Source organism: Elgaria multicarinata, chromosome 4 (assembly GCF_023053635.1).
Source record: "Elgaria multicarinata webbii isolate HBS135686 ecotype San Diego chromosome 4, rElgMul1.1.pri, whole genome shotgun sequence".
NCBI lineage: Eukaryota > Metazoa > Chordata > Lepidosauria > Squamata > Anguidae > Elgaria > Elgaria multicarinata.
In genome coordinates this window covers 76292206-76424636 of record NC_086174.1, presented here as the reverse complement: position 1 = coordinate 76424636, position 132431 = coordinate 76292206, and the positions used below count along the sequence as shown (strand labels likewise).

Below are 132431 nucleotides of genomic sequence, written 5' to 3'. Positions count from 1 at the left end.
TCTCCCCTGGGCTGACTTCCATTTACTTAAGGAAGTCCGCTTTTCTGTAATAGTTTCCTTTACACTGCTCATTAACCATGCTGAGGACTTGGTACTAGCTTTCCTAACCTGTGGCATACATTTTAGCTGAGCTTCGGCTATTGTGGTTTTGAATAATCTCCAAGCATTTTGAAGGGATTTAATCCTCTTGATTGCCCCTTTCAACTTCCTTATAACCAGTTCCCTCATTTTAGAGAAGTTCCCTCTTTTGAAGTCAAATGTGATTGTGTTAGACTTCCTAAGCAATTTCCCATATATATTGATAGCACTGTGCTCTCTGTTTCCAGTTGGTTCAACAACATTTACATCTCTTATTAGGTCTTGAGCAACTCCATTTAGGATTAAATCCAGGGTTGCCTTCCCCTCTGGTCGGTTCCCATGACCAACGCTTCTAGAGCACATCATTTAGGGCAGTGTTTCTCAACCTTTTTCTAACCGTGGCCCCCTTCTGACCTTGTTTCCTTCCTGTGCCCCCCGTCCTACTGGTAGAAAGGTAGCTATTTAAATGTTTTGTTTGTAAATAGAACATGTTTTATTTATAATTTTTATAATTTATACAAAATACAGTTACATAAAACTTTATACTTTAAGTATTTCTCGATCAATGTGACCCTTGTGCTTGATGACCAGAAACAAGCTTTTTAATATCTGGTTCTATTGCTGTGAGGGATAACCGAAGATCACCTCTGTCCATTATATTAAGGCAATTCTGCATTAGGCTGAGTAAATAATTCACACGACTGAAACCTGATTCTATCAAATATGAAGTAGGAAATGCCATGAAAAACAATTTTGCTTTATCCCAAAGCTATGGAAACTTTTTAGATATTGTAAAAAGAGTGCGCGTGGCGATCCATCCACTGAGACGCACGGTCACTTCTCTGTTCACTTCACTTCTCTGTTTTCTATTTTCTTCATTTCTCTGTTTTCTTTTTTCTTTTCTCAGTCACTTCTCTGTTTTCTTCACTTCTCACTTCCCTCTGTGGCCTCCTAGTCCCATGCCGTGCCCCCCCCCATTTATGCGACTTTCACCTGTGGCCCCCTTGGAATACCCTGGGGGGGGCAGGGGACCATATGGCCCCCAGTTGAGAAATGCTGATTTAGGGCATCAAGAAATTTAACCTCTTGGTCATGGCTGGAATATACATTTATCCAGTCAATGTAGAGGTAATTGAAGTCACCCATTATTACAACACTTCCTCATTTAGAGGCCTCCCTGATTTCATTTCCCATCTCAAGATCACCCTGAGAATTCTGGTCTGGGGTACAATAACACGTTCCTAGTACTAAATTAGTTTTGGGGCCAGGTATTGTCACCCACAGCATTTCTGTGGAAAAGCCTACCCCTTTTAGGTGTTCTAGTCTGCTCGACACTATGCCCTCTTTGACGTACAGAGCAATACCTCCCCCAGCACACCCTTCCTGTAGAATTTATATCCAGAGATGACCATATCTCACTGGTTCTCTCCATTCCACCAGATTTCTGTAATGACTACTACATCTAGGTTCCTCTTTAAAACCAAGCATTCCAACTTTCCCATTTTGACTTGGAGGATTCTAGCATTTGCATAGGAACACCTACACATGGTGTCATGTGCATCTTTTGCTATGGCACTTATGCCTCTTTGATTGGCTATCATGTTTTACCATATACTCACACCTGATTTCCTCCCCTTCTATATTTGAGTAATCAAAAACATTTCATCTTGGGTTGAAATGGGATGACTGAACCCAAACTGGATGCTTCCCAGCTCCTTTCAGCCTTTCCCTAGGGTTTAGTAAAGAGCTGCTATGCCAACCTTTTCATATTTAGCGCCAGCAGTCTGGTTCAATTTTGGTTCAAGTGGAGCCCATTCCTCTTATACAGGTCTGTCCTGTCCTGTACAAGAGGGTGTTGTACAGGATGCACTGGAGAAAATGTTCTCCAGTGACTAACATATCTGAACCTCTCCTCCATGCATTCCTTCTTACCCACACATTGAGACTCCTTAGCTTCGCCTGTCTAGCTGGCCCTGCACATGGAACAGGTAGCATTTCAGAGAAAGTCACCTTGGTGGTCCTGGATTTCAACTTCCTAACTAGCAACCTCAATTTGGCTTCCAGGACTTCATGAATACATTTGCCCACATCGTTGGTACCAACATGGATCATGACAACTGACTCCGCCCCTGCATTGTCTACTGTACTATCTAGACAGTGCATGATATCCACAACCTTTACACCAGGCATGCAATTTACCATGCAGTCTACATGCCTATCACAAAACCAACCGTCTGACTCTCTAATTATTGAATCTCCACTACCACAATCCTCCCTCCTCCCAGAGGCACATCCTCAGAGCAAGAGGATATTTGCTCATCTTCCAAGGAATGGGTCCCTTATAAGGCATCGTTTTCCTCTCCCTCTTCCTGAGACCCACATTTTTTGTGACAGCAGAGGAGCTCTCATCCTGGGAGTGGGACACCACTAATAAGTCCCTGAAGATCTCTCCACCAACCAGCAGGAATTGTTGTACATATGGCACTCAGTACAACACACCCCTGCTGGCTTTCTACCTTCCAGGACAAATGAGTAATTTCCACCCAAAAAACAGGAATGGTGATACATCTGGATCTAAGGACTTCTTGGTTTTTTGTTCAGCCAGATATCTTGGATACAAACTGTATGGACTTAGCCATAAAATACTGAATAGTTTCATTTATCTTTATTTCATATGATTATCTGTTTGTCTTTTCTGGAAAAAAACACAGGGTAGTTAACAAAACAAAAGTTACAATTCAATTGGCCTGTTGAAATCACTCTTGCTCTCTCTCTTCCGTTCTGCCAGTTGCGGGATATTCAGGCCTGCAGATGGGACCTGCTACTGGCCTGTTAAGACCAACTTATAGAGATGTCGAGACAATTCTGGACCATCTCCATGCTAGGCGAGAGTCTTGTGGCACATTTTTAACAGACTGAGTTATGCCTGAGACCCTTCAGACAATGGTGTTGAACCTCTTTCAGCCCAAGGACTGATTTCAGAGAAGACCTCAGGGGCTGCATTCCAGTGGTGGCCAGGGCTGAAGGCAAAATGGGTGGGGGAAAAGGGGCAGGCCCAAAACACCAAAAATGCCAGCATAAAGTTCTTGCTACTAGTAACTAAGCCTTGGTAGAGGTGTTTCAACCTTTTAGAATGGGTGGAAATGCACAAATCTGGGAAATCACCAAACGATCAGCAGTTTGAGAAAGTGGGGCCATCTGGGGAACTCTGGAGTGCTGGATTGCGCCCTGGACCTGAGGTTCTGCACCTTTGCTTAAAGACAGGAATAGGCAACCTGGTGCCCTCCTGAAGACTTCAGCTCCCATAATTCCTGACCATTGGCCATACTGACTGGGTTTATGGAAGTTGTTATGGGAGTTATAGCCCCAAACATCTGAAGAGCACTAGATTGCTCTGGTTTAAGATAACCTAATTGTTATCTCACCTCATCAAAGTGATTGCGCATTTATTTAAAATATGGCTAAATCATTTTGGAAGTGTGTTTAGGATTAAAATGCCACCAACTCAGTCCTTGTGTAATCCCGAATTAGGCAGAATCACACAGCTGCTGTTTACTCACTGGCTCCCAACTACTCATCTGTAATGAAATTATGCTGCTGAAAAAGGGCTACATTATGATATGGGTTAAGTGCTATATTTGTCTTCATGTTAATTTTCATTCAAGAAGTATTTGATAGATTGATTTGTCAATTTTTTATATACTACACTTCAAAATAAATTTATCAGAAGAGTTTACAAAAGTAAAAAATAGAATAAAATAACAAAAACAAAAGCAGCAGGAAGCAATTCAAATCCATGATAAAGATCCATTCATATAATAAAACAGCAAAATCATAAAAGCAGCAGGAAGCAGTACAAATTCATGATAAAAACTATCTCTTCATATGGTAAAAGTCCAAGAAAACATCTTTGCTATCTTTTTAGAGCTACACAAGGTAGGCACTAGGTGAGTGTTTCTAGAGAATGTGTTCTATGAACAAAGTTCCTGTCAGGGTTCCTTTTGTGACTAAGGCCATAGCTAGATGGGGCTTTATCCTGGGGCGATCCACAGGATCGTCCCTGTGCAGGCACATGATGCACAGGGGATCCCGGGATTAGGGAGGGATGATTCCTCCCTTGCCCCGGGATCTCGCCGTACACTTTAGGCCCTCTTTTTCTGCGGTCTCGGGATGATCCCGAGACCGTGGAAAGTGTGGCCCACTATCATGGTTTGTCCCGGCTCCTCGTGGTTACTCGCGAGGAGCCAGGACCTGTGCACAGGGTGTAGAGCTCTTCAGGAACTCTGCGCCCATCGGGGGTGGGGTGCGGCAAACAGGAAAATTTATTTATTTATTAAAAAAACTTACCTTGTGCGCACGAGCGCTAGTGTGCTCCTTTTTCTTTAAAACAAAAAAATGGCAGCCATGATGTCACGCGCCACGTGTAGACCAGTGCAAAAATCTTGCGATCATAAAATTGCAAGATCGTCGTTGAACAACCCCCTGGTCTAGCTGAGGCCTTAGACTCCATGAGCAACTCTTTAAGGATCTATGCCTCCTTAAGAGTCCCACCTTCCTTCTTTTTACCTTCCCCTTCCCAGTAATGTGGGGTTTACGCTGTAGTTGTGGGGAAAGTAACACTCCAGACACTTGTGGCTTAACATAACAATTTACCAGTAACATAAAACAAGTAAATTACCCTATTTCTTCGATTCTAAGGGCTTTGCTAGACCTGCCGGTATAAGCCGGCAGGGAGGTGGGGCGACGGCACGCTGACGTTAGCGCGCGCGCCCGGGGCTTCCAGACGCTGGACGCGCAGGGACCTTGTGATCCCTGCAGCGTCCGCCATTTTTTTTTCAGTTTAAAGGGGACACGTGCGGCCCGAAGACTGCGGAGAAGGTAAGTTTTTTTTTTAATTTAGCCCCTCACCCGCTGCTGATCCCTCCCCATAGGCCCCTGCCTGCTCGCTCGTCCTCCCCGCATCCGCCATCCCCGATCCTGTCCCCGATCTTCTCCCCCCCTCCCTCGGCAACTCCATCCCCGATCTTTGCCCCCCTCCCTCGGCAGTCCCATCCCCAATCTTTGCTCCTCCTCCCTGGGCAGCCCCATCCCAATCTTTGCCCCCCCCTCCCTGGGCAGCCCCATCCCTGATCTTTGCCCCCCCTCCCTGGGCAGCCCCATCCCCGATCTTTGCCCCCCCTCCCTCGGCAGCCCCATCCCCGATCTTTGCCCCCCCTCCCTGGGCAGCCCCATCCCCGATCTTTGCCCCCCCTCCCTGGGCAGCCCCATCCCCGATCTTTGCCCCCCCTCCCTCGGCAGCCCCATCCCCGATCTTTGCCCCCCTCCCTCGGCAGCCCCATCCCCGATCTTTGCCCCCCTCCCTCGGCAGCCCCATCCCCGATCTTTGCCCCCCCTCCCTCGGCAGCCCCATCCCCGATCTTTGCCCCCCCCTCGGCAGCCCCATCCCCGATCTTTGCCCCCTCCCTTGCCATCGTCGATGTCCGGCTTCCTCCCCTCTCTCCTGGTGGGTCCGGCCTTCCCCCTGCCCCTCTCCCCCCCTTGGGATCTCCCCCGGCCGATGAGCACAGCGCTCAGCGCTGTGGCCAGTCCGCGGCTTTCCGCAAAAAGCCACGGAAGTAGCTAGACGTTTCGCAGCTCTGGCCTGAGGCTGGGGCTGCGAAAAAGGCGCGCCATAAGCGACTTTACTTATGGCGCGTTAGGGGAGGCTTCAGCGCGGCCTGGCGCCGGATTCCCCTGTGCGTCATTTGGACGCACAGCAGGGAAACCGGCCCACAAAGCGCGCTAAGGCCTTGTCTAGGAAGGCCCTAAGATACACTTTTTTCCCATATAAACATCTCTAAAAATGGGGTGTGTCTTAGAATCACGGGTGTGTCTTAGGGTTTTTTTTTTCTGTTGGTGGTACTGAAATTAGTGTGCATCTTACAATCAATGGCGTCTTACAATTGAAGAAATACGGTACAATAAAGGTAGTCAATACAGCTGAGTGATATAAAAGCATGAAAAGAAAAGAAAAGTTGCAAAAATGCAAGTTCTTTACCCTAAGCTGCTTCTTTCTGATCCTTCCATAAGCTCTGTTCTTTCTGTGGCCCTGGCTCTGGACTAGCTGGTTCACTCTTTTATACTCTCTTCCTCCAAAACAGAAAGTAACGTTCCCAGTTTTAAGATATGAAATTTAACTGGGAATGAACTTAACCAGGGAATGAACCTTAATTGGAGAAATTAAACTATTCCTGTCATGGATACCCCCTCCCAACAGAAAACTCCAGGCCTATAGGCCTAAGTTTATTACCTCAGTAGGCCTTAAACCTTCACAGTGCCACAATGGAAAAAGCCTAATTTCTGCTTGCTACCCAACTAGCCTCAGATAATAGGGATAGTCTTCAGAGACCCTCTCTAGGTATCTCAGTGCACAGATGGGCAAATATTAAGGAAAAAGAGGAATGAAGTAATGGGTAAGGAAAGTACTAAGGAATCAGATAATTCTGAAATCATTTCCGATAGTATGAATTGAATCATTTTTTTATAGGAGGTAATTTACTGACCACATACAGTGGTACTGTCCTATTGATCTCAAAGAGGCAATGCTATAGTTGGCAGTCATCAAATGCTCTTGGACGCCCAAAAATATTATTATTCTAAGCCGTTTTAGCTTGTGGCTGAATTATCCATCATGCACTTTAGTTTTATAAATTTATTGTTTTTCATAAAAGTATGAAGAGTCCTATAACATCAATATTATCATTTCTTCCTGTAGTGCTTTACCTACATGCACACAAATAACAGCAGCAATTCTTAATTTAGTTGAAGGCACAATAAAATAGAAAGGAACCAAAAGTATTGAGCACAGAGGAGGTGTTTCACAAAAGAAAGGCATGTTTTTAGGGGACAACGACAAACAATATATTCTTGCCCACCTCATTTTACCTGAACATTTAAATGCTATAGTACAAAAGCTAAGCTGGCTTTCAGAAGGCATTATGTAGAGTTTGTGCTTAGTTATGCATTTAATGCCCTAAGAGTGCAATCCTATGCATATTTATACAGGAAAAACTTCTTCAACTCCCAGTATTCCCCAGCCGCTCATGCTGCAGCTGGTGCACTAGTTTATATTGAGCAAAGGCACTTCTGGCTGTAGCTGCAATCTCGACATCCAGGAGCAAAATTTAATCTAGGAGAACCCACATACTGCAAACCTAATTCTTAAAGGGGAGTACTACCCCATCTAAAACAGATTAAATATCAAATCCAGAATCTGCCTTTCTCCTGATCAGGAGATTACACTTTAGTGGGCCTGTTCAGACAACACACTAAACCCTAGTTAGGCCTTTTGCAGCAAATGGTCAGTGAGCAAATGGTTCACAAGACACGCGAAGTCATAATGTTAAGCTGAAAATGCTTAAACACCATACATTTCTGTCAATTCATCCCAAATCTGCAGATTATTTCTTCCAGCAGTTCCATGTAGATGTTAAACAACATGTAGGACAAAATTTATATCTCAGATGTGGCATACACTTGGAGTTGTCAAATCCTTTTGGACTGGTGGACATATTTAATATTTTCAGAGTGTCAAGGGTACTATTTCAAAAAGCTGTGCCATTAGAAGGATGTTGGAGAAATCTGCAACCGATTCAAATGAGTACGGATTTCTATGACTCTGACCTGCAGTAGACTTGCTTTTTTCAAGTTGCATGCATCCCATGGACTTGTGAGCCAGTTTTTTTTTTTTTAACTTTGGGGAGGTGGTTTGCACAAGTGCACATTAGTGCAAATGCATACTCGTGCAAGTGTGCATTTGTGCTAATGTGCACTTGCACAAATTCACATTTGCAAATTCTCATACAAAAAATCTGATTCTGTCAAGGAGTAGATGACATAATGAAAGATGCCTGACAATCTACAAAACATAGAATGGATTTAACAAAATCCATATATCCCTACCAATGGCCAAGGTGTTGAATAGGTGCCCCCTAACACCACCTTCTCCTGCATGAACCTGGCCAACTATTGACATCAATTACAGAGGCCCTCTTGTATATCCCAACCCTGAGCTATGTCTAGTTGGCACTAGGGAGAGGGCCTTTTTGGTGGCTGCACCTAGGCTCTGGAACACCCTTCTAAGGTAGGTGGCTCCCAGTTCCTCATTAATGACCTTCTGGAAGTTGGTCAAGACCTTTCTTTTCAGGAAGGCTTTCAGTGAGTGATTTTAATTTGCTTTTTAATATTTTAAACATTTTGATTCCTGTTGCATCATAGTTTTCTGTTGTAAATTGGAGGGATATTTTTTATTGTTAAATTTTTGAATTATTGCAAGCTGCCTTGCCTAGAGATAAGGTGGGGTGTCAATAATAATAGTAATAATAATAATACATTTATTTTTTACCCACCTCTCCATTTTGATCAAGGCGGGGGGAAACAGTAAACGGTAAAATACATAAAACTGAATTAAAACATAATATACATTGTTAAAACATCTTAAAAAACATTCTAAAAGCATTCTTAAAAGTCTTAATATTCCACTAGATAGGCCTACTGGCAGAGATCACTCTTTATAGCTTTCTTGAATGCTAGTAGACTGTTAAGTTTTAAAATAAATAAAATAAATTTTATAACTGACCCCAAGGAACGACTGGAACCACCATAAGACAGTGCTTCTTCATCTCATTCCTGCCAGGTAGTCCAGAAGGATACCATGGTTGATGGTATCAAACACTGCTGAGAGATTCAGCAGAACCAACAAGAACATATGACTCTGTCCAGTTCTTGGTCTGACATAGATTGTTTACCAAGATAATCAAAGCTGTCTCAGTCTCAAAACCATGCCTGAAGCCAATCTGAAATGCATCAGTTTCATCCCCCAAACTCTGAAATGATTCTACAGGCTTGAATACTCTTCTCTGGGAAACTTTCTGGCAGAAGGCTGGGATAAAAATTCAAATAAATAAATCTTTGCTCAAAAATGGCAGATGTGGGTGATACTGTTGGAAATTATCCAAGACTGTGATATTCAGAGAGGGGTTGTTGTTGTTTTCAATAGAAGTCTCACAACAACCATCTTAAGGCTGGATAGCACTACTCCCTCCTCTAAAAGCATCATCAGATGAGCATTTTATCACTTGCTTGCTACTGCCCACTTACGGATGCTCGTGCATCCTTTAGATGACATCATACGCCTCCTGCACGCCTCCCGCTCATTTTTCCATTGCAAAATAGATCCCTATTAATCCGTCTTTTTTTTTAAAAAAGGAATGTGCTGCCATTTCCTGCTGTATGCTGGTACACTAGGAAGCCATTCTACAGCCGTCATATCAATACTATGTACATGTATATGTAGAAGTTGGCTCAAAGAAAACCTGATAGTTCCATGTGACCTCCATCTACCATTGTTTATTCTATTGTTGGCAATTTGCAGCATAACTTGATTTGCTTGTAAAATCCTGTTACAATTTCCTTTTTCCAGCTCCTTTGAACTTACTAGTAAACTGGCACTAGAATCATTTTGCTTCCCAGTTTTTCCTCCTTTCTAGATCCTGTACTGTTAAGTTGAACTGTATAATTTTGTGTAAAAATATCAAAAGAGAGTTTAAGAACCTCAAGTTGTCTGGCAATTTTTTCTAGGCGTTCGTATATTGAAATAACAGTGTGAGCTGTTAAAAGGCACTCTTTTGTCACAAAGTCTGAGGGGTATAATTGCTGTTCAGTATGTTATATTTTTTTATTATTATTACTATTATTATTATTATTATTATTTATTTATATAGCACCATTAATGTACATGGTGCTGTACAGAGTAAAACAATAAATAGCAAGACCCTGCCGCATAGGCTTACATTCTAATAAAATCATAATAAAGCAATAAGGAGGGTAAGAGAATGCACCAAACAGGCAGTATAAAAGTCAGAACAATTCAAGTTTTAAAAGCTTTAGGAAAAAGAAAAGTTTTTAGCTGAGCTTTAAAAGCTGCGATTGAACTTGTAGTTCTCAAATGTTCTGGAAGAGCGTTCCAGGCGTAAGGGGCAGCCGAAGAAAATGGACGAAGCCGAGCAAGGGAAGTGGAGACCCTTGGGCAGGTGAGAAACATGACATCAGAGGAGCGAAGAGCATGAGCGGGGCAATAGTGTGAGATGAGAGAGGAAAGATAGGAAGGAGCTAGACAGTGAGAAGCTTTGTAGGTCAACAGGAGAAGTTTATATTGGATTCTGAAGTGAATTGGAAGCCAATGAAGAGATTTCAGAAGTGGAGTAACATGGTCAGAGCGGCGAGCCAAGAAGATGATCTTAGCAGCAGAGTGGTGAACGGAAACCAACGGACTGATGTGAGAAGAAGGAAGGCCAGTGAGAAGAAGGTTGCAGTAGTCCAACCGAGAAATAACCAATGCATGAACAAGAGTCTTGGCAGAAGAGACAGACAAAAATGATCGAATCTTGGCAATATTATACAGGAAAAAACGACAGGATTTAGCTACTGCCTCAATATGAGGAATAAAGGAGAGCGAGGAATCTGTAATGAGCAATTTCTCGGAAACAGACTTATCTACCCCATTTGACTCCAAGGACACTCCTTCCTGATACACAAAGGAATTATTGCCAGAGTTTTCCGCGGACTCAAGTGAAAGCTCATTTTCTATATCGAAAGCTGAAAAGCTATTAGCAGTAGGAATTGAAAACACTAAGTTTGAGTCTGGGATACTCATGGTTTCCTCAAAGGCAAACAGTTCATCAATTTTAAGTTGTTTAGGTACTTTGTTGTGTTTAGCTGTCCCTGGGCTTGTTCTCGCACGTTTTTTGTTTCCCATTTAAAGGTTGCCACCGGTTATCACAAAGTAAAAGAAAGAGCGGATTAAAACAGTGAAGTACTGTACTTCCCAAAGTTATAATTCCTAGCTTCCGATTTTTAATCTAGGAAAGTTGCCAGCAGAGTGTCAGAGTAGTAGAGTAGCTGAGTGAGGGCCAGTTTTTGTCAGGTGAAGCTCTCTTCAGCCTCCGTTCTTCAAACAGGGTGGCAGATCCCCTCCAGTGGCTTCTTGCCCACGGCTGAGAGCCTCAGGCCAAGAGCCCTTTTGCTCGCGCCTACAGGATGTTGAAGGCCTTAACACCTGGGGAAAGAGGACAGGTTGCTTGCAGCTGCTGGGGAGGGAGGGCAACAGCAAACACACACAGGACTCCTCCAATGCAAACCCAACCCCCTCCTGGCCCTGTATGCAGGAAAAGTGCCGCGATAAAAACAGCCCCTGAATGGGCCACATGGTCGTTGCCGCTTCGTCTCCCCATGTAAAGAGATTGTCACTATTGTGGGACAACAGCAGGAGGCTATAGCGACAGTAGGGAAATGTGAAAATTCCCCATCTCATGACACTCCATATTTTAGAGTCTGAAGAGACATTTACTATTCTGTTTACCCACTCAACCAAACCTCCTCTGTCTGCCTTAATCAGGCAGGGATGGCAAGGATCAAACACATGTGGTTGATTTCACTCTACTAAGGATCTTGTCCCCTTCCTTAGGCTGTACAACTTGTAACCATGGTCAGAAACACAAATAATTTTAGAGTTGTTGTTTTTCATTAAAATGAATGACACTCTGAAACAACAATAGCCCTCTGTCTATCTATTATGCCAGTTTGATTCTTTTGGAAGGCTTTCCTTGTAGTTTCTCAAGCATTGAGTGCTGACATCTCTTTTATATCCAGAATATTGTTTCAGATGAGTGTGAATGGAATAGTTAGCACTCTACAACTCTTTAGAACACAACTGTCCTGAACGGTAAGAGAGTCCTTAAGCTAAGGGTTAGCCACTGAGAGCTTCTCTACACATAGAAAAAATCCTGCAGCCTTACTGGGTCTTCTGTCCTCTGCGATATTTACTCTTTCATGATCCTCACCTTTACATGTGACCATGATTTTGAACTGAAAACTTCCCTTCTTGGAAAGGCTCCATCGTATTTAATGAGACAGCACTATCTAATTGCAGAATTATTGCAAAATGCCAACTTTACACACTGGGGAGATCCTGCAATATCCCAGTGATAAATTAAATACCACATTATCTCCAATCTTTTTAAAAGTGAGATTACTGGGGAATAGAGCAGATGTCCTGGAAATTAACAACAATGTGTAATAGACCTGCAAACCGAGTCTCTTATGAGTGTGAAATAAATCATGTACAATAAATCACTCATTTAGAGAAGCTCTGAGAGAGCTTCTTCAGAGCTATTGATTTTCTTATCCTTCAACCCATGTTTCAGGAAGGTCGTTCCCTTCCCCTTCTCCTCTTTTAAAAACATTGTATTAATTAATATTTTTTCAAAACATGGATGGGGAATATGGGCCCCTCCAGATGTTCTTGAACTGCAACTCCCATCATCCCTCACCACTGGCTATGCTGGCTAGGGCTGAATATGTATATATTTTTGGCATAAACTGTGAACTGTGAGTTACTCATATTTGATCTTTTGTAGGATCATTTTGGCAGGTGAAAATGTGTATTTCTAGTGTTTTCTTGCCTAAAGCTTTTGAACTACAAGAGCTCTTATTATTTGCTGTCTTGGTAGTTAGAATCAAATAATATGTACATTTGGGGGGGGTATCTCTTGTAGAGGTATAACATTAGTATTCTTTTTAATGTAGGGATAATCCTACATGTTGGCCTTTTTAATATTTTCTTTGGAAACTAATCCTTCGCATCATAAGGCAAAGATGAAATAAACATTTAAAAAGAATTTTAATTTTTAATTAGCAGTTTTGAACTGAGATTTAAAAAAACAAAAAACAAAATGGCAATGAAAAATTATGACTTTTTTGCAATATGAAACCATACTTACGCATTCAACTCTGAACAATTACATTCAGTTTTCAAACATTAAAATACATGATTTCTCACTCAAATTCATATTCAGATTCACTATGTGTAACCAGGCTATGTGTTGCCTTCCCCTGATGAAATGAAAAAGCAGCAATAGTCCATTATCCAGATCCTTAAATATGTTTACGTCAAAGAAGGTTCCACTGATTCCAGTGGAACATGCTTCCAAGCATGCTTAGGCTTGTAACCCAAATGCAATGCCAAGATCCTGAACTCCAAGTTGGATGTATAAATTATCATATAGTATCTGTTTCATCTGTAAACATATGTTGTAATCAAATACAGTAGTTATGGAGGGGTTATTAATTTAAAGCTCTTCATGCAATATATTCACACACTATGAGATTTATGACTGTATAATGAGATGACCTCTGGTATAAGTGGATTAAGACCACTTAACGTAATGGCTTTCAGTGTATAGAAATCTCAAGTGAAATGGATGTAGACAGATACTATTCACATTCTGAGGTGAACATAGCCTCTGCAAACAAGCTTTGCAGAGGCACAAAAATCTCTAAGCTTTTTGTGGCTCCACAAAAATCTTAGAGATGACCTGAAAACAAAAAAAGGATACATATAGGAAGTGGAAGGAAGGCCAGGCTACAAAAGAAGAGTACAGACAGGCGGCAAAGAAGTGCCGAAATGGCGTCAGGAAGGCTGAAGCTGAGAATGAGCTGAGATTAGCAAGGGATGCTAAAAGCAATAAAAAGGCTTTCTTCAGATACATGAGTAGTAAAAGACAGAGGAAAGAAATGGTGGTTCAACTGCTTAATGAGGATGGCAAATTGATAACAGATGACAAAGAAAAGGCCGAAGTGTTCAATTGCCTCAGTCTTCTCCCAAAAGCAGGCCCCTGGAAAAAGTGAAACACAAGTTGAGGGGGCAGGATTGCAGTTTGAGATTGATAAACAAATGGTCAAAGAACACCTAATTTCCTTGAATGAGTTCAAATCTCCAGGGACCAATGAACTGCATCCCAGAGTAATGAAGGAGCTAGCAGAAGAACTCTCAGAACCTTTGTTTTTTGCAAAATCTTTGCAAAATCATGGAAGACGGGTGAGGTGCCGGACGACTGGAGGAGGGCTAACGTCCCTATCTTCAAAAAGGGCAAAAAGGAGGAACCTGGGAACTACAGACCAGTCAGTCTGACATCCATCCCTGGGAAAATTCTGGAGCAGATTATAAAGAAATCAATCTGTAAACCCCTTGAAATCAATGCAGTGATTACTAGAAGCCAACATGGATTTGTCAAGAACAAATCCTGTCAGACTAATTTGAACTCATTTTTTGATCGGGTAACCTCCCTTGTGGACTGTGGGAATGCTGTGGACGTCATATATCTTGACTTCAGCAAAGCTTTTGACAAAGTGCACCATGATATTCTGATTAACAAACTAGCTAAAAGTGGGCTAGATGGAACAACTATTAGGTGGATTCACAGTTGGCTACAGAATCGGACTCAAAGAGTACTTATCAATGGAACCTTCTCAAACTGGGGAGAGGCAACGAATGGGGTACTGCAGGGCTCAGTCCTGGGCCCAGTGCTCTTCAACATTTTTATTAATGATTTGGACGAGGAGGTGCAGGGAACGCTTATCAAATTTGCAGATGACACAAAATTGGTGGGATAGCTAATACCCTGGAAGACAGAAACAAACTTCAAAGTGATCTTGATAGGCTGGAGGGCTGCGCTGAAAACAACAGAATGAAATTTAATAGGGATAAATGCCAAGTTCTACATTTAGGAAATAGAAACCAAAGGCACAGTTACAAGATGGGGGATACTTGGCTCAGCAATACTACAAACGAGAAGGATCTTGGAATTGTTGTAGATCACAAGCTGAATATGAGCCAACAGAGCGATATGGCTGCAAGAAATGCCAATGCTATTTTGGGCTGCATTAATAGAAGTATAGCTTCCAAATCACATGAGGTACTGGTTCCTCTCTATTTGGCCCTGGTTAGGCCTCATCTAGAGTATTGCATCCAGTTCTGGGCTCCACAATTCAAGAAGGACGTAGACAAGCTGGAGTGTGTTCAGAGGAGGGCAACCAGGATGATCAGGAGTCTGGAAGCAAAGCCCTATGAAGAGAGACTGAAACAACTGGGCATGTTTAGCCTGGAGGAGACATGATAGCACTCTTCAAATACTTAGAATCATAGAATCATAGAATAGCAGAGTTGGAAGGGGCCTACAAGGCCATCGAGTCCAACCCCCTGCTCAATACAGGAATCCACCCTAAAGCATCCCTGACAGATGGTTGTCCAGCTGCCTCTTGAAGGCCTCTAGTGTGAGAGAGGTCACAACCTCACCAGGCAACTGATTCCATTGTCATACTGCTGGGAGGATCGAGAAGAGATCCTAGCCCTCCTCTGTGTGACAACCTTTTAAGTATTTGAAGAGTGCTATCATGTCTCCCCTCAATCTTCTCTTCTCCAGGCTAAACATGCCCAGTTCTTTCAGTCTCTCTTTATAGGGCTTTGTTTCCAGACAAAGCCCTATGAAAAAGGTTAACCCTGAAAAGGTTGTCACATAGAGGAGGGCCAGGATCTCTTCTTGATCCTCCCAGAGTGCAGGACACGGAATAACGGGCTCAAGTTACAGGAAGCCAGATTCCGGCTGGACATCAGGAAAAACTTCCTGACTGTTAGAGCAGTACGACAATGGAATCAGTTACCTAGGGAGGTTGTGTGCTCTCCCACACTAGAGGCATTCAAGAGGCAGCTGGACAACCATCTGTCAGGGATGCTTTAGGGTGGATTCCTGCATTGAGCAGGGGGTTGGACTCGATGGCCTTTTAGGCCCCTTCCATTTCTACTATTCTATGATTCTATGATTCTATGAAATGCACAAAGCGTTGTATTACATTAGTGAACTTCTGTGACTTTATATTTGAATGCTATTCACAGACTTATTACAACTTTTTAAAAACATCATTTTAGTGGATTGGGAGTCTGAATATTTCTCCTGTGTCATTTTTCCCCAAAGGTGAACTTTAAAAACCAAAGTAAACATTATTTAGCCCCTTGAAAAAGTGGAATTGTAAGATTCTTGTTTAAAAACTATAGATTCCAAAATAGTGCATTTAAATTGGAAAGTTTAATACTAGAATGAAGTGTTTGTGTGTGTGCGTGTGTGTTTTTATATATTTTCAAGTTTCTGTGTATGTGTTTTTTGAGAAAATATTTTATTAAATAAGAGCTGTAACTCTGTTTGTCTGACAAAGATGGACAAGGGAAATTCATGGAGAGCAAGGATCATGCCAGGTTGGTTTTGAGACCTTAGTCATCTCTCTAGTTGTTATTTTCAGAATTCCAAAACAGTGCCTCCCAACCTCTTTCGGAATTCCTTTAGCCCTGCTTCTTTCTCAGGCAATGGGATTCAGTTTGCGCAGTAGTATGTGTTGCAGACAGTATAAGCATTGGGAAAATATAGTTTCTTTGAAACAGAAGTAGATCTTTGAGGAAAGATGTTTGGGTCCCACTCAAGTGTAGTTTTGTCGGGATATGCCCTAAGAGCAATTTAGCAATAGTTAAATTACATAGGTATGTAGGATTTCCTTCCTTAGTGAGTTTTAAAAGCGACTGAGTGCACATTTTAAAAGGAATGCTTTGAGTATAGGATATCCCATGGTATTTCTGTGCACCTATTTTTACACACATTCAGCGCTACAACTTCTAAAAGACTATCTGATGCTGCGTATAAAGCTTTTCAGAGAGTTGGGGGAGATATTGTAGAGCTGCCATTATACATATCTCAAATGTTCATTTTTAATAAATGAATTATTTCCTTTAAAAGTGGGGGTGGGAGTAACAGGGCAAGGTTACCTCTTCTCTCAGAAATGCCTGCAATTCAAAGACATGTTTGAACCAGTCTAGAAGTGACAGAGGGTTTCTCTACAATAAAGCAAAAACCCTGCACTCTTACTGGGCTTTCTTCTTACAGAGTCTTTCCAGAATTACGATGGGCACAATACATGTGCTTCCCCCACTTTTTGTGAGATTTCCTTTGTGGGTAAGTTCCACATGTTCCATTTATACAGCCAGCAGATGGCGTTGCAGCAATGCAGCAATATTGTGCTATCCAAGAAATACACTAGCTCTTTGATAGTGGTGTATATTTGTTACTGTATTTTGGCGAGTGAAATCATTGTGGAATTAAAGCCCTGCCCTCTTTTGTATCTGGTCAAGAGGCAGGGCTCCTGCAGCTCTAACTATTGTGATGAAGGGAGGATTTCACGAGGTGCTGCGTGCATACAAATTATCTTTTCTATACAACTGTTAAAGTTTCAGGAGCCCTGTCCTCCTTTCCAGATGGTCACCCTAGGTGGAGCAGGTTGAACAGCTGGTCACATATCTGGCAAATTAAAAGTAAAACATGATGTAGCAGGATAGCATCAACCCATACCTCAAACCTGATTATCAAGTGTTTTCTATAAGACATATGTGGTATATGTTAAGTTCTTCTACGTATATTGATATGTACAACCATTATATCTTTCACTTTTAAGATTTTGCATATTTGCCATGCATGCATTATAACAAATTCATAGCAGTGAGGACACACATTATCCCTCTTCTCCACCCCTCCCCCATATTTAGATTTCCATTTTAATGAATGTATGCATATTCCACTGTCTAATTTCAAAATGGTCCAAAGCTGACACATTTAGCTTAGATTAGTCCCTTGGTGTACCAATAGGTATGTCAGAGACATACCTGACTCTTTGAAAATTGTAAAGATGGCTATTTTCTCCCTAATTCCTGTCATATAGGAATGATAAATGTATAGAAAAGTAATGTCCAAAGTGCATCAGAGAGCAGTTGAATTGGAAGTAATGAGTCACTACTCTGATGTACTTGGCCTGTGACTTTAGCTAGTAGTGTTTTACTGTAATCTGTTGTATTACCACATGAGTCTTACAGATGTGCTTTCTTTTAACATTTATGAGTACGTAATACATGAACATAATCTCTTTGTAGGAATAAACCTTTAAAACATTGACCTTTAATGTTTAATCAGAGACTGTGAATAACTGGAGAAACAGCAAATCAACATCATCCCAGCATCATTAATATTAACAACCATGATAGGCTACTTGTTGTAGCCTCCATTTAGATAAATTCTGAACAACATGCAATGTGTATATTTTGTATATGAGAAGAATTACAAACATGTAAAGTACTCCTGAGTGGCATGCAAACCATTCCTAGAAAAAATAGTTGGGAAATCTCTACTCAGATATCTACCATATTTTTCTGTCATCTCCACTTCCCCAAATAGTAAGACTATAGGTATGGTGCTGCAAAGTTTTGTTTCATTTGGATGAGAGAGCACTGGAGACTTGGGCTACAACCCTATACCTGTTTCCCTGGGAGAAAGCTCCACTGACCTCAATGGGACTTACTTTTGTATAGAATTCATCTGTCAGTATGTCTTTGTAGTATTTGTTTTATTTGCTCACCTCTTCCTCCATGCCGTCTAATACATTTTCTGATGACACAACATTCAGCATTGCTTTTGAATAACTGGAAAAATATGGATCATTTTGACATCAGGACATAAGTAAGTTATACCAGAGGTTATGGCGCAGAAGGGGTAATTAGATACGTGGTTGCCATTTGCAGAAGTAGCTGTGTGTCTAGCTTCGACCTTACATGTCAACTAAGAATAGGAAATAATTTGAAATGGAAACCATACAAAAGGTTTCAGTGCAGATTCTGTAATGGAAATGAATTTTAACTAATATTGTTGTGGAGTTCTTAAAATTAACCTTGCCAGTGTCCTATGGAACTATGATTTTGCAGAATGAAGAATAATTTTTTATAGAATGGACATGCAACAACTCTCCTAACATCCCCTTCCTGGGCAAGGTGCTTGAGTGGGTGGTTGCAGGACAACTCCAGGCACTCTTGAGTGAAATGAATTATCTAGATTCATTTCAATCGGGCTTCAGGCCTGGTTTTAGAATGGAAACTGCCTTAGTTGTCCTGTGGGACGACCTTTGCCAGGAGAGGGACAAGGGGAATGTGACCCTGTTGATTCTGTTGGACCTCTAGCAGCTTTCAATACCACCGACCATGGTATCCTTCTGGATAGGTTGTCTGGGCTGGGAGTTGGAGGCACAGTGTTGCAGTAGTTCCGCTCCAACTTGGATGGCTATCTCGGAAGGTGGTGCTGGGGGATTATTGCTCTGTGCCATAGCATCTAGGCCGTGGGGTTCCACAGGTTTCTATTTTATCCCCTATGCTGTTCAACATCTACATGAAACTGCTAGAAGAGGTTATCCGGAGATGTGGGCTGAGGGGTCATCAATATGCGGATGACACCCAGCTCTATCTCTCCTTTTTATCAAACGCAGGTGAGGCAGTGGCTGTTCTGTATCAGTGCCTGATGGACTAGATAAGGGCCAACAAACTGAGACTCAATCCAGACAAGATGGAGGTACTGTTGATGTTCACCCTGTTCTGGAGGGGGCTGCACTCCCCCTAAAGGAATGGGTTTGAAGTTTGGGGGTGCTCTTGGATTCAGAACTGTCACTTGAGGCACAGGTGGACTCTGTGGCAAGGAACATCTTTTATCAGCTTAGGTTGATATACCAACTGAGCCCTTATCTGAATAGAGATAGCCTAGCTACAGTTATCCATGCTCTGATAACCTCTTGCTTGGATTACTGCAATGTGTTATATGTGGGGCTGCCATTGAAAATGGTCCGGAAACTTCAGCTGGTACAAAACAACAGCAAGACTGTTAACAGGGACTGGCTAATTAGACCACATTATGCCAGTCCTTTTCCAGCTTCACTGGCTGCCAGTCCAGGTCCAGGCCCAATTCGAAGTGCTGTTATTAACATTCAAGGCTTGGGGCCAGGTTATCTGAAGGAATGCCTCCTCCCAGACGTACCTGCCTGGACATGGACCCTAAGATCATCTTCAAGGGTCCTACTCCATGAGCCCCTGCCAAAGGAAGTGAGGCAAGTGGCTACTAGGAGGAGGGCTTTGTCTGCTGTGGCACCTGGCTGTGAAATGAACTCCCTAGAGAGGTTCACATGCCACCTACATTTTACTCTTATTGACACCAGGTGAAGACCTTTTTATTTTCTCACTATTTTAACAATTTACCATCTTAGTCTTTTAACTTTGCTGTTTTAAATCTGTATTTTAAATCTGTATAAATCTCTGCATTGCTACTTGGTTTTGTCCTGGTTGTGCTTTTATATTGTATTTTTACATTGTGTTTTTATAATTTTATACTTTGATTTGTATTTGATGGTTTTAACTTTTGTGAACTGCCCAGAGAGCTGCGGCTTTTGGGCGGTATAGAAATGCAATAAATAAATAATTCTATGTACATTATTTTGGACATTGAAGAACCCTTTAAAAGACTGCTGAAATATGTTTTCACTATTAATGCACATTTTAACAAAGGGAAAAATAAACATAATTTGAACTGACTTGTTTTCATAAACTCTTTTAATTAGGAAAACAAAATATATATTTCCTCTCAGAGTTTATGTGGAAATATTTTTTACTGGAAATTATGCTTCCTTTGTTCCCTAGACAACTGATCAGTGTTTAATAGGAAATGAAGTTCAGACAAATTATACAAGATGCAGTAATAATTCTTTGCACTATAACTAGGGGTGCTTCTAGACAGAGGGCTCCTAGCATTAACAACCAAAAGGAACTATGCAAGCATTCCAACTTTTCTTCCTACACAGATTTTTTTATCCTAAGAAAAGGGGCAGAAGTAGTAGTGGGAAAACATGGGGTGGCTACAAATTTTAGACAGTGTTGTCTGGACCCCCGTAAAATTCTATGAATGAAGCAGTGTGCTTATACAACAATAAAATCTAGGGTCTGAAAGCACCCTAGATTTAAAGTTATAAACTCCATTTTGATGTTACAATCAGTTTTTTTGTTTCTTTTTTTAGAGAAGGGTATGAAACGTCTTTCTAGAAAACAGTATGGAATTAATTTCAGATTTTGCCCCTCTCAGATGCCAGATTATCAGATGCCAGGTTATCAAGACAGGTTCTGAAATGTACAGGTTCCATTTTCTGAGCAATGCAGCTTGACTTTTATATGTAAAGAAGTGTTGTTAATATCTCTATTCATCAATCCCCCCTTTCTCTCTTTTTAATCCTAACGTTGGAGTCCTTTGCATTTGAGCCACATCTGAGTTTTTCATCAGAACATATGCATGGTGCAGTTTATTTATTTATTTATTTATTTATTTATTTATTTATTTTATTACATTTATATACCGCCCCACAGCCGAAGCTCTCTGGGCGGTTTACAACTTTAAAAATAGTAAACATTAAAAGTATACAATTTTTTTTTAAAAAAACATAAAAACAGTATCCATTTAAAAACAACAGGTTCACATCCCACATACTTGTTGAAATTTTAATCCATTTTTGAAAGTGCAACGTACATTGGGTATGTCATCCACTGACACTTTGTGTCTTTTAGGTAACAGAAATTGGTCCAATAAAATTAAATATGTTACCCCATTCTGTCACGCTCATTCATTCTTCAATCCAGCAATTATCTCTACAGTAACCAAAGAACGATTATTTATCTTCAGGGAATAGCTTGGCAAACTGCAGATTTAAAGATATGAATTGCTCTTTTTGTCAAGTGTCTTCAGAAGTTTCTGATTAAGGTGCATTCATAAAAAATGTTATATGCTCTAAGGCTTATAGAGTCAAAGCAATAAATAGCAAAAAAAAGTCCATAAAATATGGAGAATTTAGCAACAAGAAAGGGTGTGTGTGTCTGTGATTTTGTGTGTGAGAGAGCAAGCGAGCTAGAGATGGTGCATAATCTACATATTCTGTAACTAGCACTAGCAGAAAAGAAAGAGATCAGCCCTTTTTGAGCTAGAGAAACTAAATAGGGATAAGCACCTTTAAAGAAAAATAGGAGCTTGCTAAACTGCAATACCAAGTACTTCATTCTTTCTCATTCAAGCAATATAGGATCATTTAACACCCAGCTCTTTGTGAGGTTGCCGAGATTAGCTTAAAACTACATACTGCTACTGTTGTGTGGTAATGATCTCTGCTTGTGAGCTTGGTGTGGCTGTACCAGCTAGGGACTCCCTCCCCATGACCTTTGCCCCTAGTAATCTGCATAGAGGAATGACAGGCATTTGGCTGAACAGGAACAGTCTGAGCTGGGCTGCTGCAGCGGCAGCAACAGGAGGAGGGCTTACAACTAGCTCGCAAGAGGAGGCAGAAGTTGTAAGGAGGAGGAGGAGGCTGCTAATACAACAGCGCGCGCCGGGAGAAGGTGAAATGAGCCCTCGGAAGCTTCTGTGGGAGAGGAAACCTTACCAAAGAACCAAGAGAGCTGCTTGATTGTTGGACCCCGGCCCTCTTCCAGGACAAGAGATGGGCCAGACGTCAGTCTCCACTCTCTCCGAACATGCTAGTGGTGAGTGAACTGGGAATCTGTAGGGAGCCAATCTTCTGGACAAATCTCCCTTCCCCCAAGATATGTGTGTGTGTGTGTGTGAGAGAGAGAGAGAGAGACAGACAGACAGACAGACAGACAGACCATAGCTATAAGAGAATCCGACTAGCATTCATCGCAAGGAAGTGTTGTTTTCAAATATTGTGTGATAGACAGATCAGCCCAAGTGTATACAGGTTTCTTTGTCAACGGAAAAGTAGAAAGCCTCTGGAGCTGTAGCGAGAGTTTTGTTAAAGAAGTAGCTCTTTCGTCCCCTGCTTCTCCTCTAGAAAGGAGCTTCGCTTCGCTTTCTGTAATTTTGTATTTATTTTTTACTTCTGGGGAGAACTACAGCTTAAAGTGACGAAACAGTTCTTAGAAAAAGACACGCCTTCTTGTCGTAGTGTTTTTAAAATCTGGGATTCTTTGAGAAGTAAGAAAACAGGTTTTTGTTGCTGAGATCTGAAGAACGTAAAGCCTAAGCGTCTACGCCCAACTTCTCCTTTTACAAGCCCTTCTCTTATTTTGTTACTACAAGCATGGTTTCCTATCATGTGTCTGTTAGTGTAGGCACATCTGCTTTTGCACATTCCTCTTCCTTTCCCTCTTACGCTACAAACCATTCAGTTGTATGCTAACTGCGGAACTCTGTTTTCTTTCTAACATTGGTTCTATGAATTATGTGTCGTCATTTTAAAAAAATATCAATGATGTGTTAATAAAAAGAATAAAACCGTAGTTGTTCAGGGTTTTGTTTAATACCTGCCTCAGACTTTGGACTGATACCCTAAAAAGAAAACAGGGTAAAAAGCACCACAAAGCTTTTTATTTAAGGTATGTTGGGAATTCCTTAAAAAATTGTACAAGGCAAGTTTGTTTTTTGAGTATTTTACTTTGCAGAATATATGATTCAAATGAATATTCAATATTTGTTCCTTTGAAATGTCATCTCACAAACGTGTTCATTTAATTTAAAAACACATTAGCTAGTGTCTGCTATAATAAAAAAGAAGTGCTCCTATATTCCAAATTAATACGAGAAATATATAAAATGTACATTAAAATCCTAGTCCCCATTGTTTAAAATATCAATCCCTGTTTGAGTGTTTCCCTTTGTAAATTCATTTTATCACCTTTAGTAGAATTCAAACGCAACCACAATGCATATAACTGCATGATTCTGAGCAGCCAGACCCTTTACATGGCATATACAATTACTGAGGGAACACTCCTTTTCCTTCAACGAACACACACAGTGTGGACAACATACCCGCATCTTTATTATATACGTGCCCCTGGGATTTCACATTTCCCTTGCCAGGTGATGTGCAAGCTGTTCTTGTATCCTACTTCAAATGCATAGCAGAGATGGGGAAGAACAGGAAGTGTAAGTCACTTGTGTTTCCTGTTTCCTCTTCAACACCATTGTGTCAGCTCTGAGTAATGTGTGTGTACATTTAAATCAGCCAAACTCCGCCTACATAGAATGGTAGAGTTTGCTCCTTAGCATGGTAGAGAGTTTTTTCTTAGAACATTAGCACCTTGAGCCACATGGAACACTTTGCCATGTGGATTGGATTGGGGTGATAGGATGGCTGCTTTTTGAAAGAAATCTCAAAGTGCCATTGGATGTGCCTAAAAGAGAGCTCTATTGTGGCCATAGATGCCGAGAATGGATAAATCAAACTTGTTTTCTTTCTCTGATGGGCATTTTGTGGTACTGTGTAGAGCTAGTCACAATACTGACAGTTTTAGATACTTTTATAAACAATAATATCTACTGTGTTTGTGGCGGCCAGTTTGAACTCGAACACACTTCCTTTATGCTGCCTGAATGGGGAAGAGCTCTATTATTGAGAGGAAGATTTCTCCTCGCATTTCCACACCCAGTTCCAATTTGTCAGTGGAATTAATACACCCTGGAAGGAAGATAGAAAGGATGGAACAGGACAAGATATTGTGTTGTGTTGTGTGTGGGAGAATTCCTCATCCTTTCCCTGGTTCGGGCTGGCCAGAATCTTTATTCCCAACTGGATTTCCTTCAGGCAAGCTGGGAGGAAGGGAAAACTGGAATGTGCCGGTGAAATGACAATTCCTACTCTTGCATACTCACTTTTCATCCCTGGCTCAAGAACCTCAGAGGGAAGGAAGAGTGGGGGAGATACCATTTTGGCAGCTAGTTACCAGACATCCCCCCTCCCCACTAGGGAGCTGCCATTTACCAATCAAATTTTCCAATTTTGCCTTTGTTCTGGGCAGCTTCATTTTCAGATATGACAGACTTCTTAATTAATGCTAGTTACAATAAAGCTCACCTGCAAGAGTTGAGCTTACTAAGTCAAAAACTAATAGTTTTTCAAGAGAGTTCTTCTGTATGTGGATCAAGCCATGCAAAATAACTTCTTTGTAAAGTTAACTTTTGCAACCGGTGTACACAGGCATACTGTCTCTGATACTGGAGGTAGAATAGAGCCATCAGAACTAGCGGCCAGTGATAGCCTCCTCCTCCTCCAGGAAATTATCTAATCCTTTTTTAAAGCCATCCAAATTGGTGGCCATCACTAGGTCTTGTGGTATCGAATTCCATAGTTTGACTATGTGCTGTGTGAAAAAGTACTTTTATCTATCCTGAATCTCCCACTTATCAGCTTCATGGGATGATCCAGGGTTCTAGTATTATGAGAGAAGGAGAAAAATGTCTCTATCTCCATATCATGCATAATTTTGTACATATCTATCATGTCTCCCCTTATTTGTCTACCAAGTGTGTTTCAAATGCTTTGTCTAAGTGATAAGATCAGTGACTTTATAGATATCAGTATAATGTGTGGTCCTGGTGAGAGGACTGCTCCCAAAAAACTGGGGAATGGAGTATTTCAGCTAACTCAAAAGTGTTCATACTTTTGAGATCTGCTAGAGACAAAAATAAATGAAATGAAATGGCAGAAGGAACCCATTATCTGTTATTCAAAATGCCTACAACTCGGTTTTTATGATGGAAGTATCAATAGTGCATTCAGATATTTAGAAATGGCCAATCAAAAAGTGCCATATGAGTGGGCACACAACTTGCCTGCTGTCCTGGTCCTTCTCCACAGATGCTGGTGGTTGGCTTGTGCAGTGTGATTCTCCTGGGAGGATACCAATATGCATGCAGATCCACAAGCATCCACCTTGTGGTTATAGTGTTGGGCTACTAACAAATTGCATTTTAGGAAACTAAAACTTGACCGTGAAAGGAGAAAGTGTTCAACGTATTAAGGAATAAAATGTAATGGCAATTTTCAGAGCGAGATGGGGCGACAGAGGTTTTTGGGGTTTTTGTTTTGTTTTTTAATTAGGACTGATTAGGACTAAATGACGACTTCTTTTAAACAAAAAGTCTTGAAAAGTTTAGGGGGGAAATTGTATAAAGTACAAATCTCTGAGGACAGCTCCCAAATCTAGCGTCTCTTAGTTGTTTCTCTGCCCTCCCCATGCTTGCTTTCATGCTGATCACCAGACAAGTTGCATGCTATGTTTTCTCCTGTATATATCGTGGCGTGCTTTGAGAAAATCTGAGTAGGTTTGCTTAGAATACACCTGTGTTCTGATATAAGGTGAGTGGCCATATTCAGGAATAGGGTATGTTTGGGGCTGATCCCTGCCTCATTATAGAATTGGCTTCCATAATAAGAAGCTTACCAAGGCCCAATCTACATGGAAATGGTTTCAAAGGCGTTTTCTGGTTATATCTGGTTTTTCATGAAATTGCTTAAGTCTGTCAGTAGCACATGAAGCAAGAAAAGTGGAGTATACACTACCTAAAAACCTACTTTCATGTGTCAAATGGCACTTGAAATCACCGTACTTTGAGGTTGGGTGGGTGGAGTAAAACTAAATGTCATTAACTTTGTAGGTGCTACTCAGTTAATGAGATAGGCTTGCTTCCCGCCTCTGTCAAAGCTACCCTTCTTCAGGAAGTTTAATGTGGAAGAGATTAATTACATCCCATAGTTTACCCCACACTCCTAACCCTCACATCCACCAGGACTGTCAATCAGGAATTAGAAGCCCTGCTCCCCACATGAGTTACTACCCCAATACAATTCAGTTATGACTATTGCGCTAATGCAATATTGCACAATTGTGTGATTACAGGATTATGAAGTAGCAATGTTTAAGCCTCCTTTCTGCACAGAAATGAAACAGCGAAACTAAGAAATAGTGCAAAATAAAAATAAACAGGAAAGGTGAGCAGCAAAATAGTGGTACTGCTTAATAGTACTAAGTGGGAAAAGAAGCTTGTGTCCAAAGCAGTTGTTACAAGTGGAGGAAAAATGGAATGGGGGAAAAAAAGGATGGCTCCACGGCTTGACCAGTTCACAGCCATACCCTAGGCATGTCCAGTACGCAGCATTTATTTTGGGGGAATGGGGCACACTGTTTAAGCAAAAATGATGCTCTAAAAGGACTTTGCAAAAATTTGCTTTTTTGAGAGAGAAGCTGTGCAGTTGCTGTGTCATGAACAACCCTGATTTGCTCTCGCTCTGCACTAAATCGCCTTATAGATTGGGCCCAAGATTATTTTCTACTCAGTTTTGGAAAGATGGCTAAGACATCATACCTTAGGCAGGGTTTTTTGTGCATGTTTTTAGATAACTAGTTTTAACTAATAAAACAATTGTTTTTTAATTGCATTTTTAGTAGCTTGGTTACCGTATTTATCTGTAAGGTTAAGGAAGTTGGATGGGTTAGATGTTCTATACTAGGATGTCCATAGAGAAAAATCCCCTGTCATGTTTTCTTTTGCTTATCAAGATCCAAAGCATATCTGTAGTCATCAAAAGAGAGTAAAGTTAGACAGTTATTCTTCACATTCTTGGATTCCTTGGTATTGGTCATTTGGTAACCAAGGGTATCCAGTATTGCTGCTGCATGCTTTCCTACTTACTTGATCTGTTGCACAAGCTGGACCCGGTCCTCGTGAAACAGAAAGCTAGTGGTTCAGTAAGCAGGGCAGGGCAGCAAAACTTCCTTTTGCAAGCTCCACTGACTTGCCCCATTCCACAAATGAATGTTTCTGCTTATTTTGGTTTGCTTTTAAAACTGCTGGCTCCCCGTTGCACTAGCAGATGCTGCTGCTGGCACATGGGCAGACTTGGATACTGCCCCAAGTCTTTTTTATTCATTAGTGTTTTTTCTTAAGTTGGGAATATGGAACTAAAAATCTGTTTCCTCTCTTCTGTAGCCGAACAGTTATTAGTTCCATAGAATCCTGCTGTTTGTTGTGTTTGGCAGTCAATGAAGGCATTATCTTAGGTCAAAAGTTAGCTTGCTTTTCAGCTAGTTCACTGTTAGATCTCCTGGGGTTGAGGACTTCCTGTTTATGAACATAGGAAGAGCAGTTTTCCTATGTGCACGCAGAGGAAGTTTGTCTTATGCTGACCAGTTAACCATGTCACCAACCGTTGCTTACAAATATGCTGCAAAGGTAGTCTTCTGTTTTTGTAAAGCAGGAATATGATTTACTTCAGCCAGTAAATATCTGTTACCAGTTGCTTAAAAATAACACAAAAGCAAGTGAACAAATCAAACTATATACTTCATATGCCTCCACTATGATTCTACATTGATAATATTCATTATTGACAAAATAATTGAGATCTGACATGTACATAATGGTTTGGATTAACCTGGCTTTCAGTCCCTTGTCATCCATAGGTTATCTCTTGGTTGTGGTTATAATCTTGAGAGCTGCACAGAAGATCTCTGAAAACTTGCATTTAAGCAAAAGAACATATATGTTTGTCTCTGAGAGAAGGTGCAAATTTCTCAATACAGTTCCGTTGGGACTAAGGCCTGATTTTGAAACTACCTTTGTCACCATGTGGGATGACTGGGTTGTATTGGCTGCCAGCACATTGGGGAGAGGCTGGCTAGGTGACCATCAACACATCTTGTGGTAGTGAGTTCCATAGTTTGACCATCAACAAATCTTGTGGTAGTGAGTTCCATAGTTTATGTATGAAGAAGTACTTCCTTTTGTCTGTCATGAATCTCCCATGATTAAGCTTCATTGGGTGACTTCCAGGTTCTAGTATTATGTGAGGGAGGAGGTATTATGTGAGGGAGGAAAATTCTCTCCACCCCCTTTCTCCACATCATGCCTAATTTTACACATCTCTTAATGTATTTCCTCTTACTTAACTTTTATTTCTGAACTAAAATGTCCAAAGCATTGTAACCTTTTCTTGTAGGCGAGATAGAAGTCTATCTAAACTGTTTAAAAGCAGTGATGAAGATACAGTTTCAACATACATGTGAATGGAAAGTTGGCTGGAAAGCCCAACACAGCCACATTTAATTTCAGAAGATGGAATTTCTAAAAAATATGAGCATAACAGTGCACTGGTGGCTCATGTGGTGAAGTCAGTATGCATCAGCAGCTGCTGAAAGGCAACCTCCCTATTATTATTATTATTATTATTATTATTTATTTATTTATTTATATAGCACCATCAATGTACATGGTGCTGTACAGAGTAAAACAGTAAATAGCAAGACCCTGCCGCATAGGCTTACATTCTAATAAAATCATAATAAAACAATAAGGAGGGGAAGAGAATGCAAACAAGAGAATGCTCCCTATTGTGTAGTTGTCAGCAGGAGAGATGGAGGCACCTGGGGCAACACCACACAGATGTGCAATGTTCTGTGGCAGGGCTTGCTATCCAAAAGCTATGCACCTGCATGTTGCTGCTCACCCCCTCCTTCCACTGCTGCCACTGTGTGTGCAAAAAAATAAAAAATAAAAATTGTTCTGTTTCATGGAATGTGTACTTTGGCCCACAGTGGATGTAGAGAATCAGAAAGAAACACCCAATAGTAGAAGCATCTAATTTGCATATACCACTGAAGTCTTTAGAGAAACAGAAACTGTCTTCTGAAACAGCAGTTGCATTTGAAAGAATATGTTTTCTATTCCTGTCTTTGTTGAGCCTCTGTGAGATACTTATGTGATCACCAATTAGTTTTTGAAATCACCATAGTATGAAATAACTTCACAGTGTAATGCATGTAACACTGCTATACAATTTCTATGTAATGTCTGCTCACGGGACTCCAACTGCACCTAATGCAGGCATCTGAAGTGCTAAAAAAACCACCCGAGACAATACAAAAAGGCTCGTTTAGGAACATAACTGCCATGCTGGATCAGACCTAGGGTCCATCTAGTCCAGCACTCGGTTCACACAGTGACCAACCAGTTGTCAGGCAGGGACCAACAAACCACGACACGGTGCAACAGCATCTTCCCACCCATGTTCCCCAGAAACTGTTGCAAATAGGCTTACTGCCTAGGATACTGGCGGTAGCACGTAGCCATCAGGGCTAGTAGCCATTGATCGCCTTCTCCTCCAGGAATTTATCCAACCTTCTTTTAAAGCCATCCAAATTGGTGGCCATCACTGCATCTTGTGGTGGTGAATTCCATACTTTATGTGCTGTGTGAAGAAGTACTTCCTTTTATTTGTCCTGAATCTCCCACCAATCAGCTTCAAGGTTCTAATATTATGGTTGACGGAGAAAAATGTCTCCCTATCTACATTCCCCACACCATGCATAATTTTGTACACCTCTACCATGTCTCCCCTTAGCCTCCTTTTTCCTAATCTAAACAATCCCAGCTGTTGTAACCTTCTGTCATAGTGGAGATGCTCCAGCCTTTGATCATTTTAGTTGCCCTTTCCTGTACTTTTTCCAGGTCTATAATTTCTTTTTTTAGATGTGGTGAGCAGAACTGTACACAGTATTCTAAGTGTTGTTGCACCATGGATTTGTATAAAGCCAATATGATACTGGCAGTTTATTCTCAATTCCTTTTCTAATAACATGGAGTTTGCCTTCTTTGTGGCGGCCGCACAATGGGCTGACATTTTCATTGAGCTGTCCACCACAACCCCAAGATCTCTTTCTTGTTCGGTCACCACCAGCTTAGATCCCATCAGGTTATATGAATTTGCGGGGTGTGTGTGTGTGCCCTGACGTGCAACACCTTACACTTGCTTACATTGAATTGAACTGCATCTGCCATTTGGATGCCTGTTCTCCCAGCTGGGAGAGATCCCTTTGGAGCTCCTCACAATCCCTTTTAACAACCTTAAATAATTTGGTGTCGTCGGGAAACCTGGCCATTTCATTGCTCACTCCTAATTCCAGACCCTTTATGGGAGGGTGGGGTTTTCTTTGAAAACTGTTGTTACCCTGGCTAACCTGGGATTGCTGGAGGGTAAGGAAGTTACCTAACTGACACGTTAGTGTAACATCTGTCTTTCATTCTTGACTGGGCTTATTGTTGAGTTTCAAGTCTGTCTGTGTACAGAATATGCCCACGTAGAAGAATGATTAACAGAATGATTTTGTATTGGTACTTGACACAATATGAATACAAACATCCTAACTGTGTGGCTGTATAATGAACAACTTCAATCATAATCTTACAGGAGAAAATCCCTGCAGCAGAGAACTTCTGTTTCTCCTCAGTTTTGAATTTTGGCTCACTCCTACGTGTGTTAACGTGCGATTTATGGCGTTATTTGACCTGATATTTAAGGGAAATCAGCATTTCTAAAACACTGCCTTTCCTCGGTTATAAATAAAGCTCACGGGAGTTCCAAATATCCGACAAAAATCTTTCCCATTTGTTATTAGCTCTAAAACCAATAGGTATGGCTGGTAAAGAGGGTACACCTATCCCGTGCCTGTTTGATATTGATGCAAACCAAGTTTTGTTTTTGTTTGTTTCTTTGTTCACTGCTTCTTCCGACTGCTTGTACATGCCAAACACCACTGTGGCGGCAGCATCAGCTGTAATTGCTGCTGTACAGACAGGGACCTCCTGCTCTTAACTAATCTGAAAGGCACTGTTGTTGCACTAGTTGGGAGGAGTAGGGAGGGCCACGGATAGCTTTCTTGTGCAATATCCTTCCAGCCTCTGGGTAGGCAGAGAACCTGGGGCAACTGAGCCCTGGTCTCTTTTCATGGTGGAATGATATGGCTGGCAAACACAGGACTCCCCACTGCAGCTTCTCCCACAATAAAGTGGCGGTGGGGTGATTTGTAGTGGAAAATTGGTTGTTGCAAAAGAAAAAAAATGGTAGAGAAAGGTTTAAAGACACCATTGCCCACCCTCTGTTGGTTAGCTACAAATCATCCCTCCCCTGCTGCTTTGCAATTGAGAAATGGTAGTTGGGATTCCTAGCCCTGTATTTACCAGTCAGTGGCCATGGAGTTCCACCCTAAAAATATGAAATTTGGAGGAGGTTTTTGTTTGAGGTTTGGCTTTATCTGTGTCCTACATTCTAGGGTTTCATGTTGCCAAGTCGCAGCACCCCAGGGGATGCACAGACAGGGACTGGCACCTTTATCTTGAGGTGCCAAGATAAAACTTAGTTAAGTTTAAAGTGATCTATTCTGGAGGAGAGGCAGATTGTCCATGTGAAATACCTATGGCCTTTTATATTCTTAGAAACGGGTGTCGGCTTTGAACACCCACCTTCAAAACAACAAAATCTGTTTTTAGGGAAACGAACAACATTGTCTCACAGAACAAGTTATTTTATTCAAATCAAGCTGGTTTTCATAGTGGAAGTTAAAACATTGTGTACGTTGGGGTACTATCATGTATTCAAGACAGTACATTACTGTAAATACATACAGCAAGCTGGTATTAAATGCATGGATCTGCAGTCCTTGCAGGCTGTCCAAGCTGTTGGGTAAGTTGTTTAGAGGCCTAACAGGTATAGCCAGACTCTGGGAATAACATTTAGCATCCATAAAGTGTTTGTATATGGACAACAACATGTGTGAACCAGTCCAGTTATACCAGTATTTTGTGCATATGCTAAAGTTCAAACTTGAATTTGTTTGTGCTAATTAATTGCGAATAAATATGAAACTTGAATCAGTTTGAATGTTCCTGAGTTATGAGCACTGATCCATGAACGCAACATTTTATGTATCTCCTATTCGGAGGGGATATAGAAACCGAATAAATCCAATCTTCCAGAACATATTAATGTATGATGTTGAGAAAAATTGAATTCTTGTGATTTTTTGTTTTAGCTTTTATTTGGTTCAGAGGCTACAGGTGTTTTTAGAGGTAGCACAAGTGGATGTTGATCCAATAGAGAAAATTGAAGAAAATGTTACAATTGAATGTATATACTGCCACGCAGGGCTAATGGAGTGAGGCGGATGCCTCAGGTGGCAGATGTAGGGAGGTGGCAGTAAGGTATTGGAAGAGAGAGCTGTGAGTCACATGGTTTGCTCTGTGCAGTGAAAGAAGCTGTAACATCATTAGAATTGGAGACAAATTCACTTGCCAGTCCAGTCGGCTTTAGTACATGAAATGGGAAGAGGCTCCATCTTGTTCTTCACTTTAGGCCAAAAATATCTTGGGCCATCCCTGCTGACATGCTTTGTTTTCAGGGCTTTCAAAAATACAATATAATAATATGATAGAACTCTGTATAGTGGATTTCCTGAGTTTCTCAACAGCTTGCAGGAGCAAGTAGAAATAGGGGGAAGACGGCCAAATAGAAGAATTCACCTTGTATATAGTTTTTGCCAGGTGAATAAATCCTAGGGTTGCCTGAAAGATTTAAAAGATAGATTTATTTATTTGTTTTCAATTGCAGGAGGTACTTAAGAATCCAATTGCCAGCAATTCAATAAATAATCAGTAGGAGTTTTGAAAGCATTTAGCATAAATGGCAACTTAGTCTTCATTTTCTATTAATGGCATGTTCTGTGGGAGAATGCAATCCAGTAAATTAGAACAAGGAACACTACAGGTGCCTGTTCTTCTGCATCTGTTTAGAAATCTATTAACTGCTTTGTAGCATTCTTTTTGGTTTACATCTGTCCACAACATACAGCCCATAGACTGCATACGGGCAATAATGAAGCATCTAAGCTAACATAGCTAAATAAATACTGTACATACATGCGAACGAGATCCTGCAGAGGATTACAGTAAAATGTTCATTATGTAAAAACCTTTTATACAGAGCAGTCCTATGAGGGCCTTTTTCATATGGTGTAAGGTCATCTATGCCGGCAGAACACTTCTCCGGTGTATTTATTTATTACAGTATTTTCTTATGCTGCTCTTAAGCCAAAAAAGCTCCCAGAACAGCTTACATATAATCAATTAAACAGGGCAGGCTCCACCCTTAGGCTTACAATCTAAAAATAATGACACACAAGGAAAAATAAATGGGAACGGAAGAGGGAGAAAAAGCATGCCTTTCAGTATGGGGTGGAATGGCCCTGCTTCCTCATCTCAGCTCCCTCCATGCAACCTTCCCCTGACATGGCTGTTTGGGCCAGGCATGCAAAAGGTAAGTGGGAAGCAAGTTACATCCTTTGCCTGGTGTGTCTTTTCTGCTTCCCAACCCCTGTCCTACACAAGGAATGAGTAGAAAGTGCTTCTATCAGTGTGTGTCTCATGCTCCATTTGTTGTAAGTTGGGCTCTTCCTTTGGCTGTTTAGTAAAAGACTCTTTCCCTCCTTAAGTGGATTTGAACCCTTCTCCCAGAAGGACTATGTGTGATCTCTGCAGGTTTTTTGCCATGGGAGCTATGTGGGTGTTGGGTTCTGTGGGCTCTTCTTCCTTTTCTTTGTCTGTCATGCTCCATAGTGGTAGTTGTGAAGCGCATAAGAGGATTGGAACTCCTGTCTGTAGGGATGCTTGGGAATTTGCAGTAGCAGAACCATTGCTTGCTGAGCCACTGGGGCTCATGGACTGGGCAGCTGTAGCATTCTTTTGCCTGTTGTTTTACAAGGGTGTGTGCTTGGGATGTATTATTATTGTTGCAAGTTCTTTGGCTCCTTCTGTATGTGGATTGGCTTGTGAGTGTCTGCGGCAGCACTGTCCCTGATTGGTGGACTTTGTTGGTGTTTCCAGGAGTGTATGTGCATGTGTGGGGTGGGATTCTGGTATTTCTGCATGTTTTTAAATTTTATCTTCTGTGTTGTGTGTTTTCTCCTCCCCTCTTGGGCATGGTTAGTGTGGGATATAGCGGCTTTTGCATGGATCCTACTCTCCCACAAACATAATTAGTGTATAGCAGAGGCGGGGAACTTGCAGCCCTCTAGAAATTTCAGTCTATAACTTCCGCACTGATCAATAGGAGGATGAGACTAGGGTTTTAGAGTAGTTTTTCATAATGAATTGTTTGAGAAACTCTGGATTGATACAAGAAAGTTGTAATTTTAAAAAAGATTGATATGTTCTATTTTGTACATGAAAATCATTGCAACTTCTCCTTGTTGCAATGTACATAACAAGGTACTGCTAAGAGAATATATGTTGTTGTTTATTCGTTCAGTCGTTTCCGACTCTTCGTGACTTCATGGACCAGCCCACGCCAGAGCTTTCTGTCGGCTGTCGCCACCCCCAGCTTCCCCAAGGTCAAGTCTGTCACCTCCAGAATATCATCCATCCATCTTGCCCTTGGTCGGCCCCTCTTCCTTTTGCCTTCCACTTTCCCTAGCATCAGCCTCTTCTCCAGGGTATCCTGTCTTCTCATTATGTGGCCAAAGTACTTCAGTTTTGCCTTTAATACCATTCCCTCAAGTGAGCAGTCTGGCTTTATTTCCTGGAGTATGGACTGGTTTGATCTTCTTGCAGTCCAAGGCACTCTCAGGATTTTCCTCCAACACCACAGTTCAAAAGCATCTATCTTCCTTCGCTCAGCTTTCCTTATGGTCCAGCTCTCGCAGCCATAGGTTACTACGGGGAATACCATTGCTTTAACTATGCGGACCTTTGTTGTCAGTGTGGTGTCTCTGCTCTTAACTATTTTATCAAGATTTGTCATATGTTACAGGCTAACGTATTTAGCAAAGGGGTGGTTGAATTGATAAGCCACTGCTATTGTCTTGGGGTAGATCATGAAGTGTAAATTGCTACAGTTTCCAGGCCTACATACTTAACATAGTAATAATAATAATAAAAAGGGGGAGGGGAGGTGAAAGCTTAAAAATGCAGAAACAGTTGATTGATTGTGTGCAGAAACAGGAATAGAATTAGAGAATTTGTTGTGCAAAATACTGGTGACTAAGCTTTTGTTAGCCCTTATTATGTTTAAAAATGTCACCAACCACTCCTCTTTAAATGCTTGAGAAAGGCAAAGCTATTTGTTTGGAAGCAATTTAAAACTGTACTGTATAAAAATAACCACCTCTTGCTCTGCTTGTTTCTTTAAACACATACTTCTGTAAAAGAGAACATGTTGCTGTAACTAGGGAATTCATGATTTCATATTAATTATGCACCATCAGTCATTTTAAGAAGAGAAAATACTGAAAGATGGTGGGGAAGAAGTTTTAAATGGAGGGTGGTTTCCTACAGGGCTCTGAAAAAGTGTTCTATACCGGGCAGCCTTTGAATGCCTTTATTTAAGAGCTCCTTCTGGTACCCCATTTGCAAAGAAACAAGCAACAGTCATATGCTTCACAATATTGTAGAGTAGAGATTCCTGTAGTTGAAAGTGGAGGCTAAAATTTATCCATTAAGCACAGGTCCAACAATTTTGTCTTTCGTTCAGCTTCTTATTTTATGGCAAGACACCTAGGATGCTTCCAAATAGGCTTTTATTGTGGAATCCCCCTTCCTCAGTCACAGGATCTTACATGGGGTCATATTCCACTTGTAACCCGACCATGTCTCCCCACCGCTTCTTCCATCTTTTTTTCTTACTACAAAAAAATCTGTTAAGGATAGATTATCTGCAAAATGCCTTTGATGGGTACAGCAAGGAGCCATACTTCTCGAAGCAGCCAAGAAGATGGTTACGGTCAGGTTAAAAGCCACATAGAACATTTATATTATGAAGAATGCAAAAGCAGTTCAAGCAGGTCCACACATTCAGACTTTAATTTATACTGTAGTGATCCAGCCAAGATAGTTGCTTGTTATCACCTTCCAGCTTTGACCCACTGGTAAATGCACACCTGAAGGTATATAAAGTGTATGAAAGTGTGAAACTGCAATATCTCCACTGTCCTTTTTTATTACTTGCAATAAATCAGCTTCATTCCCATCCTCAGCCTTTTAACAACTCACCTATATGTCTTTTCCATATGGTAAAGCATTGGTTGAACCTGCTTTTACACAAGATAACAATTCTTACCTAAGCAAATTTTAACTTTCTACCCAGGCTCCTAAAATTCTTCTAAAAATTAATCAGCTCAGTAGCTAAGCTCAAGAGGACCACATGCAGTGTTCTGTTCATACACCTGTGTTTTGTTTTTTTCATCCTCCTTTGCCACTGGAGCCTCTTGTCCATCCCTCCCCTTTCTCCACAAAGCTGCTCCTGAAGGTTGGGCGACCTCCTGGAAGAGGCCTTGATGTGGCATGAGAGGCTGCGGCAGGAAAGCTGGCAATCCACATGGGTGTGCAGAAATGCTTCTGCCTTGCACACGGTGCTCTTTGGTTCCAATAAGCTCTTTGACAGTGTTTTGTTTCAAAGTTTGGGCAAATGAAGCCATAAGGAAAATAAAAAACTGACAAACAAACTGGGACTTATGGAGTGTTCCTGTGGGCTTACGTGATCTCCGACTTGCTTCCCCAAAGACCTTCGTATCCAATTTGTTATATTGCATAGAATCCTCTACTTGGAAATTTTTGGAAACAAAAATAATAAAATGTGTATTGTTGGGTTTTTTTAAAAAAAGAAAAACAATAGTTTGTTTCTACAATTAGCTTATTATATCTGCCTGAAAAGAAGTAGAAATAAGTTTCCTCTTTATATATGTGTGTGTGTGTGTATACCGTATTTCTTCGATTGTAAGACGCCATAGATTGTAAGACGCACACTAATTTCAGTACCACCAACAGAAAAAAAACAAACCTAAGACACACCCACGATTCTAAGATGCACCCCATTTTTAGAGATGTTTATATGGGGGGAAAAGTGCATCTTAGAATTGAAGAAATACGGTATATATAGGATTCCTTCTGCCACAACTGGTATGTGGCCACCATTTGCCATATAAACTTGAGTATATTTATAGTTATTGTTAAGTAAGAAGTACTACATCATCAATACCAGGGATAGACAACATGGTGCTCTCCAGATAACTTGGACTACAATACCCAAAATCCTTGGCCATTGGCGATGTTGACTAGGGCTTATGGGAGTTGTAGTCCAAAATATCTGGAGGCTACCAGGTTGCCTAACTTTATACATTTTAAACAGATACTAACAATGCCAATGATATGTTTTCACTGCTGTGAGAAAGCAAAACAAAACTGATGTATAGGAGACGGTTGGAATGCCACTGTACCACTTACTTGGCAGTTCCTGATATGGGGAGGAAAGCTGAATGGAACTGAGACATGTTGACAGCTGGGGTGGAGGGAGGGAGGGAGGGAGGGAGGGAGGGAGGGGAGCTTGTGTAGTTGTTGCTTGACTATAATCCATAAAAAAAATTAAAAACCTACATCATATAAAATTATGACTTTAAATCTCTATAAATTAAACCATTTTTATAATCTTGATGTTTGTGATTACAGTTTATGATGTCAATGCAGGGATGATTATTATGGCTCTTTCTAAGCCTTTTAAAATATAGCCAAACCACTTTACGATTTTCGGTGCTGGCTTTTCATTGTGATAACTGTGTGAACTTGGTAAGGAAGTTGGGCAGAAGACAGCATTGAGTGTGCTTGTGGTATAACACCCCCCCACACACACACTTCCACCACCCCATTCCCTTTCCAAAGCGGAGAACCTGAAACATTAAATGTAAGAGCTGTTTCGCTTCTTCTGCTGTATTGCAAAAGAGTCACCATTGGCTTTGCCAAGTTTCCTGTTGTTCATCAAGAGAATAAATGATTGATTTTTTAAATTATTTTTTTAAAATGTATTACAACATGATCAAATGTGTTATAAAATTTAAAATAGGCAAATTGGACAGATTGTCATAGTTGCTCTGTTTATTGTTGTTTTAAAATTGAATTGTATCCTCTACTTTTGGGGAGTGTAGGGGATCTGCAGTGGAGAGGAAGAATATTGAAAAATCGGGCTACCTGTTTTGCATGAGTAGAAACACCTTCCTCTACTGCAAAGCCACCCATTGTTACTGATTAGTTGATTGAGAGTATGATATTGACTAGCATGTGCTGAGACTTCCAGAATCACCTTGGTAAGAAAATAGGATTATGACACAATCCTGTGCATGTTGAGACAGAAAAAAGTCATTCAACTGCCAGCATTCCCCAGCTAGCTAGGGAGTTGTAGGACTTTTATCTGTCTAAACATGGATAGGAAGGATTGCACCTTTAGGCTTTATATTATTAGTACAAATACTTTAGGACTAACACAATATTGTATGTGTTCTGTGATGTGTTTATTCTAAACTGAATAAAACCTAAATTATGAAAGCTGTCAACCCTCAACCAATATGTTAATTTCTATAATAGTATTTAAATATGTAATACATTTTTGAGCTTCAGTCTTACTTATATAGACGTGAATGGTGTCAATGAAAGCTGCTACTAACTGAGTTACTATGAGGATTTTCAAGTTCAGTGCTTTAGATATTACCTGTAGCTCAAACCTAGGGTGCTTCCAGATGAGGCTTTTATGGTGCAATCATCCTGTCTCATTCACAAAATTCTGTGGGAGTTCCAGATGTCAACATCTTCCACTCGTCATCCTCCTGTGTTTTTCTGCTTCTTTCTCTTACTGCAAAAAATATGTTAAGAAATTAAAGACAAAATACTTCCATAATGCCTTCTATTGATTAATGGTAGTATCTCTCTGTCTGGAAGCACCTCTGTTTTATACAGAAAGACTGTCTAAGATAGCCTTTCCTTGCCCATACTATGTGCCCAGTTACATACAATATCCCATCTTGGGATGCAGTATTCTTGATTGTTCTGCAGGAAATACATCTGGACTCAACTGGTACCAGATTTTAAAACTGGATATATTTCTGACAATATTTGATCATATTTGAATTTTTTTCCATCTACCATCCGTTGACTTGTGTTAAAAGAGAAATCTGCTGTTTAAAACTCCTTAACTTTGTTTTAACCAATACAACCATAATTGCTATTGAAGAGTAACCTGCAGTAGTGGGTTAGCAACAAGATTAAATGTAATAATCAATCTAAATAATGTGCTAAGCTGATGTTGAAGGGGGTGAGGATCTCTATGTTGGGCAATTAATATTGTACTGCAAGCAGTGGTATTAAGGAATGAAACAATGATTATTTTAATTGCTCATCATGTGATAAATCCCCCCCCCCCCCGGGTATGCACACCTTGGTATTCTGTTCAAAGCTGGAAATATTGGCTTGGTTGAAAATGAAGTGCAGAGGCTAGTGTATATATTATAGACAGATGTTTGAAAAGTTGTTTGAATAAGTACATAAATGATAAAGATCTGAGAGCAAAGTGTATGTACTGAGTTTGTTTCATGTCATGATGTGTGTGTGCCTTAATAAGAATGTGTACATAAAAAGCGGTTAATTGGTATATGGTGGGTTAAGAAGAGCTCTGCTGTATTAGACCAAAAAGCCATCTAATTCAGCATTTTGTTTCCAACAGTGTTTAGCCAAATGCCTTTGGGAAACCTACAAGCAGAACATGAAGGCAGCAGATATCCCATGTTTGTCTCCAGCACTGTCTCCTGTCTCTGAATAGTCACATTTAGTTATCATGGCTAATAGATATACATAGTCCAATCCTCAACAAATTTGTTTAGTGGCAATCACCACATCTTTTATGGCAGTGAATCCCATCAGTGAATTTTGCATCGTACAGAGCAATTGATCATGTCTGCGTTAGGCCTACTGATAATCAATTTCATTGGGTGACCCGAAGTTCTAATATTATGAGACAGGATGAAATGTCTTTGCTTTACATCAGCATTATCTAACCTGGTGCTCTGTAGATGTGTGGGACTGCCATTCCTATCATTCCCAGCCACTTTGGCCCTGGTAACTGGGAATGGTGGCAGTAGTAGTCCAACACATCTGGAAGGCACCAGGTTGGAGAGGACTGCCCTACACATTGCCTGAAGTCACTGTCAGTTCCCTTGAGTAAGCTCCTCATTGTTTCTGCATAAGTTTGGAGTTCAAGGCAAATGTGCTCTGCCACATAGCCAGTGTTTGGTTATCTGTGACACGCTTGCATATGACAGTTGTTGGCTTGATTTGAGTGAACAAAATCACCTGTTGGCAGTAGTTATACAGCACTTTTTTTAAAAAAAAATGTTTACTGCCTAATAGCTGAAGGTCTCTGGGCAGTTCATTTCTAGTGTCCCATGCATTTTGAGAGTCAGAGGATTCTTGTAATATCTGGGAAGTGTGTGGTGTTCTACTAGGCCAGGATATATCAACCTTGTCAGAGAATTACCTGCAGCCCTGACCGCCATGTCCATACAATACACTTTCCTAAGCATAACAGTTCTTCCTGTTAGTTATTGGCCAGAGGCTGCCCAGGTCCCAAATCTTTCCTTGCACACAACTATCACTGGCTTTACATTTCCGGTGATGACATCAGGTTGTGGTTGGCCACAGAGCCCTATGCGTTGAACTGATGGAGAGAGTGTATGTCAGCAGTGGTCTGCCCAATCAAGATATATGCAAATTGAGATTTATTCTGTGCAAGCCTCTCCAGTACCCTTGTAACGGTAAGGCCACACACTTGGAAAAAGACCTGCAATGATGGTTTTCAAATCGTTCCTTTCAGACAAGAGCGTACCTCAGTGTAGTTCTTGTTTTCCCCCTCTTTATATTCTAGTTTCCATTATAAATGCCCTTTATTAATATTATGCTGCCAGGAAAATACATATGAAAAGCATGCTGCTAATGGGTTTATGGTTATATAACTATACCTATCGATTCCAGATATCTGTGCAGCACTCAACAGTTAATTTAGGGTGCTTTTCATACCCAAGCAAATGCTCAGTAAAGGATGGCAGCTTAGAAACAACTTGTAGAAAAAAGACTCTTAAAAGACTGCACAATGCATCCCAACAGTCCCTGGGGATGTATATGTGTAACCTGGACACTGTGCAGGTACTGTTGCCGCTTCCATTCTGGCTGCAGTTTCCATCACCCCAGCAGCATCTAGTCTACAAAAGCTCATGCCATAATACATTCATTAGTCTTTTCATGTGTCACCCGGCTCATCTTATTTTTTGCTGTAAGAGAGATGAACACAGCTACCTTCTGGACATCAAGATGAAACAGCATTGCATGGAGGGCCAGCTTCATAAGTAATGTGAATGTGTCCCCTAGCAATGTTGAAACATACAGGAAAAAAATTATCTTGGCAGACACAATGTTTGCCAGGTTCCACATGGAATTTTATGGGGCTCAGATGGGCATGTAGAGGAGCAAATCACCGGGGGGGGGGGGATGAAAAAAAGAGGATAACCAAGAAACAAATACTTGTGTATTTAATAAGTATATTGAAGATATAAAGCTGAGAATTTTCACTATGTTAAATCATTTTTGAAATTTGAAAAAGCAAGTGTCACTCTAGGAAAACTTGAGATTATTTTCATTGACCTATTTCAGGGTAAAAAATAGTAATACTGAGGGGTAGGTGTGTGTGTGTGAACCTGTAACTATCATAATCCTAAGGAAGATGAGCGATACCTCTCTACCCACTTACTCAATATTAAGGAAAAAGTCAGGATTCATTTGTAGGCACTGCTACCTACACTTTTAATCTTTTCTCTAACAGGAGGCCTAATTAACATTTTGCAGTACTGGCAGCCCCATCTGGAAACAACTATTCAACCACCCACATTAATACCCAAGCTTTTTCCTTTCCTTTAATTAAAATGCTGTCAGAACATAGTTAGCTCATGAAAGAACTTCCTGAAGTTAACAGTTGAATAGGGAGGTGAAGAAAATTTATAGAGCCCAGTTGTGCTGATCTGCAGTTGATGTATAACTGCCTCTTTTTGACACTTTTGTCCGCTATAGCTTGGTTGTTTCTTTCTCCTCCAAGTAGGGAAACAAAATGGGCGAGGGAATATGTTTTGTGTTATATTACACCAGCGAACGTACCTGGCTACACGCGAGTTGGAGTAGTCTTTAGTTTGATACAGTGAAGCCTTCAAGCAAAGTTACATGGCTGTCAGAATTGGTCACATTAGAAGGCTGCCTTATACTGAGTCAGACCATTGGTGCATCTAGCCTAGTATTGTTGACACTGATTGGCAGTGTCTCTCCAGGGTTACAGGCAGGATTCTTTCCTTGCCCTACCAGGAGAAGCTGGGGATTGAACCTTGGACCTTCTGCATGCAAACTATGGGCTCTATCACACTGAGCTACAGCCCCTCCCCACCATGGCAGGGACATTGTGCATGCCCCTACCATGGTGCACCTTTATAGGCTTTGGGGGTGGGGTCTGCCCACTACATTAATCTGAGAGGGAGGTATTTTTATTCTTTAGTCTGTTTTCATTCTGCATAATTGCTTACTGTATTCTGTTACGGTTATTTGTTGTTTTTATTATTTATATGTTTGTGTGAATAATTTTATTCACACTTCTGTACACACACACACCAAAATCCTTTTGATGAAGGAAAGTTTAGAAATATTTGAAATAAATCAATAATCCTAACTTTGGCTAGTGGAAGTAAGCCACCTTCAAATAATGGTTCATGAATCTGGCTTGTTTTCAATAACCAAAGTTAAGAAGAGCCACAGTTTAGGGTTAAGATGTAATTTTAACTGTGGTTCATCAAAAATGGAAGTGGAAGCTTCTGATATCTTCATGGCCGTGCCAGAGGGGAGGTAGGGAGCTCTAGCCCAAGGCTCATTGTGGCTCATCCTCATAATGCTGAACTTGTTTGTGAACTGGAATAGTATGGAGCTCTATAAACTCATTGATGTTGCACTTGTGAATGGGCCACTACAGAGAGGTCTTTGATATCCCCTTGCATTTCTTCAAATGTCATGCTTTTCAATAGGTTTAGTTCACAGATTCAGCTGCTGTCATCAAGAGCTTGATCCAGTCCACTGCTAGTGCTTTCAGTATGGGCCTGTGTACCTCTCCTTTTACAAATGCAGCCAACAGGGATATCAGTTTGAGCTCCGCATCCCTGTTAAGACTTCATTGGGACCAGTGCTTGGATACTGTGATGGGCTGGATGAGGGTCAACCAAATGAAATTGGTAAGATGAATGCTCTATGGGTGAGTGATTCCGAGGTCCAGGAATTATGTATTTTACTTTTTCTGGATGGGGTTGCACTTCCCCTACAGTGGCTGACTATTGTAATGTGCTTTATGTGAGGCTGCCGTTGAGATTGGTGTAGAAGCTGCAGTTACTGTAGAATGCGGCAGCTAGATTGCTCAGTGGACTTTTTTACTGAAAGTTCTGCACTGTGCTGAAAGCTCTGCACTGACTGCCAATTGGTTTAATTTCTTTTTAGCTGTGTATATTTATTGCTTTATATTGTATGATTTTATCTGTACGCCACCCTGAAATCCTAGTGATATAGGGCGGGATACAAATGTTTTAAATAAATAAATAAATAAACTTCCAAGCCATTTTCAAGGTGCTATTGTTGGTTTATAAAACACTAAACAGCTCAGGACCAGGTCATTTGAGAGACCACCTTTATCCAACCTGGTCTTTATGTTCTGCGGGGGAGGGGGCAACCTGTTTTTTATGTTCCATGGATGGGGGGGGGGGGACTTTCTGACCATACCAGTCGAAACTCAACTGACTGCAATGAGGAGGAGGGTCTTCTCAACTGTGGCACCCACAATGTGGAATAATCTCCCCGTTGAGATCAGGCGGGCTCCAATTGAGTATTTCCACCAACAACTGTTGATACACTTGTTTGTCCAGGAATTTCCCTGACTGCTAGTATTGTCAGCTTCTCCCAGTTTTTTAAAATTGAGACTGTATTGTTTTTATCATTGTCTTAATGATTGGTTTTATTATATTTTATCATGATTTTATATTTTAAAACAGTATAGAAATCTTTTAAAATAAATAAATGTATAGTTAAGTAATCAAATGTAGAGAAAACAAGTGATATGCATCTGTGAGCCAGGCCTTTAGACACCATGAATTGAGACTTTGTTACTCCCTGGCAAGACTGTGTGTGAATTTACAGCATAATAAAACAAAATCTATTGAGGTTTCGTCAGACATGGGTGTTTATCATAATTGTTGAAGAGGTGTGCTTAGATTAGGTAAACACATACTTGAACATTCAGTTCCAAGGTGCATATTGAGGAAGCTGCTAGTAGAGATGGGGGAAACAGAGAGCCTCAAGCTCATTGAAATTCTCCAAAGTTCACTTCAAAGCTCGCTCCTGTTTTTCTGGCTCGTTCAAACAGGAGAAGTGCACATTTCAAGCATGATAATAGACATTTTGCACTAACTTGTAATACTCATAGTCCTTTTGAGCAACCTGTGGTGACTATCTGGAATTCTACGAATACCCGTTTTGAGTTGAAAATTAAATATATTAGGACTCGTTAACAGAATAAACTTGGAAGTTTGACAGTAGCATATCTAGAAGGCTGATAGAACTGAGTTCTGTATTTCAGAGTGCTGGTTCAGCATCTACTGCTATCTTTTTCTGGTTCTGAGTTAGAATATACTGCTTAGGCTTGCTTACACATGTGCAATAGTTTTTAAATTAGTTTTTTTCACACAGAAAAACCTTAACTGTGCCTCAGATTTTATTTTTAAAGTTGATTTTAAAAGTTGTTAGATGTACACTGCCAAACACTGTGGAGCATCTATTATTTACTCCTTCATGTTGAATTTAAAAATTGGGACTTTGCAACAGGTTTCAGAATGAAATATGCTGAGTTCTTTCTTCTTCTTTGTTTGTATAGTTGATGGGATAGACAAAGCATCAATTGCAAACTCAGATGGGCCAACTTCTGGATCCCGAACTCCTCCTTTCAAGAGGAAGGGCAAACTTTCTACTATTGGTAAAATCTTCAAACCATGGAAATGGCGAAAGAAGAAGACAAGTGAAAAATTTAGAGAAACATCAGCAGGTATGGCTATTGACAATGGCAAAGAATTACTTTGTGAAGCCTGTAAAGTATTACTATTTATTGGTGGAAGAATTAGTCCCAAACCAAAGGACTGTATAATTAGCTCTGCTAGGACTTCCTGATTTCTAGGACTTCCTGATTTGAGCCTTTTTGATGTTGGGCCCTACTGTCCTTTTGATTCTTGCAAGGTGTCCTTGAATTTGGTTAAGTTCTTAAAACTTTGCCTGAAGCAGTGCTTCAGCTAGTCACCAATGTGGTAACAATTAAACTAAAAATGCAGCCACTTTCCCAACGCATATCCGGTACAGGGAGCAAGACAGGAAAAAACAATAGTATAAACAATTAAAATGTTGGCAGGTATGAACAGCAGGAGATTCTTTACTTTACTCAGATATTATTTGATTATGGAGAAGCTAGCAGCCCCTCTTCCAATATATAACTCCCCTACTGTGTTACTCATTTCAAGATCTTTGACCCTAGCTGTGACTAATTTCATGTCTTTTGCCCCTTTCAGAATCTGGATCTGAGAAATATGTTGCACATTAAATAGATAAGAACATAAGAAGACCCATGCTGGATCAGACCAAGGTCCATCTAGTCCAGCATTCTTTTCACACAGTGACCAACCAGCTATTGACCAGGAACCCACAAGAACACGAGTGCTATAGCACCCTCCTACCCATGTTCCACAGCAACTGGTATATATAGGATTACAGCCTCTGCTACTGGAGGTAGCATATATCTATCAGGACTAGTAGCCACTGATAGCTTTCTCCTCCAGGAATTTATCTAACTCCCTTTTAAAGCCATCCAAATGGGTGTCCACATGGTTTAACTAACCACTTGTGAAGAAGTCAACCACCAGTGTGATTTAAACAGCAGTTTGTGATGCAGTAGTGATGGCTGGCTACTTTTGAAAGCAGGATGCTGGATTGGATGGACCTTCAGTCTGACACAGCAGAGCTCTTCTTATGTTCTTATCAAACTTTGGGTGCACTGATAGAGGATTCCTGAATTATGACCATTGTGAACTGCCTTAGACAGCCGATACGCAACATCCATTACTGGGAGATGGTAATGCACCCCCTGCCCAGGTCAACATGCACAGTACTTATGTCTGGCCACAAGCTCCTTTACTTGGGAGTAAAACTACAATAATAATAGCTGTTCTTCCATAACACCCCAAATCAGCTGCCTCAGGCAGCTTCCTCACTATGCTGAAGCCACAACTATCCATCTTTGGTAATCTCCAGATGGGATTACTGTAATGCATTAAATATGGGGCTGCCTTTGATAATGGTTCAGAAGCTTCAACTGGTACCAACTACAGCTGCCAGGATTTTGCCTGGCCCAGCCAATTTGGATCATATCTCATCCGTGTTAAAAGAGCTTCACTGGCTGCTTGCAAGCCCAGACTAGCAGAGATTACTTTTAAAGCCCCAAATAGCTTGGAAGTTGGAGCCCAGGTATCTGAAGAAGTGCTTTCTCCCATACCATCCCACTTGCACTTTCAGATCATCAACTAAGGCACTTCTCTCATTCCCTGTTGGTTAAAGGTGAAGTGAGTAGGTGATAGCCAGAACAAGGGTCTTTTCAGACATGGCACTCTATGGAATACCCTCTCCTGACATTAACATTGTTATCCGTTAGGTGCAAGGCAACCCCCTTTTTTTCTCCCAGGTTCTTAATTTTAGGCATTTTAAAATCTTGATGTTTGTTCTGTTTTATTCTGCTTGTTAGTCTGAATTATATGCAATTTTATTGTTTTGATATTTTAATTGGCTTGTACCCCACCTCAGATTAATCAACTGCATATTCTGCAGCCTATTAATTTTTCCCCATACCAATGAAAAAGAAGAACATTGTGCTACATGTACCCAATATCTTTTTTTCTGTCTTTCATTAATCCCAGCCATGTGGTCTCTGCCTTCCTGATCTTCTATTCCGATTCCTTGCAAATTTCTGCCCATCACCATTTTCTCTGTAGTCAGTTACTTTACATTCCTTTTCATTCTATCTGCTCATCCTACTCTGTCTCCGTGGACTAACTTCATGGTTGTTCGAAAGGTACTGCTGAACTCAAAGGAGCTGCTTTTGTACCCTTACTCCGTTACACTGATCTCCTGGGTCCTAATTATTTTGGCCTATTACTGGACTTGGGTCATGATTCTGCAAACGCCACCATGTCTCAGTTTTCCCATCATAGCTATCGATTAGCTATAGGAGAATGAACTTAAGGACAGAGAAGAAGGAGCACCTACAAATGTTTTTTCAAGCTACTGCATTTTAACAAAGAAGACTGTATTGTAGCACTTTCACAAAGGAATGGTCTTCTCTCTCAGCTCTGATGGTGGAAGGGAGAGGGAATTTTTGTGGACTCCCCCCTCCCCCTGCACACACCCATATCCACTGTTCTAGTAGGGGCCGGAAGCCTCTGAAGCAGATTTCACAGTGCCCCAGGGGCTGCTTGAGGAATCTTTGAAAGTTGCTTCCATCCCTTTCACCAGTGACAGCATTCCATGAGTTGAACTCCATTCAGGGGATGTTCATTCTGGTGGGAACAAATTCAGAAAGTACGTTTTCGTTGGAGTGCATGTGCGCTCACCACCTCCTTTAAAAAAAACAAAAAACGGCAGGCACAACACCCTCCTTCCTCCTGGGATGTCACGCCCACATGTGGACTAAGGGGAGGCTCTCATGATCAGGATATCGTGAGATCCTCCCCGCTCCCTCCATTTCCTGACTCTGGAAACTCTTGGGGAATTTCCTCCCCCGCCATTGACCCAACTGTTCTTCTAGCTCCACCTATGAATCTGAATTGGAGTTTTTGGACTCCAAGGGAGCCTGAGCCCAATCTTGCAACATAAAAATGGCAAGTGGTGCCTTTTATTTACTTCCATCAAACATTCTCTGTAATCCCCCCCTATTTCCTCACACAACACTTTCCGCACAGATTAAAGGTCAGATGCCAAATCTTACAAAATTTACAAAAAATGTAATGGCATTATTTAAAATGAAACTGAATAATATCCTTCAGTTATCTTTATTTCCGAATTCCCATTTGTCTCATAGTGTGTTGTTGAAGCATTTGATTTTGTGTTTCTTATTATAAGTTTTTATAGTACAACAGTAAATTAATGTTTCTTACAAAAATGTATCTGTGCAAACTAAAAATAATAATAAATACCTCCCATCATATGAAGCACTTTGGCAAATTCTCACCCACTAAATTTCTCCAATATTTAGTGACCTTCACCTACATGTTCTCATTTGTTCTTCTTCGGGTTCCATCTCTTTCATATTATCGAAATACAATTATTTCTTAATGAAGGTAAAGTGCCTGATACTGAGATATCTTGCTTGCTGTACCTTTTATTCCTTCTGCATAGTTCACGTAGGGGTCCATACAATTAAGAAACCTGACATTTCTTTGCTATGTGTGAGGAATTTCAGTGGATAGGTGACTGTTTCCATGATGAGGAGTTGATGAGCCTAGCTCAGTACTAGGCATCTGGTGAACAGCAGTACTGGCATTTGCCTTTTGAGTTCGTGACACACACATCCCATCAAAACTTTTAAAACTTATTAGTAAGAAAGAAGAATAAATATGGGGAGGGGTTGGAGGCAGGAAAACTGCAATTCAGATGTTCTATAAAATGCAATTGCATTATCCTTAAATTACCACATCTATTCCCAATAACATTTTGCTTTTCAGAAGCCATAATTAGATTGGAGCATTAGCATAATGAGTATGCCTCCTTTGAGAGGGTGAGTGAGAAATGTAGAAAAATTCTAAGTCTTCAGAAGGTGGTGAAGCAAGCTAGGGTTTCTTTTAATGCAGAAACAGAATATTTTCGAGCTAAATATGAACATGAGAACAAGTATGCTAATCATCATCTGCGCAAGTGTCCTTATTTTGCATGAACTTGTAGAAAGGATCCATAGCTTCGTGACAGAGCACATGAATTGCATGCAGATGTTTCCAGGTTCAATTCACAGCATCTCCAGTTTAAAAACAGGAAATGATATTGGGTAGAAGGGTTGGGAATATTTCTTCTGAAGCTTTGGCGAGCAACTGGCAGTGAAAGTAGACAAAATGAGCTTGGTAGATCATAGTCTGACTTGGAATAAGCTTCATCTCTTGACAGGGACTTACTGCAGTTAAAATACTTCCTAACCATTATGTTCTGCAGAATTTAGATTTAGGCAGGGAAAGTTATAATAGCAAGACAGATAAATAGTAGTATCAAACAAGGACATGAGGAGTACATGGTTAGAGACCATGAAACCATGCACAGCACAGAAACACTACCTCCAGAAATATTCCCTCTAAATTTTTTTGACTGAGAACTAGAGAATCTCAGGAATCTACACATGCATTTAGAAGACTAACAATTCTGATCAAAAGTAAAGCTGCCAGATAACATTAGGACCTAAATTATATTCCATGTGTCTGTGTGTGAGAGAGAGAAAGGCAGAGAGAGAGATTGAGAGATTAAGACTGTCATCTTGAAAAGATAATTCATGAAGACCTTCCTGCTTAACAACTTTTGGAAGGCTGTCTACATAGGCATGATACAACAATTACAAGAGTAGACTAAGATAGGTAAGCGAAGAGGCCTAGACCAATGTGCAAAGCATAGGGAGATAGTTTTCCCTTTTGGCTGCAGCACCTCATACCATATTGAAGGTCCTGCTACCCTTAAAGTTTTCCTGACTTACAGGAGCATGTTTTGAGAGGGTCAAGAGATTGTGGTAGGAAGATGGATCCAAAAAGCTCAAATATACATGCATATTAATATATGGCATTATTCTATTTTATTTTGTTCTGTACAGCACCATGAAAATTGATGGCGCTATATAAATTATTATTATTATTATTATTATTATTATTATTATTATTATTATTATCATTAACAATAATGATGTTCCTAATGGCCATGTTCATCATCATTATCATCATCCCTGACGGTGTTTTATTTTTGACAGTGAAGGGGTGGGTAGGGGGGAGATGTATTGAGAGACTACCTTTCCTCCAAACCCCATAATCAGCACTTCCAAAGTGGACAGCACCAATTATCTGACTGGAGGAGGAGGACTGTCTATACACAAGGAAAGCCCTGGGGTGGGTGCACAGTGGCACTGCATCAATTATATGACACAGCAGCCACTGTGTACCACCCTGGGCCTTCCCTGCAAAGCTCCAAAGAAAAAAAGTTGGGGACTTACCCGATTTTTTTCTCCAGAGCGAGGTGAATATGGTGCATCCACTGTTTATCCTTGCTCGAGAGGCGTGGTGTGGCGGATGATGACCCCTGAGCAGAGGGCAGGGGCCTGGCCTGGCCGCTGGAAACTGTGTTTTTGCTGCAGTGTCAGGGTTAGCTGCCACCAACCCAAAGCAGCAAAAGTGCAGGGGTTTGCTTATTGTGGCGGCAACACACTGCAGTATAGGCAGCCCCCAGGATAGGGACTTAGGAAGCTGTCTCATGTCAAGTCACACTATCAGTCCGTCTAGCTCAATATTGTCTATACTGCCTGGCAGCAACTGTCTAGAGGTTCATACAAGGGTCTTTCCCAGCTCTGCCTAGAATTGCCAGGGATTGAATTTACCTTCTGCATGCAAGGCAGGTGCTCTACCACTGAGCCACAGTCCCCGTACCCAGCATGAAGGTGGGGAAATCCTAGTATTCAGAAAAGGCAAAAATGGACTGGGATGGATTGCTCAGAAACCCAGTGAATACAGGACAAAGAAAGCACACTAAAAATAAGGATTAAATTAATAGGTAAACATTTGTTGTATTCCTTCTTTAGAAAGGAAAGTGGTATAATACGTTACTTAACTATGCATTTTCTTGAATTGGCCTGTATCCAGAACTGACACATTGACTTTCCTCCATTGAGTTCCCAGAATCAAACATCATGATCATAAAGACTGTGTGAACTGTATATTCTATATTACAAGACAAAATCCTCATGAAGCCAGTCCCTTATTATTTTTTCATATATTTTTGTATTGAAATGATTTTAATCCATTTATATCTGAATAAATATATCTCCAGCTGAATATACTCACGTATCTATATTTTGGGGTTCGTCTAATATTCTCTTCCTCCTCCTCTTCCTCCTCTAGTACGCAGCATCACGCAGACATCCTGCACTAGGATCTTTGAATCAGGGCCATAGATTTTAAAGATGACCTGGTGCTTTATAAAAATTAAAGACAACAGGTTCCTATCTAGGTCACTCAAAAACTAAGCAGCCAAAAAATATAAGGGAGGAGAAGAGAAAAGAACAAAAGAGAAGAAAATAGGGGGGAAATAAGTGGTTGTACAAAAAAAAAGTTATGTGTTCACTCAGTACAGTTTGGAACAGCCATAGATCCACATGCTGCAAAAGTTGGTAGTTATTACTTTCTTTTTAAATTTTAAAACTGTCAATTTTTCTCTCTACGTTTTGTTTTATTTTAAAATTTTAAATAAAAAATTAGAAGGGAAGATTAATAGCTATGGAAGAAAAACCAAACATTTGTTTTGGGAGCGTTTTTGAAAGAAGTGAGGAAGCACTTAGGATTTTAACAGGAGGAATATTTCATGCATTCAGAGAAGTGAATGAAAAAAGATAAACAGAAACAGATCAAGAAAGAGAAGTGAAAGACCGATGATTGGAAACAACTAGCAGGGCAGATGGGATAACTGTAACTTCACGAGTCATGTGCCCGTGTTCGGGGCCTGATATGAAAGTATTCTGCTTGTTTGTTTAGCCATTTAAGCACATGATGCATGTCCAGTTCACTGCTGTTGTCTGAGTGAGAAGGTGGTGGTTTAAGAGGCCAGATAAACATGTCATAGTAACGCTGGTGGGACGGACGGATGATGACTATTTGAAGTTTGGAAGTGGCAGGAGCAGCCTAGAAATAACAACACGAAATGAGTCCATCCAGGCTTGTTTATGGATAGTATTGGAGGAAAGAAAAACAACAACACCTAAATAATCTCCCAGTAATGGGAGATGAGTGAGTGGAAGGTTTTAATGTGTGGAAGAAGCAAATAGTTTTGTGTTGTTGTTTTTTTAAAATGACATTTAGAATATTGGTTGAGTAATTATATTTTGAAAGAAAGTATTAGCACATGATGTCCAGAAAATCAACATGCATAATCAGTTGGCCGAGGTTGGTACAAGATATTTAAATTCACTTGGGGTATTCTAGTCTTTAAATAACGAATTGTAGCAAAATTTGAATTTTTGGGATTGCATTACTGTGGCCTCATTTATTTGTGACCTTTGCTGTTCCCCCATGTTTGGCTTTCCTGTTACATCAGTGACTTTCCACATTATGTGGGTCTCTCGGATAACATTCATGCTTCCCATACAAGTATCGCACCTCCATCAGTGCTACTGAGGCTGGCTTTCTGAACTACCAAGTTGCTTCAATTGAATTATTGGTTCTTCTTCCTGCATCTTTATGTCAGCAGGAAAATGTTCTTTTTTTAAAAAAAATAAAGCGGCATATGGCATAGTTCTTGGAAACTTTAAAACATGAGTGTACAGAAAGTTACATCATTTCACAGCCAGCTACATCACAGCATGAGAGAAGTTAAGGAAAGTCCCTTTGTACTGAAGCCAATAAGGCAAGTGTCTAAAACAAAAGTCTTGAGGCCCAGAACCACATGAGGGGAACTCGAAGGGGTTGGAGTGCTGTGCTTCCAGGAACAGTCTGTATATTCATCATGGCATATGCTGTTACTAGAGCTCTTGGATCACCAGCTAGTCACTTCTGTACAAGGGAATTTCAATATGCGTCAGGCTGTAAGTTGTGCAACTTTCTTTTCAGGCATATTTTTACTTTCCAAGAACTATGCTATACATTGCTTTATGGAACGGAAATACTTCTCTTCCAGCTTGGATAGAAGATCAGCCTGGATCACTGTGTGAACAGAGTGCGGGACTAGATGGACCATGGCACTAATAATGTTCTTAAGAATGTGTCCCTATATTACAAAAGGCAGATTATAGTACCTAAACAGTGAATGTGTGGATCTGTCTTTATGAGTTTGCTTCATAACATCTCTCTTCTGTAGGCTGCACTTGTCAACAAAATATCAAACAGCACTTTTGTCCTGTACTATGTCCCTTTATAATTACTTCAAAAAATTATTAGAAGGGCAAAGGAGAAGGTTGCTTTTTTTAAAAAATCCTTTCTTCCCTTGTGGAAAAAATACAACTTCTGTAATTATTTTTAGTGAATTAATGTCTAACTTTTGTCTCTTTTTCCTTTTTCTTTTAAGTGCTAGAAAGGAAGATATCAACTAGACAGAGCAGAGAGGAGCTGATAAGAAGGGGTGTCCTGAAGGAAATAACCGAACAAAGTGATGGCAAGTAATATAATAATGCTTACAAGTTATTTAAACGATAGGAATTATTGCCTTGCTTCTGTTCCTATTGTTTTGAAGCAGAGAGCTAATCGACATACACTTTGCTGCAGGAGCCAGCAATGTGGTGCCTGTGCGCAGCGCAGCACCCCGGACCACCTCTTTTGGCACCTGCTGAGGTCCTCTGCCCCTCCTGATTTTTTTCACTTTTTTTTTAAAAATTGAACACTTAAAACTATGGGCAACTAGAAAGCAGAGCTCCAGCCTCCAGCTCCCACCCCATTCCCTTTCCCAGAATGCTTCTAGGTCCCACATGGTCCCAAAAGGGAAGAAAGAGGATGGGGGCAGCTGGAGGCCGGTGCTCTGCTTTCCAGCCACCACTAAAACAACTTTAAAAAAAAATCTCTCTTTAAAAAAAAAAAAAAAAGCAGTCGAACAAAAGAAAGGGAAAAACTGCTGCCAAGTAAGCTTGGGGTTGGGGGAGTGGCAGCGGAGAGTTAGGAAGGCATGACCCAGGGTGGCTGGGTGCGCACAACATGACAATCCCTGGTTGGGTGTTGAATATGCAAAATGGTGCCTGTGACTGCCAAGGTTAAATAACTCACAGTGAGTCATGGTATCTTGTATGAATTAGGTCAGTGGCTGAGTTCGCAAATAACCCACAGTTCTGGGTTCACACATAATGACAACCCATGGTTTAAACAGAGTTCACAACCTAACATAAAAACCATGCATTCTCTTCTTGGGCTGTTTGTGGTTAACAAAATGTGGTTCACACAGTATGACAACCCAGAATTAAACAATCCATATAGGTTAGTGTTATTTATTGGTTTTTGTGCCAGGCTACAGAGGCAGTGGGCAAGAATGCGGAAAAAAACATGGCCACTCTACATGCCAGTACTACATGCTGCAAAGGCATTTGGAATTCAAAGAGGGAGCAGGTAAAGGAGGGGGGAAACAAACCAGGGATTGAGAAAACAAACCATGGTTTGTTTGTTCAATCATATGCCAGACAAACCTTGGATAGGGCAACAAACCTTGGGTTAAATAAAACATGGGTTAGTGATATGTGTGAATCAGATCAATATGTGAATATACATGAATCCAGCTTGTCATGTTGGATTGGGAGTAGGAGGGAGTCTGCCATGCATCTGAGTGTAAGGTGAGTTGGTTGATATTTAGAGGACCTGTTGTTACATGCAGATGTGGGCATGTATTTGAAGGGTCACTTCTCTCTAAAGAGAATATCAAATACTTGATACTGGCCTTTTGCAATGACAAATAGACTTGGTAAAAAGTGAAGTTCACTTATTTGCCTCACTGTTTTTCTTTTGTTGGAAATACGGCACTTGCATAAGACATTTTGGGCCAAGTACTCGTGTCTGGAACAGCTGTTTGTTAGGCTGGGGACTTAACGGACTGTAACCCTGCCTCTCCCCCAGTGTACTGAAGTAGTAACAGGGATGAGTGAGAGAAATGCTGCTGTTACCACATGACATTTATACCAATAAAAATTCCAGAATAGGCTTTTGCAGAAGGTGAGATTACCCTTTGAAAGTTCAGTAAGTTTTAATTACTAAATAATAAAAGAACTCAAATCATGACGATAAACATCGCAACATTTGAAAAGTTTATTGAAATCAAAAGCATCCTAATCTAAATCTCTAATGCATCTAATAATTCTGTTTATGTAAATAGTTCCAGGTTTAGAGCAGGTGTGGGAACATGTGGCCCTCCAGATGTTGAACTGCGGTTCCCATTGCCTTTCACCACTGGCAATGCTGGTTTACCATCAGCTCCTATGGCCCTGAAGATGATCAGTGGGCTGTGAGAGCCAGACAGGAATTCAGGCAACTGGTGTGGTGTTCACTGGTCCTGAGGCAGAGAAGATTGGCTTGGACAAATCATTGGGGCTGCTGGCAATTTGGGGCTCTGCTGGAGGATCCTCCTCTACCTTCTCCATGGAGACCCCAGATTCTAAGAGCTTCTCTACATGAGTGATTTATTGCATGCTCGTAATTGACCACTCACAGAAGTTTGCGAGTCCTTTACACAATGGCATCTACCTCCAGGACATCTCCTGTGCTTTTCCCTGGTAGTCTTGATTAAAAAAAAAATCAGAGATAATACTGTATTTAAAATTATTGACCCTGTTCGGAAGACAACTTAAACCACAGCTTTAACCACAGCGGATAAGGCAAAAAGCCTTATTCACCGTTGTTAAAGCCATGGTTTAAGGTGTCTTCTGAATGGGGCCATTGTGGGATGTCCCCAGTATGTAAAGCCAGTGTAGTGCTATAATTCTGCCACTAGATGGGGGTGTTCCTTGAACAGAATAGCATTGCAAAGAGGGGAAGTTTTCAATTCCAAATCATGTGGTTGTTGTCAAAAGGAACCTGTCATAAATGTGGAAAGACTCCAGAAGAAAAAGCCTGGTTAGGGTGCAGGGGTTTTCCCCTTAATGTACAGTCATCCTAAGTCTGGGCAGGACTGAACATTGAGAACTACCTTGTTGTGATTTCTCAATAAAATTTCATTTCTTGTTTCTTTGTCATTGTTCTTTTGGTTAGAAAGATAATCTCTGGTCCTACACCTATGGCAGCCTATCCTCCAGCCAACTAGAGCGAAGGGCGCTGTGGAAAGTGGGATCTCTAGCACACCTTTTGAGCTAGGTTCCCCTCTCACAATTTTTATTCTGAAAGGGAATAATCCCTGAAAACAAAATTTGCAGACGTGTTTAGAGACAAGTGTCCTGAGCAAGTGTGATAACCTGTAGCTGCAAAACATTTTATGCATGTCAAATCACGTGACTCATGCTACTGAAAGCCTTTCTTAAGAAGTGGGAAATCTGTAAATGGGAGGCTCTTAAATACCCTATCATGGTTAGCAAATGTCTTTGTTTTCATTTCAGATGGAGATGTAGCGGTAAATTTTGACATCTCAAATGGCCACACGATTGTAATCACTGAAGAAGCCATACAGAATGAAAACGTTATAAAGACTACAGATGACAATAACTCCATATCAGCAAAAGCACAAGCTCCAGAAGAGAGAAAAGAGGGTAAAAAAGGTAATTTAAAATGTAATCCATCTAGATTTATCTCTTGCTTAAAAATATGACTAGATTATTTAATATAAACAGTATGTTTTATTAAAATAACACTGCCTATAACAACAAGGATCCCAAAGGAGAAAGTGCTTCTGCAGAAACAAGATGGCAGTAAAAAAGTGATTTCTGTTCAAACAGAAATATATAACTTAAATGAAAAATAATCTAAAATGTTGGCCAGACCATTAGAGGTAAGAGAAAATTGCTAAGTTTGGAATAGTGACAGATTTCTAATTGTTGTGATGAACATGAATGGATTCTTGGCTTCCCCAGAGCCCTGCCACTTGGCAAAAAAGAAAAAGTAATTTTGCAAGAAAATAACCCAGTGTTTCAGCTGTGATACCAGGCTCACTTATCACTCACCTTTCCTGCTTGGGGAGGGTGTGGTATAAGCAGAGTGCATTTGTCTGGCATTCCAGGGGCTATGAAAATTGTGGCTGAGTGCACCACTGGCTTCACTAATCACTTGCCTTCCCGACTTGAAGCAGGTGTGGGACAAGGAGAGCACATTCATCACATTCTATGATTGGAGCTAACAAGGGGATTTCCCTTCATGCTACTTGTCTACCCATTGAGAGGGTGAATGGCACATGGGAAATCCCTTGTTATCTCCGTTAACAGATTGGAGATAACAAGCAGATTTCTCCCCACAATTTCCTCTCCAGGCCTGCATAGCCTCCAGGCCAGGGGGCAGGGCGTGGGAAGGGGAAGGGCCCAGAGAAGGAGCCCAAGCTTCCATGGGTCAGATGGGAAACCTCCATGGGCTGGATTAGGTCTGTGGGCTTTAGGTAGTCCATCCCTGCTTTAAAACCTTGTTTGAAAATATAGATTATCTCTAGTAAATATAGATTATCTCTGAGCCTTATGTGGCGCAGAGTGGTAAAGCAGCAGTTTCTGCAGCTGAAACTCTCCCCACGGCGTGAGTTCGATCCCAGCAGAAGCTGGTTTCAGGCAGCCAGCTCAGGTCGACTCAGCCTTCCATCCTCCTGAGGTCGGTAAAATGAGTACCCGGTTAGCTGGGGGAAAGGTAATAACGGCCGGGGAAGGCAACGACAAACCACCCTGCTATAAGGCCTGCCAAGAAAATGTCAGCGAAAGCTGGCATCCCTCCAAGAGTCAGTAATGACTCAGTGCTTGCACGAGAGGTTCCTTTCCTTCCTTTCCTAGTAATATCCACATGTTTTTCTCAAACATGACCATTATTTGTCTGGTGCCTTATTTTAAACTATACTAAAGATGACTTTTTGTTGTTTAGCAAGCAGTTTTTCAGAAGGTCTAAAACAGCCATTACGTTCCCCCTTCTAGTAACTCCCTCTTGAACAGCAGTTCCACTATCAATTTCGTATGGTCACTTAGATGGCCATTGAGAAAGGAGTAGATAAATTAATAGGGGATATGGCCATCAGTGCCTAGTGTCCATGATAGCTAACTTAAAGTATTCAGTACAAAGGCTGTACATTTCTGAATACCCAATACTGGGAACAACCAACAGGGAAGGCCATTGCCTCAATTGCCTCTTATGGGTTTCCCAGGCACATGGCTGGGGTATTTTTTGTAATGTTATTAACCATCATTTTCCATGGATAAAAAAGGATGTGGCAGATGTCTTTCTAACAGTGCACACTCAAGATAGCTAAAGAAGGTATCCTTTAACATCTTGTAGCCACTCTGTTGTACTTGCAGTTAGACTATGATTAAAGAATGGCAAAAAGGGAGTAAGGCCTTTTGTGTGTGCTTATCGGTTAAGTGGTCAACATTGTTGATTATGAGTACAGAACGAAACTTTGGTGGTAATTCCAAGTTAATTGCTAAAACATGTGATTTCGCATGTATGGCATTTTTGAGCTGTTGCTGCTCCTCCTCCTCAGTGACCTATATGAAGGAGCCCTAGCAATCCAAGGCAAATGAAAGCTGGGCACAGAACCTTAATAGGCAATTGCACTGTGTTAGGTAAGTAAACATGGTGAAAAATCATCTTTAAACAAAGCTACCAGCCTGATCTAGGATTCTCTTTGGCCGTGTGAAAATACCCTAGTAAGTAGAGGTATGCATATTTTCTAGGGGAGATGCTGCTACCTATATAGAGATAGAGTATCGTCCTAAGACATTAAAAGACAGGGGTCTGGAAACAAAGTCCTATGAGGCGAGACTGAAAGAACTGGGCATGTTTAGCCTTGAGAAGAGAAGACTGAGGGGAGACATGATAGCACTCAGAGAGGGGCCAGGATCTCTTCTCGATCATCCCAGAGTGCAGGACATGGAATAATGGGCTCAAGTTACAGGAAGCCAGATTCCAGCTGAACATCACAAAAAACTTCCTGACTATTAAAGCAGTACGACAATGGAACCAATTACCTAGGGAGTTTGTGGGCTCTCCGAAACATTCAAGATGTAACTGGACAGCTGTCTGTCACATATGCTTTAATATAGATTCCCGTATTGAGCAGAAGGTTGGTCCCGATGGCCTTATAGGCCTCTTCCAACTCTACTATTCTATGACAGATGACCTGTCACATGATGTACACACTAAGATGCAGGATAGGATGGATGGTTTTCACTTATATCAGTGTGCGCGCCACAGCAGATAGATTATATGTGCTTGTTGGTATTTGGGGGTTTTGAGAACTCATATTTCTAATCGTTTCTCTCTATGAGGAATTAAAATTTGCTATAAACTAGTGCTGCAATTCTGCTCCTGGTTATGTTCTCATAATTATGCCCTATGCTGATCTTGGGGAAATTTAAATATATGTAACCGGGTATGGAATTGTATATCTGATTTCTTTTCATGTCTAGGAATGGGCCTTTTAACAATGCAGCAAATGAGCCTAACTATAATAAAATGTTGAATGCCTTGGTGATTAGACCTTGGTAGATTGGTACAGCACAGAATGAGTTAAAAGTAATTTTCTAAGTGAAGGTATTCCAGCTAAAATTTCTAGAAACTAAATCTTTCTGAAGCTTGTCGTCTTGCATCTGCTTTCTACATTTTGAGTATTGCTATTAGTAATAATGATGGGGTGTCAGCCACCAACAGGCATGTTTAAATGGAAGTTCTTATCTTGCACCAGGCTAATAAGAACATGCTGACAGGTTTTCATCTGCTTGTATTTTGAGTAAATGACTATTGATGCATGCTGGATAACAGATTTTGCCCTAGATTTTTTACTTATAAATCTTACAATATGTTCTTTTTTTAAAAAAATACCCAGCATGTATCAAACTCATTTATGAGTATAAATGATTGGTCATAGTTGCCCTAATAGTTGGTCCAGAACTGATTACAGAAAAGTTAATTAAACTATAATTGGTAACCTGAAAAAAATACAGAGAAATTTTCCTGTTAGTCAAAACGTAACAAAATGGGCATGTTTGCATACCACCTGTACTAACTATGTCACCAGCTATATTTAATTTTCTATCACACTGTTTGTTTTTACGTACTAACTATTTCTAATAAGAACACTGCTTAACTCTTGAGAGTGGGTTAGAGATATAACAAGAGGGTGGAGAATGAGAGGAAATTCAGTTAGGCTCGCTAGGGAAACATCTGTAAAATGATTGCGATAACACAAACTGATATAATGGACTTTATCCTCCTTTAATAAGGAGGAAATGGTTTTAAAAAGTAATTATCTTTGCTTTTGCATTCTGAGATCCCCTCTGTACCACTTGGGGAACATAGACCTGGGAGATATACTAGAAAGGTCAGCATAACTTGGTGGCAATTCTTTTCTTTTCTTTTTATAAATGAAAGCAAAACTGATCCTGATTCTCAAGAGCTGGAGCAGTACCAAGAAGTGTATCTGTTTGTTTGTCTAGCTTTTTGCTCATTGTTGTCCATTTGTCAGTTGCTTTCTGTTCACTTTCTCATTCATAGAGAAACCTCTTCCTAAACGTCCTGAAACTTCAGTACCCCGTGCTCCTCCTCCTCCTCCTCCACCACCACCTCCTAAATCTAAGCCTAAAGCTAAAAAAGCAACCATACCTCCAAAAAATGCTGCTGCTGCTGCTACCACTAGCCATAAGACTAACGAAGTGCCACATGTTAAAAAAAAGGGCAAGGCTCCTGCTAAGCAGGCCTCTGCTCCACCTCCCAAGCCAACAAGCCGCAGTGCGAACCGAGAAACTGGTGAGTACCGTTGTTCCATAATACAGGCTGTGCATATTAGCCCCTGAGTGCTCAGCTTTGGATTCATAATGCTTATTGCTTGCTTTAAAAGTCAGAAATACCTAATGCTCAAATGTGTGTAATCAGTGACTAACTCTCCCTTGGCCTTGTGTTCTTACTGATTCTACCTAGAAACTAGTTTTACGTCTAATAACTATCATTGCCTCTGCTTCTCAGCCCATCTTGACCTGTTGGCCACAATAACAATGGGCAGCAACATTTCCCAGTTAACTTGTGTGAAACTGAGCAAAAGCTACAGCTACATGAAAACACAGTCAGGTGACATTTGGCTATGCATATGATGGTATTCAGGCTGTTGTATTTTCTGCTGCCTCCATAGTGCATGGGTGGGCAACATATGGCCCTGTGTAGAGCATGCAGCTGCCAGGGCTTGCTTTGTAGTTAGCAAGGTTTTTCATTAGAATCCTGCAAAATATTTGTTAAAATAATATACATCTGTAGACTTCCTGCTCAACAAAGCCCATTTGAAAACACTACTATGTAAAATAAATAAAAATGAAATGATAGTTCAGCATTGAAGCTAGGTGAGAAATACTGGGATGTGGTTAAATGATTGCATATTACTTTCACAAACACAACTGCCAAAGCACAGTTTGCGAATACATTACACTTACTCGACAATAACTTATTCTGAATTGATTTCCCCCAAATGTGGAGAAAGATGAACAGTCTATATATGTGGACATGGAAATCGTGTGAGATAGGACACAGTGGAGGCTCTTTACGTGCTTCCTTCGTTTTGATACCCCGCCCAGTGCTTCATAGTCATACTTTCAAAACTACTTTAGCAACCATGAGCGTGGGAAACCTGCTGTTTTGTTAAATGTCCAAGAATCCCAAGTTTCATTCAAGAATTCGTGAACCTCAAAAGTGCCCAATTGCCCCGACCTGAATGTTGAAGCCACAGAAACAGCCAGTGTACATTAGTATTTTGTCTCAACAGTAGCAGCTCAGACATTTAAACTGCTGATTGCCCATGGGAGTGCAGCAATTCTTGCAGCAGTCAGTGTGGCTGTTCCCTGTTTTTGATTTTGTTGTCAGTAAAAGAACCAGATTTCTAAAAATAATAATGAATTCCCAGTTCTTCTCTTGTCTCCTCATTCAATCACCCAGTCAGCTGGTAATTCTTTAATTATGGCTAAGCACCTAGCAGTGGGCTGTGGAATCTTGCACAAATTTCCTTCACTGGCCTTAGCCAGTACTACAGCAACATCAGTGTTAATCATGGCCACTATGTGTTGACAGTGGACAGGGGAAATTCATACTCCAGAGGTGGGGTGAGGGAAGGGGGCCATGCTTGATCTGGCACATAGCTCTCTTATTGTTTAACCATACATGTGCCCTGGGTCAGTAAGTATTTACATACTTATTACACATTGGTGCTATAAGTACTATTTCAATACCTTCAGGTTTTCCAGTGTTAAGTCTGAAAATCTTCATAGAAATGCAGAATCTGGCTCAGTTCAGACAACACATTTCTCTATGCAGTGGGAAAACTCCCCTCAGCTGTTGAGTTTGTAGGGGGTACTCCCCACACAACATGTTCTAACTCCACTGTTGTGTGACCGTGGGCTATTGTGGAGTTGAGTAAAAGGCAATGCGATGCTTGATTGACAGTTCCTCCACCCTCTCTACCATCATTGTTGCAGAAAAACCAACCCACAATCCCAACAGCTGTCCTAGAGCTGCACTCGCTCCTTTCACCGCTCTGGCCAGGGAACTCTGTAGCCAGTGGGAAAAGTCCACTCAACACAACAGGAAACTCCACAGAGCCCTACACACAACACAACTGTTGTGTGCAGAAACTCTCCTCTGCACAGCGTGGATATTCAGTGTGGAGTTTTTTCTTTTTAAAAGAACTCCACCGTGGGGTGGAGTTTTCCCTCCAGCCCACACATTTCTCAATGGTCCTGTAAAAACTTCACTGTGGAATTCTAAAACTACCATTGAGAAATGTGTTGTCTGAATGGAGCCTCTATTAACAATACAATATTTTTTTAAAAAAAGTGTATGGAATGATGAGGTGTATGTTCTCTCATTTCAGCTAGTTCCTCTAATTTAAAAAAAGTGCCTGTTTCGAAGTCATCATCTACGTCATCTCGCCCTAAAACATCTAAAGAGCCAGCATCAAGCAAAACAGGCACAGGGACACCCAGAGACAAGAAGAAGCATGGAAAGCAGCTAACTACACGAACATCTACAGATGGGGACATTTCTTCAGCCTCAAATACAGCAGTAGACAACTCAGAAAAAAAGGTGGAAAACTCTAAGCCAGAAGAGCCTCTCCGTGTTATTCCTGAACCTGGAGATACAACCCAGCAGAGCACGGCTACTGTTCCTCCCCCTCCTCCTGCTGTTCCACCTCCTCTTCCTCCATTCATCCCGTCTCTATCTCCAGGCACTCAGCCCACTGGTTTCTCAGACACACAAGATGTGCCAGTTAGCACTGAAATTGGCCCGTCTGTCCCTGGCACAGATTCCAATGATCTCCATACGCAAACTGAAGCAGACAGCAAAAACTCTTCAACCAGTGCTGTCTTAGACAATAGCCTGGATATTGGGGGAGAAGACACAGAATGGTAAGACTACATCTCTCAGCTAGTTGAATAATGTAGGGACACAATGCCACAAGATTTAGGGAAATAGTTGAATAATTCCGGCACTCTTTAGGCATCTTGACTTGAGATTTGAACTTGTGCTTTCAGACCCAGAAGGATTTTGCTAAGTAATTTCTCTTTGTAATTAATATTTTTAATTTTATTTTCATAGCCACAAGCAGAAGTGGGAGGAAACATTAGTGCAACCTGTAAACAACAAATTAAGCAGAAGCATTAACGAAATTAAGCAGATGCATTAACAATATGACTTAGTGCTTTGATTCTCAATTCTGTATCTGCAAGTCTATAATTGGGCTTCAAAGTCAAGGCTCATTTGCAGATATTTTCTTCCTCTGGTTTGTTCGAATGAAAAAAGCATGATGGGTTTCATTGTTCTTTTTTAAAACAAGATGGTTGTCAAAAACATGTGGAAGGGCAGCTGCTAGGAAGGGCAGCTGGTAAGCTAACCCTGGTTCTCTGATCATCACGTTTGACAAAGGTGACCAGTAGGTTGGAAGAAGGCTGACTGAAACAATCTACAAACCCACTGGTGAGGTCATCAGAGGGCAACTTAAGGGTTATAAAGGCAGTAAGTGGAGCACTGAAAAGTCCTTCTCTCTGGAGCAGGAAGAATAAAAATGAGTTAAGGCACACACCCACACACACTGGCTATTGTACAGAATCATGGACGCTTACAGAGGTTGTCAGGTATGGTAGATCTGCCCCTATTTGAGGGATTGGCCTCATTGTTCCGATACACAGGTTTGGAAGGATATGCTCCTATCTTGTGGCAGTGTGTGCCTCTTAAGCAGCTTTGCTTTACTTTGTTTATTGAAACATGGTATCAGGGTTCTGTATTTTGCCTCGTGCTGTGTGACATGGAAGAACTGAGAATCCCTTTCGAAAGCGTTTAGCCCAGCTGTGTTCCTTGTTCATTTGAATCTCTCTGAGGTTGCCTGGTGTTCAGTGGGGTTGTGGGTGGGGAATCCAGATCCTACATATAGAAAACTTACATTTTCTTCTTAAAATTAAGGCCAGCACACCATTTGGAAACCATCAAGGACTTCCCCCAGGAACAAACATACTTTGCACTGGAGAGATTAGCACATAAGTTGTGTAGAGTGGGAGAAAGCCTTGGTGGGTTGGATGTAGTCCAAGGGCAGCATGCTGCATATCTGTGGTGTAAATTTGTTTTTTCACATTATGCATGTTTTATTTTTATTTTATGTTATGCATGTTTTTCACTGTAGATAGACATGTTCAATATGCTCACTTTAATATTGAATGTGACATCTGAATTCTTGGATTATGAACTATATCCATATTTCTGAGGGGACCCATGAGTAGGGAGTAGTGGTGAAGAGAGATAAAGTATGGTTAGATGATGGTAGACCGGCAGTAAGGTTATATAGGGAGCTGAATGTTATTGGACTACATGAAGGTATTTATATGGGGCAGAGAAATTCAGCTCTTTTACCAGTGGAACCTTCTGAAGTCACTGAATAAGTTTGTGTGTAACACCAGACCATGGGGCTTAAAGGCTGCCTTCCTCCTCCCCTCCCTGACTACTTGGTTGGTTTGTAGCAAGACGTTGCTTACAATTGCATCAAACCAGGCAAAACGTGCTTTGCATAAACCACAGTTTGTTTCCAAATTAGAATTGGTGTCATTAGGACCAGACTTTGGGGGCTTAAAGTCTGGGGATCTCCAAACAATTGCCAGAGATAGCAGCAGATGATGGGGGCTCGCAGCTTTGCAGGAAACATGCCTGTTGTCAGCACCTGGCAAGGGCATATTGCAACTGATGCTAGTCACTACAACACCTTTCTTTCTTTCTTTCTTTCTTTCTTTCTTTCTTTCTTTCTTTCTTTCTCTCTCTCTCACATTTAGAGAAGCTAGGCACCCTATGCAGCAAAGCTCCAGGTGCACCTACCATCTTCATTTCCCTGGAGAGCCTCTGGGCCAGTGAAGATGGTGGTCCCCTGGCCAGCACTTTGCTACACAGCATGACCAGCAGCCCAGCTGGTCATGCTGTTGAAAAGGGAGCCCTTCCTGGCTCCTGCTGCTACCTAGTAAGCTTGAGTGTGTGTCCGTGTGTCCATTTAGACCAACACTTTGTTCACACAGTGGCCAACTGGCTGTCAACATGTGTTTGTGTATATTGTGGGGGGTGAGTGCTGTTGAGGGGCAGGGGCTGGAGCAGCACTTATCATTGGAAATCGCACTCAAACCCCGGGGATGACTCACATGAGAGAGCCAATCCATCGTGTGTGTTGTATGTGAGCTGACAGAGTCTGAATATTTTTTTCATTTATCTGCACAGATAAAAATTGCAATATATTTAGAAATGGAAGCTGTGTTTTTTAGAAATCCAAGCTCTGCACTAGGTTCAGTGTGGAATTTAGCACAAGTGGAACCCTACACATATAAACACCCCTATCTACACTTCCCACAGTGTTTTTATATGGGAGAACACACGTTAGAGATGGTGGGCTGTGTTCCACTAGTCTGCCATTGGACTAGTGCTTAGGGAACTAGCGCCATTTCTTTCACCTTATATAAGCAACCATCAGCCTAATCAAAGGACTCTTATGTTTTCTTCCGTCTTTTTCTTTTGTGCAAACAACTTTTGATTACAATTTTGTAAAAGTCAGCTAGTGTGACACAGTTGTCTCGTGACTGTGTGTGTGGCTCTTGCATGTAAGCAGTACCAGTATCATGTTTCTTTAGTAATTTGTGCTAATGCTACAATTTTGTTTTTGCTTTTTTGTATGGGCGGGCAGTTCCACTACCAAAGAAGACCCTGTAAAAGAGGACTCTGACCTGGGAAGCCCTGCCTTGACAGACGAACCTTCTGAAGCCCTGAACACTCCAGAAAGTGAAAGCAGCAAAGAGAACCACACCAGTGACTCAGATTCAGATGGCCCTATACTCTACACAGATGATGAAGATGATGATGATGCATGTAGTGGAAGTAAGATGGCCGTTAATCACTTTTAAAGTGAGAGAAAAACCCCATACTTGTTGTCAAATTAAGTTTCCCTTTGCTTTGTATCTCCATGAAGTCATTGCTACATGGAGAAGCAGGGCTGCCCCTACCATGAAGTGGGAGGAAGCGGGCGCAGCAGACCGCGGAATAGGTGAGGAGTGGTGCTCTACCCCTTCAAAGAGTCTGCTACTTCTTGATCCTGCTGGTTGCCTGCATAGCGGGACAGCTGGCTGCCCATGCAGGCAGCTGGCAGGACCAATAAGCAGCTGCTTGCTTGCATGCTGCGCCTCCCCTCCCGCTCTGCCCCACTCTACTTCTGCACCTCCCGACCCTGCCTGCCTGGTCCCGTGCAGCTGGCTGGGCTGTTTACTTTTGTTTGTGTGCGTAGGCATGTCCACCTCCCCAGTGCGCTGGTCGGGCAAAGTATTATGCCCACCTCCCCTGTATGAGGTCGGGCAAAGTATTGCGGGAACTCCCGGAAGTTCCCGGACCTCTTATGATACTTTGCCCCACGTGCAGTTGCCGCACGGCTCCTGAAGGTGGAAACCCCTTATAGGTAGCGCGCTGGGGATGTGCCGGGCATGCCGATGCGCACAAACAAAATTAACCCAGCTGACAGGTGCACAGCTGTTGAGGCACACTGCGTGTGTGTTCGCCTGCCCAGGAAAGAAAGCGGCTGTGTGGTGGGCAGGCAGATCGGGAGGGAGGGTGGCGACCTGCCTTGGGCTGGGCCTTTGCAGAAGTGTCAACAGTTAGGGAAAGCAGAGTTCCTTGCTGCAGTCATTGGCACTGTAGGGGTGATAACAACAATACCAGCTTCAGCAGTTAGTGCACACCTAGGAACAGCTGTTCCTGCTACCAGTGGAATAGCATTGTTGCTAAAGTTAGTGCGGTGTTTTGATACAGGGGCCCTCTGGTTTCCTTAAATAGCAGAATGCCATTACCTTGGTTGGGGTACATTTTTGAATATTTTAACTATTTTGATTGCTTTTGCATCTGCTGCTGTTCTATGTTATACTGTAAACTGGAAGGATGATTTTAATTGTTAAATGATTGACTTGTTGTAAGCTGCCTAGAACTCCTTGGAAATAAGGTGAACTATACATATTTTTAAAGGAATACATAAATTTTAATGGATTTTTACTTCTGCTTTATCTGGGATTTTACCTCTTGGCTTTACTTACCTATCTGTTGTTTTATATTTTTGCTTCTGCGTTTTTGCATCTTATATTTTAATATTGTGTTATAAGCCTCCTTGAGGCTGTATTGGTGAAAGGTGGGATATAAATATTACACATAAAAATAAATTAAATATACATGTTATTGATAGAAGTTAATAGGCTAGGAGGGTTTTGTGGGAAAGTGTCAAATTGCTTGTTCCTTCTGATTGTTTTGAGATCAAACTGCTTTTCTCCAGAAACCTTTGCTCTTGATCTCTGTGTGTGCACTAAACACATGTTTCCCACCCACCCCACCAATGATAACTATATCGTAACAGCACAACCCTATGTGTTTTTATTCAGAAATAAATCCCACTTTGTTCAATAAAACTTTCTTTTTCTCCTTTCCCCTGGTGCTTTGCTTTCTATAGGAAATAATAAAATTGTTAAAACTCAGAAACTTACTCCCAGGTACATATGTATAGGATTGCAGCCTGAACGTGTTATATATTTGTTTAGGAATAATTATTTGTCAGGAATGCTAAGGGCAATAATTTAAAAGATGAAAATGCATTAAGAAATGAGAGATGACTAAAATTGCTTTATCCTGCTCCAAATCTGCCAAAGCAGAGTTTATACCAAATTATTTCCTAGGTTTTGCAGGAAGTTTGTGATCTTTTTGACCTCCTCCTAATCAGCAGGTTGTTCCTTTCTGTTATGAAGTAGGTCAAAAATATTTTTGCTTTGCATATTAATTTTAAAAAAATCCTCCACTGAAAGGAGCAAAATGATAGAGACAGTCCACATTTAAAGGCCCTTGCTAGAGTTTGATATATTTAAACCTGAATATAAATGAATGAAAAATCTCTCTTTATCTTCTTCCTACACACCATCCCAGGCTCTTTAGCAAGTAAAATACGTCGTAGAGATACTCTGGCAATCAAACTTGGCAATAGGCCATCGAAAAAAGAACTGGAAGACAAAAACATCTTGCCGAGAACATCTGAAGAGGAGAGGCAGGAAATCAGACATCAGATCGGCACAAAGCTAGTGAGGTATCAGTTGTCATCTGAGCAAGTTTGGGAGGTGAGGGGAAAGCGTGACGGCACGCCTGGTGTCTGCAACAGACTTTGTTTCCCAGTCCTTTGAGCTGGAGGTATGCTTTAACACAGCGAAATAAATAAATTACACTTTAAAATTAAATAAATTACACTTTATAATTATGAGTCCACTAAAGGACTCTTGGTCTGACACTTGGTCTGGCTAAGTTTGCTCTCATCTGAATAGAAGGAACACACTGACGCTTTCCCTTCTTCAAATGTAACAGTATTGTTCATAACCAATATCTTGGCCACATTCCACTCCCAACCATTCATACTTTTTCTGCTGAAGCTAGGCCAAATACATAAGGCAAAATAAATATTTTGAGTGATTTCAGACGTGCTCTTGATGAATTTCCTTGATCAGTTCACAGCTTGCAGTGGCATGAATCAAAGAGTATTTTGCCTTGACTGTGCATAAATATCTCCAGCCTTACACCTTCTCTGGCCTTTTATTTTTCTATTGCATAGTCTCATTTGATTCCCTCATGCATTGCCTGAGCCTATTGAAGTAGGTGAGTGGGTTTTTGTTTTGTTTTTACTGTTAATGAATGGATTAGTCATTTTATTTTGGTTTTCTAAGAATGCAAATTCACTTTATCTTAAGTTTGCTCCGTCCTAGCAGCCTAAAAGCATACATGTCATTGATTCATACATAAGCACATTCAGTTACATACTTTATTTTGTGAAAAGTTAATACAATTTTATACATAGATTTGGTATACTGACACCACACCTAAATGATAAATATGCATGTATTTCACAATCAAAATTATTCCTGTTCAGCACCAAAGTTATATAGTTATAATGGCACAGCCATTATAACTATAGATTGTCAATTGGCATTTGAAAAACTGTTTTGAAAATCAAGCCCCTCGAAGCCATCTGAAACCTTGATGACTGAATTCTTATTTCATTTTTTGCAGGAGACTTAGCCAGAGGCCTACTTCTGAAGAGCTAGAACAAAGAAACATCTTGCGGCGTAAGCATTCCAGCCTGATTGATATCTTTAGAAAGCTTCTGTTGGCCACTGTGTGAACAGAGTGCTGGACTAGATGGACCCTTGCCTGATGCAGCAAGCATGGCTCTTCTTATGTGCTTGTTAACTACCCCCGCATGTGAAAACTTAGTCATTGATTAAATCTGCAAGCTTCACCGTGAATCAAGTGAAGGTGCAGAAGGCCACCAAAGTATCTCATGGGACCTTCCTATGCTTATATCAAGATTCTCTTGAATTTAGTTCAGTTTCACTGTTTCTTCAATGTTTGATTCTCATCCAAATTCTTTTTATACCAGGAGTGGGCAATCCTCAGCCCTCGGCTGTATTTTGTGAGGGCTGCAGAGCCTCTTGCCGGCCTGGCTGGGGAGAAAGTGGCCCCTTCTGTCTGAGCAGGGAGGGAACAGCACTTTAAAAATGTAGATCCCACCACTCTGCTCAAGTGGTTGGCAAGGAACAACTGAGCAGTGGGGAAAAGGGGGCAGGTCTGAAGAGCAAGTTTATCTGCAGCACCGTCCTGTTTTTACCACTGCTCAGCTGTTCCCTGCTTAGCAGCAGGAGAGATTGGGGGGAGGGGGTGGTGTCCCTCACCCCTCCCCACCCCACCCCACACACATTGCTTTTAAGTTTAAGAATTTAAATTAACAACAGTGCTGTGGAATCTTAATCTGGATTGCAAGGAGAGAATGGTTAAACCTGAGGAGTGACTGGGGGGAAGTGAGTGAGGCAGAAGATGTATTCACTCTATGGGAATACAGCCCTCAGAGATGAAAAGTTGCCCATTGCATACAGACATGCATGTGCGTATGTGTGCGTGTATGTGTTTTTGTATGTATGTATATGTGAATGAAGGAATGGCGTATAAATATTTTTTTCCCTTGAGACGCTAGGATAGTGCACAATCACATGACATGCCAATCTGAAATCTAGATCAAAAAGCTTTAGACTTGTCCAGAATTCTGAGACGAAAGCAGGTAGTTTCTAGCATCGTGCACAGTGATTTGAATTAAGCATCTTGTTTTGTGACCAAGGCATCATATCTGTGCATTGGTTTAATAGGATTGAATTATAACAAGGAGGCTGAATATCTGTAATCTTTCACAGCGAGTTTAGTTAACAGCCACTTTATATTTAGCACATTGCAGATCTGGAGTCTTGGTGTCTGTGGGGTTTGCCATCTTGCCAAAACTGGCTTTCTAGAAACATGCTGTAGCTCTGTGTGCCAGCTGTGGAATATTAATGATTATCTTTGTATGTAAAACCAGCAAACAGAATATACTTTCTGCAGCATTCCAGTATCCCAGAGCTCTGTTTGTCTTTTCTTTTTCATTTCCCTAGCACGCCTGCAAAGTAATCTAAACATAACTAATCCCCACAGGGACATGGTGGAAAGTTCAGTTTTCAGTTTTATGCTCTGGATTACATTGGAGCACAAAACTTGAATGGTCTGTGTGTGACAAATGGTCAAACGGATAGATGGAAATCCTGTCAAATTAAATAGATCAGAAGGCAACATGGTATAAAATGCCATGCATTTGCTCTATATGGCAAAGCTACTGTGTTAAAAAGGGTGCTGATAGATACATAAGTTTGAGAGCCAAACCAGTATGGAGAAAAAATGGGTTAAGAATGTCTGAGCTGAGTTGTTCTCGCAGTACAGTGGCTACGTAATTGCAAATACAACTCACAACTCAATCTGCATCTACCACATAAATCAACCCATTTTCTGCATCCTTGTGGTGATGGGGTAAATATAGACTGAGTGGTAGTTGTGGTGAATAAATTGCAATGGCACTCTTCTAAGAGCACAACCTAGCCCAAATGGTCACTGTTGACATGCCATGTTAATCATATGAACTAATGATTTACTCTCCTCTAAAGCCAAATATTTTATTTGGTATATCACTGCTTAATTTGCCACCATCTATAGCCTGGATGAGATGCAATTCATGCAGGAGCAATAAAGTTCTAAAGCAGGGCTCTCGAGCCTCCGGCTCATAGGTCAAATCCAGCCTGCCTGGGGTCCCAATCCAGCCCTCTGGGGTTCCCCACTCTGACCAGTAATCATATGGTGGTTTTCTGGCTTTTGCACATTTTCCCCCATTCTAAAAGGTTGAAATGCCTTTCCTAAGACTCGTTACTAGCCGTAAGAGCTTTAAGCTGCAATATGCTTGCATTTTGCCTTTGGCACCACCTGCCACTGGAATGCCCCCCGCCCTTGATTTTGGCCCTTGGGCGGAAAGAGAGCCCTGTTCTAAAGAGATGTCTGACCTGCCAGACAGTATTTCTATGCTTCAGGAGCATAAATGCATTTTCCAAGCCAGTCCTTATAAGCCCCTCCCTTCACACACCTGAAGAAACTGAAGTGATTCAACATAGATCCTTCTGAACAAAATCACTCCTTTCTCCTCTGCTGTCCCATGCTGGAAGTGGTCTGGAAGGATTAGTGTGGCCAGATACAAAAGAGGACAGGGCTCTTGCATGTTTAAGAGTTGGGCAGAAGAAGGAATTCCAGCAGGTGTAGCTTTTCATGCAAGGTACTTCTTTTGAAATTCCTTCCTCTGCACAACTATTAAACATGCTTCCAGCACCCTAAAGGTAAGTGCATAAGCGCTCACAAACCTTAGGGAAGCGTTCAGATATTTATTTTATGCATTACATTTCTATACTCAATGGGCGGTGCACAAGAATTTAAACCATAAAATACAACACGATAAAATACAATATATGTATTTTATGGTGTTTGCGTTGTACCCTGCCTTGATCCAAAGGGAGAGGTGGGTAACATAAATAAATTATTATTATTATTAATATTATTATTATTATTAATAATAATAATAATAATAATATAAAAGTTTAAGATTACAGTATGAAATAAAAATAAAAACCCAAATAAAACCTAGCAGCAGTCCAAAGGTTTAAAATACATTTAAAATACATTTTAAACAACAGAAACTGAAAAACTAAAATGCCTAGGAAAATAACCTCTTCATCTGGCATCGAAAAGAGCACAACAGTTGCGACAGTCAAGTGTCTCCAGGAAGCTCTCTGATATGTGTATTGAAAAGGAAAGGCACTTTGTCCAAAAGCGCCATCATCCATTAGACAGAATGATCGTTGCCAATTTTAACCACACTTAGTTTAGCCATTCTTTCTTTGGGATGCTGGCTGTTTGTATTTTAATCCAATGTAATTTAAACTATGGGAGCTGCTTGTTCTCTGTTCCTTGTCTAGGATGATGACTATAGCATGGGTAATACACCACCTGGAATGGCTGAGAAATACAAACGTTGAAGTTTTGTGTAGCCATACAAGCATAACCTATTAATACTCCTTAAATACACTTTCCCCCTTCATCAAAAAATAGAAAAGAATGAAGAAGAGGAACAAGAAGCCAAGAGAGAGCTGAAGCGCAGTCTCAGCAGAAAGGTACACAAAATTTCTTGTTCAATAGACATCGGTCTGCAATGCCAAATGAAGCTGGATTTGTGCGTCTCCTTTTTGCCATTCCAGTGGGGCTTTTCGCGGTATCGTTGTGATGGAGATCTTTGAGAAGCCTGGACTTGCGAATGGGTTCAATCTAGGTTCTGTTAGCATTGCCTGATATGTGCACCACATATCAGACAGTGCTCAAATAATCAGGATTTCTAGGAGTGTTGGTTATTCATCAGAACAGGTTCTGCCTGGCCATTTCCTGTCGTGTGATTGTAAAACCTCACACTCATAGTGAAGGTATGGTGAGAATTGTAGTCCTATACTTTGCACAGGCAGTGAGTATTTCAGTAGAAACTACATTCAATCTCTTTGCTATAAATCCGTAGTGACTTCAGTTAACCACAACCATATATTATTAATAAATGATTAGCCTATAGCTAATTTTCCTCATACAGAACTACATCTCGCAAGTGGAGAACACTCTTCAGTACAGGCTCTTCAGTGAATCAGGGGAGTGTGGAAAGGGGCAGGGAGTCAGCCTCTCTCATTAGCTGAGTAGTATCTATGGAGTTGATGATGTTAACGTCTACGAGTGGGAGTCCACCCACCCAACCACAAAGTAAAGCAGCTTGATGTGCAGTTTGATCTGTGAAAAGCAGGTTTTTAGGTAGTGTTTATTCTGCTCTTCTTGCTTCGTGTGCCGCTGATGGACCAAAGCCAATTTCATGAAAAACCAGATAAAAACAGGAAATGCTTCTTAATGCGTTTCCACGTAGATGAATTCTGTGCCATCTTGGGCTTCATGGTAAGTGAGGCCTTAGCTAGACCTAAGGTTTATCCCAGGGTCGTCCCTGCCTGCTCCCGGGATCCCCTGTGTGTCATTTACATGATGATCCCGGGACGATCTCTGGAGAAACCTTAGGTCTAGCTAAGGCCTGAGAAAGCAAAAGCCAAGAATAGCCAGATATGCACCTTAGACTTCAGGAAAGCTGTCTTTAGGAAAGGTGGGTGGAAATACTTGAGAGGAGAGTGCAAGTTGGGTGGAAGTTCCTTAAAAGTGAGATATGGAAGGCACAATTGCAAAACATTCCAATGAGCAAGAAATTGTATTTATTTATTACATTTTTATACTGCCCAATAGCCGAAGCTCTCTGGACGGTTCACAAAAATTAAAACCACAATAATTTTATTTATTTATTTATTTATTACATTTTTATACCGTCCAATAGCCGAAGCTCTCTGGGCGGTTCACAAAAATTAAAACCACAATAAAACAGTTGCAGCCCAAAATAGGTAGAGTGATAGTGCAGGAACACCTAGACATTGTAAATAAATTTTAAGTCTTTGTGGCCTGACAAGTTGCATCCTAGGGTACTAAAGGAACTTGTAGATGTAATCTCGGAGCTTCTGTCTATAATTTTTGAAAAATTCTGGAGAACAGGTGAAGGCAATTAAATGTTCTGCCCATCTTCAAAAACAAGAAGAAAAGAGGATCCGGGCAACTACTGACCAGTCATTTTGACACTGATACCTGGAAAATTTCTAGAAGCAATCATTAATATCAGTCAGTCTGTGGGTATTTAGGAAAATTGCTGTGATCACAAAGAGCTGGCACAGGTTTCTCAAGAACAAGTAAACCCAAACCAATCTTATCTCCTTTTTAAAAATAATATATATTTTATTAATGCTCCAAAGACAAACAAATTAATTTCTTTTATTTACTATATTGCCCAATAGCCAAAGTGGTTTAAATCTAGTTGTTGATAGAGAGTAGTACATTTAACTCCCCCCCCCCTTTACTATACAGACAAAAATATAGGTAAAATCCATTGGCTACTTGAAGGTTTTCATTATAGTTCTTCATAATAACAAATTATATTTATACTGTATTCCATAATCTGAGGAAAGGCTTTAACAAATATTGCTGCATATGTCCCTGATTTGTCTTTAAAATAAAATTGTGCCATATTTTATAAAAACCAGATATTTGGATGAACTAATTTCAGTTGGTACATCATTTTTTCTGCCATGGCCATTTGCCACCATATCTCATTCTTTGACAGAATTACTAGGTAGATCAGGAGAATGCAGCAGACATACCATCTCTTGATTTCAGCAAAGCTTTCAGTAAGGTTATCCATGATAATCTTGTTGGCAAGCTGGTAAAATGTGAGCTATGTAAATGATAGTACTAGGTGATTTGTAGCTGGCTGATGGACCATACCCAAGGAGGGCTAATTAACGGCTCTTCATCAATGTGGAGAGAAGTGACAAGTGGGGTGTTGCAAGGTTCTGTCACAGGCCCAGTGTTGTTCAACATCTCTATGAATGACTTAGATGATGGAATATAGGGGATGCTCATCAAATTTGGAGATGGCACAAACTGGATGTGGTAACTAATACCTAGATGACCATCAAGAGCTCTTCCAATTCAATGATTCTAAATCCTGCTTGTTTTCTGTGCTTATCTCTTCCAGGGTTAGTCCTTGTCCTCAGTTTTCCTTTGGTTTATTAAACTTACCCTCTTTTACAGCTCAGTCTGAGACCAACAGTGGCTGAACTTCAGGCAAGACGAATCCTACGTTTTAACGAATATGTGGAAGTAACAGATTCTCCAGATTATGATCGTCGTGCTGACAAGCCCTGGGCAAGATTAACACCTGCAGACAAGGCAAGAAACAAAAATGGACTTATCAGTGCAACTTTTTTTCTGTATCTCAAAAACGTTAGCCACTTTGATGTTTAGCAGAGTCCCTTGCTAATTCCTGCAGTAGTGGTCACTCCCAGAGTGGAGTGCATCCGTCTGGAAGGAGCAATGCACTAAATGTGCCCCTTGTGCACTAAGCAATTTTGTAATGATTTATGTCATCTTATTCAAACTGGAATATGCTCTGTGGTGGCGTGCTTAGGCAGGAGAGGAGTAAATGAATGCTATCATGACTCCTATTTATAATGTTATCCTATCTGGACACTCCAGATCCTGCCCATACAGTATATGAGTGGGTGTGGTGTAGAGCAAGCCAATGAAAGCCAGCATGCAAATTATCACAGGGACTTTGGCATTACCGTTTCCCCCTCTGCCTATCTTATCTTCCTCTGTGAGCAAATATAGACTGAGATGGAGGAAGTTGTAGGCTGAAATCTTACCTTATTAAAACCCAAGAGGACGGGGGGGGGGGGGGGGTTGTCTTCCACTTCCTTTGCTTTCCTTAAGGGAGAAAAGGGGGAGACTGGGACCTCAGATAGATCATTTTCAAGTTCAGTTCAGAATTGCTGTTACTAAGGGTCTAAGTTAGTTGTTGCTAGCAAGTCTCACTCATTTCAGTGGGTCTACTCTAAGGCCGCTTCTACACCTGCCTTTTTTCCAGGGATTGTCCTGGGATGATCCCTGTGCATGCAGATGACACACAGGGGATCCCAGGAGCAGGCAGGGACAATCCTTCCATTTCCCTGGGATAATCCTTCGGTGTAGAAAGGGCCTAAGTGGACTAACATTGGATAGCACCCAGTGACTGAAACTACATGTTCTGGTTGAAGTGCAGCTACTCCTAAAAATGACAGCCCGGTATCTCTTCCTCCCACATTCTCCCCCCATAATAGTCAGCAATGCAGAACTCATGATGTAGTAATATCATCATTATGCAAGTTCCCCCACTCCACTTCATTTCAGGAGGGACAAGGAAATGTATGATGTGTTGGTATCACAGCATGTGTTGCATGACTAAATGTTACCATAGGAGAGAAGAAGAGCTGCAGAGTGGGTGTTTCAAGCTGCTAAAACCTAAGCCCAAAATGTTGTGCCTCCCAGCCCCGCCCTGACCTCTGTATATTGAGTGCAACGTGACAGACGGCTCTAAGCATATACATGTGTAGGGCTTAAATGCATAATCAGAAAGTGGTGTCAATGTTCCTAGTGGTGCATCGATTACATTTAGGGGAGTGTGAAAGGAAGACTCTAATACTGTACTAAAATGGTAAAACAGGGAGATACCTATTCCAGTTCTTAGCTCTTCATTTGCTATTGCTGAAACCATGCTTAGATATTACCACAAGAATTAAGCAAGATAATCCTCTGCTGAAACAGGAGATTGTGGTTCGAGATATCATTGTGATGATAGAGTATAATAATTTTGTCACACTGTAATGCTGTCCTGCGCTGAGAGATTTGTACTTCTAATGAGATGCTTTTTGTAAGGGATTATTGAAAGATATTAGTGGTATATAAAAACAAGCAAAATGAAAACAAAAAGCTGTGACCTTCATGGAGCAATGGGGCCTAAACGCGGTGGTTATTCTGCAATTAAAGTATTTGTAATAATACCTGTGTGAAGTTAATCACCCCTTTGAAGAAAGTTGCTTTGGAATAAATGAAGAGGTAGCAAATCCGTAACTATTTTTCTTTTTAAATCCCAATATTCATTCCCATGTAAAGTGCTCTGAATGGCTGCTGTGTTTTAATACCTGCCATCTGAAAACAAAGTCTTGGAATGTCCAAACATTTCACCTAATGTTACATAAAACTAAAATAGGAGCTATTTTCTAGATGAAAAGCATTATTCATCTTGCATGCCTAAAAGCTAGTCCTCAATCAGGAAGGGCAGGAATCCTGCAGCTTGCTCAATTGCTATGCATGAAGTATTAGTCATCCATCGCTCCGGGACTGCAGGCTGCAATAATCTCTTTTCCAGATGCCTGTTAAAAAAGGGGCTGGTTAGAGTGACAAGTTTCTCTTCTGCCACTGCCCTCCCCAACATTGTAGCTAGTGCAATTTTCTGTGCTTTTGTTTTCTACAGGAATTATTCTAGCATGAGCAAAAAATACTCTTTGAAATGAAGGAAATGGAAAGAATAATTAATTTACTAATCTAGGAGAGAGAAAACAGACAGTGAGTGTGACTTAATGCAACACAGGAGGGCTCTTGTGCACCATTTCCTGTATCTTCTGAAACAATGGAAGATCGGAAGAGGACAAATCTAAGGACGTAGGTGTGCTGAAGTCATAGAAGCAGCTCAGTGGTTCCCCAATTTTTACAGATATAGACAAGAATTCCTGAGCTGTTTGTGTTATAAGAGGTCTGACCCTAGAGTGATACGAGCAAGCATTTACATACTGTATAAGAGCAACATCATGTGAATTAGCTCTGAATTACTACTAGTCCACAATGAATCCAAAGATTTAAAACAAAGTGAGTTTTGGGGGCCTCTTCCTTCATTGAGGAGTAGGTTTCCCCTGACATTAATTCATGGGGGCTGGTCTCTCTTTTCAGTTACAGTTAAAACACCAAGATAAAATATTAACCTTCAATAAATAAATGACTGCACTGAGAAGAAGAGAGGTTCTATTAAATGGGTAGAGATTAGACCATCAGACACAAAATATCCTTTGCCATTTTCCAGAAAGGCCATTTGGTTACACAAAGGTATATTTTTATTGTTTCCATTTAAGAGCTATCCTCATATTTTGTGTCTTTTAATTAGGCAGCAATACGGAAGGAATTAAATGAATTTAAAAGCACAGAAATGGAAGTACATGAAGAGAGTCGACAGTTTACAAGGTGAGGAACTGATTTATTTCTAGACAACAAGCAATTCTTTGAATATTGCCCATTAGCAACGTTCTATAGCCTACCCCTTCCCTCAGGCAGGCAGCAAAAAAGAGAACTATTAAGCCCTAATGGGGTGTCACACATGACTAGCAGGATGCATTTGAGTCAGAAGTTGTGCAGGCACATCATTTACCTGTGGCTTAAAATAACAATCATCTGTCCATGAACACTCTAGATCTGGCACTGATACAGCAGAAACTGCACCCTTGCCCGGCCATTGGTTTGGTGGTGTAAATGCCCATAGGAATTGGGCCCAAAGTATAGGTTGCCTCAGCCACCTATTTATCTTGGTCAAACATAACTTCACATGACCAGCAATATGAAAAACTTTTTCTTTGTATGATTTTTTTTTTTGAGCAACCAGCATCCTAAGAAAGATATTGGATTTGTTTTCCATCTTATCTTGAAGATGAAAGCAAACGTTATAAATCTACACTTAAGCATTTCTCTATAATCCTTTGCCTCTGGTTTGCACTGTAGTCCACATAAACCTCACATTTTATTAGGAGTCAGGGGGAAAGAGAACTATCCAGAAATGTCCAAATGTAATCAAAAACTATTAGGCACCTGAGTCCTATTCCCCAACCTGGTGCCCTCCAGATGCGCTGGACTGTACATCCCATCATTCCCAGCCAGCATGGCCAATGGGGAAGGTTGGGAAAGGCTGATGGGCAAAACCACGCCAAGGACCTGACTTGAAAGAATCCTAGAAAATTGGATTCATTCAGAAACCCCTAAAACTGATATCACCATTGCTGCAACATAGTTTTTAAGATGAGTTGGCCAAGTAACCTCATATTCAGCTCAATATGTGCTTACAGTCCCAAATGCTTATATATAATGAACTAACTAGACCAAAGGAAAGGACTCTAAATAACTTAGAAAATGGTGCCTCTAAGGGACTACTTTAACTTTAGAAGCACGGGTCATCTATGCTCTTGAGAGTAGCTTCAGACATGATCAAAGCACAAAGGTTTTGTATTTCATTCCCTGCCCCAATCCAGAGATGTGCAAGTTCTATTTCAATTGTGAGAGAGGCAGGAAATTCAAGGCACTTGTGTGTCCTTTCCACTAGCTCCCCTAACTCCAAATCAAATTTCAATCCCCTAATATAATATAATAAAATAAATAAAGTAGGGAGACATTCTGCTGTTAATTTTTTTTAAAAAAATTATCAAACTACTTTAAATATAACCTAAATAAAGAATTCCCTTTGCTTTGTTTTTCTAAGGGATCAAAAATAATTACAAATTTGAAGCATTCACAAATATCCATTCAGCTTTCATTCTTTTAATCCCTGTAGTTATTAGAATACTATTCCAGATCAAATACCATACAAGAGAGTAAAGGAGTATTTTTGTCAATCACAGGCTTAAAAAGTGTAGCAGAGATTTCATTTTCATGTCAGTCATTCGGGCTTAAACATGTTTGAAATATGAATCCTCAAGACCTATATTATTATTATTATTATTATTATTATTATTATTATTATTATTATTATTATTATTGCACCATCAATGTACATGGTGCTATACATAGTAAAAGAATAAAACAGCAACACCCTGCCACATAGGCTTACATTCCAATAAAATCATAATAAAACAATAAGAGGGAAGAGAACGCAACCAAATAGGCACAGGGGACAATAAAACTAACAGTGTAAAAGTAAGAATCAAGTCAAGTTCTAAAAGCTGTAGAAAAAAGAAAAGTTTTCATTTGAGCTTTAAAAACAGTAATTGAAGCTGTGTTCTGCAAATGCTCTGGAAGAGAATTCCAGGCATAAGGGGCAGCGTGAGAAAATGGACGAAGCTGAGAAAGAAGTAGAGACCCTTGGGCGAGTAAGAAACATGGCATTCAACGAGCGAAGCAATAATGTGAAATGAGAGAAGAAAGATAGGGAGGAGCTATACTGTGACAAGCTTTGAAAGTCAATAGGAGGAGCTTATATTGGATTCTGAGGTGAATTGGAAGCCAGTGAAGAGATTTCAGAAGCGGAGTAACATGATCAGAACGATGGACCAAGAAGATGATTTAGCAGCAGAGTGATGAATAGAAACCAACGAACTAATGTGAGAAGAAGGGAGGCCAGTCAGAAGAAGGTTACAATAGTCCAGCCGAGAAATAACCAGTGCATGGTCTCTCTTGGCAGAAGAGACAGACAAAAACGATCTGATCCTGGCAATATTATATAAGAAAAAACAACAGGATTTAGCTACTGCCTCAATAGGAAGAAAACAGTTACTTATGATATTTATTATATTTAACTCCCTTCTTTTTTAACACGGACATTTTAGCATTCAGAATTTGGGCTTTTTTTAATTGTTCTGACCCTTCCTGGATCTTCAGGATGAGTAGAGAGAAAAACTGAAATAAATATATTTCTGTTTACCAATTGCAGGTTTCACCGTCCATAATTGACTGAAAATATCCTGTAGTCCACACACAAACTTAATTCCTGGGGAAAGCACAGCATCTCAAAGACCTGAGAGCACATTGCAACTGAAATATCTGCAGCAGTTGAACCTGAAGTCATTGAAGAATGTGGTTCCCACATTTAACAAAAAATATGACTAGGAGAGATCCTGAGAGCAATGCAGAAATGGCCATTTAAAAAGAGGAAAGAGAATTGAGAGCATCTTGCTCATTGTAAATGATAGTTTTTCCCCTCATTAGCACTTGGCCAAAGAAGAAGTACTGAAGATAATATCACATTCTTTTGTTGACAAGAAGTAATAAGAATCCACTTTCAAGTAGGGTGCGAACAGATAGAGCAGAGTCTTTTTACTTATCAGCCAACAAAAGAATGTTAGAACAAAATTATTAGCATTCTTCATGGAAGTCATTTAATGCTATATTAGGATATCGGATGTCTTAACGTGCAGATCCAGGAATGTGAGCAGTTCCGTGTATGCAGTTCCAGAATCCTCAGCTTTTTGTAGCCAGGTGGAGAGCTACCAAGTCCCCTTTTCATAAACAGCACTTACATTGCAGCAATTTAGTGTAGTGCCAGTGAATTTGCCAGTAATAAGTTCTAGCATGATCCATAATCATTTTTACAAATGTTGACTGTCATGCTTTTAAAATGTGCATTGAGACTGCAAATTTCTGCATAGTTAGATTCGTGTGAGTTGTAGAAATTTCATTAGAACTTTTGAGCATGTAACTATGCACAGGATTGCAGTACAAATGTATGTTCTTTTATATGTTTTTTTAGAAGTGCAAAACCATAGGTCCTGCATAATCATGAATCAATTTGAGAAATATGTCTAGGAAAAAGAAATATGTGAGACAATAAGAACACAGTGAAAAGATGCAAACTATTTATTTTATTTTTAAAATCATGGCCAAAGTGATGACTTCAAACCTTGTTCAGGCAGACAGTATTGACAATCAAATTCTGAAGCCAAACTGAGAAACGAATGTAAACAAAGCAGCTTATCAAGTAGTTTGGAGGTATACAATGTCCTTTATTTGTAGCTTTAGCTACATTTAATGGTTACTTGAATTCGGGTAAGCACCATAAGGTCTAGAGGCTGAATCTCACACACCCTCCAAAGCTTCCCTTCCAACCTATGCTTCTGCTAGCTGCCAGCATGATTGGACATTCCAGGGCAGGAGGAGCTTTTCTGGTGGTGGCGGTGGGGGAAGCATTTGCAAGTCACATAGAATAGGTGGGCATTACATTGCCTATGTTTTGGACTATTGGCCAAGAAAGCGATCCTCCAGGTGGAGGGATCCCTTAGATCATAGCAGAGCTTTGTTTCTCCACACCCCCTTGCATGTGTGCACAGGCGCTACACCAGGGCAGTCTGTAGAATGGAGGCCTGTGCACATTTCCTAAACCTTTGTTCATCCTACTCCCTCCACTTGGTCAAGAAGAGAGAAACGGGCAGGACTGGGATATGGGAGGTGGATACAGATCTCCCACTCTCTGAAAGAGCCTGATGCACTGAGTGTGCCAAGAGAGCAAACAAGGAAAACCAGAGGTCTGTCATGCCAGACCTTACAAGGACCCCCTCAGCCTGTAGGGGAAAGGATCATGTCATATGTGTATCTATAAAATCCTCATGAAGACAGCAGAAAGGCCTTGGAACCTACAGCCTGTATTTGCTGTGTGTGAATAATGTGGAGCAAATTGTCTACTTTTATACTATCTTGTAATTGTATTGTGAATATATGGTTAGCTAAGTTTAAATATTATAAGGTGGTGTGAAAGGCAATATGTGCTTTATTATGTTGGCCCTAAATATGGTGGCTTATTATAAGCCTATGACATTGTTTACACTAAAAATTGTCTTATATTAGCACTTATTTATCCTTTTAATGTACACAATGAAATACCTGGCCTGAAATACACAAGGGCATGTATTGCAGTATTACAATATATATATATGCTATTTATCCTTTTTAATGTATGTACATACTACAGTTTATTTTTGTCCATGTGCCCTGTTTAGTTCTTAATTATAAAAGATATGTATTTTTTTCAGGCAATAAATGGTCTCTGTCATGATTTTTTTTAAAACTGCAGAACTTGTTTTATCCTTCTGGATTGTTTAGTTATAAAATTAAGTTATTGGACACTGCAGTCTTATACATATCTACTCACTTGTACGTCCTATGGAGTTCAATGGGAACCTATTCCCAGGTAAGTGTGTTTAAGACTGCAGCCTGAATTTTTAAAAAGCAGAAACACAGCAAGGCTATGCAGGTGTTTGCTTGAAACATGGGTACAGTTAAAGTGGGGGTGGGACATGAACAAGCATGCAAGCCTCGCCCCCAAATGTCCCTGTGCTGCCAGCTACATTAAAGACTGTTGTGGTTGAACACACAGATCTGAACATGCTTAAAAAGCTGCCACAATTACGAATCTTGCTTTATCAATGTGCGACAGTATTTAATGCAGCAGGGGGGCGCAGGGATGGGTCACGCGTACTCACCATACCCTGTCCCCAGTTTAGCTGCACTCATGTTGTAGGCAAACATCTGCACGGGGCTACTGTAGCTGCTAATATTGTATTGTATTCAATCCATTGCTTTATTTGTATGCCACTTCTCTATACAGTTGCTCAAAGTGGTTCACAACAAAACATTATGAAAAAGCAGTGCAGTATTTTTTAAAAATCAGAAAAATTCATAACTACTACATAAAACATCAATATCAAAACAGTAATTAATTATTCCATTATCAACACAAACAAAGTGATGAAATACCCTCTTGATTGTGCTAGTTAGACTAGCAGTAGAGTATTGCCTCTTAAAGAGCTTCAGAGGGAAGTTGGGGGCGCTGGTGGTCAATCCCAGTTCTTGCTAGGATCAGGATGAAACACCCTCTGGCCTGGTTAACAATCAGCAGGTAACAGAGCGCTCCCCCCTCTAGGAATGGTGCTTACTAATACAAATGTTATTACGAATACAATGTTACTTTTCCATTAACTGCAGCTGCATTTTTGCTTTTCTAAAGTTAAAGTTAAAAGCAGCAACATTTCCCACTCATATTTGCCAAAAGTGATACATCTTCTTAACTTCTAAACGTTGGGTAAAACTGCAGAAATGTCAGTAACAAATACTGATATCCTAATCAAATCACTTCTTTGCAAGCAATTAGATGGATTAAAAATTTAAGTGAAACTGTAATGCTGCTATATGAGAACATACCATGATGCTATTCATCATGGTATGTTATAATACCTCTCCTGTCTGAGGAATTTGTTGGAGAACTTGACCTAGATTTCCTCAGCTGCACAACTAAGAAAGGGCAGGGGGGACTTCTCAGCACTGAATTTTCATACTGGAAAAAGCTGTTCATGTGCCGATTTCTGTTTAGCAATGCTAGGTCACAATCTGGAGATCATGTCTGTCTCGAACAGTACTACAACAGTCAAAGAAAAAACAGCTGTGCTTCTCTTGCCCTGATCCCATTCCTAACTATTTCTCAGTTTTGTTCTTACAGCAGGTAAGAGGAGAGGATGAGCAATGGGACCAAGGAATGTGGGGCATGAATACATACAGCTGCTTCAGAGCTGTAAGAGAGGGAGAAAACTGCAATTTGCAAGTTGTGATCTGGCACATTTATATATCTATAAAAGCACAGAAGCCTTGTCAGAAAAAAAACCAGTTAACAGCCTTATGGAAAGAAGGGCAACTAATTAAGATGTGAACCCTATCCTGTTCCTGTTGGTAAATGACAAGTTATACAGTGCTGCTACAGTTAAGGCAGTTACTTAAATACAGGCATCTGACAGTTTTATTTATTTATTTATTTATTACATTTTTATATCGCCCAATAGCCGAAGCTCTCTGGGCGGTTCACAAAGCTCTCTGGGCGGTTCTCTTGCTTCTCTTGCTCTCATTCAACAAGTAGAATTCTCCCAGAGCACTTAATTTTTATATTTTACATATACTAGTAACGACAGCTTAAAATAAATAAGCAATACGGCTAAGGCAACTGTAACACTTCACATTATACAGTAAGCGAGGGGAGCTTTTTCATGTGGAATCGCAGAGCTTCAGATTTTGGACAGACACTTGTTCTTGTGTCTATGGGCCACATGAAATGCTTTCCTGAATTGCTGCAGCACAACGGAAAATAATGCTGAAGGGGGCACTTCAGGGGGCCACTACATGCAACTCAGCAAGGGGAAATCAAACTCACAGTAAGTTGAAACCTGAAAAAAAGAGAGATGTTGAGCAATGGCTGTGCTACCATAGCTCCTGGGGAAATTGCAAGAAGAAAGAAAGTGATCCCAGACATGCAAATGCAAACGGGTTAACTGAAATGAATCATGTGGTCAGCACCTTTTCAGCACTGAAAGGCAGTACAAAGAGTCAGCAATTATTTTAGGAAATTTGATCATGTTCCAAATCCACTCTCATACTTTGCAAGCTGATATGGTATGTATGGTTGTTTTGACACTAGGGCACTTCAGCGGCACTGTTTTTCTTCAATCAGCTGGAAATAAAATTACAATATAGCACTTAATATAACACTATATTTGCTAGCATAGCAGTGCCCAACTCCGTACCCACGATCCTTCTTTAATGTTTACTGTTGGGTAAGTGCTAGCAAAGGTCCCCTGCAATTGGAATTGCAAGCTTTCTCCCTCCAACTTCTGCTTGTCCAGCACAGCCAATGCATTGCCGCTTCATTAGGCTTAGGGATAATGTAGTATTGGTTCCTCCACAGAATTCAGTATACCCCAAAGTTAAAGCACATATATCTATGGCTCAAAATGCCAAAATTCTCCATCTATAAGACCAAAATAGCATGAACAAACCCTCCCTCCTAAACATTTGTAACCTGCCCTTCCTTAAAGGAGTACAAGGTGGCATATATGGTCCTGTGCCCCCCTGCTTTCATTCTCAATACAATTCGGTAAGATAGCTTAGGCCAGGGCTGCACAACCTGTGGCTCAGGGGCTGCACAGTTTTACTTGTGGAGAATGTGGACAGGGAGACATTTTTCTCCTCCTCTCATAATATTAGAAACCAGGGTCATCCCGTGAAGCTGATTGGTGGGAGATTCAGGACAGATAAAAGAAAGTGCGTCTTCACACAGCTCATAGTCAAACTGTGTAATTCACTACCATATGATGTAGTGATGGCCACCAACTTGGAAGACTTTAAAAGGGGATTGGAGAAATTCCTGGAGAAGCTTATCAATGGCTACTAGTCTTGATTGTTCTATGCTACCTCCAGTATCAGAGGCCATAAGCCTCAGTACACCAGTTGCTGGGAAACATGGGTGGGAGGGTGCTGTTGCACTCATGTGCGTTTTATACATTGTGCTTTTTATACTGTATTTTGTATTTGTGTTTTTAGACTATTGGTTGTTTTATCATGGTTTAGATTTCTGTGAACCGCCCAGAGAGCTTTGGCTATTGGGCGGTATAGAAATGAAATAAATAAATAAATAAATCAAGTCCCGCTTGTGGGTTTCCCTTCAACAGCTGGTCAGTCACTGTGTGAACAAAATGCTGGACTAGATGGACACTTGGTCTGATCCAGCAGGGCTCTTATGTGCTTACTTATTTTTATTTTTCTATTTTTGTTTTTTTAAAAAACATGCATACATAAATTTGTATAGTCCTAGCAATGAATATATATATGAAATGCATATATATGAAAATACAACTTACTAGCAATTATATATAGGCTTCAACAAAAGCAAACCAGATATCCAAATAAGTATCCATTTTAAGGTGGCCTCTATATGCCACCCATTCATATTTTAAAAGTGCTGTAAGGTCCTCAATCCATTGCATTATAGATGAGCATTTATAATTCCAATATTAGTCTTTCAGCTGTCAAGAGGGAATGGAGAATATCCACAAAGTTGGTAAATAATTTAAAAGAGTGTGTACATCAGTGAATATTAAAGACTGTTCCAGTGCAAAATATAATAACCTCCTCCCCAGAAGAAGCAACTAAACATAACCAAAACATATAATTAAAAGCAGCATGCTTTTACTCTGGACCCCCAAGAGTATCCTGGCACTTCCAATGCGGCTGAATTCCTCCCTCCCCATTTTTACTCTCTACTCTCTCCCCAGAGCTCCTGATACAAATTGCTCTTACGAGCCATCACTATCAGGATTATTAGTGTGCATGTGCGTGTGTATATGTGCATGCATGTACAAGCCAGCAAGCATCAACATACAAGCCTTAAGGTCGAAAAGAGAGTTCATCCCTGGTTTAGGCTGACAGATGGTGATTGGCCCAACTCACCCAGTGACTTTCATGGCTAAGTGAGGATTTGGCCCTGGGTCTCACTGGTCCTAGTTTATCACAACGCTAGCTCTTCCCCTGAGTGCTTTTGAAGCCAACCTATTTCTGAAGAAATGTGTCCTGTTTTAATTGGATACAACGTGGCTTGGGATCACACAATGCCAGCTATTGGTGCTAAAACAGTGCAGACCTCCAACCATCTTTAAATAGCATCCGGGTAGGAGGAGCGGATTTTTACAACCTCTCTAGAAAACTACTTCTACTGATGAATGGTTTCTGTTACAGAAATCATTCCTCTATTTTTGATGTTTCGGTGTGAGTGCCAATGCTTATCTATCTCAAACGGCAGGATCTACACAAGAGAGGTTTGGTGGAGCCACAAGAAGGTTTGCAGGAGTATGAAAAAACTGGATTAAAAAAAAATTAAACTGGGGAGGCCCCCAAAACAGCTCAATGAGGACTGAACAGGCTCATTGGTGACAGAATGCCGGCTGTTGGAGACAGGGACAGAAAACCAGATGGGAGGGGAAATGTATCCTGGAGAAGGGCATGGCTGTCTGACTGGAACACTATAAACTACCATCTCCACTTGCTGCTGATTTGGCTAACTGGACTAATAGGCCCCTTCTCACAGAAGCCATCAGTTCTAAATGTGAGGTAGAGAAGGAGCAACAAGAAAGCAAGGAACTGCTACCTACGCTCACTGCTGCTTTGACCAACTGGGCTGACTCCTCTCCTCCCGCTCCTCCCCCCTGAGGTCGTGGGAACAAAGTGCCCTGCAAGGAAGAGAAGATGCCACAGCCAACAAGGCAAAATGTCATCCCTGCCATCTCTATTCACTAATGCTTTTACTAGCTGGCCTGGACTCTTCTTCCCCCGCCCCCTCACCGAGGCCACTGTATAACATTTAAGAAATGGTGTCTGAGTTCTTGTTTTTCTTTTCCCTCTTCATCTCTTTCCTCTTTTTTTAGATTGCAATCCCAGGACAGGAATTCTTGTTTTTACTGATCTGGGAGCCTTTCCAGATGAAAAATGTCATCCCTGCCATCTCCACTGGTTATAGATGCTTTACCCAGGGTATAAATGCTTTAGTTTAAGCAAATGAGCAAACACATTCCGCCCTGAAATATGTTTTTTTCTGGTTCCAGTTGTAGTTCCTAATATGTAATGCTGGCAATTAGATCTATTATATATTCTTCCATAAAATGCAAGGAAGCATACATACTGTTTTCAGGTGGTCTCTCATGCAGGCATTGATCAAACCCAAACTAATTCGGGTCAGCAAGGTACCTGTTTCAATTGCCTTCAAACTATGCCTTGAGTCAAATCCATAGAACCTTGGAGTAAACTCAACTCATATACCAACATCCAGATCACCAAATATTGCTCTGATTCTGATTCTCTTTGGACTCATCCCCAAGGAAAAAGAATTAAAAAGCTGTTTAGCACTGTGAAATGACTTTTGTATCAATAAAACTGTTTAGAAAACCTAGTTCTCAATTCTGAGTTCATAAGACCTATTTCTCAATTCTCTTCCTATTGATCTTTTTCTCCATCTGTAATTAAAGAATATAAGAAATGAACAGTGTTTTAACATTCTTTCATTTACTCTGATGGTAAGCAAAACACTAGGAGTTTCTGTAGGAGTTAGCCAGATGTACCTTATCCCTACCCTGTTTCCCATGTACATATGAACTCATTAGTACACAAAACAGGAGCACACAGTCTTTAAAGAGTTTTGTTTAAAACAAGGAGCTTTATAGCATTTTAAAGATTAACAATTTTATTCTGGCATAAACTTTCATGGACTATAGCCCACTTCATCAAATACATGAAGCATTATTGATGTTATATACATTACATATCAGGTGGGGATTGTAAACAGATTAGAAATTTAAATGCAGGAAGTACTGACAGTGATAATCACATTACCATCCAAAGAACAATTGGAGTAATAACACAAACTTCTTGGCACAAGGTAAGTCAATAATTTCATGTCATGTGATAAAAATCCTTTATCCCAGTTCAAGCTTCTAGTGATAGAACTGGATATTGTTTTTAGCCCTATGTGATTGCTTGTGTCTTGTGTTTGTGCTGCATTTTGTTGATTTAAGTGTTGAGAAAAATAAATTTTCGTATATATATATTTGTCTGTGTATATAAGTATGTTTTAATTTCACTGTTCATTATTCCAAGATGTAATAGACTGAAATAAATGCCGTAAGTAACTAGAATTTTATTTCTTGATTTCTGCTTGTCTGAAAATAGCATAATAGGAATTAAAGGCTTCAGCTTAGCAAACAAGAAGACTTCACTCTTGATTTATATGTTCTGATATTATGAGATTTACATGCAAGAATTACTGTATATTTAATAATTTAAGAGATCACTTGATTTCCTACTAGCCTGCTCAGTTGCTGGACTTATCAGGAGATACTCTCCTAGTGTTATCCAAGTTATCAGAGGATTGGTCTTTCATGTCTTAGAATAGGGCCTTTAGTACCTCTGGAATTCCCTACCACTACAAAACAAGTATGGCAGGGTTGTGTACTCTCACCCTACCTATTCAACTTGTACGCAGAACACATCATGCAATGTGCTGGGCTTGATGAATCCAAGGCTGGAGTTAAAATCTCGGGAAGAAACATTAACAACCTCAGATATGCAGATGACACCACTTTGATGGCTGAAAGCGAGGAGGAGCTGAGAAGCCTTATGATGAAGCTGAAAGAAGAAAGTGCAAAAGCTGGGTTGCAGTTAAACCTCAAAAAAACCAAGATTATGGCAACCAGCTTGATTGATAACTGGCAAAGAGAGGGAGAAAACGTGGAGGCAGTGACAGACTTTGTATTTCTGGGTGCAAAGATTACTGCAGACGCTGACTGCAGCCAGGAAATCAGGAGACGTTTACTTCTTGGGAGGAGAGCAATGACAAATCTTGATAAAATAGTTAAGAGCAGAGACACCACACTGACAACAAAGGTCCGCATAGTTAAAGCAATGGTATTCCCCGTAGTAACCTATGGCTGTGAGAGCTGGACCATAAGGAAACTGTGGTGTTGGAGGAAAATTCTGAGAGTGCCGTGGACTGCAAGAAGATCAAACTAGTCCATACTCCAGGAAATAAAGCCAGACTGCTCACTTGAGGGAATGGTATTAAAGGCAAAACTGAAGTACTTTGGCCACATAGTAAGACACGATACCCTGGAGAAGATGCTGATGCTAAGGAAAGTGGAAGGCAAAAGGAAGAGGGGCCGACCAAGGGCAAGATGGATGGATGATATTCTGGAGGTGATGGACCCGACCTTGGGGGAGCTGGGGGTGGCGATGGCTGACAGAAAGCTCTGGCGTGGGCTGGTCCATGAAGTCATGAAGATTCGGAAGAGACTGAATGAATAAACAAACAAAACTTCCCTGAGTTGTCACTGCCTACTGAAAACATAGCTTTCCCAACAGGCATTTGCAGGAAAATAATCTTGAACGAATAAACAACAACAATCTTGACCTCTGTAGGAAGACTTGTTGTTTTTTACATTGCTTAGAAATTTTTCATGTAAACAATTCATATTGTTAAATAAAAAACAAAACCTAGATAATATTGTTTATTATTTGCATAGTGCCATCTGTGTGCAAGGCTTTTTGAAAGGTAATCATAGCAAAAAGGAGCTTACTATCTAAAATGCAACAGATGGGGTGTCAACAGGAAGGAGAGCAGGCTGGAAAGGCAGAGAGGCACAGGCACAAGGGGAAGGATATGTCCAAACGTAGTTACATATACTTATACATGCAGCTATGCATGCTTACTTAAAAGTAAGCCTCACTATGTTCAGTGGGGGCTACTTCCATCGATATGTGCAAATGATTGCATTCTTAATCATTTCTAAAGGGAAAGGGGGGCGCTGTAGGATGTCATAAGAAGATAAAAAGAACCATGCTGGATAAGACCAAGGGTCTATCTAGTCCAGCATTCTGTTCACATAGGGGCTAACTAGCAGTCGACCAGAGAACCATAATCAGGACACAGGTGCAATAGCACCCTCCTACCCATGTTCCCCAACAATTGGAGTACAAAGGCATGCAGCCACCAGGACCAGTACTGCTGTCCAGCATTTCTATGATGAACGTTCTCTGCGCCCATAGAGATCGCTCTGATGAAGTCGACTCCAGTCCACCAAGGTTGTGCAACGGCACTTCAGGTCTACAGTTGAACTAATCTTCCCCCTCCCCACCCTAATTTCCGACACATAGAACATCGGGGTTACACCACTGAGATGCGATGGGATAGAGCGCCACCGCTCTGCGCCCATAGAGATTCCTTGCCGAAGGCGCCTTTCAATGCTTACCGGAAGTTCCCGCTGAGCCCCTGTAATCTTCCTCTATCTCGCTCGTCTTCTCTTCCCGTCAGTACCTCCGCCTGGCAAGGAGGGTAAAAAGCAACCATTAGGTTGGGGGTGCTGTTGTTTTTAAAGTACGGATCCCTTTACTTGCGTGGGAGCGAAAGTTCCCTTATCAGCCATGTCTCACTTGACAATTAGTCTATGTATCTATGTGCGCTGTTACCAAAGAGAATTGTAACTAGTGTGGATTCCCCCCCCCATGTCTAGTATGAATTGGTTTGCTCCAAGATGGCGCAGGGAGGCACCAAAGAGAAAGGGGAGCAAGAGCGACGACTTGGGATGGTAAATCCCTTTCCGGGGCCGGAAGTGCCCGTGCAGCAGTGGACGCTGCCAGGTGTTCGTGTGAAGTTTTGTTCTCGAGGCCCTCAGGACGTTTGGCGCGTGACTGCCGGGCTGCCCGGGTCCTCGCGCCATGGTGAGTGACTTGGAAAGGCGCGGGAGGAGGGGGCTGGGCGCGTGCTCGGTGCATAACGGTCTTCGTCGCCCCCCCCCCCCCCAACCCCGGGGCCCGGCTACCTCGAACTTCAATTGTTGCTCCTCCTCTGATCCCTTCTTCGGCAACCTGGTGCCTCGCCACATGTATTGCACTACAACTCCCAGAATCCCCCGACCTGCTGTTCTTCAGGATTACAACTCCCAGAATCCTGTAGTTGGCTGTATCCCAACATATCTGGAGGGCCCCAGTTTGAGGAAAGTGGCTCTGATCTCTCTCCCTTTTATGGAGGCAGAGGGAGAAGGGGTCTGATGCCATCGTTTCATTAAAATCTATGGGAGTCTAGATAAAAGTTCCTGCAGGTACTTGTGCAGGGAGAAGCAGGCCTGTCAGTAACAAGAAATTCACATTTTGAGTGAACTGGAGCAAACTTACACTTAAGCGTTTCCATTCAGTCTTGGTCTCCGATGTTGCTTAAATGAAGCTCCCGAGATTGAGATGTGTGTGCCCATGACAAAGGACTAAAATGGGCGGTATGTTTTCTAAATCTTGGTTGCTGTAGTACGTATCAATTAACCAGACATATAACAAAATGTAATGCAATTTGGGCGGCTTTGAATGCAATACATATTTAGGTAGGCAGAAAAGCTGTCAGTTTTGGACCAGTTTCAAGTAACTAATTCTTGTCTTGCAGCCCCATAGGCGGAAGAAACCCTTCATAGAGAAGAAAAAAGCTGTAACATTTCATTTAGTACACAGAAGTCAGAAGGACCCTTTGACAGCAGATGACACTGCACCACAGAGAGTTCTGTTACCTGCACAAAAGGTGATTATAAAAGACAATGTTGTTGGAAAGCAGCTTACGTCTTAGTTCTTAAGGAACTATGGTTCAAAGAAGAACTTGGGCTCAATCTTATACTCGTTTACCTATAAGCAAGCCCCATTGAACTCAGTGGGGCTTACATCTGAGTAGGCGTGCATAGGTTTGCACTGTTGGACTTCTTTGACAACTTTGAAAGGGGTTCAGACAAGGCTTATCAGTGGTTACTAATCATGGTGGGTATATATTACCTTCAGGATCAGAGGCAACATGTCTCTGAATACCAGTTGACAGGGAACAACAGTGCGAGAGGGCTATTGCCCTCATGACCTGCTTCCCAGAGGCATCTGGTTGGTCACTATGAGAAACAGAATTTTGGATTAAATAGGCCCTTTGGTCTAATCCAGCTGGGGTATTCTTATGTTCCTCCTGGCTGAAGAAACCTGAAATTCATCTTTTGAGTTAAATTGGTTCCACTGGAAAACTCTGTAGAAAATTACTGTATCCAGCATGGCTGTTTTTCCTAAAAAAATTGCTTTATGTTGACTCCTTTGAGAAGAAATAGTCCCCTGTGATCTTTGTTTAACAATAACAAATCTTTAGGGGGATGAAGAAAAAAGAAGGGAGGAACAGAGAAAATATGGAGTATTCTTTGATGATGACTACAACTACTTGCAACATCTCAAGGAAGCTTCTGGACCTTCTGAGCTTATTCCATCCAGCATCCCAGATCAACAAGGCAGGATTGTAGTGACCACAGAAGGAGAGGTAGAAGAAGAAATTCAGCGAATTCCAGTAAGTACAAGATGCACTTGAGAACTTGTGGTGGTTCTCTTCTCTACCTTTCTCATATGAACATTCAGCATACAAATCAAGTTGCTTGTTGTTTTTAAAGACAGTGTCAACATCTTCAAATTTAAATTTTATATAAATGTGTAACAATAAGCACATATTGACTCTGAATTTTGTTTATGATGGACTCAAACAGCTCTCATTTTGATCCACTATTGGTACAAAATATTCAATAGTATTTAACAATAACATGAGTGACAAAGTTTTGTATTCTTTTGATTTATTCAATTTCTGGCAAGCAGATCTATAGAACTCCTTTTTTAAGAGATGAGATGAGGACAGTTTTACAGTGTGTATTTGTGGCAGCCATTTCATTAGGGGGCATGGAGCGAATATTTTAGCCAAATACTAATTAGTTGATAAGTTGTTGTAGCAGTGTGTTCTATCATTGCAACACATCATAATGTCAAGATATTTTGTACCTTTTCATGCGTTGTATTTGATACTAGCAAGATCATGTTTTGAGACAATTCTATTAAGTTTATGCACGAAGAACTCATTGGAAATATCTACAATCCTGGTAACTTTTCTAGGACTTATAAGCAGGAACTTTGATTCCCTTCAGTCTTGCTTGCCAATTCATGCCCCAGAGATGCTTGTATAGAATAGCTTCTTACACATAGTACCCCATTAGTAAAAACAAACATACAGATGCTGATTTTAGGAATTCAGCAGAAGAGACAGGTATAAAGCCGGTCATATTACTCAGAGGGTTTTGTATTTTGAGGATTAACTTAAGAAAGGACTATTTTTTCTGGGTTTCTGTAGGCTCCAACTATTAACTTGCCGTCGTCAGTGTTTGCATCAGAATTTGAAGAGGATGTGGGATTGTTAAACAAAGCTGCTCCTGTTTCAGGTATTACAAAGAACTTCAGTATTTGGTTGGGTTAAAAGTGTAATAAATATGTATGGTGTAATCTTATGTGTCTGTTTACTCAGAAATCCCACTGTGTTAAATGAAGTCTAGAATTGGAGGCTTAATCTGTCTTCCTTTCATAGCATCTGTTATTACAGAATATTTCATTACAGAATTATTTTATTATCACCCATCATCATCAATGTGGCCTAGTGAAAAATCAAGGGAAAATGACCTGTTACTTAGCTTATTTCATGTTCAAATTACATATGCCTTTATTCTTTCCTCAAAATCAAGTCAAAATAATATAGAATTGATTACTGACTTTATCTGATGCATTCTGCTACCATGCAGGAAAATTCACATGGAAACTGGGAAATATTTGTATTTCAGGCTTGTAAATATTTTCCTATTTACCTGTAGTGAGACAAAGTTTTCTTAAAGCAAGCACAAGGGGATCTTTTATAAACTGAATGAGTGGGGTTCTCCATCAAATTACTTAACTTGGTATGCATGTGGATTTGGTCTAGTTTAAAAAGATGAGGACATAACTTTTGTAGACCTACTGGCAATACTGGCTTATTTTGTAGTTTTAAAAGCGTTTGGCAGCAGCCTTGCAGGTGAAAAAAATCATTTTCCAAATGAATTGTTTTTTGAAAATGCATATAAAACTTGCATATATAAAAGCTGGAATCCAAGGAACTATGAAACTATTTTTGCATGGTACATGAAACTGAGCGGAATTTCATGAATAAGTACTTGCTGTACAAAGAAGAAAGTCAAAATCCTTCTGAGAAGATGACATGGGGTATCTTTGAAGTAACTTTGAATTAGTTTGGGGGGGGAAGGAAAACATCATGCTTAAGTTGTATATGAAGAGTTATGTACCGTTCAAGTTACTTGGTGCTCCATCATGCATAGCTTAGTAGCACTTGCTGCTGCTGCTGCTTTTTAACTTTCATAGGCATTTTATAGTAACCTGCACTATATTGGATGAAATGTGTCCAATTTATTAGAGAAATTTGTGTTGGTGTGCTTTCTATTCATTTATATCTATCGTCTGCCTTGTACAAAAGATTTAAGATGGGTAAGTAATCAAGTATATACAGATACATCTCCTCTCACAGGACAGGGCAGAATAAAATCTAGTTGAATGGCTAGATTTTATTCCAACTCCTTCCTAGATTAGGCCTGAACATTAAAAGCCATTCCATTCAGGTGGGTCCTAACACTTCTGAGAGGTATTTAGGTTTGACTCTGAGTCTGCAGCAGGAGCCAGTTCCATGAGTGGGCCAGCCAGAGAGAATGACTTTGACGAAATGGCTGCTTGGCTCTGGCAGCATCTGAGAAATGGATTGAATGTTGCAGTAACTACTTTATAACATGTTCTTTTATCTATCACTAGGACCTAGGCTGGATTTTGACCCTGACATTGTTGCAGCACTTGATGATGATTTCGATTTTGACAATCCAAATAATCTCCTTGAAGATGATTTCATTTTAAGGGCCAATAAGCCAGGGAGTATAGACCAGGAAAAGGAAGCTTGTTGGTAATGTAACAGAAAATGTGCTATTTTTATGTTCTTTTTATTCCTTTTGCCGGGGGGGGGGGGGCAGTGGGGGAGGGAGTTCTGTTGGATAAAACAGAATAATTCTAAATCCTTATCTGTCAGCAGCCCCTATAATGGAAAATTACTATCTTGTCCTCAGATATCCAATAGTAAAACAGGAAAAATATGGGCCTTCTAAATAATAATCAGTATATTAAACGGTGTAAAAATGATAAGAATTTCAGGAAGGTGATGTATTTTTAATGCTATTCATAGGGAGTCTAAATCTGGAGATGAAGATGAATGGGAGGATATGGAGGAAGAAGAGGATGGAAAAAACTTTCAGAGTGATGAAGAGTATGATTCTGAGGGCCCTTTGTCAGATGATGCTGAAATTAGAGGAGAGATGAAAGATTTTTTTTTCATGCAAGAAGAGACCAGGAGTCGTTTTACAGAATACTCTATGACGTCTTCAGTAATGAGAAGGAATGAACAATTGACCCTTTTGGATGAGAGATTTGAGAAGGTGAGGTAATAGTAATGATTTCAATTAACTTAAGGTATCCTTGGGAAATATTTCTCAACTTGAACTCATTGATTATCATTTCTTAACTGATCCACACAGATGAATCCATATGTAAATAGCTGCTCTGTTCATTTTATATTTCATTTTATATAGCAAGACAACTGACTTAATTACTAATCAGGCATACTCTGTAAACACTTTTAAATAATTTTATCTGATACCAAGTGCCATTACTCATCTTGAACTACAGATATTTTCTTGTCTTAATGAGTGGGGTAGTAAGCAACTGTATTATGTAAGCTTTCCTTTCTCAGTGGAAAGGAAATTAGGGGAATTAAAGGTTATTCTCAAAAGTAAGGGCAGTATCCAACAGGGATGTTGTGCAAGTGTCTCCTCCTGCCAATTCCATTGCACAAGCCAAACCCACCACTTGCAAAATTGAATTTTAAAGATTCCTTTGATAGCCTCACAGTGAGCAGAAATGCTCATTTCTGGATCAGGAAATGTCAGTGGAGCTCCTTTAGACTTCTTTCATTCCAGAAATGAGCTAGCCTTTCATTCCAGAAATGAGTGTTTCCTGTAGTTTCTAGTTGCTCCTGCAAGTGCTAAATCTCCATTGCATAAACGGTAGATCTCATGGAATAGAGTCAGGTGGGGCACAGTATTTATTTTATTTTATTTATTGCATTTTTATACCGCCCAATAGCCAAAGCTCCCTGGGCGGGTCACAAAAACTAAAACCATTCAAAGTATAAAACAAACAGTATAAAAACATGATATAAAATGCACATTAAAAACTGATTAAAAACATACCATACATGATAAAAACATACCAAACATACCATCCTTAAAACATCCTAAAAACATTCTAAAATTCCATTGGATACTGTCTTTGAGAATTTTTTTCAAGTGTAGTTCAAATTTGTTACTGTGGTTATATAATTAGTTCTAAATGTGGTTATTGTTTTTTCATGTTTAGTTCTTTGAGCAGTTTGATGATGATGAAATTGGAGCCCTGGATAATGCCGAATTAGAAGGTTTCATTCAGAGTGATAGTACTCGGTTACAAGAAGTCTTGAATGACTATTATAAAGAAAAAGAAAAAGAGTACGTAGAATTCCCTTACTTTGTGGTTGATTGAATTTCTATACCACCCTTTAATATCTGTTTTCAGGGCAGGTCACAAATAAAATCATATTAACACAAAATTCAATTGAAACATCAAAAGCAGAAGTTGAAAGCACCATTAACATTTAAAATCTAAATATCCTTTAAAAGGATAGAAGCATAGGCCCCAGGGAAGCCTCCCCGGGGAGAGTTCAAGAGATGTGGCACCACAACCAAAAATTATGATCCACATAAGTAGCGCTTTCTCCCAACTTCATCTTTTGTGTTTATGCAAAGGAAAAAGGAATGTTTTAATGCATTAACTTAGAACCAAGTTATTTTGCTGCTCTTGAAATCATAAAAGATTAGGCAATAAATTGGGAACTGGATAGATATTTGCCCCAAATTAGCCAAATTCTTATTTTTAGAGAGAGAGAGAAAGCTAACATTGGAGTGAAATGCTACTTACTATTCTTTAGGCCTATTAAGAAGAAAACCTTTAGCTTTATGAAGCTAACGTGACTGCTAGTATTATGCAAGCCTACAGTTGTATCCAGAAGTTACTTTGTTACAGCATAAAATGCTTCCACTCACACAAGTTAGCACGTCCAATTTTTGCTGAACCTTCCCCTACTCTTTTGCAGACTCCCCATATCCTGTATTGTTCTAGGGGGTCCCCCATCCATCAGGAGCAGTTCTTCATACTGGAAAGGGTGTAATGGTGAAAACGGGGTGCCTTAATCTGTGGAAGGAGAAACGCATTCCACTAAAAGAACAGCTACCATTAGATACATGCCACATTTTATACATGTCAAAATACACCTTTCCAAAACATATTGTGCTGGCTGGGGAATGCTGGGAGTTGTAGGACATTTTTCTATCAATACAAAGATAGGATTGTTGCTGTTAAAATGGTCATATGCCTTCATGCAACTTTTACTTCCTCTAAAAGCTGTGTTAAACCTGATGCTCTCGTAATCAAAGAAGATTCAGAGGTGCTCCTGAATGAGGAAGAAGATGAAAAAGAAAAAATAGTAACTTTGGTTATTAAAGAACCTAGAGAAAAATGGGATTGTGAATCTATTCTGAGTAAGTATGTCCAGTTATACCTTTTTTCCAGTGGTTAAAAATGCAGGGATAATAATGCTGCCATTGTTTAGAGCCAGGGTTATATTATTTTTCAGGCAGCTTTTGTACGTGCAACAACACACTTTCATTACCCCCTAAAGACAGTAATGGACTAGCTATGCCTAAAATCTTACTAATAGGTTGTTTGAAATGTTTAAAATTGTAACTTTGGCGAAAATTTAATTTCTTGATTAGTCAACATTGTATATCTTTTTCTCTTTGAGGTACCTATTCAAACATATACAATCATCCAAAACTTATTGAAGTTCCACAAAAGGTAAATGGGAGTTCTTATTTGATACCAAGTTAAAGATCTCTGCCCTAAAATGAATGGGATCCAAAGAGCTACACTAGATAATACCTAAGGATTTGGACATGTCTAGCAGGGTTCTTGATTTTTAAAGAAAATAAAAGAGTAGGCCCTCATATTGTGTCAAACTGCTCTTGAAATGGCAGGTTGCAGGGCAAGGGGCAGATCATTCGCTGTATCCCATTGGCACGAATGGAACCTTTTAAAAAGTGTAATGGTTGTGCAGGAGAGGTTTGGGGTGTGTGTGTTGTAGTGTGTGGGGAGGAGATGGTTAGAACTTCCTTCTTCAGCAGTTCCCTGCTTTAAAGGCTGGGTGATACTCCTTTACATTGGGTTGAATCCAGACATAGTAATAAGAGTAGACACACTGAAATGGTTCATGTTAGTCATGATACATTCAGCACATATAAAGAAACAGTGTATAAGAAGAATTGCTTTCTTAAAAACTAACCTAGGCATTTAATTTCCCCCCAGTGAGATTTAAATCCTATTTCAATAGAACATTTGATTTGACACTCATAGCCTGTAGTTTGGCTGAATTGAATTTTGGATCTGATTGACTTGCTGGGGGCATTAATGCTGCTTGCTGGCTTGTAGTTGTTTTTAGAAATGGCTTCATTAGTCTCTCTGTGTGTTTGTTATTTAGCCCAAACCAATTTTAGTGTCGAACAAGACAGGAATCCCTCTGGATGTTTTGCCTCAAAGAGGACTTACAGCTAAGCAGGCTGAGCGCATGCAAATAATTAATGACTGTGACCTGCCAAGAGTGTCCACACAGCCACGTTCCAAAACTGAGACTAAAGAGGATCGGAAAGCTAGAAAACAAGCCATCAAAGAAGAAAGAAAAGTAAGTTTTACCTTTTTAAAAAACTTTCACTTCAATCTCATTTAGTAAAATTTAATTTTTACTAAACAGGAGTGATTTTTTTGTTAACTCAAACTATAATCAGTTATGTTGTAATTCCTAAACATCAACCAAAGTAACTACAATTTTACTGTCTACAGTATTTATTTTTTATTATATTTATATTTTTCCTGTTTTCCATCAAGGAACTCAAAACACCTTACATAGATTCCCAGGTGGTGTTCTGTTTAGATACTGACCAGAGCCAGACCCGCTTAATTTTAGCAAGGTTACTGCATTGATGACTTTAGACTTAGTCTTTTATACTGAATCTTTGCTTCCTGCAGCCTTTCTTTCTCTACTGCTGTTTAGCACATATCAGATAGCAGCAATGTACAGAAATGACAGAGGTCCTTAAGAAGTTTGACACTCTGTGGCAGATGGGGTAAAGATGAAAGGGCAGGATAGTGTGCTATAATGACCAAGAGTGGAGTTGCAATGGGGAGATAAAAATGGAGAAAGGCTACATTTGCAGAAAAATTAGGTTTGATGAAGGATTTGAAGGAGCATACTGTTAGCATGTTAAGAGTTCTAAACAAAGAATACAATGGCAAAAGTCACAAAGGTTGGACTGGAATGAATGAAGGGACTAAAGAAAGCTGACAGAATTGGTTAGAGAGTAGAAAGCATGAGTGTAGAAATAGTCAGAGGTAGAGAGCCTTACAGCCTGCTTTTTATCAGCTTAAGTGGCTTTCCAGTTGCAGCTCTTATCTAAAAGTGACTAGACTATTAAAATTTCCTCTGCATGGGGCTCCATCACAGACAGTTCAGAAACTTCAAATGTTATGAACACAGCCACACAGATCTTTACGCACAGCAACAGGCTGCTTGCACGGATCTTTGCATACTCTATATTTGGGGGCAGAAGGTACAATACATTTAGAAGGGTAACTCAAACTGAGTTTGAGAGATCTTGCAGTAGGAGGATAAAAGAACCCCCCAACTGAAAGGATTGTTAGCATTTGTCTCCTGACATGCAAATATACCCCTCTAATAACAACAGATATAAACTAGCTTCTGGTTTATTGTTATGAGCTTCCTTTATGTATTACCTTTCTAGAAGTAGGCAACCTTTGGGGCCCACAGACACACTTTCTTGCCCCTACTTTCCAGGATTCCCATTTCTCTTGCCTCCCCTTCCCACGCAGGGCTTTCTTCTACTGCCGCCTCTCGTTTCTTTTTCCTGTCCTTGCTACTTCTGCCCCTACTACTACTCTTCCCAGTCCCATGATTCCCCCCAACTCACCACCACCACCACCACTTCTTCTGCTCATCGCTCTCACCTCAGCAGTAATGAAACAGGAATTCAGATTGGGCAATAAGTCTCCTTAACTGCTGAGCCCGACACAAAGCAGAACTGCAGTGTAGGGGAAAGGGGTGGGTCTGGCAGGAGCATTTGCCAACTCCTGCTCTTGAACATACACAGGTGAAAAGTACAGCACAAGGTCTGCATCTGCACATGAAGAATTAAGTACGTCTTCTGTGCATTAAACCTCTTCCACCAAGTGTTTCAAAAGCCAGAAGTTGCTGATACCATCTGTACAATAAAGCCTATTAACACTCAAGGAACAGTGCAGATGAAACTATAGGGCAATTTTAAAATTAGGGTGTGTTAGGATGTTTTAATTGGTGTTCCAGTTTACATTTTAAACTGCTTTGAGAACTCCTTCTTAAGAAGTGGTATGTAAATGTTCTAAATAAGTAAATATGTAAATCATTCATCTGTATAGGAACGCAGGATGGAGAAGAAAGCAAACAAACTGGCCTTTAAGCAAGAGAAGACAAGGCAAGAGAAAGAACTGCTCAACCTAAAACAGAATATTCAAGGACTCAAGTTGTCATAATTAAAACTCCATGTCAAGGAATTCAACACCTTATTCTTGCTGAAACTTTTGGAAAGGACACTTCTTCAATCTGACTTACCACAGAAGTTTAAAAGTTATGACAATGATCTTTTGAAAACTCAAATCTAGCTACATCAGCATTTGTTTAAATGTAAATTCATTTTGGTTACTTCTAAAATAAAATTGTAATATTTTCTCCTGTAGACATGATGCCAGCTATTTATTGACTTAAATAAAAAAAATTCCTTAGTTATAATAATCTCTTTTCAGAGCTCCTTTGTCTTTCATTATATTAACTTTTACTTTAATACTGCTATGTTGCTACTTACAGGAATGGTGTTCAAGATAAAGTTATTGTTTCTGTGCTCAGAAAGTAGAGCCTAACTTTTAAGCTCGTGATTTCTGAATGGTGGTTCAGTAATGAATGGGATCCATTTTTGACAGAAGTGTGTAACAGCCATCATGAATATCAGACCAAGGATCCATATAGTCCACTATATGGCACTATTTCTAGTAGCAGTTGGCCAGATGCTCCTGGAAAGCTCACAAACACTGTATGAAGAGGGATGATCTCCCTCCAGCATTTGGTATTCATAATGCCTCTGAATGGAGACTTCATTTAGCTATGAGCCTACAATCATTACTAGACCCATTCTCCTAGATAGTTCTCCTCCCTAAACCTTTCCTAAGCTAATAGTCATCTCCATATCTTGTGGTTTCTGCAGTGCTGTTTCCCACTGTACATTTAGTAAGAGTGAGAGTAAAGAGTAGATTTTTGTCTTGGTATCACAAGCTGCTAACTTCTAGCTAGTCTTATTCCTTCAGCATTTCTAGAATGCTTCCTTAACAGAAGAAGTAACTGTCAAACTGTCCGTATTACTCAAGCCAAAGTGTAAAAGTTTATGTTGTGTTACTATATAACTTAGATCAGTTTTCTTTTGCATCACTAGATGATGGAGGTGTGTCATAATTGTTTACTCTGTCAGCCAATGAGATTTAACTTGGGCTTTTGCAAGTAAAGGAGCTAGTCAAGGAAAAGTAAATCACCTGCTGCTTCTGTCTTCCTGAAAAAGTACTGAAGGAATTTGAAATCATTGCACTATGAGATGAGTGTGGTTGCTGGGAACAGAGCAAGTGCCGTAGGTATGTAATGTTCCCAGTAGTTTTTGAGGCAATTTTATCTCTTTTGAATGATTGTAGCACAGGCTCTCTGCTCTTCATTACATTTAGATAAAGGTATTCCAGACTAACTGATATTTGTATGTTGTGTACGTTGAACTATCTCCAATGGCCTCACCAGGTGGCATCATGCAATCTGACCTAATTAGCACAATAAATAAGATCATCAATATCCTCATTCATCATAAACATTCCTTCTGAATGTTTAGATGAGCATCGTTTCCCCCTAACTGGATAAGAGTCTATGAATTAGATCTATCTTGAAAAGAAGGGAAACATCGTGGGAAGAGAATAATTTCTGACCTTGCCTAGTCTGTGTTGATGGAGTTGCACATAACTGATGTGGATAACTCTATCTTGATACATTTTGGGTTATCCCTTCATTTTCTGTTGTAATTAATGCATTTGCTGTAAGTTTTTCCTACTCTTGTGATTATGACTAAATTGTGACTATGGTTAGTAGGAGAAATCTTGAATTTAAGGAGTCGGGGCACCAGTCAATATAGCTAAGTATGCTTCAGTTCACTGATCCCAATAGATCTAAGAATTTTAATAGTATGACCTAGTGTAGCTGTCATGTTCCTGATCTAACCACTGTTAAGAGGCAGAGCATCCTGTACAAGAGAAGAAAAGCACACACATTTCACATTTTCAGAGCTAGCCATGATGCACTGATATACTGATGTTTGTTTTCTCTAACCATTATTGGTTTAAAGCAGAGTTTGCAAACTGCTTTAAACATTGTTGCAAACTTTGATTTGAAAGTAATCATGTTAATAGTGGATTGTATCCAGCTGCCAGCAGAACGGACATTACTGGTGAAACGGATCCTCCCTCACCAGAAGGTTGGGGAACGTAACAGAGCAGATCTGTAGGGTGGGAAGGGGAAGGGGAAGCCTTGCAAGCAGCAGTCTACTCACACGTCAATGGATAGAACAACAGATGTAAGTAACGCTGAAGAGGAGAGCAGAAATGTATACTGGCCTACATTTTCTCCTAGTTAGGCTATTGGGGGGGAAATCTTGCACCATCCCTGTATTGTCAGTTGGATCATATGACCACAATCCATCAACTGGACTATATCCGTGTAAGTACTAGGTTGGCCCTTATTTTAAATTCTTCCAAGCATTATGTTTTATTTTATATCTACTGTGATTGCACTAGAACTACCTTACAAATGCTATGAAATTACTCAAGACTTTCTCCCTTTAATAATTTTAAAGTATTTTAGGAATAACACTATATAAATACTAAGTGTTTATAACACTCCATATTAATAGACTATGAACAATATTCTCGTATTAGACAGAACTGAGGCACAGACTGTGTTCTGTGTATTAAATTGAACTAATATATACACATACGCACAACCTGTTCAATGCTTCTGTTTTTCTATTTATTTCAAAGATATTATATTTGTATAAACTAATTCCATATTACTACTTTACTTGGATACCTGGACTCCGGTTTGTTTTATTGCTTCAATCTGTTAGCACTAGCTTTATGAATCTCTTGCAGATTAAAGGTACAATCAGAGGCTAAAGAGTATCCAATACAGGGCAGCTGGATTGTGGAGGCAATCTTCACCTCTACTCTCTAGCCATCCTGAATTTGTGTTAGGTAGGCAGTAGTGCTTCAGAGGGAAGGAGGCTGGGCCATCAGGGGAAAAGTTTGGTTGCTGCCACCACCGCCGTTTCCTCCCCTCCCCTCCCCCTTTTCCCTTCTCTGTGCTGGCTTCAGGGGCAGGGAGTGTGATTTCCATCCCTGGAATCCACAATCCTGCGGGGGACGGACGGACATAAGATGGCTTCCTTAGTCTGTCAGACCTAATTTTCAGGCACCAGAATATGTATTTGCCTTAATTTTATTTATTTATTGTAAGACCACAAGGTATTCTAGTACTTGAAAAATAAATCTTCCAATTACAAATGCTACACTGTATCCAACAGCTCCTATAGCTACAGGTGTTCTGATAAGATAGCCAAAATTACATAGATTATCCTATTTTTTAAATAGTTAGCAGGACTACATTTTGTTACTTCATATTTGTAGTATGATGTCATTACAGAATGACTATTTTAAGTTGTAGTATAAGAAATTGAAATCTATTTTATTTGAAATGTAGAATCATGTGCCTTATTGGAACAATGTCATGAGCAGAATCTATTTTATTCTCTCTAAAAGCACCAGTAAAAACAAACATTTAAATTTCTTTCAGCAATACAACATTTCTAGGTAGCTGTGTTCAAAATAATCTGCTTCACTTCTAAAAGTGTATTCCTGAAATAGCCTATGAAAGATGATGCAAGGATGGAATTTGTCCTGTCAGTCTTATGTAGACTTAACCAGGATTTTCATTAGAACTGTGCCCACATACCCTGGACATAAGTAGCATAAAGGAACACTTTAGAAGCAAATGAGCCAAAGTTAGAAGAGGAAGCCACTAGTTGAGATAGCAGAATCATCTTCCATTACTAGTTTGAAGACAGATGACCTAACAAGAGATGAAGTTGACTGTTCAATCCTACACATCTTTACAAAAGAAAAATAAGTTTTGGATGCTGCTTTACTATATCTCTGGAATTCACCTCCCCTGCCTATTAATTTGATGAATTCTTAAATGAAAAGAGCAGATTTACAGGGAGAGCTGTATAAATTGTATTTGCCCTCAAAATGAGAACTGCCCAGAGAGCTTCGGCTATTGGGCGGTATAAAAATGTAATAAATAAGTAAATAAATAAAAAATAAATATTGTGTACATTTCTTGGATGTTCATAAAACCTGGATAATAATTGGTATTCTTAATTTCTCACAGGTACTGGCAACCAGGATTTGCTTCCTTGTGAGACCTGTGGAAGACATTTTGCACAGGAAGCACTGGTAAAATAAGACTGTTATGTATGAAATGCTGGCACATTAGGCATAAGCGAATTTTAAGAGAATTGATTCACTATATAACAGAGCAACCCTATGCATGTCTGCTCAGAATTTAGTACCGTTCAGTTCAGTGGGCTTACTTTTATGTAGTTTGTTATAGGATCGCAACCTCAGTCATTGAAAGAGTAAAGGAACCTGGTGGCAATCCTAGTACTGTTTCAGTTTTGCTTAATTTAAAACAGAAGCTTTCATAGAAGGCTGCAGTCTTCATCAAGTACTTAAGTAGAATTAGCAAGAGGAAAGGGCTTGAAGGCTGTCAACAGCTACTAGTCATGGTGACTATATAGTAGCTCCAGTATCAGAGGCAGCATGCTTTTGTATACCAGTTGCTGAGGAACAAGATTGGAAGGGATGTCCTACTTGAGTCTGATCCCATGTGGCTCTAATGTTAGTGTTGGCTTCTAGAAACTGCCTGATGCATGTTTTTCATAATCACAAGCATTAAGGAGCTCCTATGTGATGGCAATCAGATGCTGCATTACTGCAGCCATATACTTCCTTCTTCACTCAGTGTGACTGTGGCCATGCATTTTTCAGTCCCCCTGGCTCTAGGCAGTTTGGGCCAATTTATGTATCCAGGAAATTAGCTAACAATGTTACCTTCTGCTAAGTTCTCACTTCCCTTCTAAACTCCTTTGTGGATTTGCACAAGAGTAAGCCTCTCTATCCAAGCCCGTTTATCAATTTAACATTAGGAAGCATTACTTCTCAGCAGATGCCACCACCAAATTGTTATGGCCAAATGTACAGCCAGAATAAACATAATGCTACATAGCTTCTATGTCATTCTTCAGTTGGAGAGTTTTGCCAAGTCACGTGGCCCTTACAAATGCATCAGGTGCATGATGACAGAGAACAAAAGAGATACTGGTGCCTCTGCCTTCTAATATTCTAAAACATCTCAGTTTCATAACAAGATCATATACACAAACCTCCAAGGCCCTGGGCCAATTAAAGCTGGGAAAGTCATGAATGATTTCATGCTGAGTAACCACATCTCTAGTAGGAACCCTGCCCCTATTAATACTTAACTTGAAAATCCCAGGAGGATGAGGCAGATTTGACAGGATGACACAAATTTGCTCCATGTTGGTAATAGAATCCAGACACAGGAAAACACCCACCTCACCTGCCCGCATGCACACAGTTAATGGACACTGGCCCCGTTCAGACATGCTAAACCATGCTGCTTAACCACAAAATGGTTAACAGAATTAAGCAGCATGGTTTAGCATGTTGTCTGAATGAGGCCACTAACTGCTGCTTTGCTGGCTCCCAAAATTGAGTTTATGCATGGTAATATTGCAAGCAGGTCAGGATCATCATCATTACTTCCTTTTTGGATTTCCAGGCTCAGTATAACATAATGTGTAGCAACACTAGTGCATAAGTCATTGGTATATTTCCTTGCTCTTTTTTATGTCTTAGACAAGACATGTGCCAATATGCAAAAAAATCTTCAACAAAAAGCGCAAGCCATTCAATTCCTTGAAACAGCGACTGGAGGGAACTGAAATTCCAACTGTAAAGAAGAAGCCACCCCAAAAGGTATTTTTAAAATATGCACATGACTTTAAAAGATTTTAGAAAGTAGGTTCTAACAAATATCCAAGTTCCCTAAGTTTGCATGATCAGGCATGCACTGTACCAATGCTTGTGGAGAAGGAAGGAGACATGTAAATATAGAGAGTTGAAAGATCCCATAGCATAGAGAATCTCCTGGAATTCTGCTTCCCTGCACTGTCTGATAGGAGATTGTGTGTGATCTTTCTTCCCTACTTTCTGGAATCTCTGCAACCATTCTGGAAAAGTACTATTCAAAGGATTAGCTTTGGGGTTTGTCCCTTTTAGGCCCATATTAACCAGCCCAAACTGGTATTCCCTGGCTCACATATACAAACAAATTTTAAGAGCTCATAAGGTTCACTTCAAATAAGAGGTGAAATTACAACTCCATCACTATTCTTCATCCTGGATTTAAAGAAGTCAACTCTTTGCCCTTATCCACCCCAATCTGCCACACCCCATTCTTCTTCCAAACGTCCTGCCCACTTAGATCCATCTACCCAACACTCAAGCCTCCATCCCTCCCACCTTCTCACTAATCTGATTTGTGGTGGCAGCAACAGCATCTCTCCTTTGGAGCTCCTGGTACAAGTAAACCTGGACAATGTATTTCCTACATTAGATATTATAAGTTTAATGCTTTTATTAATAATTGTTTTATTATTCATGCATCAAACATTGCTTGAATTTTTTTAAAAAATTATCTTCTAATTGATAGAAATGATAGATTTTGTGTGGATTGAAATGTACCCTTTTCAGAACCAACCAGAGAAAAAATCTAACTGGAGACAGCAGCATGAGAATTTCATTACTGCAATCAGAGCAGCCAAACTTGCCACTATAGCCATGAAGGAAGGCCGTCCCCTGCCTCCACCCCCACCTCCATCCATTAATCCAGGTGATTTACTTGCTAAAACAAGTTTACTAGCTAAAACAAGAGTAAGTCGATAGTGCTGGACTTCTAATTGGGAAAAATCATTCCACGGTTTCAGTGGGTAGCCTTATAAATTTAAACCTCATATATGCATCTGCAAAATGGGAAACAGTGATACAGGATCACTAGGACTATTGCAGAAGCAAAGAAGATATAAAGACATAACCTATTAAAATGCTATTTTAACAACCACCACTACTGCTTCAGTCTCTATCTTCCAGGATTCAAACTCAGCTAGTTTCTCCTGATAAAGATAAGTTTATTTTATTTTATTTCCATGAAGGGTAAGAGTGTGACTCAAGAGTAAAACTCTTTCCTGTTTAAGGTGCTCAAGTATTTTGGGCTTAGATATATATGGCCAGAGGAGAAAAAAGGAAACTAGAGTAATGCCACTAATATATAAATTATTCTGCAACAATCATGGTGTATGGATATGTATTCTCACAATGAAATAAAATAAAAATAGAGGAGGAAAAATTGGTGGTGTAGGATGAGGGGAGAATGTTCATTGTAAAACCTATAGGATGAGTTGAGTGAGGTCTCTGTGTGTATTGCATATGGGCATGCAGGCCCCTACTCTCAGGGCTGGATTGTGGAGGCATCTGCATCTTTTAAGTTTCTTATGAAAAAATAGGGTACAGGTTTAGGTATGTTCATTGAAAGATCCAAATCCAGGAACAAAGATGGAATTTCAGAAGCCACATTTGCATCTGAACCAAAAAAACTGAGAGAACTAATGTTTAAGTTGAATAAACTGCCAATCAGCACTGTTAGATCAAACTAAGCTTTTAATACACCAAAGTCTTTAAAAGTGGCATCAGAAGAAATAAGTTGATTCAAAGTGGCAATATTATGTGAGGCCCAATTTGCCAAGAAATATTTGCCAAGAAATATTTCTTGCACACTGTAAACTTTTCATGAGTAAAAGGATCCACATGCAACACTTTCATATTGCGGCATTAAACACTGATAATAAACCAGATCGCCAAATAAATTAGAAACTTTGTCATCTTCAAAAAAGTGTATGTTTGAATTGTTCTAATTGATTTTATAAAAATCGAAGTCATTATTTTGAATCCTTAGACTATTTGTCTAAATCATACTTCATTTGTATCAAAAATGGTGAATTTAAATTAACTAACTGAGAACTTCCTAGGGACTATTATACCAAGATAAACAAAATAATCTGGAGACCACCTAAAACCCCAAGTCCTAAACAGGTCAGCTGTGCTATTAGTCCAATGGCATAAAATCTGGTTTACTCCAGTTTATAGAATAACTAAATAAAATACCAAACTCTTATATTAAAAAAAGATTAGTAATAGAAACTTCTTGCTTATCAACAAGACATAGTGTCATCTGCATGCAAAACCATCTCACACTCAATCTTACCTAATATAACGTTAATATTTTCATAATTTCTAAAAACACAAGCAAAAACACTTAAAAAACCAAATTAAAAAGAAAAGGGGATAACACATACCATGATGTGTTAATTAAGAACGTAATTAAGAGCGACAATACACTGTTACTTATTTCTCGTGATTGAGAGGCTGTATATAACATACTTATCGAAAATACAAAACTGAGGAAATCTGTATTTAGCTAAAGAGGCAGCAGCTGAAAGTCTAATCTTATCAGAACCATGGAAGCATCATGTAAACTAAGCCTGAGCTGGATGAATAATAGTGTAGTCAAAGCCTGCATTTCAGCATAGCTGTCATTATCTTGGAATCCACATTTATCAAGGAAATAGGTTAACTGGAATACAACACAGGATTCTTTTCCAACTTGAGGAAAAGCTTTATATAAGCCTCATTAAAAGAGAGGTAAAGAAAATAACCACAGGAGGTACTGCTATGCAACCCACCATTTTCAAAAGAATGATTTGGATGTGAGACATTTCTTTTTCCACTCCAGCACACAGCTTGTGGAACTCCCTGTCTAGAGAGATTTGGTTGGCTACCCCTGCTAAGCTTCTGGCAAGCTATTAAGGCCTTCTTATTTCACAGAGATTATAGTGTGGTTACTTCCGTCTCCCTGTATTTATACTGAATTGTTTATCCTGCTCTTAATTTACTGTATGAAATTCATTTTAGTAGTTTGGGCAGTTTATACTGCGTTATGTATTTTATGAACTTTTTTTTATAACTCAGAGTGTTTATTTTGCAAATAAATATAAATGAAACTGACCAGATGACAACCCTAATCTACACAGGTATGAGAAATTCCACTTTGCAGCTGAAAGTGAAGGTTTCCTGACTACTAGTTATAATAGAAACATTTTGTGTTGTGATATAACAAAGCTGGAAAAATAATTTTCAGGTCAAGGTAATTCAGTGAAAATTTAGCACATTTATACAAGTTTGTTTTACTTATCCTGACATCAGTATTTTATTTTTTCATCTGCCCCTACTCTGTTATCCAAAATGAATGTGAGTTGAACATAGTAACTCAATCCCTCACCCTGCTCTTTGAACTCCTAAATTGGAAAAAAAAGTAGTTTGAGGGATTAAAATGCCTTTGCCTCTAAACGCAAATGGCTGCTAGGACAGACACTGTATTTAACCCCTGGCTTCCCTTTTAACCCCAAAGCTGCTTTCTTATCTCATGAGAGTTCAAATAGCAGTTTGGAAAAGAGGGGCAGCATCTGAACAAAAAACTCTGGAAAATATCAGATGCCCAAAAAACCCTCTGGATCCTGGTCCTCACATAACTACAGCAGCCTAACAATTTGAAAGGTTGCCATTTGAAACAGCTCTCTATATCATACTTAACAAGTAGTTGCATTACTTTAATAACCACCGTTCCTTTGCTATATGCAGATTATATTCAGTGCCCTTACTGCATGAGAAGGTTTAACGAGACTGCAGCAGAAAGGCACATCAATTTCTGCAAAGAACAAGCTGCCAGGAAGGCATTTGCTCCAGGCCAGAAAGGAGCCAAGGCGTCTCCTGTAAGTAATACAATTATATTCAAGATATTTATTGGTTACATTTTTATCTCATCTTTCTTCCAGGGCAGTTGAGGGAATAATATATATAAAAAAATCGGAGGCACACTGCCCAATCCACTTAATTATTTTGCTTCTACATTTCTAACTATATCTAGTTCAAAAAGTAGATATTGCTTTTGGCCAGCGAATACATGTTTGAAATAAACCCATTCTTTTCCAATAATAATTTCTGCTACTCCTTCACTCCCTGAATTGTTTTATCAATCATAAAAGCCTGCTTTTGTCTAGAATTTTAAACTCAAGCGAAGACTGTAAAATGCAAACTGTTCCCACAGGTCACCTTTTCTAAGCTATAGAAAAGAATGATGTTGATACTGAATAAACTAGTCAAAGTAGAATGTGCACACAACTCAAATAAAATATTTCAAGAAGGCAAGGACAGGTCTGCCATTGACCAAATGTAATAAATATTCTAGAAGCCAAGCCCATAATGGGAATGAAAAGGACTGAATTGCACAGTGGGGAATCCTGAAAAGAGTATCAGCTTTATTGTTAGCACAGCTTTTTCAGAAGACAGACATTTTTCACTTTTACAAATGCCAGAAATGGGGAGAGATATTTTTTCCCAGGACATGGTTAAGATTCAGCCTGAAAGGGAAGTTCAGATGATGCTCAACAGGGTTTGATGTCTCTCTTCTTTTGATTTTGTTTTTAGGATAATGTGAAGTTGCACCATATAGCCTTAGGGCAACCTCCCTCAACTTAATGCCCAGAGACATTACTACAATTCCCATCTACACCAACCAGCTTGCCAATAAAGGGCACCAGGTTGGAGAAGGATGACTTCTTGCACATCCCAAAATTCACCAGAAGGAGTTAGGGACAGGTGGGTAGGTTGTAGCTAGGATATTTAAAGGACTTTAAAGAGTTCACATGACTAAGTGAAATTATGAGGAAGGTTTCAGGAAAATCTAGCTAAAAAAAGCCCCAATTAGTTAAAAACCAGTGTGGTGCAGTGGATAGTATTGTACCAGGGAAATAATCTGGGTCTGAATTCCCCCTTAGTCAGAAAGGTGGGGATAGAGGTGGCCAGACATTCTCAGTCTGACTACATAGGGTTATTGATGTGATAAAATGGGAAAAATCACGTACACATCCCTGAGCTCTTGGGATACAAGTGTGATAGATGAGCTATACTACATCACAAACCTATGCTAAAGATCTCTCTGTGTCTCTACTGCATAAGCTGGACAACCATCTGTCAGGGATGCTTTAGGGTGGATTCCTGCATTGAGCAGGGGGTTGGACTCGATGGCCTTGTAGGCCCCTTCCAACTCTGCTATTCTATGATTCTACTCTCCAGGGCAAACAAGCAACTCCTAAAAAAGAACCAACCTTGACAAGTGCTGTTGGAGCACTGCTTCAGAACAAGTCACAAGAAGCCTCCAATCCAATCCAACCTGTAACAGGTAAGGGGCAAAACATGTTGCATTAATGTTCAAAAATACATAGGGATACAGAAGAAATTCATCCCACCTAAACTATAGCTTCCAAGCTTTAATAATATTTGAATAGCACATGGAAACAGGATGATTGATAATTTAAACTAAACAAAGCTCAGAAAAATTAATTTGGGATTGGGAATAATCAAACTACAGTCAAGCACTTTCAAATCATATTGAATTTAATGAAAGACAATGACATGGATGCCTTGATCTGTCACCAAAATCAATACACTCTTCAAGTGCTTGTCTTTTGCTGGATCATGTCCAGAATGTACTTTTGCAGAGGTCTTTACAGAAGTATTATTGTTTTTAAGGACATGCTATTGAAACCTCTTTTGGAACAGCACAGAAAAAATCACCTGCTATTCCTTCTGGAAAGGATTCTGGGTAAGGAATATTTAATTGTTTAGACTTTTAAGCACATTGATTTGAATGGTTTAAGGACACTTAACTGCTGTGCTGGATTATAGCCATAAAGTAGAATATCTATTCATTCAAGAGCCATTTACTAATAATCTAGATAAGCATATTATCTTGCTGTTCTGGTTATCTAAGGCAATAACACGGTAGCTAAAACCCTTGGTTTGAAGTTTACTCTGCCCCTATCTGAGACACGTTAGGGGAAAATAACAATTGCTAAGAACTTTGTAGGTAGAAATGGACTATAGTAAAATAACATTAACATTGCTTTTATGCAATCTGTACTATTTTATGAGAAACTCTGGTTTCTCCAAAACTTAGCCTCCAAATCAGTTCCAGTAGACAAAACTGCAATACTAGCATCTGTATCAAAGGCTTCAGTGATGTCCAATGATGTAAAATTTATCCTACAGTGTTTTCCTGTGAGCTTTTTAGTCTTCAGTGTCAATTGAATCGTATCAATATAACCTCCTTCTGTAGCTTGAAATAGTCTTAACAGTTGAACACTGAAGCCCATTCCCATTAAAAGCACGTTCAAATTCTCCAGTTTCACACACCTCAAATCCTGCATAAACTCATCTTGTGCCAATTATCTTCTAGTATTAAGCCAACTCCTTTTATACCCTCATAGTGTGTCATCCAATGTCCCTGGAAGCAACTACTAGAGTTCAATGGGACTCATATTTGTGTAACTGTATGAAGGCTCCATATCATTTCTTAACCCATTTCAAGTTACTATATCTGTACTCGTACCTGACATATTGCTACCAAAGGGTATCTATAGAAAGATTTTGATATATTAATTTTGCAAGGCATAAAACTTTGCTGATTCGCAATAGTGTAGTCGTGTACCTTAAAATTTATGATTCCCATTCATGTGCATACTAATATTTGAAGCCAGTTAGGACTAGGAAAAATCAGTCAAAATCGTTTGTAGTCTACACACGGTGCAATCCTAAACACATTTAGAAGGGAATAAGATTTATTCAATAAGCCCTATTGAGCTCAGCGGCTTAATTCCTCGTAAGCATGTTTAAGATTACGGACAAAACCATAATGTAGATTATCTATTTTATTTCACTGCCTACCTAAATTAATGGTTTACTGCTTTTAGGGTTCCAGCACAGGGCAGAAGATAAGGGGAGTATGTCCCACAGGCCTTTGATAAGCAGCCTTTACATTTACAGCATTACAACTGAAGATCAGCAAACTAGTTCGCCCAATGCATTCAGCATCCCAGGTCTCAAGTCTTGTATGATGAATTAAACTATGGAATAAAACAAGGATTGTATTCCTGTGAACAGATTCAGTGTTTCCAAACAGAAATCTTGAACAGCTTAGAGTATATCAGACACTGTACCTGGAGCTATCTTACTGTTCACTATGCATGTAAATGTTTCGTTTTGCCACTTCTAAAAAAAGGGGTGGAGCAACATGCAGCCTGTAGTCTGCATGTCACAAAATAAATGGTTTTGGGTTTTTTGGAGAAGGGTGCTTTTAGCACTATGAAGCAATAAAAGGTTCAAATTTAATTTGTTTTGATTTTTTTAAGAGGGGCTCTGCCATGAACTTTGGCAGTTGCCCACCTGTTCAAAAGTAAGAAAAAAATCGGGATGACTGAAGTAATCCCTTGCAATGAAGCGAACACATGCAGATGATAGAAGTGGCTATGCAAGCGCTCCTTATTTTGATAGGAAGAGGAAAAACCCTGTCTACAGTGGTAATCCCCAACTAAAGCAAAAAACGTTGATGCTTCTGTATGTGCCTACTACCACTATGAGACCAATTTCACAGCTGCTTTCAATATTATGGCAGTAGTTGAATTAACCATTCACACACGGATTATAAAACACCGCAGCGTGACATTTATTATAGAAAGTTGCCAAAACGCTAGAAAAGATTAGGGTGAGGGGCACATCGCCGTCACAAGTCCTTAAAATCCAACCACCTGCACGCAGCCTGCCCCGAGTCCGAAGAGCAACATATCCGCCGTGGGCCCCTCAGTCTCGCGGCCGCGGCTTTCCACCGCTCACCGCGAAGTCACAAACTGCCCTCCCTGCTGTGAAGGAGCGAGAGAGCCGAGCTTAAGTCGGCCGAAACGCCAAGCAAGCGCGGAGAAGGTCTGTCTGTCCCAGAGAAGGCGGGCTTGGGCCGCGGACGGCGGGGCTCCGCGAAGTTCATGGCTCTCCTGGTGTGGGCTTGGCGGCAGGTCCCCGTTGCCGCCGTTTCTCCTCCTCCTCCTCGTGCTGCGTCAGTCGGTGGGTCGGGAAGCGTCAGGCGGCTGCGAGGCTCCAGGCCTAAGACTCGTCGGGCTTGTCCGCCGGCGGCCCGCACGGCTGCAGCATCTTCTCCATGAGGTTGAAGCGGACGCGGGCCTTGCTCTCGTCTTCAGCGATGGCGAAGTAGTTGAGCAGGTCGAAGTGGCCCATGTAGGAGCAATAGGAATCCCGGTGCTGGTTCACCAGCCACTCCCACTTGGTGGTGTCCGCGTGGCCCGTCCCGATGTACTTGGACTGCAGGTGCTCCAGCTGGCTGTGGATCGTGTAACGGTCCGTCATGATGAGGACAACAAGGGCGGCGCTGCAAAGCCGACAGGCAGAGAAGGGGACGAAGCGGTAGCAGCCTGCACGCCCACCCGCTAACAGCACCTCGCAAAATGGAGCCAGCAGAAAAGGAGGGCCCGCGCGAACTCACGCTTCCTCTTCCGGATTCGTCTCCGTTATCATAATCCGGTGAGAGTGACGCATTACAAGGCCAATCACATTCCTTCCTTGTAAACGAATAAGAGGACCGCTTTCATTTCCTCTTCAACTATGCGCATTATGAAGGGAAAGAGTAGGGGAAGGACTAAGGAAAAAAGGGGCGGAGTCGAATTGGATGTTGGGTGGTGTAGTCTTTGGATGCAGGGGAATCCATGACAAAGGCTGTAAGAGCGACAAACGAAAGGTAATAGTCCTCCGAACGGACGTGGAAAATTATAATACGAGGAAGAGTCATTCGCTGACCGAACCGTGTCTTATGTCTTATTTGGTTTGTTTCCTTTTGCATGAAGAGGTTCCATGCGGAAAGGAGGTTACCGCCTGCCGTAAATAAACCCATTTCGGTTTCTTGGACAGAGATCCATTTCTCAGGCTAACAAGCTATTCCTCATAGCCAAGCTTCAGCCTTAGGATATGTGAAGTAATAACACCTCTGAATATGCACAGCGTGCTTCCACTTCTCCCAACTAAGTATCTGCAACATCGCACCCATTTGAAAACACGGGGTTTCGGATCAGGGGACACGGTTTCCCAGAAGGTTTGAGCCCCAGGTCCTCTCCTAATAGACATCACTGCATTTTTTCTGTCTACCTAGAAATAGTATACCCTGTTCTGGCACCCGAATCCAGAATCGATCCGTGCAAGTAATAGGGCTGAAGTCACACAACTGCTATCTGAGTAGGATGCGGGAAGAGATGGCTGCACTGAGTTCTTCTTAATGAGGGAAGGAAATTTTCTTTATGCTGTTTGCAATCAATACCATTAAAACTCCTAGCATTTAAAAAAACTGCCTTTAAAATAAATGATCCGCTTATCCTCTGCAGTTAATCTGAATGGCCACGAGATGTCAGAGGTAACTATTAGTAATTCGTATTCTTGATCAGTGCTGGAAACGCCAGTAGGACGACAAGGCATTTCTAGGAACAATACTTAATGTGAGGATAATGACTTGAATACCTTTTATTCCAATTATGAAGCCTGTTGCGTTTGTCCTTTACTGGTGCGGCCACACATAATATGCTGAATTACAAAACCCCATGGAATGAAATCAATCAGTGCCTTCCACAGTTTTGTTAGCTGGGAATTCAACTTCAGATAGTACTGAACATGTTCTGACATCACAGGTCCTTGGCTTTGGCTTGTTTTTTTAGGAGAGTCTCCAAAATTGATATTTAGTCAACACACAAAGAAACAGTGAGTTATCTTTTAACTCAGTGACAAAGAAGAGTTGATACTAATATATATTCACTAATATATATTCATCATAAGGCAGCAATTAAAAATAAATGCATATGATTAGTTTTGTTAATAATAATAATTAATATAAACCATTAAAATTAATATAAATTTTAATGCACAGGAAACTGCATCACAAACAATAGCGCATCCACTTATTAATTTTTTAGATTTAAAAACTATAAGCAGATTTTAAAATGTGTAGCCTCAGTGAGAAAAACAAAGATTAACAAACAGCACTTAATAAATAATAATAATAATAATATATTTATTTATTTCTTATCCGCTTCTCCCTTTGGATCGAGGCGGGGAACAACATTAGAACAGGAATCAATACATCTTAAAAATTCATGATTTTACATTGATCTGGATAGGCCTGCCGGAAAAGGCTAGTCTTTAAAGCTGCCTTAAAATCACACAGAGAGTTAATTGCAAGATTGTTATTCATGCTGACAAAACGCCTGCTGGAGAACATGTGCGAAGATTCAATGCTCCAACTATAGACGAACTGGCAATTGTTATAGTCGGAGATCAATCTTGACAGAACCTTTCAAAGGTGAAGATGTCCTTATTCCTCGCATTCCTATGATTCCAACAGATATGCCATTTCAATTTAAGAGATTGCAATTCCCAATTCGATTGGCGTTTGCAATCACCATCAACAAAGCTCAGGGCCGATCTTTATAATTATGCGGTTTAGATCTAGACACAGATTGCTTCTCACATGGACAATTATATGTTGCGTGTTCTAGAATCGGCAAACCAGACAATCTCTATATCTACACAGACAATGGAACAACTAAAAATATTGTATATCCACAAGCATTGTGAAATTAAACATATTAGAAACATCCGCTTTGTCTTTTCTTTCTTTTCAATTTAACCAGACTGAGCCACAGCAACGCGTGGCAGGGTACAGCTAGTATATATATATATATATATATATATATATATATATATATATATATCAACAATACTTCTTAAATTTACTTACAATTCACTTATAATTTACTTACAATTAAGAACTATTAATAAAATAAGCACATAATTTCCTGGTAGCTATAGCAAATAATACTACCATATAGTACTACCATAATTGTCAGCCAATAATTGTACTCCCGTATCCTGCGGAATTTTATTTGAGTAACATAGAAAAATATAGGATATACATTTTCTTTTTGTACCTGCATACAATGGTCAGGACAATAAATAAAGCACATCGTCAACCTGATTACAGCCAAAAATACATTTCTATTCTGTCAAAGAAGTGTTCAAGTATCTCTCCTTGCATTAAACAGAGGCCATAACCTGGGTTCTGTTATGCCTCTCCGAATCTAAGGGAAAGTAAAGATCTGAAATAATAATAATGTAGTCTGCAGTGGTTCTTCTTAATTCTAGCATACCCAAAATTGTGGCAGTTATAAGCATCCTATCTTCAGTGAGAGTGTCTGAATCTACTATCCTTAGTGAAAACAGATCATTGTTAAACCAAGATTAGGTAAATGTGACCTCAATATCTGCATTGAGACTAGTCAATACAATACAAACAGTGCTTCATGTATATTCTCCTTCTACAGCAAAACCTATCATTGTCAAACCCCACTAGAATGTTTTCCAGCATGTACTGATATCTGTAGAGTCATATAATTCTTATCTTGACAGAATTCTAATATCTTTATTCTGCACGAGGCTAAATCCTTCAGTAAGTCAGTAGATAAGACCTCTGAGAAAGTTAATAAAAGATTTACTTACAACTTACAGATATCCTTATATCACTCCATCACCAAAATAACTGACCGAAATGGCTCAGCTGGAACGGCTGGAGCATAATCTGCTATTCCATGGCGTTAGTAGGCAGTCTTGATCTAGGATTACTGACAATATTATGAGGAATAATGTTGTCATTTTGTACAGTGAAGACATTTGAAGTTAAAGATTCTTTAATAACAATGTAAAATACTTCCTGGGGCTCATATGGACATTAATTTTAGGAAACATCGGGGCCTGCTCCAGTTGGACTCTTCCCCCGCCCCCACAGGGCAAACTGTCATCTTGGCCCTGTGGGGAAGAAGAAAGAGCAAGGGGACAGAAGCAGGCGGAGGAAACGTCGGGGCCTGCTCCAGTTGGACTCTTCCCCCGCCCCCACAGGGCAAACTGTCATCTTGGCCCTGTGGGGAAGAAGAAAGAGCAAGGGGACAGAAGCAGGCGGAGGAAACGTCGGGGCCTGCTCCAGTTGGACTCCCCTCCTTTGGGAGCAGGACAGTCCCATCAGCCCTGTTGCCGGTACACTTAATTTTTCTCTCTCTCTCTCTCTCTCTCTTTCCCTCTTCCCTCCTGGACTTCCCTCCTTTTCCTTGTGTGCCATGTCTTTATTAGACTGTGAGCCTGAGGGCAGGGACCGTCTTTTTTGCTAACTAATTGTAAGCCACTCCGAGAGCCTTTTTTTGGCTGAGGAGTGGGGTATAAATATGATAAATAATAAATGAATAATAATTTTACTGAATCTTGAAATATAATGCAGTCTATACTTAGACATTTTTAAGACATCCCATACATGTCTGCTCAGAAAGTCTGACTCAGTTCAATGAGGCTTCTCCCAGGTAAGGGTATGCACATTTACCTGAGAGTATGCCCCATTAAATATTATGGGGTTTACTTCAGAGTAGACATGTATAGTTTTGCACTGTAAACATGTGAGCAGGGAAATCCTGTTTATTTATTTAAGTTACTTCTATCCAAACAGCTTACAATTAAAAATTAAAACAAATTAATTTTTGGCATAAATTCAGTAGACAGCTGTTTGGCAAACAGTATTCTCTCATCTTCAGTTGCTTATCTGCATTACGGGATAGATGCTGATCTACCTAACAGGATTGTTCTAAGGACTAATGAGATATGGGAAGTACTTTGACCCCTCTAAAGTGTTATAATATTGATGATGATGATGATGATTTATTACATTTATATACCACCCTATGTCTCTGCAGAGGCCACCAGTGAGGGAGGAAGCAGCAGCCAGGCCCCTCTCCACTGTGCCTGGGTCCAGCTCCAGCTGAGAGCCCTCTCCCTCCTGCTACCAACTGTAACTGCTGAACTTTTCCAACTAAGATTGTAGTGCCTGAATTTCCTTTCCTTCCCCCCCTCCTCCTCCTCCCTCCCTCCCAATCCCCTTTCCTTTTGTGTCATGTCTTTTAGATTGTAAGCCTGTGGGCAGGGACTGTCAAGAAATACTTTTGTAAGCCGCCGTGAGAGCCTTTTTTGGCTGAATGGCGGCATAAAAATCCTTAAATAAATAAATAAATAAATATAGCCTAAGCTCTCTATATAAAGCATAACTGCCAACAAGTTAATGACATGTGGAGGAACAATGAGTCCCAGATAGATTGTGCAAACCTCAGAACCATGTGATCTCAGTGGTCACAAGCACAGGGGCCCTGTCTAGTGACTGAGACAGATTGCTGCTGCCAGGCTAGGGCAGGCATGTTCTGAGCTGTGGTACAGAAGATTGGTAGACATTCAGGAAGCAGCATCAATTTAAAAGCGCTGGTGGGGTGGCACTGCCTTCTGCATAGTTTCCATCATGATAAAGACTTGCTGCAAGCATAGTAAAGTCAAAAGGCATTGTTGGCCGGTTTTTAAGGTGGGGGTGATCTTTATCAGCAAAGCTACACATTGTGCAGAATAAGGTGGTAGAATTCTGGGTTGTTCCATGTTAGATGGCATGTTGGGGACTGCATTTTGAATGCCTCTCCCATATAGAGGCATTCAAACCCCTCTCTGCATGTATTAAACCAACTAAATAGAAGAGTTTAAGCCAGGTCTCTCCCTGGTGTGCCAATATATTTACATTTGGGGAACATTTATGGATGGGAAGATTAAATGTCTCAAACCCTTTAGGGTGTTCCAGCCAACCAACTATGCCCACTATTAGAATGTTTCGTTCCACCCCCCACCCCACCCCAGTTTTCTGTTCCTTCCCATACCAACAATCAGTCAACATTCATATCTACTGAGTGTGCTCAGTCCTCATTAAGCTGTTTTGTTTCCTGCCTTTCAGCCCCCCACCAAGTTCTACAAACCTCTAGGTTCCTCCCAAGCCTGCCAATACTTCACACTTCCAGGAGGGTGGTGCCATTTTGGCTACTTAAAGATCCACAGTTGGAGAATTGAGTTAGTGCTATTACTGTATAGCAGGGTTCCCTAACCTGGTCCTTCACCTCAGATAGCAAAATTCCTAGACTAGACTATTGTCATTTCCAAGTGTTATCTGACATGTAAGCAATGGTGAATCTTTTGGGTGAAGAATATACTAGAATCTTCCAGTAGAACACAGAGTGAGAAGTCAAGTCTAAGATCTGAGATAAATGTAGTAGGTAGAACCCGTTTGTAAAATGACTGAAAGTCATATCTACTTTAGTCCTAAATTACAAAGAGAGAAGGTTCATCCAATATTAGTGCCTTTTTCCAAATTTAAATACCCCAAAGCAGCTGCTGAGGGATTTAAATTTAGAAAATGGTACAAAGGGAACATTTAATGAATCCTGGTGAACCTAGACCTCCAATGACTCAGGAATCCTTTTGGTCAGAGGTTCTAACTTAACCTGCATCTTTTTCTGTACCAGAAAGTATAGATTTGTTTAAGATTTCTATATTTACTAAGTGCTTATTGGAGGTATGAACACCAATGCTTTTTATAGTGGTGCTGTGGAAACATTTGTATTGTTGTTGAGTGTTTTCTTTTACTCTGTGTGTTTTTTGTATTTGTCCTTACTTGAAAATCAATAAAAAATCATATTAAAAAAAATAAAAACACCACTGCTGCACTTTGATTCCATTTATCCTTCCAAATATACAAAGCTGATTTTTTAAAAAAAATGCTAAAGATCAAATCAATAATCTTTCAAAGTCACATCTAGTTTGACCCTTAAACAGGTATATATTTTTGCTTTTAAAAATGACCCCAGTACTGATCAGTTTTGATTATACCATATACATCTGAAAAGTAAAGACTAAAACTGCTTAATTTAATTTTAAATCTCTACAGCCAGAGCAAAAGTATCTTAGCATTATCTGTCAATAACTAATATGTCCAGAACAATTTTGCTGTCTTAAGTACGTCCAGGGGCAGAGGCTGCAATTCTGTACTCACTTACCTTGGAGTAAGCCCCATTTAAATGCATTTAGACTTACTTCTGAATAGAAATGTATGGGATTATGCTGTTCTTCTGGCACAATTTGAGAAACCTTCCACCTGTTACATAAATGTAATGATTGCACATAGGGAGTTCTATTCAAATATTGTAATGATGATAAAAGACAGAGCAGTTGAGCTGCAGGTGGGTGGCCTTGAGAGTATATGTGATTATACAAACGGTGCTGAGAAATTAACTTGATGGATGAAGTAAATAAACTTGAATGTTCCACAGGAAATACAGCTATATAAGAAGGAAGTAAGAATTGGATCACAAATTGTTGTTAGCACTTGATTTTCAAAGGACTAAGGGCATATTCACAGATAAGGCTTAAATTGGATTTTGTTTAAATAGATTTATAATACGAAGAAATACTACACGAGAGGCTATTAGGCTCTTATTTCACACATGAAAATGCTGCTTGTGCATGGCTACACTACAAACATTAGTAAGAGCACATAGGTAAGAAGGATACAACTTAAAAATCATGATCCATAACCCACAACACTGATTACGACTTTAAATAACAATTCTGAAAATGCTCCTCCAACCCACCCACCAGAACAACTGGCCTGCAAAGTAATTTGTACGTGGCATAAATATAAGAGTGAGCAGACTGAGGAATAAGTCATTGCTTCTAGGTCTAACATGGCTTACTCTGCAATATACTGTTTTATTCTGAATCATCCAGGGTTGTTCTAGACATTTTACAGGAAGATAGTCAGTTATTTTATGGTCCTGGCCAGTCATGGTTAAGGTTGCCTTCTGGCTGTTTTACTTTCACTCAGCTAGGTTTGTTAATGCTTGGGCCAGCTCCTCATGTGCTGATCTAGAAAGGCAGGAAAGGGTACCTGGACTTTGAGACATCCATAGCCACTGTAGTAGATAATCAGCACTGTGACAGTGCTGTTCCTAAAAAAGGACCAGGGAGGAACACACAAAGATGCTGGGATCTATAATGTCTTAGTCAGATCTATTTTCTCTCCATCAAAAGTTGAACTTTTCTATATGAGGCTGTTAATTGCTGTATCCACTTTCAGTTACATCACAGAACTGAGATCTGAGCTCTACACAAAGAGTTCTCTTTTCCTGATTTTCTGCCACATTGCCTATAGGTGGTGCTGTACTAGAATGGAATAGCTCAAATCCACCAAATACCATTTCTTTCGCTTTCAGAAGTAATACCCAATTTTCCCCACTTAAAAAAACAACCCAGGAAAAGCGCTGTTAAAAAACAGTTTCAAAACTGGAGGATCACAATGTCATCTAAAAAAAACATGAACCATTGTGAGTAAGGAATGACGAGGGCACAATAAATGCCTCATGACAAAAAGCTTGTTAACTCTAGTAATGGGGGTAAGGCAACCTTAAGGGGCATTAGCAATTTTACTACTATGATGTCTAACCATATTGTGGACCATCCCACTACCTGTAAAGTGTAATTCAAAATTCCCAGTGTAAGCATATACCACCACTATCCATTCAATTACTTTATTATAGTACAGCAGTTGTGACAATATGTTAAGGGCAAGAAAGATGAATCACATTCTCCCATTATAAACAGAAATTGGAGGGGAAAGCAGTCAGTGCTGCAGCTTATATTCAGATAATGACTCAACAGATTGATCTGAATCTTAGAAGTGTAGGAGAGATTTGAGGATGGCCCATGATGAATTTGAGGTAGAAAGAGTAAGGAATTGCTTAGTTACAAATGATAAAAGTTTGAAGAGCGACTCCCAGCAGTTTGAGAGGTTTTGTCGGGGTTTTATTTTATGGGGTTAAACTTTATTGGCTGATTAATCCATTTGGATGGCATCTTTGGGGAACTTTCCCCCCCTGTTAGATTAAGGGGAAGGCCTAATACATGCTTTGTCCTAGTAGTAGTTTCACCTGTCTATAGTTTTTATTAAAACTCATTTTTCAGCTCATTTTAGCCTATGACTGGTGATGAGTTATATGGTGCCACATGCTCAGTACAAACGGACCTAAATTTCCTCATCTTCACTCTATTCACTTGTCTGAAATAGGGAAGATGCTTGGGTAGGTAATAAGATCTCCCCCTCCAGCCATATACAATCAGTTGCAAAGGAGATAGGAAAATTTTCACATAGAAGAACAAAACAGATTGAGCCAGTCCTGCACTAATAATCTAGCTACTGATTACTCGGGAAAAGGGTTAGAATCCTAATTTTCATTTATACGTCAAAGGCATTGACTGTAAGCAATTGGTTCAGTGCTTCTAAATTCCATATGAACCACAACTTGGCATCTACCCAAGGCTTTTAAGATTCATTACTTGTAAGTGGGTTCTTAATAGTTGCCCAGTTAGTTAGGATTGTATAAAACAGATCAGTGAAGGGGAAGAATTCTGTCTTGTATTCTAACCAAAGAGATGGCAGGTGCCAGCATACAGCTGACTGCAGCTGACAATAGAGTAGTTGCACAAAATGATTAAGCAGTGGGAAACATTTTCAGCTGTCAGAGAACTTTACATTCTCAGTGCAATAAGTAGCCTGTCATGGTTGTTTACATCATGTTGGCCATTTAGTATATTTTCCTCATCTTGTGACCTGTCTCATTCAACTGCCACTCTACACTAGGGGGAACATCTGTCTGGCTTTCTGATCCATCTCAAGAAAAGCCTTTGCTGTAATAAATTTCAGTCTGCAATCCTAAGAACACTTACTCAGAAATAGGTCTCCTTGAAATGAACTGTTGGGTTATTGTGCCAGAACTTTTCTCTCTCTGGAACTCTGTTTGTGCTCAGAAACAAACACATATCACGCAGGTCTTACACAGCAGAGCTGGTTTATTTCCTTCAGGCTTCTGTGCAGTCCAATTCAGATCAGTTCAGATCAGCACACTGAGGCATACACAGAGAGCAGTGATCATAGAGCAGTGATCAGTAAGCAGTGATCAGAGAGCAGTGATCAGTTACATTTTACACAAGTGAGAAACTATATACACATCTTACACAATTCTTATCTACATTACATACAGCTGTGATGAGGCTAACTTAGAATCTTGGCAAGGTTCCCAGAACAGCCTCTATCTCAAGGTAATTGCCCACAGATAGACTTTCTCTGTTTAACCCTGAGATAGCCATACACACACAATTTTAATGACTAAGCAAGTATTTCTTTCATATACTTAACAGTCCTCCTCTTGCGCATGTTGTTTAAATTGTGTTACAATCTGAGACCCAGCTTTAAAACATCTCTTTGTGTTTTACCATTGAACATTCCACCTGTCCTTTCTCATTTTGTTTTACTTTGAATACCCATTTACAGGTAATGGCTTTACGACCTTCAGGTAAAGGTACTAGCTCCCACGTTTCATTTTTTTCCATTGCTCTGATTTCCTCTGACATTGCTTCATGCCAGCCCTGAGCTTCTGTAGGTTCCATTTCCTGAATTTCCTCAAATGAAGTAGGTTCATAGGCTATTAGTAAAGCTCTATGAGAAACCTGTTTGCTTTGGTATTCATCTGAATAACGAATTGGAGCTTTGCGTTCCCTTTCTGATCGTCTTGGCATAGTTACAGGCATAGTTTCCTCCTCTACAGTTTCTTCCCCCTCCCTCTCTTGCTGAGATTGTTCAGGAATTTCTTCTGTTTCTACAGCTTTCTGTTCTACAGGCAAACTTACATACTGTTTTGTTTCCTGCATTTGTTCATGAAAAACTACATCTCTGCTCACAATTACACTTTTGTGATATGGAGACCACAAACGATAGCCTTTTGTTTGTGTATCATATCCCAACAGTTTACATTCCAAACCTCTCTGAGCTAGTTTTCCTGGTCTGTTTTCTTTCTGAACATGAGCAAAACATTTACTTCCAAAAACCCTTATATGTGACACTCTAGGTTTTCTTTTGTAAAACATTTCATATGGAGTTTTTTCATGTACAGAGTGGTAAAGCCTGTTTAACAAATAATTTGAGGTGGACAAAGCTTCTGCCCAGAACAGATTAGACAATCCTGACTCTTTCAATAGAGCTCTTAACATGTTCTGCAAGGTTCTGTTTTTCCTTTCTGCAACTCCATTTTGAAATGGTGAATATGGAGCAGTAAGGTCATGTTGTATACCCTCATCACTGAGGAATTTTTTAAATTGGTTGCTAAGAAATTCACCTCCCCGGTCCGTTCTTAGATTAGCTATAGGTTCTTTAAATCTATTTTTACTCCACTTAACAAAGGCTTTAAACTTTCCAAAAGTTTCACTCTTCTGTTTTAACACATACACAAATCCAAATCTACTGTAATCATCAACAATAGACAAGAAAAATCTGTTTCCTCCTTGACTTGTCTCAAAAGGACCTGCAAGATCTGCATGAATTAATTCAAAAATTCTTTTTGTTGTTCTCTCACTATGTTTTGGAATGTTTGACTTATGACACTTGGTTTCACTGCATACATTACATTCTACATAGTTAGAACATGGTTTGATTTTCACCCCTTCACACAATTCTGGAATCTTAGAAATTGTTTTATAGTTAGCATGACCAAACCTTTTATGAGTTAAATGGATGCACTCTTGGTGTGGTTTGCAATTGGCTATTGTTTTTGTTGTGACTTTGCTGGCTACAACTTCATTTTTTGTACAAGTATTAATCACATACAAAGAATCTTTCATTATTCCCTGCACACACACCTTGTTTCCCTGTTTTATAGTACAATTTTCTTCAGTAAAACAAACCTCATACCCCATTTCTGTTAACTGAAACACACTTAGAAGGTTTGTTTCCAATTCTGGTACATATAAAACACTTTGTAGTTCAACTCCCAGACAATCAAAATATACATTACCCACACCACAAATCTGGATTTTTGTTCCATTTGCAAGGGTAACACACTTTTGCTCTGAAGTAGAAGTTTCCAAGGTTACAAATGAAAGTTTGTCTTTTGCCATACTTATTGAAGCCCCAGAGTCCAAAAACCAAGGATTCATTGTCTCTTTGACTCTTGCTAGAAGACACTTCTTTGTTGATTCAGCTTCATTCATGTTGTTTTCTTCTCTCCACTTTGCTGTCGACTGCTTTTTCTTCTTCTTGTTGCAATCCCGCCTTAAGTGTTCTGTGGAACCACAATTAAAGCATTTCCTTGCCTTTAATGCAGCCACCACGTCAGAAGATTTATGGCTTTGTTGAAATTCAGCCACAGGATGTTTAAGGCTCTGTTGTTTTGAAGCTTGTCTTCTTTCATAGGTTTCCAGTAGTTTTCCAGCTACATACTCGAGGGTTAAATTTTTCTCCTCTTGACTTTCCATCATGGTGACAACCGCGTCGTACGATGAATCAAGACTTGACAAAATCACATAGACTTGGTGTATAGTTGTAAACTCCATCCCTCGTGCCCTGAGTTGATTGAAGATTTCTCTCATGCTTTTCAAATGGTTTGACATAGACTCCCCTGGTTTCAGCTTCATTCCATACAGCTTCCGGGTTAGAATTATTTTACTGCCCGCTGTTTCTCTTTGATATACACCTTGTAGTGCATTCCAGCACTCTTTTGATGTATTCAGAAACTGAATGAAGGAAATTTGAGAGTCTTCCACAGCTAATGCAATAACTGCCATTGCTTTTGCATCATCCTTAAACCATTTAGCATTCTGTGGATCTGCTCTATCTGGTGGATCCTCTGTGACTACATACCACAGTTCAGCCTGAATCAGATACATTTGCATTTTGTAAGACCATAATGCATAGTTAGAGTCATTCAGCTTTTCCAACAATTGATGCAAACCAGACATATTAGCTCCTGCCATTTCCTCTGCTTTAGGAATTTGTATCTCACCGTCCTTCTGCTCAGAGTCCTCCTCAGAGTCAGCCGACTGAGATTTTTCCTCACTTTGCAGCACTGGCTTTAGCTTGATGTCTTCCTTCATCAACAGTTTTCTGTTTTAGCAGACTCCTGGTTCTGATACTGCACCGTTCCCATCAAGTTCTGGTTCTTCTGCCTGGGTTAGGCTGGCGTAGGCTGGTCTAGGCTAGACTGGGCCCATAACCTTTGTTGGGTTATTGTGCCAGAACTTTTCTCTCTCTGGAACTCTGTTTGTGCTCAGAAACAAACACATATCACGCAGGTCTTACACAGCAGAGCTGGTTTATTTCCTTCAGGCTTCTGTGCAGTCCAATTCAGATCAGTTCAGATCAGCACACTGAGGCATACACAGAGAGCAGTGATCATAGAGCAGTGATCAGTAAGCAGTGATCAGAGAGCAGTGATCAGTTACATTTTACACAAGTGAGAAACTATATACACATCTTACACAATTCTTATCTACATTACATACAGCTGTGATGAGGCTAACTTAGAATCTTGGCAAGGTTCCCAGAACAGCCTCTATCTCAAGGTAATTGCCCACAGATAGACTTTCTCTGTTTAACCCTGAGATAGCCATACACACACAATTTTAATGACTAAGCAAGTATTTCTTTCATATACTTAACATGAACAAGATTTACCTTTAAGTTAACCTAGTTAGAACTGGGTTCTTAGTCATCATTATGCATTCTATACCTAAAAGGAAGAGGCATATCTTTCTGACTACTAAAATTAAGATTTGATCATTCTGGTAATTTTTACTGGAGAATTCATGGGTAATTATTTCTAGAGTACCTGAGTAAAAAGACATGGACCATAGGTGTGCTTTTGTTGTTTATTCGTTCAGTCGTTTCCGACTCTTCGTGACTTCATGGACCAGCCCACGCCAGAGCTTTCTGTCGGCCGTTGCCACCCCCAGCTCCCCCAAGGTCAAGTCTGTCACCTCCAGAATATCATCCATCCATCTTGCCCTTGGTCGGCCCCTCTTCCTTTTACCTTCCACTTTCCCTAGCATCAGCCTCTTCTCCAGGGTATCCTGTCTTCTCATTATGTGGCCAAAGTACTTCAGTTTTGCCTTTAATACCATTCCCTCAAGTGAGCAGTCTGGCTTTATTTCCTGGAGTATGGACTGGTTTGATCTTCTTGCAATCCAAGGCACTCTCAGAATTTTCCTCCAACACCACAGTTCAAAAGCCTCTATCTTCCTTCGTTCAGCTTTCCTTATGGTCCAGCTCTCACAGCCATAGGTTTCTACGGGGAATACCATTGCTTTAACTATGCGGACCTTTGTTGTCAGTGTGGTGTCTCTGCTCTTAACTATTTTATCAAGATTTGTCATTGCTCTCCTCCCAAGAAGTAAACGTCTTCTGATTTCCTGGCTGCAGTCAGCATCTGCAGTAATTTTTGTGCCCAGAAATACAAAGTCTGTCACTGCCTCCACGTTTTCTCCCTCTATTTGCCAGTAATCAATCAAGCTGGTTGCCATAATCTTGGTTTTTTTGAGGTTTAACTGCAACCCAGCTTTTGCACTTTCTTCTTTCACCTTTGTCATAAGGCTCCTCAGCTCCTCCTCGCTTTCAGCCATCAATGTGGTGTCATCTGCATATCTGAGATTGTTAATATTTCTTCCTGCGATTTTAACTCCAGCCTTGGATTCGTCAAGCCCAGCACGTCGCATGATGTGTTCTGCATACAAGTTGAATAGGTAAGGTGAGAGTATACAACCCTGCCGTACTCCTTTCCCAATCTTAAACCAGTCCGTTGTTCCGTGGTCTGTTCTTACCGTTGCTGCTTGTTCATTATACAGATTCCTCAGGAGGCAGACAAGATGACTTGGTATCCCCATACCACCAAGAACTTGCCACAGTTTGTTATGATCCACACAGTCAAAGGCTTTAGAATAGTCAATAAAACAGAAATAGATGTTTTTCTGGAACTCCCTGGCTTTCTCCATTATCCAGCGGATATTGGCAATTTGGTCTCTAGTTCCTCTGCCTTTTCTAAACCCAGCTTGTACATCTGGCAATTCTCACTCCATGAATTGCTGGAGTCTACCTTGCAGGATCTTGAGCATTACCTTGCTGGCATGTGAAATAAGTGCCACTGTACGATAGTTTGAACATTCTTTAGTGTTTCCCTTTTTCGGTATGGGGATATAGGTTGATTTTTTTCCAGTCTGATGGCCATTCTTGTGTTTTCCAAATTTCCTGGCATATGGCATGCATCACCTTGACAGCATCATCTTGCAATATTTTAAATGGTTCAGCTGGGATACCGTCATCTCCTGCTGCCTTGTTATTAGCAATGCTTCTTAAGGCCCATTCAACCTCACTCTTCAGGATGTCTGGCTCTAACTCACTGACCACACCGTCTGAGCTATCCCCGATATTATTATCCTTTCTATACAGATCTTCCGTATATTCTTGCCACCTTTTCATGATCTCTTCTGTTTCTGTTAGGTCCTTGCCATCTTTGTTTTTGATCATACCCATTTTTGCCTGGAATTTACCTCTGATGTTTCTAATTTTCTGGAAGAGGTCTCTTGTCCTTCCTATTCTATTGTCTTCTTCCACTTCCGCACATTGCTTGTTTAAAAATAATTCCTTATCTCTTCTGGCTAACCTCTGGAATTTTGCATTTAATTGGGCATACCTCCCCCTATCACTGTTGCCTTTTGCTTTCCTTCTTTCTTGGGCTACTTCCAGTGTCTCAGCAGACAGCCATCTTGCCTTCTTGGTTTTCTTTTTCTTTGGGATGTTTTTTGTTGCCACCTCTTGGACAATGTTGCAAACTTCTTTCCATAGTTCTTCCGGGACCCTATCTACTAAATCTAGTCCCTTAAATCTATTGTTCACTTCCACTGCATATTCATTAGGAATATTAGTGAGCTCATATCTAACTGATCTGTGGGTCTTCCCTATTCTCTTTAGTTTGATTCTAAATTGTGCAATAAGAAGTTCGTGATCTGAACTACAGTCAGCTCCAGGTCTTGTTTTTACTATCTGTATAGATGTCCGCCACCTTTGGCTGCAAAGGATGTAGTCAATCTGATTTCAGTGTCGGCCATCTGGTGAAGTCCATGTATAAAGCCGTCTTTTCGGTTGTTGGAAGAGAGTGTTTGTTATGCACAGTGAATTGTCCTGGCAGAATTCTATCAGCCTATGTCCCGCTTCATTTTGTTCTCCTAGACCATGCTTACCTGTAATTCCAGATGTCATTTGACTGCCCACCTTAGCGTTCCAGTCTCCTGTAACGAAAATAACATCTTTTTTTGGTGTATTATCCAGTAGGTGCTGCAGATCCTCATAGAACTGATCTACTTCTGCTTCTTCAGCATCTGTGGTTGGGGCATATATTTGGATCACTGTGATGTTAAATGGCTTACCCTGAATTCGAATTGAGATCATTCTATCATTTTTTGGATTGTATCCAAGCACTGCTTTAGCCACTTTATTATTAATTATGAAGGC

General features: G+C 40.3%; 4 protein-coding genes across 4 annotated transcripts; 3 read left to right on the top strand and 1 right to left on the bottom strand.

Moving 5' to 3' along the window:
* Positions 1-22128: 22128 nt before the first annotated feature.
* Positions 22129-82324, top strand: PHACTR2 (phosphatase and actin regulator 2). The gene is made up of 13 exons (XM_063124585.1): positions 22129-22378; positions 45280-45447; positions 53733-53813; positions 56728-56886; positions 60806-61057; positions 63162-63696; positions 66498-66688; positions 68762-68918; positions 69890-69945; positions 73328-73389; positions 75929-76066; positions 78873-78949; positions 81399-82324. The coding sequence occupies exons 1-13, from the start codon at positions 22336-22338 to the stop codon at positions 81412-81414; spliced, it is 1935 nt and encodes a 644-aa protein (XP_062980655.1). The 5' UTR covers positions 22129-22335; the 3' UTR covers positions 81415-82324.
* A 10106-nt stretch (positions 82325-92430) lies between these two features.
* LTV1 (LTV1 ribosome biogenesis factor) lies at positions 92431-102657 on the top strand. The gene is made up of 11 exons (XM_063124584.1): positions 92431-92539; positions 93252-93383; positions 93981-94172; positions 94998-95085; positions 96491-96635; positions 96912-97161; positions 98141-98268; positions 99221-99357; positions 99621-99673; positions 100353-100553; positions 102341-102657. The coding sequence occupies exons 1-11, from the start codon at positions 92537-92539 to the stop codon at positions 102452-102454; spliced, it is 1443 nt and encodes a 480-aa protein (XP_062980654.1). The 5' UTR covers positions 92431-92536; the 3' UTR covers positions 102455-102657.
* A 1746-nt stretch (positions 102658-104403) lies between these two features.
* Positions 104404-115244, top strand: ZC2HC1B (zinc finger C2HC-type containing 1B). Its single transcript, XM_063125438.1, has 8 exons — positions 104404-104488; positions 106449-106513; positions 107999-108118; positions 108896-109034; positions 111896-112026; positions 113390-113495; positions 113846-113918; positions 115066-115244. The coding sequence occupies exons 1-8, from the start codon at positions 104404-104406 to the stop codon at positions 115088-115090; spliced, it is 744 nt and encodes a 247-aa protein (XP_062981508.1). The 3' UTR covers positions 115091-115244.
* A 549-nt stretch (positions 115245-115793) lies between these two features.
* Positions 115794-116635, bottom strand: SF3B5 (splicing factor 3b subunit 5). The gene has a single exon (XM_063125699.1). The coding sequence runs from the start codon at positions 116507-116509 to the stop codon at positions 116249-116251; it is 261 nt and encodes an 86-aa protein (XP_062981769.1). The 5' UTR covers positions 116510-116635; the 3' UTR covers positions 115794-116248.
* Between the last annotated feature and the right edge of the window lie 15796 nt (positions 116636-132431).

Excerpts from the sequence above, each read along its gene's own strand:
- PHACTR2 (XM_063124585.1), top strand. The coding sequence starts at position 22,336 with ATGGGCCAGACGTCAGTCTCCACTCTCTCCGAACATGCTAGTG. Across the intron at positions 61,058-63,161 it reads CAGTGCGAACCGAGAAACTG|CTAGTTCCTCTAATTTAAAA; the intron begins GTGAGTACCGTT and ends CTCTCATTTCAG. Across the intron at positions 73,390-75,928 it reads AGCGCAGTCTCAGCAGAAAG|CTCAGTCTGAGACCAACAGT; the intron begins GTACACAAAATT and ends CCTCTTTTACAG.
- LTV1 (XM_063124584.1), top strand. Across the intron at positions 95,086-96,490 it reads CAAAGCTGCTCCTGTTTCAG|GACCTAGGCTGGATTTTGAC; the intron begins GTATTACAAAGA and ends ATCTATCACTAG. Across the intron at positions 98,269-99,220 it reads TATAAAGAAAAAGAAAAAGA|CTGTGTTAAACCTGATGCTC; the intron begins GTACGTAGAATT and ends TTCCTCTAAAAG.
- ZC2HC1B (XM_063125438.1), top strand. The coding sequence starts at position 104,404 with ATGTTAATAGTGGATTGTATCCAGCTGCCAGCAGAACGGACATTACTG. Across the intron at positions 109,035-111,895 it reads ACCTCCATCCATTAATCCAG|ATTATATTCAGTGCCCTTAC; the intron begins GTGATTTACTTG and ends TGCTATATGCAG. Across the intron at positions 113,496-113,845 it reads TCCAATCCAACCTGTAACAG|GACATGCTATTGAAACCTCT; the intron begins GTAAGGGGCAAA and ends ATTGTTTTTAAG.
- SF3B5 (XM_063125699.1), bottom strand. The coding sequence starts at position 116,509 with ATGACGGACCGTTACACGATCCACAGCCAGCTGGAGCACCTGCAGTCC.